Raw genomic sequence first — 121,896 nt, 5'->3', positions numbered from 1 at the left:
ATTTTTAGTTAGGTGCTTTTTAAACATCTCATGTTTAAGGTCCAATTTTGTTCCTATTTTTCAATGAGACTATCAGATACAAAATGTTTACAAAACTTGAAGGAGGGGAAAGTATAGCCTTCGGGCTGGGTAGTACATTTAGACAATGGTAACAGTTAAGATTATCTTGAGCTTTATACATCTATTATGCTTTTAATCACTGAAGAATGTGGCTTAGCCTGTCCGGTGACAGACTAGGAGGAAGATAACACAGGGAGGTCATTTTGTGGAATTTCTGAGGCTCATTTCCATTTGGGCAATACTGAAGCTGCCGGGACATGAGATGCAAACATCCCCTCTCCGTCTGTGAACAGCGGTCCTTTTCCTCTCTAGCTATATATGCTACGTTTTGTGCTAAAACTGTGTTTCTCAGGGAACTGCGGTGGGTCAGCAGAGCTTATCGCAGAATGGCTTGGGTTGGAAGCGACCTTAAAGATCACCTAGTTCCACCCCCTGCCCTGGGCAGGGACACCTCCCAGCAGCATCTCCACCATCACCTCGGTGTGCGGGCGCTGCTCCGACACCGGTGCCTCCCTCGCCCCTGCGTGGGACCGGTGTGGCCATCGCTGGGCGAGGGGCGGCCGTCTGTGGGCTCACGGGGAGAGCGCGTGTCATCTACAGCTTTTCGCAGGGCACGCAGAAAGTTGTGTTCTTGTGCCGCGCTCCACAGAAATTATATTCTCAGTAGCAGCTACAGTCAGAGTGATAAACTTAGTGAAGAATGTAATTAAGCTTAAGTCTGTAAATCCATTTAAATCTAAAGTACTTTCAATTTGGCTACAAAATTTATAATCCGATAACAGTCTAAATGGTACTTTGCGTGATAGAAGGTTGGCAGGAATTGAAAAAATTTCTTTGAAGATTATCTGAACTGACCAGAATCTTTTGTTTACTCTTGACACACAGAGACGTTGTGCAACATTACATTGTGTTCACCAAAGCAAACAGGAGCTGGGGATGCAGGGGGGGGGGGGGTAAGGAGGGGAGAGGTGGGGGAGACAAGAACATATAAAGGGAAATTGCTTGTGCCCATCCTGTGCTTTTATTTCACGTTTTCCACAAGGTTCGTGAATGCAAAATGAAGCTATTCTTCCTAAGCTGCTTGCTGGTTTCTTGCTGTCGCCAGGCTGGGGCTGCGCAGAGGGAGTACTACATCGGCATCACAGAGACGGTGTGGAACTACGCGCCTGGCGATACCAACGTCATCTCTGGACAGCTTTTTGCAGAAGAAGAGTAAGTAAAACAGTTTATGTGGGTTGAGTTTGATTTTACAGCATTGTCTGCTTTAGGCACTGGGACCAGAGTGAAAACCTGGTGAAGGCAGTGAAATGAATCATGTTGGTGTCAGTGGATTTTCTGTTAGACATATAAGGGAATTAAGATTTTTTTCCTGGCTTGCTTGAGAATTGAATTCCAGTGCACTGCACTGGAGTGTGCAGGGGGTTTTGTGAATTTGTTGGAATGAAATGTTTATTAAGTAGAGACTAGAAAAAGACTCTGAATGTCTAACGGTGTATAATTTTGAATGGCTAAGGTGCCAGTGCTGAAGAGAAGGCTTTTGCTGTTATGTTTTTAAATGCGGACGTTTGACTAATTTTAAACTTCCCCATTGGGCACAGGTTTCCTTTTTAGCTGGTCACTGTTGGCAGTGGTCATTTTCACTGCGCAGGAGGGTCCTGCGCAGAGCGGGAGCCAGAAGCAGGGTGAGGGTAAGCACGGGGAGGAGGCGGCGAGCGCCCTGAGGATATGAAGAATCAATAAAGACAACTCAGACATAAAAGGCACCAGAAAAAATATTTGAGACAGGAAAAATGTTCCTTCCTTCTATTTTTTCAGTACCCTTAAAATGACATAGGACTATACTAAAATAAAAACAATGAAAAGAGAAAACAGAACAAAAATACAGTTCTTATTTAGTCTGTAGATGAGCGACTAGAAGACTTCCTGTGGTTTTCTCTACTGAGAGCCAACAATATCTCAGCCATAATCTGCCACTTCATCAGGCACCAGGCGAAGCAGTCAGCTTTTTTTTTTGTTAACTCATAAACTGAGTGACGTGTAAGACACGTGCGGTGATTCAGCAGGCTAGTAATTCTGATAAATGGTGGCAGCAGGGCATCTTGTCTGAAAGTTGTGGAGCGGTGTTGTCATACAGCAAGCCACTACTGTCCCCTGCACGTCCACCGCTTTTCTCTGCTCTGTGGCAACTTGCAGCGTGCTAAAGTAATACCAGTTTTTCAGTGGTTGTATATCTGCAATGGAGCTGGTCCCTTTTATCGTACTTTTGATTTTCAGCTCCTCCAATTCTTCCTCTCCCCCTGAACCTTTCAGCTATGGGGCTGTGCTTGTACAGAGCTGGATATTTACAGAAGCAGGGAAGAGTGCAGTGTACCTGCTAGAAGGAATACTCTACAATTAAACGGCAGCTGTTTAAACAGTCCAAGAAGAGCCAGAACATATTTTTTTGATTTAGTTTGCGGCTAAAAAGCTTCATGCACTCAGATTTCCAGTAACTGAGCCTTTGCAACTAAGTTTATGCATTCCAAGTTTCATGGAGCTCTGAATTGGCATTTCAGTTACACTTCAGATCTGTGCTTGCCAAGGTACAAACAATTCCTTCCCCAGATGCTGAAACAGTGCTCAGCCTTGTGGGAAATACTTTGCATTTTTGAGCAGTATTAGCTTGCTTCGCAATACGGCCTGCTGGGAACACGAAAGCGGGTTGGCTTGGTTTCTCATGATGTAAGGTGCGCGATCAGGAGGCTGCTGGACTTCAGGCAGTGTCTCCCAGGATTGCCTCCTCCTGGAGTAGGTTTACTTCCACAGCCAGTCCTTCTGAAAAGGGCAGGGAAACGTGCTGGAGGATTTGGTATTGGAGACTCCGGAGGCTGGGCTAACAGCATCAGCCAGCGGCAGCGCTACTGCTTTGAACATCCAGTTTAGCTCACGGGTGAGGCTGTTTCCTCGCTAAGCAAGTTCTCATTTTTTAATATACTTAATTTTAATATAATCGATAATTAATTGAGAGGAGCAATGGTCCAGCAGTTAAGACACTTAGGGATTGGGGAGGTCATTGCTAATGCCCTGTTGTCATGTAACCTGTTTGTACATTCTTGGGCTGAATCTGTGAAAATGAGACTTTATTAGGGTAAATCCGTATCAAGCTCTGAGGCTGTGATGCTTCTTCATCTCTGACTGGCGAGCAGGCTGAGAGCTCGGTCTCACTTGTTTCAGCACGCTGCCTGTCCCCCGCCCCACGCACACGGTGGGCATCAGCAGCCCCTTGTAGTTTTGCTCCTGTCCAGACATCTTAAATGTATTTTACAGCAGAAAAGTTTGCTCCTCATTGCAATGGAGCAAGGATTATGTAGTCATCATAATAGTGTGATGACAGAAATTATTATTTTTAACAGGCCATGGAAAATTATACAGCAATTTAAGCATGCAAGTACAAAAGTTTCGAGCAATAAGAACTACTATTTGCCTTGTCCACACGGTCTCAAGTTTGCTCAAAATTGTATCAAATACCCTTATCTTCAGTGAACAAAGTAGGTAGAAAAAATTCAGGTTGGTGCATAATATTTAACCTCTATCTGGGTGCCTAACTTTACGATAAGAGACATATATCTACTCCTGAACACAGATATAGTTGTGCACAGCACCATGGAGGCCTGATCTTCATTTGAGACTCTATAATTAACACCATTCAACTATAAAATGAGTATCTGACACCACAGAAATGTTTGTGTACTTTCTTTGCAGGCAGGCTGGAGTCTTTCTCCAACGAGGCCCACAAAGGATAGGAAGCACCTACAAGAAGGCTGTCTACACTCAGTACACCAATCACTTATACGATGTGATAGTTGACAAACCTTCCTGGCTGGGATTTTTAGGCCCTATCATTAAGGGAGAAGTCGGAGATTCCATTATTATTCACTTAAAAAACTTTGCTTCCAGAAGCTACACACTGCATCCACATGGTGTAAAATACACAAAGGAAAATGAAGGTAAGCTTGAGTCCGTTCTGTGCCAGAATTTATCAAAAGTTAATCATTCCTCTGAGAGTAAGTAATATTCTCTCATCAAAGAGAAGAGTGGTCAAGTAAATAAAGATTTAAAAAAGGACATGAACAATTTAAAACAGGAGCTAAGAAGTCTGATAATTTTTTCAAGAGCGAAATAAAAAGCCAAAAGTGGAATTCATGAAGAAGGTATTTTAGATCAACGTTTCACCTGAAATAAGAATATTTATATTTCACCTGAAATAAATGTATAAAGGTATATAAGAGATGCAGGTATTGAGGGTATCTAACGGAAAAATTGATGCTGTTGTGAAGAAGATATTGTTAACCGGGATAACTTACAGTTCCAAATTCTTAACACTAACTTTGTATGTATTGTATATAAGATGCAAAAGACTTTCTTAAAATGAAGAAACAGGTACTGCTTAGTAATAAATTAATGAGATAAAAGTCTGACGCACTCTAAGATGTATCGTGGGTGTGCTGTTGGGGTTAGTGGTGATTTGCCCTTGCAATAGCTGATGTTGCCACACTCATTGTGTGGCGATTTTCTGCACTGGACAGCACCAGAATATGGCTGTTGAAAGTTTTATTAGTCAGCCTTAAAAACCGTGTGTGAACTATTGAGAATACAATATTGTCCCAAAAGCAGTCTTTAAAAATCTTTCATTAGAAGAATTTGTGAAGGATCACCCTAACTTCTAATATTTTGTGAAGTTTTTCGTTACAACTAATATGTGGCTTGATATAGACACGTTCTGTGGGGGCAAAACCAGTGTGTTATTTCACACTACCTCCACTTTTTGGAACAATATTTAAATTTTTTTTTCTGTTGCTCTGTTCCATTGACACCGATATTCCTTCAGGACATATGCAATATTTTAGAGCAGCTTCCAAGATTAATATTTAACAAATGTTTCACAAATATTTGAATTGTTATCTTTTTAGCAGAAGTACATAGCGTCCTCCTAATAAATTAAGGACTAAATTTAATGTGCCATTAATTGAAGCACTCCCATGAAATTCAAAGGCAAATTAAGAGACTGCTAAAGAAAAGGAAAAGATCAACTCACCCCATTTTAAAGATTTTTTTTTTAGCCTGTATTCAGATGTTCAGTCCACGTTACTGGAACACGCAGGCAACTTTAAAGCATGGCAGGTGCTATCCTGGCACCATATTGTGAATGTGTTGTGTTAATGGTGGCGGTGTGGCATTCTTCAGGTGCTTTTTATCCTGACAACACCAAAGATTTGCAAAAGAGAGATGACGGTGTGGAGCCTGGGGGCCAGTACACTTATACATGGGATGTGACCGAAGATCAAGGTCCAGCTAAGGGAGACGCAGACTGCATAACCAGGGTTTACCACTCCCACATTGATGCTCCAAGAGATGTTGCTTCAGGGCTTGTTGGGCCTTTAATAATTTGCAGGAAAGGTAAACCATAATTAAATAAGTAAGTAAGTAAATAAACACATATGCAAGGCATTTGCTAATGGTTATTGATAAATAGCAGTGAAATAATTTACTGGAAGAGGAGAGGGTTATAGTTAATTTTGAAATAGCAGCTTTTTGTCTTCTCAATTAGCTGCCTTTCGACAGTATAGGAAGCAGTTTGATTTTGTGTGTGACAGCGAATATGATTTGCAGAATGCTTTATCCACAGGCCCACGTGAGTGAGATTTGTTCATGCTAGTAATGCAAAAGGATGTGTAAATACTGATATGAGAAACAGATTTACTGTAACCTTATCACATGCAATGTTTATTCTTAGTAATTTTATAGTATCTATCAAAACCAATTTTTGTTTTCTGAGTGTGGCCGTAAGTTTATGTGTACACTCACACTCAAGAAAAGTGGCAAAATATGAAGTAAACAGTGACCAGCCCTACTGATACTGCACTTAAAAAGATAATGTTGGTTGCCAAAGGCTTTGAATATACCGCTTTCTTTTTCAGATACAATGAATGAGGGCAATGGGAAACACTTTGACGCTGAATTCATCCTTATGTTTTCTGTGATGGATGAAAATCTCAGTTGGTATCTAGAGGATAACATCAGGACATACTGTTCTGAGCCTTCCAAAGTTGACAAAGACGACGAGGACTTCCAGGAAAGCAATAAAATGCACTGTGAGAGAACATTATATTAGTGTTGCTCGTCATCGATATGGTGAAGTAATATTTTCATGTGTTGTCTCTTTTAAAGATGAACTATGGATAATTTTTTTTTTTTTAAGCAGGGCCTTTTCTTGAAGGATTAAGAAAGATCCTTTAAAATAATTAATAAAAAAGTAATGGCAAGTATTGTACAATCAAACCTTTGGAGTGATACAAAATTCTTAGGGGCCAGGAACCTCCCTGCCAGTAATTGCCCAGGTGCTCTAAACAGAGTTGTGTTGCTTTGTTCTGTTTCTTAGTTCTGAACTCTGTACTATAATATCGCAGTTTAGAGAAACAGTTTTTACCATTAGTGTCAACAAAGGTGCCTTTGGAATCATGGCAGGAGCTGCTGGTCACGCAGGTAGTTGTGCAGATGAGGTGTGTGTCTCATATTGGCTCACTGTCAAAGGTGCGGAGTTTTGCTTTGAGCCTCTTTCCATTTTGAAAAATAGAGCAAAGGCTGTATGGCACTTGCTTTTGAAGAAAAGATCCTAAGTTCTGTGAAGGTAACTGTAATGAATAACATTTCTTTCAGCAATCAACGGGTACATGTATGGATACCTCCCAGACCTCACAATGTGTGTGGAAGATAAGGTAAAATGGCATCTTTTTGGCATGGGTAATGAAGCTGATATTCACTCAGCCTACTTTCATGGACAGACATTAATAGAAAGGCATCATCGAGTTGACACCATCAACCTCTTCCCAGCCACATTCATTGATGCTGTCATGACACCGAGGGGCCCTGGGGAATGGATGCTCAGCTGCCAAGTGAATGACCATATCGAAGGTACAGAATAAATTCCAATTATCAGATTTTTTTTGTTAGCTTAAACTAAGTTTACTGAGTCACTTTAGCAGTACTCCTGACCTGGCTGTACACTAGACGTTACTCTCCTCTAGGTAACAAAACTCTCATAGTACTTGAAATGCCCAGAAGTGCATTAGATGGGCTTGAGCATGTTGCTATGCAAATTGTTATCAGTTGGCAGCAATTGGCACAGCTGCACTTTTGCAAGCCTCGACTTTAAACAAACAATAGCATGATGTGTTTGCCTCTTACTGAAGGTAATTAATTACAATTTTCTGTTTGCCAGCAAAAAACTTGCGGCTCATTCTGTGTTTGGGCAAGGGGCACAGGACAGGCAGGCTAACTTGCCTGCTGACAAAGACGTGCAGGAAAGTGCAGTGGCAAATAAGCATAGAAGATCTGCATTTCTCTTCTCTTCTCTATCTCTTTCTGTATTTCCAGTGTTTGCTAACCATATGAAATACTTAGAAGCAAATTCCACACTCTTCCATGATTCTGTATCCCACTTTTCCATTATCTATATCGCTGTAAGTGATTTAGAGAAGTAATTTGTCACAGAAGTGGGAAGGAACACAGAACTCAAAATCGTTCTCCAAGATTTGAAAGTTCTGACATAAAAAGGAGTGTGTTTAACTCATGGATTCAATTACACAGAGGTTATAAGTTTTGAAATAGCCATCACATCAAGCAACATCCTGATGTGGTTGAAGCATCCTGGGCAAGACTTAAATCCTACAAATTTGGCTAATCCATAGCTGTAGAAGGGCTCTCTTTATTATAGTATTTGTATCTCCAGCAAGAAGGTTTGCTCACAGACCTTTCGCCGAGGGTGCGGAGACGCAGGAGTTTCACAAGCAAGCTGTTGATTAGATTTAGAGGGAAGATGGTCAGCCTGGCAGCACCCGGCCTTGACTGAAGTGCTAACTGACAGGAGTTTCCACTGCACCCTACTCTTCTCCGTGATACCATGTCAAGTGCAGCTTTACAAGCAGAGTGCGCTTGGCCACACCTGTGTGCCCACTGTAAATACCATGCTTGTGTTTCTACATCCCAGCTCAGCTGGCGTGCATACTTCTACATCATTCCCCTTTCTTTTCGTTAATGATTTGCATGTCCATCGATGGTATAGGAACCCTCCAGAGGAGCGCTAGTGGAGGCAGGGAAAGACAAAGCAAAGTGCGGTTCCTTATCCCTAGCTTTCTCCACCTCCTCGTTTTTTTTTCAGGTGGTATGCAGGCCCTTTTTAAAGTAAAAGAATGTAGGAAATCCACAGCAGTTCACAACGAGAGGACAAAGATCAGACAGTACTTCATTGCTGCTGAGGAGATCATCTGGAATTATGGCCCATCTGCAATGAACCATTTTACAGGACAAGAATTAATCACTGACAGGTAAATGTTTCTAATTAAAGAAACTTTACTTTCCAAACAGCATTTATATAAACGCGCTAAATAAGGTAGTACATATGGTAGAACCGACTTTTAAGCAGAATTTCTCGTTTTGCTCACCTCTGCTTAAATATTAATGCCAGGATAAATATCAGAGCAAATTAAGTCTATTGTTTTCCTTGTAATCTTACTATAAATTTTGCTGTAACGCTAGTAATTTCACTGAGATGAAGATGAAATGTAATGTCACACGCAGGCAGTAATCTCTGGCGATTCCAGATGGCTGATTATTCTGAGTCAGTGAACAAAGCTAGGAATTCATGATCCTCTCCTCAGCTGATGAAAATCACGCTAACAGCATCTCAGGTAGCAAATAACTTGCACGAGGTAGCTTTGCCCTTTGCTCTGTGTTTACATATTTAAGACCTGGAAAAATTCACTGAATACATTGATTACTCAGATGTTTCACCTGTGAGTTAAAGAATACTTACCTGCCCCATGAGGGACGAGGCACAGTTCATTGTTTGAATAGCGCTTGTAAAACATTGAAGAGTCCTTTCTTGAAAAGTAAAAAAGAAGGCATAGGCTAAATCTTCTCACATGGTGTTTGCATGTTACATGTTCTTGGTGTTTGTGCCTACTGTCGTTGAATTATTCGTAACTTTCAATAAAAAGAAGAGTAATCTCTAGGTTACAAAATGTTGACTGGAAATCACTGCTGATGAGTCTCTAAGCATGCTGGCTGTATAAGGGCCACACAGCACAGTGTCTGTTTCTTAAGAGAAGCTAGTGAAGAATAACGGATTCCTGCACATCCTTACATGGGACTCCATATAAGTATGTGGCCAGATCCCCGAAAGGAGACCCAAAAGGCAAACTCAGCACATCGCACCTCAGAAAACAGGGTTGAGGTCCTGACTGCCTTTGTAAAGCTGAACATTATGACTTGAACTGTTTGCACCTATTGCAATTTCTTTTACACAGTGAATCTCGCACATTTTTTGAACAAAGTGAGACAAGAATTGGTGGCTCTTATAAAAAAGCTGTTTACAAAGAATACACAGATGGTTCTTTCACTGAACATAAAAAAAGACTCACAGAGGACACGCATCTTGGACTCTTAGGTAAGATATGTAAAATTATTTTATGTCAAAGACTTATGAGAGTAAACTATCACTTCCACTGTCTAGCCAGCAGTGCCCCTCCACCTCCAAGGGGGGGCCCGCGGCTCTCCCTGCCTCCTGCAGGTGCTGGTGCCTGTGGCTTCCTCCAAGAGATGCCCCAGGGGGTAAGAAAGCTCTTGAAGACAATGCTGTGGTGGTGCCCAACTTGCCTGTAGGAATATGCCATGGTCTCCAAAGGTCACGGTCTGGACTAAAAGCCCAAGTTAGGCAGGTCTAGCCCAGTTTATAACCTGGCTGCATCTGGCATGGCACTGGACTCGGTTTGAGGTTGGTGCTAAGGTCTGTAGGTCCCTTTCCAAAGGGAGGAACTGTCCTGCATGTCACCAGGCCTCCATGAGGAACCAGGAAAGGAGCAGTCCAGTTGCTGCTGGGCTGCCATGTGGTCCAGGCATGGGCCAGGGACCAGGTCTGAGGCCACAGAGGCCCAGGGACAGTTCCCCATGCAACAGGAAAAGCAGCCAGACATTGATTGTGATAAGCAAGTGGAGATCTGTACTTCACTTGACAGGCACATCTTCTAATTAGACCGTGTGCTCTTTTCTAGGCCCTGTTATCAAGGCTGAAGTGGGTGAGAGGATCAGGGTGACCTTCCGGAACAATGCCAGCCGCCCGTTTAGCATTCAGCCCCATGGCGTGAGTTACCGCAAGAGCGACGAGGGGGCACGGTACGGTGCCGCCTCCAGAGGTGCGCCTGCGGACGGGCATCCTGCGAGCACCAGGGAACAAGCTCTCCTACATGTTGAGGTGACAAAATAGATGATGTTCATTAGGCATAATTCCACATGTTGGTTTCTGTAATAGGCACTGAATCTCCAGCCTCTCATGTGAGTCCTGGCGCTACATTTACATATGAGTGGAACGTGCCAGAAGATGTGGGCCCCACTGACCAAGATCCAGACTGTCTAACCTGGCTTTATTACTCAGCGGTGGATGCAGTCAGAGACACCAGTTCTGGCCTTGTGGGTCCTCTCTTGGTGTGCAGGAAAGGAGCTCTGCTTCCCTCTGGGAAACAGGTCAGTAAAAGCAGAAAACTGGAATCATTTGTGTCCTTGTAGCTGAACCTGCATTCTCTTCTGGAATTGTGCCCTTGGGGCTGCCACACTAAGGACCACCCAGCACAGCTCCTCTCCACACCACAGCCTCACCCGTGTGCTGAGGGGACATGGAAAATGAAGAAAGTTGGTTTGTTTGTTGGTTGGTTGTTTTGTTGGTTTGGGGTTGTTTTTTTTTAAAAGAAAAGCAAACTCAGTCTGGCTCCAGATAGACAGTATTGTGAAACCACCATCACAGTGAGCCCCGCTGGCATTCAAGTCTCAGCTAAGATGAGAATGAGCAGGAAAAAGTAGAGACTTTAAAGACCAGAACACACATTAATTTCCAGAAGCGGTTCCTGCTGGTAGAAAGAGCATTAACAGCAGATACCTAGTCACTAGGTCCAGCAATTAGAGAGCTGTGAGATTATCAGAATGAAGTATCAATTTATGCATCTATCCTACTTTGTGAATTATACCCATAAATTATACACATGGAATTTTTTTCCTGACATTTTCTATTCACTCATTTCTATCTTTCTTTGTGCCATTTCTTCTTAACAGAAAAATGTGAACATGGAGTTTTTTCTACTGGCCACAGTATTTGATGAGAATCTAAGCTGGTACTTGGATGACAATATTTTGATGTTTACACTAAATCCTAATAAAATTGACAAAGATGATGAGGACTTCCAGGAGTCTAACAAAATGCACTGTAAGAAAATTATTCATTAGCCAAATATTCATTTCTACAATAAGTTTTTTACTTTTGTGATCTCATGTTGGAGACTGGGAAACTGTATAGACATTTCATTCCTTTCCATTGGGAACAAAACCATGTTTGAATGAAATACAATATCAGCTCAATGTGGTAGTTCAAAATGTAATGCCCGCTGTTCGGTGTCTTCCATGGCAGCTGAGCATTCAGCACTGTTGGGTGCCACTTTGAGCAGAGCAGAGCAGAGCAGAGCAGAGGAGGGATTAGGTCTGTAGCCCATGTGCAACTCCATGAATGCAACCAGCCAGCAAAAGAAAACCAACCTCTGCCCTACAGACGATGTAGCTGAAAGGAGGATTTTCACAGAACCGCAGGCTGGTTGGCAGGGACCTCTGGAGGCCATCGTCTCCACCCCCTGCTCAAGCAGGGCCACCCAGAGCCGGTTGCCCAGGACCGTGTCCCGGTGGCTTTTGAGTATCTCCAGGGATGGAGACCTCACCACCTCCCCGGGCAACCGGTGCCAGCGCTCGGTCACCCTCTGGTGACAAAGTGTTTCCTGACGTTCAGAGGGACCCTCCTGTGTGTCCGTGTGTGCCCGTGGCCGCTGGTCTGTCGCTGGGCACCGCTGGGAAGAGCCTGGCTCTGTCCTCTCTGCCCCGTCCCTGCGGGGGTTCATGCACGTGGATGGGATCCCCCGAGCCTTCTCCGCCCCGGGCTGAACAGCCCCGGCGCTCCCAGCCCGTCCCCACAGGAGAGATGCTTTCTTGTCCCTTCCTTCATCATTCCCGTGGCCTCTGCTGGAGTCTCTCCAGTATGTCCATGTCTCTCTTGTACTGGGGAGCCCAGCACTGGACACAGTCCTCCAGGGGCGGCCTCAGCAGGGCTGGGCAGAGGGGAAGGATCCCTCCTCGACCTGCTGGCCATGCTCTGCCCAGTGCAGCCCGGACACCGTTCACCCTCTTTGCATCAAGGGCGCGTTGCTGGCTCACGTTCAACTCGGTGTCCACCGGGACCCCCAGCTCCTTCTCTGCCAAACTGCTTTCTGAACTGTCTGAAGCATTTCTACAATAGCGGCTGCGGTCTGCCCTGCTGGCAGCACTCCTCCTCAGGCAGCCCAAGACACCATTAGCCTTCTCTGGGGCAAGGGCACATCACTGGCTCATTTTGTGTCTGTGGCCGGTCCGGATTCCTTCACCAGCACTGTGCCCCCCTCAGAATGAAAAGCTTTGCTTCTTTCATTGGGCAGAGCTGAGTTTCACCTAATTGTATTTTGCTGCTGTAGAAACATCTTTCAAGTTTCCTGTGAAAACATTTTTAACTTCAGTATGTAAATAAGTCCAAATCTTTAAACATATTCGCTCGTGCTCTTTCTTGAATTTTGCGCTCTGGGGCGTTCCTACTATGAGCAGAGCCTTGACGTGGAGCACTCAGTGGTGCCTGCGAGGCCCAGGCTTGGCAGGAGCAGACAGAACGGATTTGTAACTCAAACTAAAAACCACTTCAGACTGTCTCCGCCGTGTGGCTGAGGGGTCTTGCAGGGATAAAGCAGGACGCTTTGTGCACACTTGACGGGTATAAAGCAGTGGAAGTTCCATTTGGTCAAGTCAGCTACCTGTGCTTTAGACGCTGAAAAAGAGAACAGTTAGAAACTGCTTTTAAACGCTTGGTTTTAAATGTTGTTTTCTTGAGCTGACTCTCTAGTTTCACTGATGCGATAAGGTATTTTATTATTGATATTTCTGTGAGTTGAAGGCATCACGTTACATCTGCATTTTTTAATCTGTGTTACAGAATTAAGTAATGTGTTAACAAAGGTGGGGTTTGCTTCCTCAAATTTTCTACAGCCATTAATGGTTATATGTACGGAAATCAGCCTGGTCTTGAGATGTGCAAAGGAAGTGTGGTTTCCTGGCATCTGATGGGCTTGGGGTCAGAAGTCGACGTCCATGGGATATACTTTTCAGAAAACACATTCATAACTAAAGGAACAAGAAGGGACACAGCAAATCTGTTTCCACATACATTTCTTACGGCTGTTATGAAACCTGATTCTGAAGGTAAATGTCCTGTTTAAAAATCCTGTTACTAGCTTAGAAACCGTCGACCTACGAACATTTTATGCTTGAGACAAGCTTTAAATAGCTGATATTTTGATCCTTTGGGTGCTAAAACTACGTACAGCTGTGTTTGAAGGGCAGCAAACTTGTGTTCATGGACACGAGCTCTTAATACGAAAGCCTTGATTTTCCTAGCTTCTACGTATGCTAAATTTTATTACTATAAGTAGCCATACTACAGAAAGAATTTGGATCTTATATGAGCAACAGCCTGTGTCTCAGCCTCTAAACACTAAATCAACATAGGTAATGCAATCGCAAGATCTACTGGTAACAGATCTTTGTCCTCAAGTCTTTGTTTCTTGTACAACCTCCAGGAGTTTTCGAAGTGTCGTGCCTGACAACTGATCACTACACAGGGGGCATGAAGCAGCATTACGAAGTGAAAAAATGCCACTGGTGGAATGTGGATCTATCTATGTATTTGCATGAAAAGACTTACTATATTGCTGCCGTGGAAGTTGAATGGGACTATTCTCCTAACAGGACATGGGAATTTGAGCGGCATCAATACCATCAGGAAAGGTACTTTGGAATAAACACGAGGGAAAAAATGCAAAAAAGCAAAGGGGCAACTCGCTTCTCCTCTGAACCTTTTCCTCCTCCAGGCACTTCTAGACACGCTTTCTTTGCATATGTATTTTTGAGGCTCAGTTGAATTTGTGGTCCTTCTCCAGTAATGTCGCTGTGTATCTGTGAGCCAGATGGCATGATGTCAGTGAAATGGTCCAGCACAAATCTTCTGTGGGGCAGCTTCAGATTTTCACGAATCCCAGATAGCGCACGTGCATTTATCATTTCCTGATGTTGATACAGTCCCTGATGTGGAATGTTGTAGATAACTGTAGATAAGTTGTAGGTATGTGACTACTTTGTCCTGATATTTGATTACTTACAATATGTAACGTGTCTTTGTCTCATGTTTATTTGTACTCTAAGGTTCTTTTTTACTCTTTTCAGTTCCTTTAGCTTACACATGATAAGTCCATGACCAAATCCATTCACTATGAAGCTTGTCATCTTGGTGTTTTACTCCCAGTATTTGCATCTCAATGAGAGGGAACTGTTTGGATCAAATAATTCATGCCAATTAGCAGAAGAGGCTAAACCATGAACTGATGAATTTCTATGCATTCCACCTGTGTAACTTCATTTGAGGTTAAAGGAGTAGATTTTAACTGCTTAGGGTTTTTTATTGACTTAATTATATTTTATTCTTTTTCCTCAGCTTGGCAGCACATTTCCTTGCTGTGCACACCACAGGGGACACTGTCACAGTTCTAAGCACAAGTAATGTGGAGGATGCTGTTATCAGACTTTTTTTCCCACTGTCTCCAGCCCCCTTGATTGCAGCAGAGAATCCGTCCCTCACGTCTCATTTCAGCGAGGCACTTAAGCTTCACAAGTTTTAAGCTTCATTTCAGATCTACAGAAGTCACTGAGGGCTCTGTTTTTTGGTATGCAAGTTGCTGGGTGACTTCTTGCAATTTGAAATATCTGCCAGGCCCAGCCCTCAGCATTCTCTTAAATACTATACAGATTTGGTCTATTTATAGTGGCTTTTTAACCTTCCAGGTTAAGAGAAACCTCCCAGCTTAAAAGGAATGTTTTCATGTTGAAGATACCAGTGGTCTGTGAGATTACAGTTTCAGTGAGCTGGATTTTCGTTTGATGGTTAATTGACACACCTGAAAAAGTTCTTTTAAAATATGAAGAAATGCACAACATATTCTTATCTCCACTATTTTTTTTTTTTCCAGCCCTGGAAATCCATTTTTAAATAAAGAAGACAAATTCATTGGTTCAAAATACAGAAAGGTAGTATATCGTGAGTACACTGACCAGACCTTCAGCACTCCCAAAACGCGAGCAGAGGAGCAGCAGCACCTGGAAATTCAAGGTATAGTCATCATGAAGTTCAGTTTGCAGTGAAACAAACCAAGAAGATGCTATTTGAATAATACTGAGTATAGTTCCGCCCACACTTTGTGTGGGCGGAACCTACCTGGAATTGCTACTTTTAGTATGGTGCTTTCCGTGCAAGATTACACTGCTTGCTTTACAAGAAAAAAAACCCTTCTGGTTTGCTGCCGGATCGCAGGTCAGTATTTTCAAAGTCAGCATAAAACTGGGCAGCAGCATCCAAAGTGACTTCAAAGACACAGCAGGTGCTTGGAGCTTTTGAAACTTGGGCCTCTTCTTAGATTCAGCTACTCAAGTTGGCACATCATAGTGAATGACATTGTCCACGTATAGTTTTTCGTTGCATTCTAAGCCAATGCTGTGTATTTGCACACAACAGCCTGTCCCTCCTTCTCTCTCTGCTCTGATCTTTTGTAAAACCAAGTTAATCTTTCTTTCCGATTCAACAGGGCCACTGCTTGTGTCAAATATTGGAGATAAAATTATAATAGTTTTTAAGAACTTGGCATCAAGACCTTATTCTATACATGCCCATGGAGTGAAAACAGACAGTCCTGTTGCTGCAACTAACCCAGGTATCACAGCGTCCTTGGTTATTTCTAGCAGGTAACACCAAACCTTCTAGTAAGGTTCAGCAAGCTTTCCGTTCAGATAGCAGGAAACACCTCGGGTTGGTTGGCTTGTTCTTACCTCGGGTTCGTAACCTTTTGATGCTGTCTATGAAAAATACTTCTACAATTAAAATGGCCCTGCTTCCTATGGCTATGTATCCTTGCCCTTCACAGATCAGCAATTTTTTGGTGTGGCGTGGCTGCACCTTTCATGAAAGCAAACAGATTTGGCTACACAGGGAGAGCATACCTTGTGCTAGTGATTATTTCAGAAGTTCCTCTGTGATCTTTACAAAAGATACTTTTTTTTTTTATAAAGTATGGTAAACTGGACAGTGCAGCCACACAAAAAAGAAGCTGCCAAGAAGAGACAGGGATGTGCAGAAGGGAAATAACAAAAAGCGAGCCAGAGCAGTAACTGGGAAGAGGAAGTCTGAGACAAATATAGGCTGTAAATGGAGCTAACATCTGTTTCAGGATGACCTCTTATAGGTCAGCACACAGCAAACTTCTAAAACATTTTTTATATTTATTTCATTCAGGTGAAACAAAAACGTATGTCTGGAAAATCCCAGAGAGATCTAGTTCTGAGAGAGGAGATCCACATTGTATCGCATGGGCGTACCATTCAACGGTGGACATCGTTAAGGTAGATTATTAATATCGGTCTGAAGGGGTTTGTTCATGACTTCAACACAGATATACTTACAGCAAAAGGGAGATGAGTTTGAAACTCTTTCTGCTTTCTCTGTCAGGTCATTCCCCCCTTTGCCATAGCTTTGAATTCGAATCTCTTGAATACTGCAAGAAAGTCGGGGCAGAATTTGAAAGTCACGGCCCTTCATGTTCTTGCTCTCTGGTTCTGCTGTTGGTATAGATCACCGCACTCATGCTTCATTCTTAAAGCTAATGCTTTACAGCACAGTCATGTGTGGGAAAACTAACACGCAACTGTGGAACATAAATCTGCCGTTTCTGTACAAGCACCCATTACTTTAAGATGACTAATAATTCTTAATGGAAATTAATGTATTCTTTCCCTCATGTCTCAGCAAACACAAATAAAAAAGCATCAAGAAGTACATTTTGAATGGAAACCAAGCTCAAAAATCCTAAACCCTAAAAAGAACTTGGAGAAAAAAGATGAGAAAGAAATTAAAACGGAATAAATGGTTATTTCTAGCAAGAGATGAAAAAGAGGCAGTTACTCTTCACAGTCCATTGAACTTGATCCATGGGTAGCATAAAACAGTGAAGAAATAACCTTGTTTGGCACTGGCTACTTTTATTCCCAGATACTGACGGCTGTAAAAATAGTAAAAGGATTCACATCTGGCATTAAATGCGCTTCTGCTTAGTTACATCTTGTAATTATGTGATTTTTCATTTGTAATTTCAGGACACTTACAGTGGATTAATAGGCACACTTGTTGTGTGTCATAGACATTATCTGCCATCATTTCATACTAAAAAGAAAGTTCAATTTGCTCTGCTTTTTATGGTTTTTGATGAAAATGAGTCATGGTACTTGGATGAAAACATTAAAACCTATTCTACCAACCCGCATCTTATTGACAAAGAGGATGAGGAATTCCTTGAAAGTAATAAAATGCATGGTATGTTTCCCAATTTAGTTAATGTAATTCTGGAAACTATGAAATTGTGTATTTGAAAGTTCTGCATATAAATTTGACTTTCTCATCCCCTCTGAATTTCCAGTTCCAGGGTAGAAGGCTTGAAAAATGTCACTCAAACTATTTGAAAACACTGTTAATGCCACCGAAAGACTTTTTTTTAAGAAACAAAACAACAAACTATGAAAAAATGGTCCCATGTTGAAATTTTGAGGAAAGAGTAGAAATGCAATTTGAAATTTTGATTTGATGTCAGCAAACAACTGTTCTGGATAAGTTGGAAAGGCAACGTGCATTCTGAAAGGACGTCCTAGTAGAGCTTACCCTGTGCAGAGCCGCAGGAAATGTGGATCTTTAAGAACAGTAGTATTAGCAATGGTGTACAGTAAAGAACTTTTCTTTTAACTACGTCTTACTTTCTAGTTAAATATGGAATATAATCAGACTCATTCCTAATATGCTGTCCCATTGTTTTGGTTTTATATACCATCCAAAGCCATTACTTTTGCCTGGCATCGGCTTTCGAATCTTGTATTCTATCAAAGTTTAGAGAATAACAACACACAAAATCTTATTTGTTTTCTCTGTCTTGCTCTTTCCCTTTTTAGCCATTAACGGAAAGGTGTTTGGCAATTTACATGGTCTGACTATGCACGTTGGAGATAAAGTAAGCTGGTATTTGATGGGAATGGGCAACGAAATAGACGTTCACACAGCGCACTTCCATGGCCACAGCTTTGACTATAAGGTAACAGGTCCTTTCCAATCACTTCTTGCTGTGTTAAGAATGAGAGGTAGATCAAATACCAAGGACTGTAATCTCTGATGAAAAGTCAGACATTATGATATTAAGCAGGACTTGTAATTTGACCGTAGAGTTTTTCTGCCCAAAACCTGTATTTGATCAACCTACAAGAGATGGAGAATCTCTGCCGGTAGCCTCACATGTCGCTTTGACACGTAGCTGTGAATTTTCATGGCTGTGGTAAAACCGCAGCTGTCGTCTTCCTTCATTTCCACTTAGTTGCTAGTTTATTAATCCTTTAAGCATGAAGTGGATGCACAAAGTGATGCTTCTGTGGAAATGACAAACAGTAGCAGTCTCTTCACTCAACTGTGACTAAAAAGCTTGGTGGGAATATGCGTAAAATGTAGCTTAAATTGCTGCCATCTGGTAATGCCACAGCGTGTAACCATTGTTTCTTTTTTGTCCTGAAGCAAACAGGGGTTTACCGGGCAGATGTCTTCGATCTGTTCCCTGGGACGTTTCAGACTGTGGAAATGACTCCGCAGAACCCCGGTACCTGGCTACTGCACTGTCACGTCACTGACCACATCCACGCAGGCATGGAAGCGACCTACACCGTGCTCCCGAAGGAAGGTAGGAGCTGCTTTATTGCAATAATGTTTTGCTATGTTTAAAGACACCAAATGGGGCTCACAGACAGGCCAGAGTACTCCGAACCAGTTCAGGCATCCAGCAATGTGTCATGTTTCAACATCAATGTCTGGAGACCAGAACCTTGCCAGCCACTCGATCATACTTGCCTCAGCGCTGCTGCTCAGAAAACAGAAGTAGCTAAAGGACGGGGTGTTAACTGAGTATTGTTTCAGCTTCCCGTCAGTGAAATTAAAATGACAGATTTTTACTTAAAAATAATTCTTCATGACACGGAGTATTTCTGTACCCAAGAAGTGCTGGTAGTGTCAGACTCCCTCTCCATCTTCATTTAAAACAAAAAGAACAGTTGGTAAATAAAGCTGAAGTCATCGCCCGTAACAGTAAAGTACTGAAAAACTAAAATAGTGTTTTCTTTTTAAGGACATGTTTTAGCTCTACAGAACGTATTAGCTCACTTTAGCAATGTTACCTGTAACAAAAATTGCGTCTTGAAGAACTTGGAAAGTTCTTGTTTCTACAAAGTTAATACAATTTTAAAAGCAACACTTTCCTGTACTCAAAAGACAGAGCATAATAGGAATGTGTTACAGCTAAGTGACAGAAAGACAACAGTAGAACACTCCAAAATATGTGCATGTATACACAGATATACAACTATATAATGTATATGTGTATCTATACTAAAGACACAGACTGGAATGTTAAACACAATCTACTTCTATTTTATAAACCATTGTGATTTACAGAATACGTTGTGCCAAATTTAAGATTACACAGAAAGAGATGCAGAAACAGACTTTAACTTGTAGCAGCAGTGCGCTCTCATAATCAGCCGTCTGAAGTGCACTAAAATGTACCCTTCAGCACATTTTAAAGCTGTTTTCAAATCTCACTCGCAATGTCTAGAAGGTACTGAGATCCATTGCTCTCATTTTGGACTCTTGTCTATATGCATAGTGTATTCTTTTGATGAAATGTGTCTAACAAAAGCTATTTTCCCCCTTACAGACAAACGACACTCTTTGTTCCTAAGATTATTCAATCAGTTCAAGTGTAACAGTACAGCAGGCATGCTAGAATGATGAAAGCATCCTACTACAGTGATTCTCCGAGGACTACCTTCAGGGAAGCTTTTCTTGAGAAATACTATCTCCTGGACAATTCATCTCCATGTGTGTTTTGGAAGATTCCATTTGGTGGCCCATGGCTAATAAAAGAGCCGCAGACTAAGACACCTGAATGGATATAACAGCTTATAAGTATCTATTTCTCTAAATAAAAGCAGCATCTTGCAAGCTAAACATATTCTAGGTGATGCCTAATGCATGTTATTTAACTGCTGAGGAACACGAAAGAGCCAAATGAAACGTACTTTCCTTTTTTTTTTTTAAGTTTGTAAATAACCCTGTGTAACATGTAACAGCAAAATTTGTTTTACCTATCTGCTGTCACGTTTTACTAGTCAGGCATGTTAGTAGTTAATTCTTGGAAAATAGAAATTTGGTTATCACTTTATCCATAGGTTCACACTTAAAATATATATACCGACATATAATTGAACAGCTAAAAAAATAGTTCTATCGTTTCTGTTGAATTATTTTATAATTTTATCCAGTAACATCTTTCAAGATAGTGAATTTAAAAGATGCAATGGCTGAGGTACCATGGTTGCACAAGATGTTTTTGTTTTTCTGTTATGAAAATAATTACAAGACAGACAAAGTTATGCCAAAATAAGCCTGATGAAATTCAGCCAGTGAAGGGCACGATTTGGTGACTACTTTACCTAAGAGCTTTGCTCTGATTAATCTCCTTTTGCTGTCAGTTGTGCAGTGCAGACCTAGGCAAATTAAGCAGCAGTATTAGGGCACAGCTGATGCTAGTCAAAAACGAAGCAGTAAGAGCCGGTATCCTCGTCCCAACCAGTTGTGTTCCAACAGCCCACCTCCACCCAGGTTAGACCTGTGTCAAACGGGGAAGGGTGTACGGGACAGGCAGGCAAACGCAGCTTTACAGGTACCCAGACAAAGGAAGCTGCTTCTCTCTAACAAGTCTAAATCGCTTTGGCCTTTTTTAAGGTAGAAAGATTCTACTGAAACCAGCATAATCCCTACTAGTAAATTAGGTCATTGATTTTTGGCTGTAGCAGGAATCCTACATAGTTAAGTTAAACTATTTTTTTCTTTTTTTTTAATATATTTTATTTGCAATGTAGATGATCTCTTCTGACCGACTTCGACAGGTTTAAGTAACATTACAGCTTCAGTGAAAATGGATTTGACAGAGTCATTGTCAGCTAATTAGGCCTTTAGATGGTTATGGGATCACAGAGTCATTGTTTTATTTGTGATAGATTCTCAAAAAAACAAACTGCATTCATAAGAAAGTTAGAAACACTGTAACAGTTTATTATGACTGAATTCCAGCTGAAGGAACAGAAGGATGTTTTCTGCCCAAAAGACAGACAACCATCAGTACATACATGCACAAGTAGCTGAGATGCTTACCAAAAAACCTAGAAGAAATAAGAGTCTTCAGCCAGATTTTTGACCTAGCAATACTTCAAACACTTGGTCTAATGACCAAGTACAACAGCAGAAGAAAGAAAACAAAAACCAGCAAGCAAGCGGTAGTCTGTACCTTCCGCTCCCCTTGCAAACACTTTCGTTTCTCTTTGATTTATGGCCTTTTTTTGTGAATTGCAGTGAATTTTGTGAATGTCAGTGTAACACTTGCATGGGTATGTAATTAAGACAACAGAGCAGCTGACTGCTTTTGCCAGCTGGATTGAAGGGAATGTAAGTGGGGCCCAGTTCCCCGTGGAAGAGCGAGGCACTTACTCCTGCCGTCAGACACATGCCAGAGCCTAAACCCCTCCCCAGGTCAGCGCTCCAACAGCCAACACAGCACTGGGACTGACCCCCTGATTCACTTCAGTAAACGCTGTGTGCCCACTGCTCCGTACAGTCTGTATTTTTCGCTGCCTTGGCCGTAACTTCACCCTCACTGAGAAGAGGCGTGATCCTGCCCAAAGCTGAGGAGCTGCGCTTTCACCAGTCCAACTGCCCTTCAGTTCTACCGGGCAGGAATTCTGGTCTGCTGACAGCGTGTATCGCGTTAGCTTCAAAACAGACGCTTTGCCTCAGACAACAGCTGCCATTCAATAGCTGTCGTAAGGTTTCAACTGAGAAATAAGGTGATTTACATGAAGGGAGTCCCACGGTACCTTACACGTAGTTCTACCGTTTCATTTACTTCTTCATTCCAGCACATCCTTTGTATCTGAGCGCACAGCAGACTCTCCTTGATTTAGGTCAGCAGCTTCCTCCGGCTGCAGTGAAGAAGATGTGGCAGGAAAAATGCTGCGGTTCCATCCTCTGGAAGCAGAGTGAGGAAATCCCGTAGTTCCAGTTCCATTGCAACAACTGATAAAGTTTCTGCTCAGAGCAGGGGAGAAAATCTTCTTTAGGTATTTTGGTTTTAGAACACAGAAGTGAAAAACCATTAACAACGTATTACTAGTTGAAGCCATCAAATTATCTGAATATTGCAACTGGAATGAAATTTCAGACCCTCCCACTTGAGAGCAAATACAACTACAGGAAATCTCAAAAGTAAACTGAAATTACGTCTTAGATTAAAACCATACCTCTGCCTTGACTCAGGTCTACATGTAGCACTAATACTTACAGAGGTTTGACCTAGTACTTCACACGTTTTGTATCGAATGCAAAGGAAGCCCTCGAAATCCATACCAGTATCCCAACTCAGCACTTGTGTAAAATGGGATGTTCTGCAAGCAGCACCTCAGACCAACACGTTGAACATTACGTTCTTATAGCGATTACAGCACAGTTACTGCACGAAAGCAACGTTTCAAAAGAAAAACCACCAGCACTAGAAACTGGAATTTTATGATAGAGCACGGCAACTGTGCTGCACAATGCAACCCCGTGACAAAGTTTTTCTACCCTTGGGCATTACATCGGCAGGTTTTTTTAAATATACGTGCTTTACTCAGTCGTCTTAATCTGTCAAAACAAACACACGGGCCCCTCAGCTATACACAATATTACGGACTTCCCAGAAACACGTGCCAGGCGTGGTTTCTCTACTTCTAGTAGTAACAGACTGTGTTTTTTTCTAATCATCAATACACACTTAAACACCCACTGGGTTATCAATAGTAGCCTGTTGGCTGTCATTGCTTAGAACCATATAGTGCCTCAGCCTAGAAAAAAAACAAGTACTATCTATTAGTTCTATTGAGTAGGTTTTTATAGTGGTATCTATTCCTGACCTACATAGAAACAATGATTCCCACAATTTAACTGTTTTCAATACAAAATGAATGCTATGATTTTCATATGAAGAAAAATACCACACTGCAGAATCCTGTGCTAATGACTGGGAAGCCTGCTGAGCTGTTTTTAACTGTAAAAAGGTCCCCTTTTTTTTTCCAAATTATCACATCAGTAGTCCTTCGCCAGTAGAGTATTTGGAATGTCAGATGACGTACAAGGGCTTCTGGAGTTGAGCTGCAATCAATTGATTTACCTTTCAGTGATGAAAGAAGAACAGGGCAGTCATTTCCAGTAAGTCTGGCTCTCTTGCAAAGTTCAGGAAGCAGTTTGTTCCACCACACAGCCTAATCCACAAAAAAAAAACACACAACAAAAGTGTAAATTAACAAGGACTGCAAATAAGAGTATGAAAGACCTGCTAAAAATACACTGAACTAAGCTCAGTTGTGTACAAATACAGTCAGGTTACGGTGAACTCTAATTAATTTAGACAATGCTTTGAAATGCAGTGGTTTTGCACATGTATTTTCAATTTTCGGTGCAATCTTTTTCTACTTGAAAATTTTTACACAGTGCCCCCTAGTGCCTCTATAGATAAAAGTTTGTACGAGAAAAAAATCACATCATTAGCAAGACTAGTGCAGTCGAAAGATTAAGTTTTTTCCCTCCAAAGAAAGTGAATAGCACTACTATAAGAACACTTCTCTGTCTCCTGACCTAATCTACTTCCAACACCTGCAGTAGTGAGTAATGTTTTGTGTATAATTTTGTTGATAAGAATGAAGAGAGAGGAATGGATTTCTTTCCTTCTTTTTTAAACATGGTAACTCTTTTCTTCCACCTGTGTGCAGACTCAGTACTGCAACCTCACATTCAAGTCTATAACTAAGGTGGAAACAATCAAAGAAACTATTTTCAGACCTGAATAAACAGTACAAATCTGGTTTTGAACAGAGTTCTAGTATGTCCATCTCATAGAGGATAACCTTTGCTGACTCTGGCCAGCAAAACTGTGTACAGTTGAGTATCTGTGATGGGCAATGGAAGTAAACTCCTTTACTCCTGGAAAAACTGGGATAAAATCAGTTCCACAATTAAATCTGTAGAGAGGCCTAAGGGGAAAACGGGACATAAAGAACATAACCTTCCCACCAGTGCACCAGTACCATTCTGATGTTACAAGGTCAGAAGACGCCACTAGAACACAGGAAGAACACATTTAAGTGTGATTTTATTTGAAGGACCATGTTCTCTTATCAGTTAGTTTATCACTAAAATTTCACATTATACCACACTGTCAAACAATTTAAAACACTGACCAGTGAGAAACTAGCTAGTTTTTCATTTACAGTGGAAAACGAACATACTACTCTCCCTTTTCTGAGGTACCGTGCCATCTGAAAAGACTATGCTTTAAATTTACTAGAGTGAACACAAGGAGTCACAGAAGAAACTGGGGGAAAAAAAATCCATTAAAATTAGTGGGGACTGAGTTATGGAATTTAAAAGCCAAGCAAGAGGTTCAATTTACTCTGTCTGAAAGCTCGGCTATTTGATCCATCCAGAGCCAAACCGTACACAACAGCGTTTTAGTTAGGAAAAAAACCAAACCAAAACAAAAAATACTGAACAACTAATGGAAGTAGCTCACCCGACTGCTGCCTTTCAGCTCGTGCTGAGCGTACAATACAGCTGCATCAGGACACCTTTCAAGAAGCTGCTCGATGGCCTCCTCGTACTTGCCAAGACGGGTACTGCAGAGAACACGGATGGCGAGGCCGATGTGGCCAGCCTCTGCCAGGGGCTCCAGGACAGGCAGAGTTGACGTCATATTGATTGACTGACTACATAAAAGAGACTGAACACAAGAAGAAAAAGCATTGTTGGGATTTAAGACAAACTTTGCAAGAAAGATGCTAACCATAACCTTAAAACAGAAGCCCTTACTTATCAGAATAATTTTGAAATAATGTTTCTTTTAATAAAAGTTACTGAAAACTGAGAAAGCAAGTTTAGAGTGGACTGCAAATGTAAATACCATCGTTATCAACATATCAGTATTTTTTTCTTCCATCATTTCAATGGGCCTTTTAGTTCAATTTGGATAACCTGAGGGAAGGAGGAGTGGAGTCCACTACAGAAAGTTGTTCATACGTACAGGAACATTTGCAGAATGGATCTAAGCTGTAAACAGTAAGATTTAAGGGTTTCATACCTGTAGTTTTGAGATGTCTTCACAGTAATCTTTATCAGATGGAGAGCCCGCTGACATTATGGAAGTTACCCATGGGAAAATCAACCCAAAATGATTACAGGAGTTTACCTATCCAGGAAAGAATTAAGTTGCAATACAGAAAAGAATCAAGTTGTAATAAAAGAAAAATTTCTGTAAGTAACAGTTCCGTGTGAAACCCATCATAAATGAAGAAAATTTTACTCTCAAATAGCATAACTTAGAATAGCAGCTACTCTTTCTTCTGGTTTATAGAATTTAGTAACAAATAAACTGGAAACTTCCATTTAATTCTGTATTTCAGATTTCCCATTCAGAATCCTTTAAAATTCATAATTCACACATTTTTCTCATTTAGTCAGCTTTGTAAAATTGCAAACCGTGCACTTGACAAACTCTCATTGTTTCATTTTAGCCCTTACTTGTGTCCAGAGCCAAGACTCCTGTTGGAAGTATACTAAGGATAGTATTTGGACAGATTTTGAAGGGACAATGCAGTCACAAAACTTCCTCTTAGCGGTACACCTACCAGATCCTCCATTGTTTTCAATGGCTTAGTCTCAGGAAGTTGCTGCTTTGATATCCTCCAAACATACTGAGAAGTAACCCTCAATAAAAGCTCCTGAAGTATTTCTTCCCGTGAGCACACTACAAGAAGAGCTTCCCAGAAATCCACCAAGAGCTGAGGAACAGTTTTTTCACTGTTACTACACAGCATCTAAGGACAAAAACAGGAGAAGACAGCAAGTTAGCACAGATGACGGCAATTGTTAGTAGCAGAAGTTAGAAGAGACAGGAAGAACAGTTTTTCACTTTTACTAGAAGCAGAATTTTGGTTCCTTTTTTGTCTCGATGTATTTCTAATAAATATGATACTACATAATACAGTGCTAGGCACCATAAAAAGTTAATGGAATGATTTTAAGGTAATCAATTCTAAACGATAGATTTGATTTCTTCTTCAAGATTTGCTCCACTGCAAGAAACGTCAGCATGCCGTCAGCAAGGAGGATCTTATAAATGCCAATAGCCAAGCAGGTGTCTTTGAAAGAAGAATCTAAAGGCCATGACAAGGGATGCTGTGTAGCTCAGCTGGGTACAATGGTAGGACCCACAAGGGAGATGCTTTAATGTCTGGTGTGCCAGCGGAAAAGACTTTTACTTGGTTTCCAACTGGCTTTAAACAATAACAACCATTCTAATTTGAGTTTCGTGACTTGGTATTTCTGATACATGTCTTTCACAGTAACAGATACAAGACTGCAACACACCTACACTGAAGAATACATGGGTTTAATCCAAATTATGGTATTCATTGTCAACAAAAGAAAAAAGTTTTGTCTATTCCCCATCTAAATAAACTTCACTGGCACCAAAAAGAAATATTCTGGTTTTTTTTTCTTCTCATAAACTGCAGAGACCCACACATCTTTCAGAAATTTATACAGAACATCAGAACGTTATATACCTTCATATTTAAGACTGATTCTTCAGAAGTATGTTTCAATCCTAATGATTTCTTCAAAAGGTGCTTAAGGAAGTGATTTATCTAAATTCTGTTAAATTTCAGTAGCCTTAGGAAGCCTCATTACTAGGAAGCCATTGAGAGATCTCTGAGATCAGGGTATTCTCCATTCAAATGACAGGGTCAAAAAAAAGAACTTAATGCAATTTTTTTCTGCTTGATTTAACCAGTATTTCTTCCCAGAAGGTCCAGATTACAACTCCGTAGTCATCTATCATGACTGGAATATATCCAACCCTCATTTCCCTCCTTCTGAAGACATGCTGAAATGTGAGTGGAGGAGTGACCAAGGCTGCTTTGTTTACCCGTAACAACATCACTACGAGAAAAAAGAAAAAATGTTCACAGCCCAACCTTGAAAAAGGTATCTGCTTCCTCCAGTTCCATTTTACCGTTCTCATGTAAAGCCACAGTGGCAGCCACCAGTAAACCAGGCTGCATCTCCTTCAGGTGAACAGCAAACTTCGTTGGAATAACAATCCCTTCCTTACGCTGCCTCAGGAGTTTTGGTTGCCCAATGAAGCCACAAGCCAGTACTGTCTACAAACACAGCCAGACATAAATCAGGTAAAGAATTCAATCCACATACGATTCAACACGGCAAACTCAGTATTTCCTCAGACAGTGAAGTTTAGACAGATTAAATGAAGGAAAGCCAGGGCAAGGAAATAAATCCTTTCTACAATTTACAGACCAGCTCTCCAGAGACCGAGCTCCAAGCCGTGTGCCGGAGCAGCAACAGGACATTTGCTTGAACGCTGCAAGGAACACGCTGTTGAAATCTGGAGTTACTGTGCATATAAGAAAGATAAATTTCACTATGAAACCCAAGACATTCAATACACACAGTGTTTTGAAAAAATCACTGGCTGAAATGTCAATAGACCACTTCACTAAATTTCAGTAGACTACTTCGCTGAAGTAAAATTTCTATTTTGAAAATACCCCTGAAACAATGATCAAAATGTTCTGCACTATGTGCAACAGTAAGTTGTTGCTGGATATCGGAGTCCTTTTGATGGTAAGCAAGACAGGATAATATTTCCACTTTAAAGACAGTGGGGAAATGATGCCTGGACAGATTAAATGAATTACATAGGAAACGTAAGGCAGACATAGGAAGAAAATTCAGATTGCACCCCGCTATGCATACAAACTGTCTTTCCTTTCTTTATCTCTCTAAAATTGTTATTGCTTCTACTTTGCAACAAAATGCTTTTTAAATGTGAGGTGCAATAGAACGTTTTTAATAGGTCAGATTAAGAGGAAACAAAAAGAAAAAAAACACACCCAAACCCCAGCCACCTTATCCTCTAAATAACACCCATGCAGTGGAATGTGTGTGTTCGCTCACAACGTGGCAATTTCACTTGGTCGTGCTGCAAATGGTTAGAAAACAGCTGGTGCTGAATATCATTGTTGAAACAACTCTCCACAGCTTCCACCTCGCAATTCAAAAACCGCTAACTTTGAAAGCTCTCCAGGACTTCTCCAACCAAAGTAGGATATCTGACCTTGGAACAGCCATCTTAAAAAGTTTTTAGACCTTAGTATGGGAAAGTGGTTTGATATTACACTCAGCTCTCAGAAACAGTCTGTACTTTGAGCTCTGTCACCTTTGAATGTTCAACAGTCCTGATCAACCTTAACGAGAAGTAATTTTCTGACTGGTCTCGGTCTAAAACCACACATGAACACCTATAGCACAGACTGCTTCATGGACATTTTTTCCCCCATTGATGAAGAATTCTTGCTCTGATAGTACTGAAGTAGGTTCTGATCTGATCTCAAAAAGTGTTAAGTGCTTTGATTCCACTAAGAAAAACGGGAAATTGCATACAGAAACTTTAGTTTATGTGCACCATGGACATTCTGCTCCAACAGCAATTTTATAAGGGCTGTTTGCATACAGAGAGCGTTTTCATGGGCATATCACATTAATTACATGTGGAGGGGTATAAAAATGCTACTATACAACCCTGCCGTGCTGCTGAAGAGCACTGGCTCTTGCAGAGCTTGTTACACCCCAGGAAACAGCATTTAATTTATCAAGAATTAACCGCTTCAAAACTTTTGCTCATTTGGTAAGGCTTTGCCAAGACTACCCTCCCTGCAGGGTAAGCAGTACCATCCCAGGAATGCCAGCCCTTGACTCTGCTGTCATTGCTGACATTCGGTGGAGCCTATACCGCACATCAGGAGGAAGGGCAGTGACTGAAAGTTTGTTTTACTGTAAAATACAACTACAAGCCAAACCTACTTACTCGGTCTTTGCAAAGCATGACTAGCTCGTGCTTTCAGCACACTTTACCTCCTTATAGGAGTCCATCTCATGTGCATACATCGTCAGGTCTCCCATTTTCAGAGCCATGAAAGCCTTAGTAAGTGTCAGGACCACTGATGGCATCATCTTTTCTACTTTCTGAAGGTACTTCACAGCTGTCAAAGGACATACGTTTGTCATGCAGGGGCTGCAGAGGATATGAGGCAGCTGCACAGGGTCAGCAAGACAGAATATCTGGAGAACTTTATTTGCTGATTCCTATTAAAATAAAAACCATTTCATAGTTCAGACCTTTCCAGATATATAGTCTTCTATGGCATATGAAAGTATTGTGGCTTTTGGGAGCGGTTGTTTCATTTTTTTAATAAAACAGTCAAATACAGCTTAGCTATCAAATCACAGTGCCTTTCCTGCCTCTTTCCTCCCTGCTGGTAAAAGATCTCAAACCAGCAGTGATTCAACCCATATTCTGGGGTGCTAGGAGAACATCCACCACCACAGTGAATTAGTTTTACCAACCCGTACAATTGGGCAATCTTCAAAGAAACAGTGTGTTTTGTTAGACATATGGGAGATTAAAGAAATTTGAGGCAGAACTTTCCCAAAACTGAAGTGTCTCTGTCTGCAAGTGGCAACTAGATCACTAGCAACATGCATCATGATAGCCAATCCCATAATATGCTGCTTGAAAGCAGCCCAAAGCATCACAGGGGCTGCTTGCTATTTTGTCAACAAAAATGGGAAAATAAAAACCATTTGAAAAAGAACAACTGTAAAATTAAATAAGCAGCTCAGCATTTTCAAAGGGAATTTAATTAAAATTTGATACACAGCTCTTAAAATCAAAACTAAATCAACAGATTAAGGAAAATAAACTTGTTTCTACCTTACTTAGTTCTTCATTTAAGTCTTCATTAAGAGAGTGAGTTAAGTAAAATATAAATCCTCTCTCATATGTCTGTGCTTCATCACTTTCTGAAACTAGCCTCTTTAAAACTTCAGTCATGGATAAACCTGACATTCTGTAGTATGGCAAAGCAAGGTGGTAATCCTTTGTGTCAAACCTGAAGGGAACAGAGAGGAAGGAAAAAAAGAACAAAACAACTAAAGCCAACACTTTCGCCATCACTGTTTATAAGAACTAAAATAATACGTCAAACAAAGTTGCAGACACACCAGTACCTGCAAACACATAGCTAATATTCAACGGAATGTTGTATTCTGTGACCAATGACAATAAAGACAACCAGACAGTGCAGAGATTAAGCCGCTTCCACAGAATGTAAAGATTTATATTATATATGCAATACTAATGTAAAACAGCAAAGAATGACAGATTTTCCTTTTAACGTTACATTACAGGAAACAAAAGCTCACCTATATTACTCTGACGTCTAAAACATACCTGCTGTAGCAGTCTCCTAAGAAGGCACAACTTTCTCTGAATGCTCTTAGAAGTTCTTCTTTCTCATCCGATTTAAGGAAACTAGGGTCCATTATTGCTGCTCTGACCAGTAAGTGAGCCTCACTTAGAAGATGGATGCAACTCTCAGTTTTTACATTTTCATAAGTTCTACTATAATCTACCTAGAACAGACACAGGATATGCTTAGGCTGCTGGCAAAAATTAAGAATATGCAGGAACAATTCTAATGAGGGCAGCACCCATTTGAAATAGGGTCATGGGCTATTCATGAGAAGTACATTACATTACATTACATTCAGCAACAACATGCATCAGAGATTAATTAACAGTACTTATTTTTAGTCACCAAACAACAAAAGCAGGAGTTGGGCAATACCATTTCTCTGTAAAGCTGAATGGTTGAAACAGTGTTTATAATATATAAATTCCAACCAGGCTCTGACTCAGAATTTGTTCTGGATTTGATGCTGTCAGCCTTTCTGAAACTAGAGAGAAAGAAAACAGTTGAATAGTCAGTGTTCAAATAAACACTATGCAGCCAAAAAAACCTCACTCACTTGATAATTTATACATGTAAGTAAGTATGCTTGCAAGCTAGTAAACGCTTGAGAGATAGGTTGTGAATTTAAGTCATAATGGCTAATAACAAAACGGGGATAGGCATCTTCATACACCAGGAACAACATCAAAACTGTCCATTACATCTCCTCCTGAGCTTAACACCAGGTAGTATCAAATACGTACATCAGGTAGCATCGGATACGTACATGAAGTTGAGTAATTCAAATTAGCTAAAATGTTTACTTACTTTCTGTAAGGATTTACTGCATGTTTGCCCCTGCAGCTCTACTACAGTGTCTGCCAAGACACGGCATAAAAAAAAATATTTGAATGCTTTTACTTTAACACACTGGCTAGGTCTATAATACCCTAAGGCTAAAACATTGCGGGAAAACACAAAACTCTTTTTGTTCCGTTTTTCTGGGGTTTTGGTTTTGTTTGAACTGTTCTGGGATATTTACATCTTTATTTTCAAACGACGGTGCTAAGTAGATTAGTATTTGTTCAACTTATGTTCTTTACAGAAGGCAAAAAGCACACCTTCCTCAAACGCCAACTATAATCTTTGAAACAACACAACTAGCAGAAGAAACTGTGCTTTATACACAGAAAACTACCGTATTTTGAACTACCATTCTCCTTGATGGGCTTATCCTCAGCTTCTCCTTACTAGTACTGGTTCGAATACCTCTTCAATCAACTATAGCTGTCCCACTTTTGTTAATGAACTTGAACTGCCTTTAATAAATGTGATTTCTGAATAGCTGTTTTAGAACAGCTGTTTAGCTGTTTTATGAAAAGCCCTCAAAAAAAGAATGGGAATAGCAGTTGTCATGGAAATAGATAAAAAGAAAAAAGTCACTAGTGCCTCTGGCTACACACATGCTACAAGACTATCTTAGGCCAAAGTCCAATCCTTCTTTTGTCATGGATCACTATAGTGATGTTCATAACTTTTCTTGGAAAGAATGCTTCGCCAAATGTAAGACATTCTCATTTTGTGCTACAACACATTTTGTTAGCCTGTACCTTAGGTACTCCTACATACTTTTGTTTCTCAAGATAAGTATTTTTTCTTCTCAGTAGCAGGTTTGTTCTTAGTAATGTTATTTTAACATCACTTATGAAAGTTGTTTGTTACAATCTTGACTTAATTTATTTTGTTGATTTCAAGCATTTGTGACCCTACCCTCATTTCTTCTGTATCAGTTAATACAGTAGAATTGCAAAAAAATAAATGCTCGATTTCTGTTCTCATGCACTAACTAGGCAATTATTTCCAAACAGTTTTCCAGAGGAACCTCTCTTCAACTCCAACACCCAAAAATTCAGGACTGTACACAGAGCTATAAATACCATCTCCCCAAAAGGCACAAATCCTTACAGCATCTTTCTTGTAGGCTTTCTTCTTTCAGTAATATCTTCTGTGTCCGCCTGAGTCAAAAGAATTATATGGTTTTTGAAATGACAGATAGCTCTTGGACCTATAAAAAGCTGCATTCTTAATGTGCAGACATCCAGTGCGACAGGTGGACAAGCCTATAAATGAAAGCAATTGCTTTGTAATTTCAGTTAGTATGTACTTTGAGTCTTTAAATAAAAATTAAAAAAAGAACAAAATGTAACCTTTGTCCAATGATCTGACACTAAAAACATTCACTGGCTTTCCTGAGTACTTCACTTAAGCAAGAATAAAAATACCTGTAAAACTATGATATAAATCATTTAACAAAGGGTAAAAAAAAATAATTGTTTCACTCTTCAAAGCAACTACATAGTTTTAGCTGTGTGCCTCAAAATAACTGAGCCTGAGAGAGATGCCTAACATTGAAAGCTTAATCCCAAATAGTTTGAACTTGGCCAAGTTGTAAACGATTGTCCGACATGGTTATCAAGGTCTTGATTTCATTTGCTTATAAAAAGGAATTTAAATAGAAGTATTATATTTGCTTGCCTACTGTTACACAACATACCCAGTATTACAACCTGTATTTGTTCAACATGTACCTTTCAGCTAAAACTTACCATATCATCTACACTGGACTAAAAATGGAAACATGCAACCTCATTTGGCCATAACTATTCTAAATATACAGCTTTAAGAAGATAAAATACCGTATTTACAAATTAAAATGCACAGTGTAGCAAGGTAACACAGCACCACATGTGTACCCTGCTTTTTGAAGAAACCCCAGAATTTCTTGTAAAGAGGCAGAGGGCTGCAGTGGTGACCAGGAGGCTCTGAACTGCCCTGGGCCAGCCAGAACCAGAACCAGTCAGCTTGGAAACCGATGTAAAAAAAAACAGCAGGAAAAACAATAGTAACAAATACTAATAATAACCATCATCATTATAAACACTGCACTTCAAACTCCACACTGGGGCAGGAACACCCTGAGGGAATGTAGCCTGTGGGAAACCCACACCAGGGCAGGGACACCCCTGAGGGAATGTGGCCCATGGAGGACTCGCACCAGGGCAGGGACACCCCTGAGGGAATGTGGCCCATGGAGGACTCGCACCAGGGCAGGGACACCCCTGAGGGAATGTGGCCCATGGAGGACTCGCACCAGGGCAGGGACACCCCTGAGGGAATGTGGCCCATGGAGGACTCGCACCAGGGCAGGGACACCCCTGAGGGAATGTGGCCCATGGAGGACTCGCACCAGGGCAGGGACACCCCTGAGGGAATGTGGCCCATGGAGGACTCGCACCAGGGCAGGGACACCCCTGAGGGAATGTGGCCCATGGAGGACTCGCACCAGGGCAGGGACACCCCTGAGGGAATGTGGCCCATGGAGGACTCGCACCAGGGCAGGGACACCCCTGAGGGATGTGGCCCATGGAGGACTCGCACCAGGGCAGGGACACCCCTGAGGGATGTGGCCCATGGAGGACTCGCACCAGGGCAGGGACACCCCTGAGGGAATGTGGCCCATGGAGGACTCGCACCAGGGCAGGGACACCCCTGAGGGAATGTGGCCCATGGAGGACTCGCACCAGGGCAGGGACACCCCTGAGGGAATGTGGCCCATGGAGGACTCGCACCAGGGCAGGGACACCCCTGAGGGAATGTGGCCCATGGAGGACTCGCACCAGGGCAGGGACACCCCTGAGGGAATGTGGCCCATGGAGGACTCGCACCAGGGCAGGGACACCCCTGAGGGATGTGGCCCATGGAGGACTCGCACCAGGGCAGGCCGGGCCCGCGGAGGCCCCAGGCCAGAGCGGATGTGCAGCCTGCAGAGGGCAAGCTGCAGCAGGGACATGGGTGAGGGACCGCAGCCTGTGTTACCAGCAAACCTCGAACCCGCTGCTGAGGCAGGCGGCAGCCTGTCGCCTGACTGGGGAACCGTGATGGAGTGGATATGACCTGCAGTGACAGCACAGAAAGCTGAGACTGGAGAACAGACAGGACAGATTGTGTCACTGTCTGTATTCTTTACCTCAGTACCTCTACAGAGAGCAGAGAACACGTGTTCAGCTCTTGAAAACTTTATACTACTTCTACTGTCCCACGGTTTCTTTATGTCTGCTGTCTACAAGCTCAAAAGAAATCCTTAAATGCTAACTTAAAATACACTTCGGTCTATCTTTCCTGGTATTTTTATTAACGTATATCCCAATCTTTACAGTTCAATAGACTTTTACTAAGAAGCAATTTAAGGAAGGGGAAAAGCCTAGACCTCCAAGGATCAAAAGCCCTCCTCCTAAAAAACACGCACTGAGTATCTGCCGCAGATGTGTTCAAGTGTCTACACTCCTCTTACAAAAACAGGTTTCTCAAGGACACCTGAGAGAGAAATACCGTCAGCTGCAATAAGGGAAAACTCTGCACCCTTCATTCACATTTATACAGGAAAGCATGGAATTCAGTTTAAAATGTAAGTGATTTTATAGCTTTTGATGTTTCTGAAAACATTCTGCTAATGGTCTAGATTGTTTCATTGAAACATTTGTAGACCATCAAAATACAATATGCCATAGATTGAAGTAAAATATTAATTTTGGATGTTATTTTATTGGTTCAGCCAATAGAAACTAACAGGATTTCAGAAGGAGACATAAGGAAACTAAGTGCCATACTGCTACCCCCATTCTTTTAGCAAGGTAACCAGAGGCGCACCTTCACAGTCGTATCAATATACGGATCCTCATCACGAGCTGCTGCTGCGCTGCACCGCACTGTGAAACACTGCAGGTTCTCACTAGAGGGAAAGAAGAAACCACAACGATGAAAGACAAAAAATGAAGACTTGCAAAAAGCAAGTAGCCAAGACTACAGAGAATGAGATCTTTTTCCTTTGCAGAAAAGGGCGCTGAAGCCCAGGCAGGAGGGCATGCTGCACTATCACATGAGCCTACCCAGAGAGTTCCAGGAGGCCATGAAGGACATATCAGAGGAGGAAAAAAAAAAAAAGCAGCAGCATAGAAAAACATAGTAATACTATCAGCAAAATCATAAATGTAGTACCTTGTAATGACATGCAGGAACTGTGGAGTGAGAACTGCCTGTTCTGACTTCTCTGAATACTGGTAAGTAGAAATCAGTTCTACTAACTTCCCAAGGGAGTAGAGATATCCAACGTGAGGTAAAGAGAAAAAGCAAAAGAGACTCAGTAATTCTCTCTCATTCTCAGTTTCCTCATGGGCCGTCACAGAACTGCCTAGGGGTAACAATGAGAAAGGCATTTTATATACCTCATAAATCAAAACCTGGCAATTCCTTTGCAAGCCCAATGCCTAAAAGATACTATCAAACCTGCCCAGGTTGTAGACTGTTTTTTTTAGTAGCTAGTGAAGAGAAAAAGAACTATATGAAGATCAGTGTACAGGTCAGGTCAGTGCATAGGTCAAAAATTTGTATGTCATCTCATTTGGAGGCATTTTTAACAAAAGTGTGGATATATCACTGAGCAAATTCTATAGAGGTAACACCATCTGAGAGCCCTGGCAGGTTCATCGCAACTAAGCATCCACAGATGTCTAAGATCAGCCTGATCTTAGACGACCACTCGTGAGCTGGGATGAACACTCATCCAGAGCTGCAGTGCACCAAAACACAGGTCCTCACTTAAGGGAAAGACTGAGAATGGCAGAATTTATCTAAAAAGCCACTTTGGCAGGTAAAGATTCAGATTTTTATTTTTATGGTTCAGATTCTATAGACCCTCTTGTCAAAGACTGTAAATCACAAAAGAACCTTAAGACAGCTGGAGTTAAATGGCAATTAGCTCATGCTCTTGAGTCAGCTGCAACTTAAATGAGGCTCTGCTACTCAGGAGATAGACAACAACCACAAACTGGGTGTCAGTCAGTAAAGATGACTGACAACATACAGCATTAAATTCTTCCATGGGTCTGCTGGGGCTTGAGCTAGCATGTGTTATCGAATGCCTAAAATCTGCCTTCATCCCTCGCAGTTTTAATTAAAGCCTGGCAGAAAGGTAACCTGTACCTTAATGGTTATTAAGGTTTACTACTTTGATTTCCCCTGTTGACTTACAAAAAGCAGACTAGTATGTGAGGATAATTTTATGAATGCAATGGAAAGAGTGACTGTTTTGTGATGTAACATTAACCAGTAGAGAACTGATAAAAGCTGATTTAGTCGTCTTCTTCTGGTGTGGTGAGTTGATATTTTAGTTCAAGGTTTACACAGAACTTGGAGAAACTTAAAAGACTTTTTGTTAAGAGAAGCTCAGTTTAAATCATGGAAAAGGAAGGAAAGACCTTAACTTAAGAACAAATCACACAGAAACAGGGTACAAAACAGAATATACAAAGAAGCCCCTTCTTTCCTCAGGTCTCCTGTGACAGAGGCCACAATGCGTGCCCACATATCCATATACCTGTCCGGTACATAGGAAGCAGCTGAACAGAGTGCAGCTTTGTCTCCTCACAAAACCCAAAAGGCGACTGGTCCGGTGTAAAACGTCTAGAGAAAAAAATCCAAAACATCAACATGAGACCTCAGTGAGAAATGATGATGAGCTACTTTGGACAAGCAAACAGCACCACCTGTAACAGGCACAGCTGATGCTTTCATACTCAACAACAATGTGCACTCCTGCTACTACTGTCATTAGCATGGCAATGCTGAGAAGCATGTGGCATAGCCAGAGATAACGATCTTGAGTACTTGCAACCAAAAATCCTCCTTCTTTACTTGTCTACAAGATGTGTGTCAAAGTCTGGGATCACTGGAAGAGCATTGCAATTGATTTGAACCTCAATTTAACCTTTTCCTCTCTTTTTACTCAACTGAGCAACATGTAACATGGTGCCATCTCCAATCCTACTTTTCTTTCCTATTATGTGTCATTTTTTCCTGCTCTGCTTTGGAATTCAGTGCTGGATTGTGACAGCAATTCTTCCTCAGTTTGGGATAAAATTTTAATGGCTTTGATCACTAACAACATAAAAAGTATGGTTTCTCAGTGCTTAAGATACTTGGTAGACTCCCTCTGCCAGCTGGAGAAAGGGAGAATATTTTTTTTTAGAGGTACTCAAATAAGTATCACTTCAGCTGGCATTGATGAAAGCTGCAGAATAAATAAACAGAAGGCAGTACCTTAATTAAGGCCACACAGACAGGACTGCTGATCAGCCTCGTATAATCCCTTAAAGTAGGCTTCTCTGAACAGTAACAGAATTTATAGAATCACCTAATGGTTTGGGTTGGAAAGGACCTTGAAGATCATCTCGTGCCAACCTCCCTGCCATGGGCAGGGACACCTCCCACCAGACCAGGTTGCTCCAAGCCCCCTCCAACCTGGCCTTGAACACCTCCAGGGATGGGGCAGCCACAGCTTCTCTGGGCAATTTGTTCCAGTGTCTCACTATATTCTTTACCCTCCAAGTAAATAATTTCTTCCTAAAATCTAATCCTAGATTAGATAGATCACAAATTCCTAAATTTGACACAAGCTGCTTCAGAATAAGGCATGTAAAACTTGGTTTTGCCAGTTCAGCATGAAAGTATAAAAACTGTGAGTGGCCAGACGCTGGAACAGGTGGCCTGGAGAGGTTGTGGATTCTCCATCTGTGGAAACAGTCAAAACCTGGCTAGACAGGGTCCTGGAAAGCCTGTTCTAGCTGACCCTGCTTGAGAAGGGTGGGGTATTGGATTAGATGGTCTCAGGAGGTCCCTTCCAACCTAAATGATTCTGTCATTCTCCATGCTGAGAAAAGACCATCCCTTCCGATACACCACAAGAGAAGCTGCCACACGTGCTCTTCAGAGCATACAAGGACGTATGATGAAAGCAGACATTAAACATCACTAGATCTGAAAAACCACCAAAGTTCTATTCTATTTTAATTGTAACAGCTAGTCACATTCCACAAATAAAATGAAACTTAGAATTTCCAAGGCCAAAAGTCATCCAGCTGTGAGATGAGCAGGTTCCCGGTGCGCTGGGTGAAGAACTGACAGGACAGCAGGGCTCAAAGGGTTGTAGTGAACGGGGCTACATCTGGCTTGCAACCAGTCACCATTGGTGTTCCTCAGGGCTCAACCCTAGGGCCAGTGCTGTTCAACATTTTGATCCCCGATCTGGATGCAGGAGTTTAATGTCCCTTAGCAAGCTTGATGATGATACCAAACTAGGTGGTGCTGTTGACTCTCTTGAGGTGCCTCAAGAGGCCTTGCAGAGGGATCTAGACAGATTGGAGTATTGGCCAATCATCAATGGCATGAAATGGAACAAGTCCAAGTGCCAGATTCAGCACCCGGGACGGAGTAACACCAGATGCAAGCCTAAACTGGGAGAGTAGTGGCTGGAGAGCAGCCCTGGAGAAAGGGACCTGGGGGTGCTGGTGGGCAGCAGCTCAGCAGGAGCCAGCAGTGTGCCCTGGCACCAAGAGGGCAGACCGCACCTGGGGGGCATTGAACACGGCACAACCAGCCCGTCAAGAGCAGGGATCATCCCACTGTGCTCATCATTGGTGCAGCCTCACCCAGAGCACTGTGTGCAGCTCTGGGCCCCACCATTTGAGAAAGATGTGAAGGTCCTGGAATGCACCCAGAGGAGGGCAACCAAGCTGGTGAAGGGCTGGAAGGCATGTCCTGTGGGGAGTGAATAAGGACGCTGGGTTTGTCTAGTCCTGAAAGGAGGCTGAGGGGCCACCTCATTGCTCTACAGCCTCCCGAAGAGGGGACGTGGAGAGGGACGTGATGAGCTCTTCTCCCGGGGATCCAGGGACAGGATGCCTGGGAATGGTTCAAAGCTGTGTCCATCAGGGCAGGTTTAGACTTGGCATTAGGAAACACTTCTTTGCCCCGAGGGTGGTCAAACACGGGACCAGGCTTCCCGGAGAGGTGGTCGATGCCCCACACCTGCCAGTGTTCAAAAGACATTTGGACAATCCCCTTAATAGTTTGCTGTAACATTGGGTCAGCCCTGAAGTGGTCAGGCAGTCAGACTACATGACTGTTGCAGGTCCCTTCCAACTGAAATATTCTATTCTACCAAAAAATGGGCTTTCTTTGGTATCACATGATTTCCTCAGTAAAAAAAAAAAAAAAAAACCAAACACCAAAAGTTAAAATATCAGGATTTTTCTCTCCACAAGATGTTAGCCGCAGCTCGTTTTGGTTTCTTGTAGTAAATTAACCCATAAAGGGAAAAATACATTTGGAATACCTGAAAAGCAGATACCGCACTTGGAAGCGCTTTGTGTCTTCTGTGTGTAACTCTGTGGATTCCAGTGTGACAGGTATCTCACATAGCTTACTTTCTTCCCCAAGCAGTTCCACCGGCTTCTGACATATGATGAACTCATCTAATTCAGGCTGCGAAGTCTGTGTTGAAGGGGCTTCATCTTTTACACCTTAACAATGAAAATGCTATATTAATTATTCAAATGGTTCATTTGGCAGGAAGAAAATGATAAGACACAGTATCAATTAAATATTCCAATCAGAGCTACCTAGCTAGCATTGGCTTCCTCAAACCATGAGATTTTGAAAACAGCTATGCTAGAAGATGAAAACAATCCCTGTCTTGGTTTAGGCCGGACTTACCACTGAGACGAACAACAGACGCTCTCCCCAACATCTCTCTCCAAGGAGAAAGGGGAGAGAGAGAAAGAGACTTATACTACTTTAATGAAAACATTAATAAATTAATAAAGTCATAAAAAAGAAAATAATGAAATATATGCAATATATACAAAATCATATCAGGCTCCCAGGATGACGATCGGGTCACCCATGACACTGGGAAGTCCCACACTGGGCTCAGTGACAGACGGGAACTGGATTCCGGATCTGGATTCAAGATCAGGATCAAAGGCAAACAAACAGAGTCCTCCTCGGACGGCCACCACTGAAGGAAGAAAGCCGACCCTTAGATCCCTCAGCTTTTATACTGAGCCTGATGCAGATGGGATGGAATACCCTGTTGGTCAGTTTTGGGTCACCTGTCCTGTCCGTTCCTCCCCGCAGGTGCGACCCCTCTACACTTTTCTGCTGCCGACCCTCCAACGGGGCAAGTAACAAAGTGAGCTGCCCGTGGGGGTTACAGCAATAACTATAAGCAGGAGCCTCTCCGCATACCATGCCTGGGCATCGGCTATAAACAATCAGGTCTTACCACTCCGGGAGCTAACAGTGCCTGCACAACGCGCCGTTCATTTCAGAGGTCAGTTAGTTACAAGAAGCTTAGCTAAAAAGTAAAATTACCGAACAGAAAATTGCTTCTGTTTTACCTCAAACCGGGACAATCCATCATTTAAGCCTCAACAGTCTGAATACCCAAGAGTCAAGATTTCTGAAAGAACGGGTAAGCTGTTCATCGTAAGGCAAGTTCAAGGCAACGTGTGCTGCAGATGGCTGGCCATCAAAAACCATCATTTGGTTTTAAGAGAGAGGTTTTAAGGAAAAGGCTGCGATAATAGAAAGCTGTGTTACCTTAAAATCACTTAAGTTCTGGAAAGCAAATCCTGACAGCACTCAGAAAGTAATTTGAGCTTTTCTGTTTGGTCTTTAGTAATAAAAACAACTGGGGGCAGGATGCCATTATTGGAGTTAAGATACATCTTCACTCAATGAAGAACATTCCAGTTTATATTTTCCCTATGTGACAAGTCTTATTTACCTTTACAATTTTTATAGGTATAGCTTCCATTTCTAAAAGACCATCCTTTTCTGTTTTAAGTTTCTTCAATTATAAATGAAGGATTTTCCTAAGGTTTGCTGGTGTTCATCTGATACTTTTGGAAAGGTATTCCTTACACACAGGTTTTCTTGCAATACACAGGAATGTAACTTACTGAGTAAACCTATTTCTGGGATTTCTAGGATTCTAAAGCAACCCCCTGAGTAAGACAGAGGACTGAAAAAGGAGAATTTGCGGCCACCTTGTTCATGCAGGTTCTGAGCCTACCAACAGTTACAGAAGTGCATGCGCATCGCCACAGAAGCGTTCTTAAACACGTAAGCCAGTATGCACGGTCCACTCCAAGGTTCATGAGACGCTTCTTCCATTTGGCCTCCCACCGGTCCCTTAGAAGAGATGCAATTATTTGGGCAGTGGCACTGATGGAGCAATTTTTCTGAACGCAGCACACTGACCTACTACCGCTTTGATTTGGCCCACAGTGGCACCCCAAAACAGGGACCAAACTCTATGTCTGCTCCATCCTGAAAGGGTCTGCAGAATGACGGCACGTTTGTTTTAAGTGTTACCTCCAACTGCAGGTGGTACAACTTTTTATGCACTAGAATACTCAGCTGACAGTCCTAAGAGGATCTGGAAATATTTTCTGAAGGGCAATGACCTTGCTTGCGCCTACTTTGACAATAACAGGAATCAGTTAGAAGATTTTTGGAAATAAAAAAATAATTTAATTTCTGTCCTTACCTCTGTCCACAGGCTTTTCCAGGGTGCTAACGCTCTGTACGCATTGCTCTGCCCTGTCCACACTTTGCTGGACCAGTTCCAGTTTCAGGATCAGAACATCCAGCTCTGTGGTTATGGCTATATGCCCTGCACAAAATGCAACCTCAGCAGGTATGAGGTTATCAATGTGTAAAATTAAGGAACGTTCGAAGTCTAACACAGTCAAATTCTGGTTTATGACCAAGTATTTCAACCGGAACATGACTAGTTTGTTTTTGCAGCCCACAAGAAGATCTCCATTTACAGGACAACACGAAATGCACAGGGGAGGATCCGAAAGCGGCATTTCCACAATTGACATCTGTTCTTTCAGGGTTTCACTGTATGACTCTTCCATCTTGTGACCCACCATCCGAACACAAACACGAGAGCTCCCCGCAGACATGCATCTCCAGTTCACATACGCTCTGAGGAAAGTGGCTCTGCTTTTTTCTTCAATTGTCACCAGATAGTCTCCTTAAAAGAAAGCAGCAGTACTGATAAGCCATCGGAGACTAGAAGACGCAGTTCTTGCGCTCTTTACCTGCTGTAGCACATTACAAAGAACATCTGACATTCTCAAACCTTACATAAAATTCCAAAAACAGTTTTGTCTCTAACAAAATCCACAGCTTCTTTGCTGGATGGCACACGCTCCACATACCATCAAAAGAAAAGGGCTTGTAGATCTGGGCCCAGCCTAACCCCTAAGGGGACCCCCGCCGCGAGCCGGGGCTGCAGACAGGGTGTTGTCCCCCCCAAAAAAAACTCTCACTCACGAGAAGACGTTTTGTGCTCTGGGGAGCGGGGAAAGTCCCGGACTCCGCCGCCGCCGCCGGGCTGCCAAACCGAAACGGAGAGGCAGGCCCGGAGCCGCGGCTCCCCGCGGGCCGCGGCCTGACGCGGGAGACAGCGCCGGTGCTGCCCGGGCACCCCCCGCCAGCCCCGCACGGCTCCCGGCCCCTTACGGCTCCCGGCCCCGGCCCCCGCGGCCCGGCCCGGCCCGCCCGCTCCAGCGCCCGCCCGCCTCACCCCCCTCCCCGCCCGGCGCGGCGCGGCCCATCCGCCCGCGCCCCGGCCCCCGCGGCGGGCGGCACCGACCTGCCCGGCTGTGCGCCATGCGCAGCACGGGTCCCAGCGTGGCGAAGGAGCCCAGGGGCTCGCAGCGGCCCTGGTCGCCCAGGGCGAACGCCTCCACGCGGCAGCTGGCCGCCGCGCTGGCCACGAACAGCACGTCGCGGCCGCAGCAGAAGCGCGCGGGCTGCCGCTGGCACGGCACCACGCGCTGCGAGCCGAAGGGGTGCAGGTTGTACAGCCGCACCATCGCCCCCGCGCGCCGCCCCGACAGCGGCCGCCGTCACCGACTGCGCGCGGCGGCCCCCGTCCCCGCCACGGGCGGCTCCGCGCGAGATCGTGCGTGGCGTCATCGCGACGCCATCGCCGCGTCAGCGCCCCCGCGCGGCCCCGCAGACAGACCGTACGCGTCGGAAAGCGGTGCGCTTCGGGGCAGCTGTGGCTCCCGCAGCCCTTTTTCTCCCTCCCGGTTTTACAGAACACGGGGGGGGGGGGGGGGAAGGCCAAACCTACAAAAAAACCAAAGCAAAACCTAAAGTTTTTTCTCCTATTCAGGACTAAAAAAACTTAAAACTCGTGGGTCAGCAGTTTTTACCTGAGCTGCATCCTACCATTTACCTGTTCCCAAGTGTCTGTAAAGCCGTACCCATTTGAACGTACTGCGAAACATCAGGGTTTTTTTTTCTAGGTCAACGTCGGAATGTAAAAAAACGTCAGTGCTCTTTTAAAGCAGGTAACAGATCTGCTCCTTTATTTTCCTTTCGCCTGAATCAAATGCAGGGGCATGTGGTGGTTGGAAATTTTTTTTTTTTTTTGAGTATCAAGTTTTATGTCATCGGGAAGCAATCTGTGAGTCAGCAGTAGTTCTGCCGTAAGCAGCCGGGTGAGCCGCTGGAGCGCAGCACTGCACAGGGACCTGCCCCGACTGCAGGGCCCGGGTGAAGCCAGCATGACCAGGAAAGGTGCTCGGGGAAGAAGAGGTTCCCCTGTATTGTGTGGACGGGCCTGGAACGGTCATCAGTGCTCCAACAACCTGAAGCAGAAGCTGTTTCCTGCTTGTGAGAAACCAAAAGTCAGAGAGTACGTCTCAGAACACCATGGGATCCCAGGAAAGTGCACACAATTTCCCAATCTCCTCTATAATTTGCACAAGACTAGACACTACCAAAACCTGAGATCCCAAATAGCCCTTACTCAGTGAGCAAGTGTACACATAAATAGTACAGGAGAAAAAATAACAGAAGGTGGAACCTTTAAAGCTTTATTTGAAAACAATCGAACAAGTGAACAGGGTTCTGCAATTCTTTTGGCTTTTTTAGTTTTTCCAGACTTCAGTTCTCTAAATATTCATCTCCTTCTTCAGCCTCTGCTTCTACTGAGTCTATGCCAACTTCTTCGTAATCTTTTTCAAGGGCAGCCAGATCTTCCCGGGCTTCAGAAAATTCTCCTTCCTCCATTCCTTCCCCAACGTACCAATGTACGAAGGCACGCTTGGCATACATGAGATCAAACTTGTGGTCAAGACGAGCCCACGCTTCAGCAATTGCAGTCGTGTTACTCAGCATACAGACAGCGCGCTGCACCTTCGCCAGGTCACCGCCTGGCACCACAGTTGGAGGCTGGTAATTAATGCCTACCTTCAAGAAAACAAAAACTTTCCTTATGAGTGCTGAGGCTTAAAGACTTATTTCTGTTAATCATTAAACATCACTATAGTTATGCACAAATAAAATACGTTATGGTTACTGTGCACTTCATCAAAATATTAAACAGGAACATCACAACACTGCAGAACGACCATTACCTCTGAATACAACACAATTCCTAACAACTCAAACATCCAGCACTGAAAAAGCTACACAAGTACCTTGAATCCAGTTGGGCACCAGTCCACAAACTGAATTGTACGTTTAGTCTTGATGGTAGCGATGGCTGCGTTGACATCTTTGGGAACAACGTCCCCTCTGTACAACATGCAGCAGGCCATGTATTTGCCGTGGCGAGGGTCGCATTTTACCATCTGGTTGGCAGGTTCGAAACATGCGTTGGTGATCTCGGCCACAGATAACTGCTCGTGATATGCTTTTTCAGCAGAGATGACAGGGGCGTATGTTACCAGGGGGAAATGGATTCGTGGGTATGGAACAAGGTTAGTTTGAAATTCCGTCAGGTCTACATTGAGAGCTCCATCAAAACGCAGTGAAGCGGTGATGGAGGAAACAATTTGCCCAATTAATCGGTTTAAATTGGTGTAAGTGGGACGTTCAATGTCAAGGTTACGACGACATATATCATAAATGGCTTCATTATCTACCATAAAGGCACAGTCTGAATGCTCCAGTGTCGTGTGGGTAGTTAGAATTGAGTTGTACGGTTCCACTACAGCTGTGGAAACTTGTGGTGCTGGATAGATCGCAAACTCTAGTTTAGATTTTTTTCCATAGTCAACAGAGAGCCTTTCCATAAGCAGGGACGCAAACCCTGAACCAGTGCCTCCTCCAAAACTATGAAAGATAAGGAAACCTTGCAGCCCTGTGCACAGATCTGCCTATAATGCAGTGGAAAAAAAAAGTGGGAGAAAAGAAGTTATTGATGATTTTGGAGAAAACAGTATTAAAATAATAATTCAAAAGCATTTCCTTCTTAAGTTTGCTGGTTTTTATTATAACAATCTAAAACTAACAATCTTGAAAGGTGGTCTTCCTCTTTTCTTGCATGTGTTTTATTCAAAAGTATCAGTGCCTCCGCATAACTTTTTCTGAATAGGACTACTTTAAAAGTTGCTTATTGTCTTTGATCCATTTTAATACTTCTGTAAGGAAGAGCAGCTGTGTACCACTGTGACCAGTTACTATAAATTCCAGCTGAGTGAGAGCTTTAGAATCTATGTTCCCATTCTAGCTTTCAGCAAGTATCAATCAGATGTTGAAAACAAGGTGTTTTTTTTTTTTTTTAATTTTTGCGATTTTAAATAGACAATCACTATTTCACTTTGAATCACATCATCCTACAGGAATTTCTGACAATGCAATGTCAAGATTAAAAAAAAAAAAAACAGAGAAATAATTAAACTTGCTAAGCATTCGACCAAAACATGAGGTTCAGAGTACTAGAAATATTTTGCATGACACATAATGGCATGATTCAAACTGAAAATAACAAACAAAAAAGTATAACGTTGTTATACTCAAAACTTTTATAATGCTTCTGAGGTACCCTTAAAATACTTTCAAATAATGGTATTTCAGAGCCTAAAAAGTTTTAAGTTTTACTGACTGAATTTTTATTTAACTGGGGGAGGGGGCAGGTAGAGCAAGGAGATAAGAATTTTGTTTTGTTTTAAACCATCAACTATGCACAAAATTCTTAGGGAGAAAACGCATCAAGCCATCGTTATAAATAGCTACACAGCTGTGTCAATTATTTTAAATACTGATTTGCAGCACGAATTCTTACCAGTTTGCGAATGCGGTCTAGCACTAGATCGACAATCTCTTTTCCAATGGTATAATGGCCTCTGGCATAATTATTGGCTGCATCTTCTTTCCCAGTAATGAGCTGTTCAGGATGGAATAGCTGCCTGTATGTGCCTGTACGTACTTCATCTACAAAGAAACAAAATACCACAACATAAATTTGATCTGTTTGTTTCTGTGTGCGCTGCCTGGTGACTACACACTAAGTGCACATGTCAAAAGAGTGTAGACAGCATCACTGACTATATGCAGCTTGTCCAACTAGCCTAAAAAGTTGGCAGAACTTCATCCCCTTTGCTTAGGGGAAAACATCAGGCACTCACAAAGCAGCATTTGCACCCAAGAACACTCAGAAAACTACATCACAGGTACAGACAAGATTCCGGATAGCAATTAAACAAAACTCTGGATGCAGTGCAGCAGTGTAGAAAGATTATCCAGACTGTAAAAAAGTTCTATTGTTTTTCAGATGTTGTTACCTGTAGACCATTATTCCATTTCTTCGAAATAATAGCTTCAAATGTCAAAACGGCATCCAGGCACACACTTTTCAAATCTACAGTGTTCTGAACAAACAAAAACGACTACACTGAAGATCTTTAATGTTGGGTACATACCAACTACGGTTGGCTCGAGGTCCACAAACACTGCTCTGGGAACATGTTTACCAGCTCCTGTCTCACTGAAGAAAGTGTTAAATGAATCATCTCCACTTCCCATAGTTTTATCGCTCGGCATTTGGCCGTCAGGCTGGATCCCATGTTCAAGACAATACAATTCCCAACACGCATTGCCAATCTGAACACCAGCCTGACCAACGTGGATGGATATGCATTCACGCTGCAAATCAAAAACAGAACGATAACGAGATATGGGGCTACCTGTCTTCTAGATTTTATTCTCATAATAACTAGCTACCTGTGGGTTGTATCTTTGCACGATCCTTCTCTGCTGCTATTAGTCTAGTGGAAGGTATCCTGGCCCTGGCAGAGGGGTTGGATCTAGATATTTAAGGTCCCTTCCAACCCAAACCATTCTGGGACTCTATGATTACCTGGTTGCTCTTTAGTGATGATTTAACTGATCAAATTGTCTGCTGCTGGCAAGACTCTACTCACCTTAGTTCACCTGGGCTGACTTTGAGAATGTTAGATCTTAAAGACAACATAGTCTCTATGAGCACACAGGGTGAACAGAGATTCATCATTCCTTACCATGCCGCACTTTTATTATTCAACATTCTGCCTAGTCCCCTTTTCACCTTCCTTTAGTTTTGGAAGACTTCTTTATATAACATCCCCTTGATTGGTTTCCAAATGATGTACTGGGTAACTGTGGCAAGAATCTTTCCTGCACAGGACCACTTAATATATTTTCCTTTAGTGCCCTCGACCCCACGTTTTACCACTCCCCGGGGCCCTGCGGCCGCCCCTCGCCACCGGCACCAGCCCCGCGCGCGCCTCACCCCTCCCCGCCTCGCAACCGCCGCCGGCCCCGCCCCCCGCCGCAGCCGTTGGCTGCCGCTCGGATCCCGCTCCGCTGATTGGCTATGCTTTCCCGCCGCCTCTGCCTTCAGTCAGCCCCGCGCCTCCCGCACGTCTCGCCTCACCAGTTTCTCGGCCTCACCCCCCTTGAACTATTAATTCTCTAATATTAATGTAATAATAACTAACTAACTTCTCTCCTCCCCAATCCTGACGTACTGCTACCGCGGGAAGACTGCCCGCAAGCCCTGCCGCAGCACGCTCAGCCATACCCCCTCCCTCCAGACTGCTGCCGCCGCCGCCGCAGCAGCACTCCCAAACACTCTCCCCTGCGCTGCCCTCCCCTTCCCCTTCCCCTCACTCTTTCCCTTCCTTCTCCCTCTCCCTCTCCCTCTCCCCTCCCCAGCCGCGGGGCCCGTTCCCCACCATGACGCCTCGCTAAGCTCCTGCCGTGCTACCGCCACCCGTCGAACAGCACCAACGGTCGGGGCCCAACGGCCGCCGGCCTGTCGCGCTCGCGCGCTGGCTCCCCATTGGCTGTCCCCCGGGCGGTCTAGAGGCGAACGGAGACCGCTGATTGGCCGAGGCGCCCTTCGCCCCACGTGAGGCGATGATTGCCACATGCTCTGCCGACGGCGCGCGAGCAGCGGTGTCCTCCCTCCCGTCTCCTTTTTCCCTTTCCTTTCTCCCAGAACGTCCTTCTCTCCGGCGGACAGCAGACCCCCGCCACGCTCCGCAGATCGCAGCCTGCCCGGAGGTTTGTCCTGGTGGGCAGAGGGGGCTGGAGTCGGTCCCTGCTCCGCGAGGCGCGGCGGCGCTCCTACCGGCGCAGAGATTGTTCTTCTGTGGCGTTGGCTCTGCCTCACAGGCCACCAGGTCCCACTGAAAGAAATCTAGCCAAAGCCCTCGCTTATTTTAATGTACTTCTAGTCAAGATTGGGGAGGCAGGCATTACAATCAAATGGTCCTTTTTTTTTTTCTTACCGAGACTATTTTTTTACCTTGGGCATAGCTTATTCGCAGCCTTGTACAGTAGAAATATACAGTCTAGATCATTATCCTTAGGAGAGAGGGAATGCGAGTTGGAGAAAATGCTTAGAGGGAGCTGCCTGAAAGTGGAAATGGGAGAAGAAATTGGCCGTGGTGTTACTAACGCCAGCCTATTGACGCTCTGCGCCAGTAAACAGCATCCTCCCTCTCTATTTAAAAAACGCTGAGCTGAGCAAAAGGCGCTTCTCTGTGTCAGGGCTCTGCCCACAAGGCTTATTTTGGGTTATTGGGGGCAGTTAAGTTCTGTTGCCCACTGTGTATCTGTGGTTCTAGGAGAAAATCTTTCGAAAGAAACTACAAAATAGTGTTTTGTCGTTGGGTTTTTTTTAAAGATTGAAGCTAGCATATTTTTCTATGAGATGCCAGTTGTTCCGATGCAAGTTTCATACAATTTTTTAGATGAGGTTTCACAACCAATTGCACTTAAAGCTACATCTGAGGGAAGAATTTAAAACTGAGATTAGTACCTGGTTCCTGCTATCATTTTGATTTTTTATTTTTTTTTTAACAAACCTTTTTAGAAAAGCAGTTTATACCAGGGAACTGGTGCAAATATGGCCACATTCTTACTAAACAGATTTTTCCCAGTTGTACTCACGAATCCAACACCAGGATTTTTACCATTTTAAATTTCTGTTAGTTTTATATGGTCAATGTGCTATGGAATATTGAGCTGAAGGAGATCTATGACATGACTTGCTTTAATTTACACATGCTATTGTGTACATAATTTAAATATATGTATGTATCTCTGGTTAGGTTGTGGATTGGGCTGGTTCATCACCAAGTTCTTTAATACACAGAGGACTAGGAGTGAGCAAGTAAGATAACCCTCACGCACATATAATCATATCCTAAATTGATCCTGGTATTAGTGGTGAGGTTATATTTAAAGTACCAAAGGCTGAAGTACTTCCTTTATTATGGAGACTTTCAACCGTTCTGTGTAGAAAAGGCTTGCAAAGACAAATTAATTTTGTACTAAGGATGAACTAGTTTATGGTTGAAATTTTACTTTGGCCTTAGAGTTAGTTTAAAGCCCAGGACAGAATTGTTTTAAGAGGTAGGTGTACAGCTAGATTCTGAAAGTAGTAGGCCTAATGAAGATTGCCATGATAAAAGAGAATGTAATTCTGTCAGTCGGTGCTTCATCCATCCTGAAGCTTATCTTTGGCAACGTGGCCTGTTTTAGATGAAGTTTAGAAACACCAAAGTAATTTGAAAATAGGCCTATCTGGGCGCTTTTTTTTTCATTATTTATATATTGTTCTCATTTTAAAGGTGCCAGACGCTTTATTGTGTTCAGTTCTTTATGCTGATTTACATCCATGCAATCATTGCTCTTTATCGTGTGTTATAACTCCATTTTGAAGCAGAAAAGTTGGTAAAATTTCTCTTGAGAGTGAAAAATCTGTTTGAATTACTTTACATAAACATTGCATTAGAAGGGCCAGCTCTAAGTGTAGGCACTTTCTTGTGTAAAGTCCTAGCTTCCATCATACAAAGCCTGGAAAACCAGACTGGTAAGAATCAGATGTTGGGCAGAAGCCCTTTCTGAAACAAAGATAGCACCACTCAGCAGCAACAGCATATTTCCTGTGATCATCTTTTCTTTGGATCCGCCAGCCTGAGTCTACTGGGCTTGTCATCACTGCTTTTTGTCCCTGTTCCATCCCTTTCCTTTTCTGGAAGAGATACAGGGAAAACAGTACGGTGCTGGGAAGTCTTGAAGCAACGCTTAAGCTGAATGCAATCCTGTATTTAGTTTGGAAAACAAAAAAAGATGAGAGGGCACACGTATTTGCTTGTGAAGTTTATCCTTTTTATCTTTGGGGTTTTCTTTTTATGAATAAACTACCAAAATTAAGGTTTCTTTATGTTCTACTTTAATATATTAATATCAAAATGTATTATTATAAAATTGTATTGGATGATTTGAAAACAAGTATCATCTCACAGATCTTTCTGTGAGTAGCTTTTCTGCAGAAGTTATGGAGGTGACTTTAAATGTTGGTGGTTTTCAGTACAAATGACAGATTATGCTGCAAAGGTGGCCCTTTTTGGACACGCCCCTCAGTGTATGCAGGACAGAAAGCAAGCTTTGAAGGGACAATACCTTTAGTTTTGTTTAGACAACATTGTCTTAATGTAATAGAAGTATCCCAAGGCGATATGTATGTTTCTGAAAGTGATAGTGCCCTTAACGTCATTGCTCCTGTTTTCCTTCTGCAACTCGCATCTGATAGAGATGTGCTTAGTGTGCATTTGCATCTGAATTGTACACATGCTTGTTTGTCTGTTTGAATCTTGAAACGCGATGGATTAGTAAAGGTTGACAGACTTTATATTAGAATAAAATGTTATGCCCTTATTATATTGGGTCTCTAAATCCATTGAGGGTCTTTAGATATTTTGGCTAAGATTTTTTTTCTGTTTTCCTTATTCCCTTCCCCCTTCCTGTCCATTTCCTCTTGCAAGTCCTTTCACATTTTTTTAAAACTTCTGTTATACATTTTCATTCTCTTACTATTTTATCTGTAAATTATTCCTATGTTGGTATAAACCAGTCATTCGGAGGCCTATTCTTTACTCTCCTGCAGTAAAATGGAACTTTGGGTACAGGCCAAGATAGGATAGGGTCTGAAATTGGAGAGGGCAAAAGTGGCCATGACATTATTTTTAGCACACCATCATCCTTGGGACATCAGTATTTCCAGTAACTTCCTAGTTAGTGACAACACTTACGAGTATATCATTCTTAACTTCTCATCAATATGTCTAATACATTTTAACATAACTGTAGGCAATACACTGCTTGGGCCCTTCCTCCTTACCAAAACTATTAAGTATCATTTGGATGCTAAGTGTCTCGTTTGGAGAAACATAGAATTACTCACAAATAGAGTATGCCTTGATTGGCGGAGAGGTTTCAAGTATTATTATAATTCACTAGTAAATACAAAAAATACTTAAAATTGTTCCTGTTCAAACGTGTAGCAATCTTAAAAATCAAAGTTCTATGTGAAAGGAAGAGAGCGGGGAACTGTGCAAGTCATAGCATTTCTGACTGCAAGACATTCTCTGTTGTAGGTTTTCATGGAACTGTGGATGTTGGAAGCTCAGTCTTAGACTCCACTTCTCAGGTCTCCTGGCTTGCCCACGAGTGGATTCCCTTCACTCTGCCACATGCCTTGCTGAAGACTTAGGAAGCAAACAGGAACCAGTCCAGTTTGCAGAAGAGCTTCTGTTGGAAAATTACTGTAAATGAACTCTCTTTGTCACTTTTGGTTTTGATGAATGTGCGAGTTCTTATGGGAGAATGTTCTATCTTTCTTTTTTTCACCAAAATAAGTCTAATAGTTTCCTAGAATCTTGTCTTACTACAGTTTTCCTTGTGAGTATATAGCTTTAATTGTAAAAGCTATAGTAGAAGTTTTACAACAGTATTTGTGACCTGCAAATTTGCACTGACCAAAACAGGTACACAGAGAGATTTTAAACTCCACCTTGAACCACTGTTTCTTGAAAATGTGTCAGTAATTTAGTGAAAAAGTGTCTTACCTAGAAAACTACACTTCTGTGTGAAAGATCTCTGTAGACAGAAGTTAAAATTGGCTTCTAAAAGATGGAATAAGTCAGTCAAAACTCTTTAGGACCGTGGCAATACCTGTGTAAATCTAAAGAGAAGTTATGTATTCACATAGAAGAAAATTCTATCAAAAATCAATCTAACAATCTGAGTTTTCTTTTATTGTCTTTGCCTCTGACAAAGTTAGTCTGGCAAATCTATTATAAGCCCACGAATTTATACATCAGATACATTAGATTTTAATGCTAGGACCTTTGCCCTGGTGATAATCCTAATAAGAGAATCTGTTGGCGAAGTTTAAGGGTAAGTAATTGAAAAACTGGGATTTGGCTTCTTTTTGTCGTTGTTTGTTGGGTTTTGTTCAGTCTTTTTTTTTTTACATTAACTTGCATCTTTAGATAAAACTGTGTAATTTTCTTTCATCTAGCAAACAGGTTTATCCAACAAGATTGCTGCACAAATCTCTTTTTGACAAAACATTTCTTTCAATGGATAGCAGTGGCTGCCTCAGTGACTTCATGGAAGTATTTATTTTCAATTATTTAATAGAATGGAACGGTGCCCTGGAAGGTGGGTGAAAGTATTCAGTTTTTAGCAAAGGAAGCTTTTAAGACTCATCCTCTTTTTTTTTTTTTAACAGTAGGCCAACGAAGAAGAAAAATTCTATTTTCCTCAGCTATTGTTGGTTGCAGCAAGCACCTATTTGACTGAAACTACAGGTCATTTGGTTACAATTTTGGGGAGAAGCTGTACAACTCCAGAGTGGTTTCACTTAAGTGACATGAAAATATTTTTCAAAAGGCTCTATCCTGCAAGGATATAAACGCTTTTAATTGTCACCACCACCACCAATGGTCGACGAGTTCACACATAGATATTTCAGCAACGTACCATTCCTGCATACAGCAGTGTACCATAGAGTTTCATCTTATTTAGCATATTAGAGGTGCTGCTTTATCTTATTATAAGATAAAACTTTCAGAAATCACATTCGGACAACCTCATGCCTTGCCCTTTGCATCCTCTTTCGTTTTCTCGGCGTCTCTGCAAATTCGTCAACGTTTTCTTGTTTATAACTTACGGTTAATTGCACGTGTTCTCTGCCACTAAAGATTATTTTATAACCACTATAGCTTATTTTAGCACTATCGCTCGTCGAGCAAGGTGTACTGATGGCCCGGACCCACCGAAGCCCGCCGGGCGCTCCTATGGCGCCGCCGGAAGGCGGGGGGCGGGAGAGAGGCAGCCCCGCCCCTCCGCCGTGTCCTCATTGGCCGGCGCCTGCGAGGCCTCCGGCCAGGATTGGTCGTTGCTGGGTGGGGTCCGGCGCGCTGCCTCACGGTCGGGGAGCGGCGGCGGGAGTGGCGCGCGTTGGCCTCGGCGCCCGGGAGCGCGGCTGCCGCCATGTCGCGGAGGCTGCACAAGTGAGGGGGCGGGGGGCGGCGGGCGGCGGCGGTCCCCGGGGTCCGGTCCGGTGCGGTCCGTGCGTGTGCGTGCCGCGCCGCACCGCGGCGGGTTCCGCCTGCGTTCGGCCGCTTGGCGCCGTACCCTGCGAGCGGCGGGCGGGCGGGCTGAGGTGACCAGCCTAGAAACTCGGGGCCTCCGCCGCCCGGTTCCCGTCCTTGCCGACGCTGGGTGCCAAGGCTGTTCGCGCGGCTGGGGCGTTCGTGCAGCGCTCCCCTCAGCAGGACAGCGGCAAAATGGCCGGTCAGCTCCGGGCTGGCCCAGCCGCTGTGAGCTCTCAGCAAAGCCTGTCGGGGGCGTTTGTTCCGTTAGAAAAGGGGGTGCCGATTATGCTGTAGCTTTGCATTTGCAAAAGAAACCAAAGTTTGTTATGCCAAGCTCTGAATAACTAGCGTATGGAAACTGATTACGTTGACTGGCAGTGCTCTTAAATTAATCCAGTACCACAGTGGGGTAGTTTGGGGCTCTACCAAAGGTCCTGATTATTATGTATCTGTTGAAACTTGTATTGAGATTCTGTCGTTTTGTATTACTCGATTAAAACAACTGTTAGTGAGTCAGCCTTCACTGCACCGTGCATTAAATGCACGACCAGAGCCGGTTCCGTCCCCCGGTGTGCCGCAGCGGCGGTTACCGCCGCGCCCCCGCCGAGAGGGGAACAGGGCTGACGGGCACACAGTGCCACTACCCGGGTCAGGGGAGAGCCGCTGGTTAAAGTCCGTTGTAAAGCAGCGATAGTAGATGTCAAGGTGTCACAACTTTTGTGGAGACAGGCATGAAGTCACACAGCGTTGTTTAGTTACAAATGGGGTTTTTTAACCTTTTCTTAGATGAGAAAAATCGGTGTTGGGAAAAAACAGGGAAGTTTTGCTGTCCCAGGTGTAATTAGAGATGTAACTGAATCTGGAGAATTCGTAATGTTGTTGACAATGCCGTGAGGGAAGGTAGGGTAGAATGCACAAATATCGTAGTTCAGTCAGTTAGGTTGTCAGCTCTTTATTGCAATTGGCTTAAACTAATTTATTGGGGATTAAAAAACGGCAGACAAAGTTTTGTCCTAATGTGGAACTTTTTTTTTAAAGTTTCCAGGTAAATATCTGAATAAAGTTGTAAAATTGGGGTTTACAGGTAACCTTATATAAAGGGGTAAAACACATTACAAGGAAACAATAATTCTATTATTAATATTGAAGTCATTGTCCCATATTTCACGCTTTGTCTTTCTGCAGAGATTCTGCAAGAGGATGGTCTCAACGTAACATCTACAGAGGAGAGAGAAACTTTTCCCGTTTTTCATCTTCTGACTTTTATTCCAGTCTTGGATTGGAAGACTTCCTCTCTGTAGGTGACACTTCTGGAACAGAGGAGGATACAGACTCAGCTGTCTTATATGGAACTTTGAGAGGAAGTGTTGTTGGATTACGATATTACACAGGGATTGTAAGTGCACGATAAATTATAAAGCAGAAGAAAAAGGTTTTGTCAGCTTTGGAAAAAATGCGTTTAGTTAAATTTCAAGAATTCCTAGAACTTTTGACCAAGTATAATTTTAATAGATTTTTTTTTCCTAACTTGCCGTATTTGGCATTCTGCATGGGAAGTACTTAATCTAAAACTTTTAATACAAAATCTAGTTAAGGTAGCAAGCTTTCAAATCTGGTTTAGGTACTTGGTAGTTCTGCTCACCCACATAGAGCAAATGAAAATGACAGAAAACAAGAAATTAAATAGGTCTTTGAAATGTTTGCACAGACAAGAAGGGATGTTTATTCCCTTGCAAAATGTGTTAATGGTTGAAGGTAACTCTTGCTCTTAGGAATGCTTTTGAAATTGCTGACATCTATCAGGTAGCTCTTCTGTAATGCTTTTGATATTTTCAATAAGTAGTATGTTATTAGACTGACTGAACAGAATGCTATACCAAATTAAGCTTCACAATATATAGGTAAATGTATATTAGATACTTCTGCAAATAATTTGCAACTAAATGAATGGGTGTTTGTGTGTTTGTTTTGCTGTGTTAGGTTAATAACAATGAAATGGTTGCACTTCAGAGGGAACCCAATAATCCTTATGATAAAAATGCAGTGAAAGTAAATAATGTGAACGGAGACCAGGTAGGTCATATAAAAAAAGAATTAGCGGCAGCATTGGCAGGCATTATGGACAACAAACTGGCATTAATTGAAGGGTAAGTGAGAAGATTATTCTTTGGTTCCATGAATATAAATAATGGGAATTCTTTTTGTTGCTACACTAGGAAATTCTGAAAACTATTTATAAGTGTTCTCTCTTGACAGAAATGGCAGCTCTTGGTAATAAAATTAAAGCTGCGTGTTTTCATACTCTTTATTCTTTTGTTGAGCTACTTGCATACAGTTCATTCTTTCCCGTATATGATAAATGTAGAAACACTAGTGAGAGCAAATTCCTTAAAGACTCTTAAATTAACTGCACGTGGTGGTTTGTCTAAAAGGTTTATGATGTATGAGTACTAGCACTTATCTGGAACATTCTGTGTTTTGATGAAAATAAGCACTTTAGAGTACCACTTGCTGAAGACATATCAAGGGTTATTCTAAAAATTTGAACAGTTACAAGATTACCGCTGTGGGTTTTTTTCCTGGTTTTTTTTTTTTTTTTTATCAGGGTTGTCCCTTATGGAGCAAAAAATGCCTTTACCATGCCTGTTCAAATGAGCTTTTGGGGAAGAGAAGAGAACAAGGAAGCAGTGCTAGATCAGCTAAAAAGGCACGGATTTAAATTGGCTCCTCCTCTGAAAGGTAAGCCTTGAAGTTTTGTTTTTTTTTCCTTGTTAAAATACTCAGATTGAACTTGCCACTGGTTGAAAGAAATGCTTAAGGGCTTAATCCTTGTTGTAGTCTTGTCATTCACAAAATTATTTTTTAACTTACTTAGGGAATAATGCAGAGTCCTTGGCTATTAATTTTAAACTTCATAGGAAGTATACTTTTGTGTCCTGTCTTTCATGTTACCTGCCAGCAATTGGAGATGCATTTGAGCAATCTCAGAAATATACTCAATTCTGTAAATTCCGTAAAAATCCGTAATGATCCCTGCATTTCTCTGCATTCAAAAAAAAAAAAAAAAATAAATTAAGAAACGGGTTAGACCCTTTCATAGGTTGAGGGTTTCAGGGACAGTGATGCTTTTTAGCAGAGTGCTAGGATGTGAATCTTATTAATGAGGTGTGAGCAAATAGAGATGAGATGTCTGAACAAATAAACTTAGTAGACCTGATGCTTTGCAGATCCAACCTTGCACAAAAAGCACCTGTGCTCCTGGAACTAGGCTTCGTGGAAGCAGTGGTAGTCAGGAGTACAGATGCATGCAGAAATAAACACTTGGTGAGGGATATATATGTAGCAGGATTTCAGTTTCTATTGTATAGGTTCTATTGCACATAGTTAGTGTAAAAAGAATTTGAGGTAAACAAACATCTTGTGTTATCAGTCATCATACTGTTACCAAGTCGAATTTCATGTTACACAACAGTTTCTAAGAAACACAGTTGCCATCTCCAGAGATCCCAACCCATAGCCTGTGAGTCTTACAAAGCTTTGTGGAAAGCCTTTGTGGCCAGTTGAAAGTAAAGGATAAATTGGGGCTAAAAGACACATAGTGAAAGATGCTGTCTTATAGCCCACAATCTGATGAGCATGGTTACTCATGTGCCAGTGAAGGCTGAGATTGGGAAGTCATCATACTGTTGTGTTTCAGATACTATCTTTTTAATGGCAAGTAGGTTCAGAATGTGGTTTTGGATCAAAGTGGATTTCTGGGAGAGCTGGTCCAAGTTACAGCGCTCCGATTCATGCTGCGGTGCAGTTGACAACCGAACAGGTTTGCATTTCATACTTTAAACACCTGGAAGTTGGAATTTTAACAGTGGGGACCTTTAACTTTGTCATTAGTGAAACAGTGCTCGTGAAAAGGAACTCTGTTGTTCTCAAATGAAAATAAAATCAGTCTTCCAGACTTTATCTTCAGATTTGGCCCAGGGTGATGGTTGAAGGGTTGGGTGGTGGTTTGTTTTGGGTTTTGCTTTTTGTTTGTTCTTTCAAATTAGAATGAAGTAATTACTTTAGTGAGTGTTGTAAAAGGATGCAAATGTATTTATCCATCCCTTCTCAAGCTCTTGTTTGTATTGGCATGTGGTTGTCTTGGAAAAATGAAGTTTATTTTATAGTAGTAGCTAACAAACATATTCCAGCAAATCAGGTCTAAAATGGTAGACCTATATACACTGATTACCATATGACAGGTAATTGTAATTTAATAGAGTAATTGGTTATTTATAGTGGTTATATTTAATTGCAATAATTTTAATTGCCATTTTTTTGTTCACTTATGCAGCTTAAAAGTGAATTTGACAAATTGTTTGAGGATCTGAAGGAAGATGATAAAAGTTGTGAAATGGAAGGAGCAGAGGTATTTTGTAAGCTAGAGACTGTTTTCTATAAAAATATAAATACTCAAACATCTGCATTTATCTTTGTCTGGAGACAGGAGATGCTTGAATCAGAAACAAATTTAGTAGATATAAAGGACTTCATAAAAAAATTTTTCTTCCGAAAACGGAATGTCATATTTGACATGCGTATAGTGCATAATGTACCTCTCTAATTTGCAGGCTGTTGGCACACTCTTGCTGCCCCATCAGAAGCAGGCCTTAGCTTGGATGGTTTCACGTGAGAACAGTAATGATTTGCCACCATTTTGGGAAGAGAGAAGTAACTGCTATTACAATATACTCACAAATTTTGCAGAAAAGCAGCGACCCAAAAATGTTCTTGGAGGAATACTGGCTGATGACATGGGACTGGTAATAATACTTAACAAGCTTGATTTTTTTTTTTTTTTTTTTTTTTTTTTTAATGCAGAATGCATGTGCGTATTTCTTGATTGGTCATTTGGTCCATTTTAATCTGTGGAAAATATGATGTTCTTTTCTGTTATGCAGGGTAAAACACTTACTACTATTGCATTGATTCTCACAAATTTTCAAGATGGCAAGCCTCTTCCTGTTGAAAAGATCACAAGTGATAAGTGTTATGAGGTGAGATAAAAAGATTGTTTATCAGAGTTAATATAGCAGTTAATGAAAAGCTTATGTGCCTAGTAACTTTCTGTGTGGTGAACTTTGTATACATGTAGAGAAAGTTACTGGAGCACATCAAATAAGAGACAGAATAGAGTAGATTAGTTGAAGGTAGGTGGACTGTGTTATTTCGGAATGTATAGTTGAGCTGTAGACTGTGTTATCTTAGGACCGTATGCTTAAGTATACTCCAAGGAAGATTCAATGAAGGCGTAAACATTTTCACTGTTAAGTTTTATAAATTCTTAAGTTTCTTACAGATTTCTCCTGTAGGCAAGTTGTGACTACACAAATAGAAGTGGGGTTTTTTTCTTGGGGTGTGCATGCATAGTTCCTGTGTGGTTTGGAGGAAATACCTGAAACAGCCACAATAGCAAGCAGAGTCTTGCTATAAAGTACATAAATAAATAAATAAATTTTGGTTTCTATTTTTGCCAAATACTTGAAGAGACGAGAGGAAACTACAGTTAGTGAACTAACAGTAATGTGCAAACTCTTCTTAGGTAGTGTAGTTCAAGCGCTTTTTGCTTTTGTTATGATACCATTTTCAAGACAATGAAATAAATTAAATGCTAGGATTAGGTGATTTATTATGGAATATTCCCTGGCAGTATTAAGGCTGAGGGTTTTGTTTCGTTTTACCATACTTGTCTAAATTGAACAAAATAATGCTTTGTGTTTGACCTCAGAATGTTAACTGGGAAATGTTATTAGTGTGTTTTCTCTCTAGGGCAGCTACATAGACTGAATTTCTCTCTGCCCATTTACAGTTTCGTTGAACTCTGTATGTGGCTACTAGAAAAAAAAAAAAGTATAGCTTTTTCAGCACCTTTCAGTGACTGACTGACTTACCATTGAGCAAGTCTTTCATGTTTCAGAGCAGTAACTAATCCCTGGTCAGATTAGTATAGTAATGTTCTTGGCATTTTTTCCAGTTGCTACAGTAAAGAATAAAAGTTTCCATTCCTCAATAGGAGTCTGGTACTAACAGCATGAACAGCGTTGGACGCAGACTATGTGAAGGTGACAGCAAATTATGAAAAGTCCAGTAATATTTGCATGATAATGTTATTACCTGGAGTACTCTTAGTCTGTGGTCACTGCTAATCTTCACAAACTCTTGACAAACTACATATCTCGGAAGTATTTAAAACGTTTCATTAAAGAAGTTGCAGTTGACATATATGAGAAGATCAAGTGCCTTGAGAGAAAGTTGCACCCTGTCAGGAAAGTTATCTCATCCAGGAAGTGAATTCTGGATCCTTTTTGCTTTCCTTTTTCCTTCTTGTAGATAAAACAGGAGCACTTATGCATCAGTTAAAATCTTGTTTGTTTAAACAGTGAATGTTAGTAGTTAAATTGTAATTAGGTTCTGTATTAAGTCACTTTTTAAAAAAAATATTTTTAAGTAATGAGCAAATGACAAGTATTTAGAAGGATTTTATCACACCTGTGGTTTTCAAGTTGTATCAGGAGAATTTGTAGATGTATATGAGAGACACTGGAACAAATTGCCCCGAGAAGCTGTGGCTGCCCCATCGCTGGGGGTGTTCAAGGCCGGGTTGGACGGGGCTGGGAGCAGCCTGGGCTGGGGGGAGGTGGCCCTGCCCAGGGCACGGGGGGACTGGATGGTCTTCAAGGTCCCTTCCAACCCAAAGCATTCTGTGATTCTATGAAAAAATATACTTGCTGTTAGTATGTTTTGTAACTCATCATGCTCTTGAAAATGACCAAAGAAATATATGGGGCTTAAAGTTTTGCAGTAACTGTCCCTTTCTGTCCTCCCATGCAAGGAATCTTAATATGGATAGTCTAACTAATAGCAGAAGAGAAATGAAAGGGACAGATAAAGAGAGAACACATTACTATGAACTGTCTCTGGTGAAAGCTTTTTTTTTATCAGTACTCTGGAGAGGAGAAAATGCAGACTTTCATGGGGGTCAGTATAAGTGTCACTAGAAAATCAGAACCTTTACCAAAGCTGAAATGCCTAGCAGCATCCAGGATTATTTTTTTTCCCCAAAGCATCAAGCATTTTAACAAGATACTATTTACAGCACTCGGGGAGAACCTGTTTCTGTTATCATTTAATCTGAAAAAGTGATGATAATGTCTTATCAAACCTTTACTTCACCACCATTTTTCATTCTGTTGTACATTAAATTGATACCTATTTCTTGAGTCTTTGCGAGTTTTGCCATCTTCAGGATTGTTTTAAACTCTTTTTTTGTATTTAAAAAATAATCTTTACTGAAGTTTAAATCTGGAATTCAAGCACGAATTTATTTATCTGAGTTGTAGCAAAACTGTTTCTGCAAGCACTGTTGCTTTCAGTTTTGATATAAACTCTGTATTAATGCGTTTTCTTTTTTGCATTTGCTTCTGATTAAGCTGTTATTGGCAGAAGGCAGAGGTTATCTTTTGCTCACTACCTGATAGAAGACCTTAAAAAAAAAAAAAAACTAAACCAAACAACTAAACAAAACGCACACACCCCCACACCCCCCTGTTATCCCTCCAACCCCTCCCCATGCACATCTATGGTGTTGCCACATTTTTTTCTATTAATATTGCTGTTACTCATTTAGTTTTGGCCAATGTAGAAATCATTAGTTAATAAGGTTTGGCCCGTAAGAAACCTTTACCATTTAGCATTCTTTAAAACTTCTTTATAGAACTTTACCCTTACTTTTAACAGCACAATGCTGACATTTGGTTTTTCCTCTTTTCTTGGCAGTTTGGTTTTGATCACCTGGAAAATCAGTACACATTTCATGACTTTGTAAATATTTAACATTGTTTTAAGAGTATTTTTATTTTTCATTTGTGATCACAGTTATCAGTAGTACTCGTCCCATGCAGAACTGAGGTTGTTTTACAGGAAGTCTGTACTTGTTCTTGATCAAGTTATGCTAAAGTTGGTTTGATAACCAAGCTGAAGACTATGTATATTTTTCATAAATACCAATTTCTTCTTTAATGAAGACTCTAGCAATGTGATGGTGCCTGGTGTTTCTAATGTTAAAAAGTTTGAAACTACTCCGTTGAAATACCCAAGTTGCCTTCCAAAAAGGTAGGTAGCTGGAATAATCTTTTTTTGTTATGTTTGCTACATAGATTTTGAGTAAAAATAAAGGGCTACTTGGTTATGGTTAACCTTAGCCTAAAACTCTCTCTGTTCCTGCTCTCTCTTCGCCTTCCAGTATGCTATACTTCTGCTTACATTTATCATAAGTGTTCTGTATCTGTGTTGCGTTTTGGAATATATTAAAAAAGCATTAACTCATTCTACGTGGCCTGCGCGACTGCATGCTTGGATGTCTCCTTCAATAGTAAAGGTGTCTAATAACGTCAGTTTGTGACATCTAAAAAAAATGCTGTGAAGTAATCTTTCTACTAGTATCAATTGGGTTTTTAAGGGGTTGAGAAATACTTTGCAGGCATGCTTCTGACAGAGGGACAGCTTTGAGATGATGAAGTTGTGAAGCTTACTAATGTGTTTGAGCCTTCCCACCACACTAGCCTCTTCCTATAATTGGTGTGAACTTCAGTAATAATCTATGCCAAGTTTTATGAGCATCATTCACCCTGGAGCTGTGTGTTCTGCTTTGTGTTCTGGGCTTTCCCTCTTTCTAACCCTTCTAAAGAGAAAACTTTCAAATCACAGTGGTATCTTACTTGCATATCGAGGTCATTTGCTTTATTCTCTTGAGATTTGATGTGTGAATTCAAGCAGCAGTAGTAGTTGGGTTTGGGGTTTGTTTTTTTTTCTTTCTTAATGATGATCTCTTAGAGATAAAGCCAAGAAACCAAGATATTCAGAAAGCAGTGACTTGGAAGAGTCTGAAGAAGGGCTACTGCAGCAAACAGAAAGTAAGTTGCTAAGAATTTTTTTTTAATTGGATACTGTGACACCTGGTGTCTTCCTTTCTGAAACCAAACTGAAAAGGATTTATAATTAACTGGAAAAGGAATTAACTAAACTACTTGGGTTATTTTGGTGGGGTTTTTTTAGTCAACCAAAACTTTAAGCAGAAAATTTTAGAAACTGATGAATGGGAAAGCAGTGTTTTAGTCCTAAGTTGCCTTAGAGTGGTGGTGTAGGAAGCTATGAGCAGGGTCAGGCGGAAGGTGAAAAACAGAATTGCTAAGATTTTTAGAATTTAACATAGACTTCTCAGGGCACTGAGGTTGTAAAAACAAATTAAAAAAATTAAATCTATCTTTTGTGGTAAATACCTGAAATGTGATCACGAAGAGGCAAGAATGTGTCATTTGTTGAACGAAGTATCTTACATGGAAGAAAATGAAGGGGTACGGGTACTCTGGAGTAAGCAGTTAAGTTTAGATTTAAAGTACTTGGAGTGAAACCTCTGCTAAACTTTTTTTTTTTTTTTTTTTTAAATGACTGGTAAACTGCATTCCTCCGAGGATTCCTAACCTGAAATAGATGTATAAGATAGTATATTTCTGCACACGTGCCTGTCGGAGTTCAAGGAGCATCTGGGCCATGCTCTCAGCCGTATGATTTAGTTCTAGGCAGTCCTGTGAGGAGCAGGGAGTTGCACTCAGTGATCCTTATGAGTCCCTTCCAACTTGAGATATTCTACGTTATTGTATTGGAGAGAAGTAATTTGGTTAACAGGTTTGACTTTTATGAAACATGTCATAAAAATAAAAGCATGTGTATATTCTGCCTGGTGTGAAACATCTATGTTTGGCCTTTTGCAGCAACTCCCTGTGTTATCCAAGAAGATAGAGGCTTTGCATCTGCTCTTCAGCCTTCATCTACTTGTTTAAAAAGACAAACAAAGAGAAAAGGTAATGATTTCTGAGTTTTTTGAAGCCAAAGTATTATAAATATTTGACTCAATAAATTACTTAAATGTCTTTGTAAATGGCTTTGATGCTGTTCAGGTGAAGAAATTTAGAAAGGACTTCAGGGAACCATCAGATTCTTGAACTTCTACTTTTCTTTAAAGTGCACCGTTATGCCACTAAACATGGCTTCTGTTTTCTCAGGTGCCGCTAGTGTTCAGTCAGTTGAGAAGAAGTATTCTGATGTTGGCCCCAGAGCAACACTGATTGTGTGTCCACTGTCTGTCCTAAGCAACTGGATTGTAAGTGTTAAGCTGTTAATGCATAAATGTGATGTCTGTTCGTTATGATGCTGTAGAAATAGTTCTCCCTGTAGTCTCTCGTACTAGTAAAAGGCCACGTTTTTTCTTTTTTATGAAATAGTTGCTTTCACAAGGGAGGCTTGTTTGATGGAAATTCTAAAAACTGGAGTAGTGTTGGAATGGGAGCGCAGTTCCATGAGTAGCGAGCTCACCGCTATCAGAAAGCGAGCTTACTTTCCATTCGCTGCTTTTGACTAGGCAGATTCACTTTGGCATTTCTGGAACTTGTGTGATTTAACTCTTTAAACCAGATAACGAAGGTGGAGGAGACAGGTCCTCTTTCTGGCATGCTCATAATAAAATGTTATTGTACTTTATTGATAATGCATGTGACTTTTGATTTACTAGAGGTGTTCAGTAATTTGACGATCCTGTTGCTGACTTGTGGGAGTAGGTCTGCTAGGGTGAGCGGGCTGAAGGGCCCTTCTAGCTCTGTCTCTGCATTGGCTACATTTTTTTGTTTTCATGACACTTTGAATACAAATATTAAGGGGATATCTAACTTTCAAGTTATGTTTTATTTGGAAGGTTTTGGCTGTCTGTGGTTAGAACCACAGGAAACAATTTACTCATAGACTGTAGGTAAATCATATAATTGGGAAATCATATAATTGGGAAACATCAAATAGTGGGGGGGAAAAAATGTACCATTTTTGTCAATTCGAAACCAAAAAAAGAAAATTCGTGAGTCTGGTGCTTCAGAAATCAAATTGTTGATTTTTATTGGCTGTCAAGATTACTGTATACTGAGTGCTTCACAGGACAAACACAGGGAGTATAAACACTGGTTGTAAAATGAATACTTTGGCAATTGTGCTGTCACTGATGTTATAACAGATGGTTAATCCAGTAAGGGGAAGAAGCTGTAAATGAACAGTGAAAGGATAAACAGAGAAGACGAAGGTGGAAAGTGAAAAAGAACATAAAAGTTCTTCCACTGCGGTGAAGTGCATATACCATGAGGATGTGAATTTATACTGTGCAATAAGTAGAACTAGAGTTATCAGAATGTGATACAGTGTCACTAATGACTGAGGTGACTACTTCTGGTCCCTCTTCTCACCTGAGTGGGAAGGTAAAAAGAGACCCAAATTCAAATTGTTTTTGTTATATAAGTGGATGTAGGATGTCACAGAGCCAGAGGAAGTGGTTTTTAGTTAAGGCAACTTAGAAGAATTGTATTCTAACAATCATACAGTAACACAGTATCTTTTGGGTGACTTCCGGCCACTTTTCTTTCAGGACCAGTTTGAACAACATATCCACCAAGATTTTCATGTAAATACTTATGTTTATTATGGTTCTGACCGTAGCAAGGACCCATCAGTTCTTTCGGAACAAGACATCGTACTGACAACATACAACATCTTAGCTACTGATTATGGAGTAAGTAAATGAGAAAAAGTCTTCTTCGAAGGTCCCTTGCTGTTCAAGACTCCCAGTGTTTGGGCTAATGATGGCAGTATATTCAAGTGCTATTCTGGTAGGGAGTCAGGAGGTCAGCTGTAGTTTTACTTTTCATACTTTCTTACGGGTTCGCTGTGGTAGCAAAGGGATTTTTTTATTGATTGCTTCTGTTAGAGGAAAATTGTTTGACTGCAGTTATGACAGCTTAAGGAAGAGACTTTTTACGGATAGAAAAGGATGGTAAGTATGTAAATCTCCCCAGACATCAGTGGCACAAGTCTCCCATTTCTGCCCTCCCCTGCCAAATTCAAAGAATACGGAGCATATAAAAACATCATTTCATAGTTCTTGTTGCACATGGGCTGCAACCAAGTAGTTCATTGCATGAGATATATCTGTAGAGTGATGTTTTCATAGAAATTCCAGCCATTTTAAAAGCCTGAAGATTACATCTTTAAATATAATATAAACTTTTAATTTGCTTTCTGATCCATTTTCCATATATCTCTGTGTCTTTGAAGCCTTTTTTCTTTTCAGGCTTAGCTTATTTTTGCTGTAGCTCATTCCTCATATTCAAGTATGAGCAGACTGGTAACATTTTCCAGGATTGTTATATTAATAGCCTGTTTAGCCCAAATTGAAAAAAACTATTTTAATTTGAGTCAAAACTAAAAAAATACTGTGTTTCAGATCAGAGGCGACAGCCCTTTACACAAAGTCAAGTGGCTGAGAATTGTGTTGGATGAGGGACACACGATACGAAATCCAAATGCTCAGCAAACTAAAGCTGCCTTAAATCTGGAGGGACACAGAAGATGGGTACTTACAGGTAAAATATTTGGCAGCAGAGGAAATGCAATGCAGATCATCTTAGTACAGCACCATCTTGTGTTTCCTACTTGGTGTTTCCACTTCAGCTTTTTCTGGGAGATGGTTAATGTCTGTCTGTCAGATTCATTTGGAATGTTTTCAGACTTGTCTTTGAGCAGTGACTTAGGTGTGTCTTGGTTTAGTTGGGTTTGATTTTGTTTGCTTGGTTTTGTGGTTTGGTTGGGTTGTTTTAGTTTTTGTTTCTATTCAGTTTATAGACACAAATTTTTAAAATAGCTTTTGATACACAGGTTTGGTGGAAGTGCAAGTAAAAAGAGACCTATTTATGACCTGCAAGTTACGTCTGGTTAGGAGCTCACCCTCTTACATACTTATCCAAACTTCAGTGGCTTTTTGGAATTAAATAGTCATCCTAAAAACTGCCAGGGACCTTGCAGGCATATGATCCTTAAATGTAATTTAAAGATGATCATGATGTAACCATTGCTGGTGAAGCTGAAATGGAAAAAGATTAGCATCCAAGTTTTTCTGGGACTGTGAGCTGCAGTTTTCTCACTTTTGCATGTTTAAGTGTTTTGTAATATTTTAATTTTTAAAAATAATATTTATTAGCCTTAATGACATGTCAACCTAGTTATAAGAGACCCTGTCCATGATGCATGGTTTGGAGAAAGCACAGAACTTTCATTTTGACTAAACATTTGTATTTTTTAGTTTCTTTGAGGTTTTACAATCTCTTTTTTGTTTGTTTATTTTTCTGTTTAGGCACTCCTATTCAGAATTCTGTAAAGGATTTGTGGTCTCTTATTTCCTTCTTAAAACTGAAACCTTTTACTGATCGAGAGTGGTGGCACAGAACAATTCAACGTCCAGTCACAATGGGAGCTCCAGGAGGACTTGGGTATGAAGTGTTCCCAAAGGGTCTGTGAATGAGTATGACTCGCAGTGCTTGGGCAATGTGACAAATTAGTGTTTCACGTTTAAAATTGAAATTGTGTCATCAGTTCTTATTTCATTTTTTTAGTTCAAATTAATAAATGTTAAATTAGTCAAATTATTTAATATTTCAGAGTAATTAATTATATTGTACTACTGCACTTGGATTTTGTACAGAACATGTAATTATGCAGTAAAATGAAGAAAAAAAGCAAACAAACCAACCCCAGCTGGGTAATTTATTGTCTATATATGTATTTTTAGGCGTTTACAGTCTCTGATTAGGAGTATTACCCTTAGAAGAACTAAAACAAGTAAAGTTAAAGGAAAACCCATTTTGGATTTACCAGAACGTAAAGTATTTATTCAGTATGTTAAGCTTACAGAGGAAGAGAGACAAATCTATCAGTCTGTGAAGAAGGAGGGCGAAGCCGCTATTAGCAGGTAAGTAGAAGTTTTTCTTAATCCTGAAGGTTGACACTTGATATCACAAACTTTTGATTGTTAGCTCTACTAGCCAAGTGTGTCAATTTGTATGCCATAAGCTAATAATTGCAAATGAGCGTAGCATCTCTTCAGTTCTGAAGAGTGAAGTAGAGACTATCACAGAACTATATATTAGAAGTTCTGTCTTGTGGGAAACAGAAAGGGACACCAGATACGTAAAGAATGGCCTTAACATTCTTGTCGCCATGTGTCAGCATTTCTTCTAGTAGAACATGCTACTGGTAGCGTTTTGTACCTTGTTTCAGAAGAGGATTTGAGAAAATATGTTCAAACAGGAAAGTGAAAAATGAGAACATTCTAACAGCTGAACTTGATCACTTGTTATCTGTTACTTCAGGCTGTAGCATTTCGCACTAATGATAAAACTCTTGTTCAGATTTTTCAGTGAAGGGACTGTGCTAGCTCACTATGCTGATGTCCTTGGTGTCCTGCTCAGATTGAGGCAGCTTTGTTGTCATCGTCGTCTTTGTATAAATACATCTTCCTCCAGTTTTTCGGCTGGTGAGTGAATGCTTTTAGTTCCCGCGTTTCTAAAAACAGGACTTGCACTTTGTATTCAAGAACAGAAACACATCTGTGCATTTACCAAGCTTTCTAGCTTCAGCCTTGCTCTTTTCAGCTTGGATTATTGAACTTTTAGCTTCGTTACCTTTATTTTTTTTCATACTGTAATATGTTTGAATACGTTTGAGAAGTGGGTACTTGAGCACATACTCAAATATGAATGAAAGCAATGATGTATGAGTAGTTATGAAGGCTAGAAGCAGGAGTTAATAAGCTTTGACAGCCCATGCAGAAATGATCACAGAGGGCTTAATGCACAATGCTTGTTAAAAAGCAGTGTATCTGTTGTAATAATTTACAGAAGTGCTTTTACAGCAAATTTTTTTCTTTGCCTCAGGAGAGAAGATGTAGAGGAGCTTTGGGGAATGACTTGTAGATTGGTAGCTATGTCAGCAGAACCATTGCCTCTTCAGCAGAATAGGAAACTGTTGACTTTGTTACAGCTGTAAGGAAGCGTGAACACAGAGGACTGAAAGGAGTGAAATTTTATTTCTGACAAGTCAGAACTGTACAGCTGTGTAGTGTTAAAAATCATATGCATTTATTTCAGAAGAAAGTATAGTCTGTTTGAAGTACTCTAAATTTGAGAATTTGATTTTGAAAAATCCTATTTTGAGATGCTGTTGGTGTAGGTGTGATTTTTCAGGAAACTGAAAGACCAATAAGAGATTATCAGAACCTTTTTAAAGAAGGCTGTCATTTATCTTCCTGAAAAATACAGAATGGAGAAATGATTGGATAATTTTTCAATAACTTTAGAAATTAATTAGTAAGTAGTAAGTATGATTTGATTTTCTTTACTTAAAAAATAAAGCAATCTTAACTATAAATAGTGTTATCTCCGTACGATTGTTACTACTTGAACAGCTGCCATATAAAAACTGCTTGTTCCCATTAGGCATTGTCACACATGTACTTATCACTGAGCATGCAGTTGAGGTTCTTTGAATTCTGATTACCATTTTTTCAAGTCAAGACTGTTCTTTTGAAATAGTCAGAATTTTCTGCAGTATTTGGCAGCTTGTGCTTTTATACATTGTAGGCTATATCCTCATTGTGTGTAATTGCATTTTGATCAATGGAACTGTGTGATGTGCGCCAGATCGGTGTTCCCTGTATGGTAATCTCTGGTTTCAGGTACCTTTCTATATTTGCAGATAATAAAACTCCTGAAGAACTGCATGAGGCATTAGTGAGTAAAATGAAGTTGATTCTGAGCTCTGGTTCAGATGAAGAATGTGCAGTTTGCTTGGAATCACTGACTCTTCCTGTAATAACACGCTGTGCACATGTGTTTTGTAAGCCATGTATTTTTGAAGTCATCAGAAGTGAGCAGGTTGGTTGTTCTATGGTTACAATTAATTGTAATAGCTGTTCAAAAGCAATGAACTGGTATCACCAGAAGGCCATCTAGCTACTGTTCTTTCAATGGTAAATTGTGAACAGTATAAGCCTAGTTATCAGCTGGGTTGTCCAGCTGATAGCCACCCGCATCCTGGGCTGCATCCCCAGCAGCATGGCCAGCAGGCGAGGGAGCGGATTCTGCTGCTCTGCTCCGCTCTAGGGAGACCCCCCCCCCCCCCGCAGTGCTGCCTCCAGCTCGGGGGGTCCCAACATCAGAAGGACACGGAGCTGTTGGAGCGGGGCCAGAGGAGGCCCGGGAGATGCTGGGAGGGCTGGAGCCCCTCTGCTGGGAGGACAGGCTGGGAGGGGTGGGGGGGTCAGCCTGGAGGAGAGAAGGCTCCGGGGAGACCTCGGAGCCCCTTCCAGTGCCCAAAGGGGCTCCAGGAGAGCTGGGGAGGGGCTCTGGGTCAGGGAGGGGAGCCATGGGATGAGGGGCAATGGTTTGACACTGAAAGAGGGGAGATTGAGATGAGAGATTGGGAAGAAATTCTCTCCTGTGTGGGCGGTGAGCCCCTGGCGCAGGTTGCCCCGAGAAGCTGTGGCTGCCCCATCCCTGGAGGTGTTCAGGGCCGGGTTGGACGGGGCTGGGAGCAACCTGAGCTGGGGGGAGGTGTCCCTGCCCAGGGCAGGGGGTGGCAGTGGATGAGCTGTAAGAGCCCTTCCAACCTGAAACATTATGTAACTATGATTATAAAAACTTTTGGCCTGACACCAAACCTTGGAGAGAGTAGCTGTCAAACTGAACAGTGTTAACGTCCATCGGTGTTTTCAAAGACCTTTTTCCCTAGTTCTCACCTTACTTTGTCCCTAGGGTAAAAGTGATTGCATGCAGTGCAGCATTGTATACCTTCCTATGGCTGGATGCCTCTTCACTGCTTGTATGTGGTGTTATGCAGATACATATAGTTGTGCTTAAAAGAGACGAAAGCTGTGTATTGGAATTTGTTGAACTAAAATCATGTCTACTCTTCTTATTCCAGCTGATAACCTTCCACAGTGAAATAGCTGCCTTGCTGGAGGGCCGTCTTTATGGCCCTTCTCTGGACTCTCTCCAGAATAAGCTTGTGTCTGAGTGTCTTTTGGTTGCTTTTTTGAAAAACATAGTAAATTTTTTTTTCGTGCACTTCTAAGCTATACTTTTCCTTCTTGTTTGCCCTTTCCTTTCTAGGGCAATTTGATAGCGTGGTCATCTCACCATCTGTATCCAGTGCTGCTGCACTTCCTCTCTGGAATTGTTATGCCACAGTAGAGCTGCAAGTGCCAGGCTAAATCTAGGTGGTGTTCTTTACAGGAGGCAGCAGGGGACAAATTAGTCCCTGCTTGTGCATGATCAGTCAACGTAATAAGAAAAGGGTAGGAAGTGTCAGTGTGGCACGTAGGCCGACTGTTTCATTGCCAGACGCGCAAGGTCCTGATGCAGATATCCCAGTCAGGAGTTTCTGAGAATTTTGAGGGAAGCTAGTGACATGGCATTATTCTCTGAGGAAAGAGCGCCTTTTTCCAGTGCAGAGATCCTTGATGTATCTGTAGCAGTTGGTGCCCCTACTTAACTTTCAGGTATATTTAGGCATGCAGAGAAATAAATCAGGTTATGAAGTGATGGAACCTGTATTACTTGACTGTAGAGTCAAGTTATTTACTGTGCTTTGTCTAGAAAGGACCTTGGAATCTGCAGAAGTAGGGCCTTTGTCCAATCTGACACTGTTCCATAGATTGCTTAACAGCGGAGGGTGTAGATTGTGCACTTTTGATGGTGCTTTTTTGAAGTTGAACTATTGTGAGTTTATAAAGCAGAGAGTGAGTAAGCCTTTCTTACATTCAAAATGATTCCTGATTTAAATCAGTTCCCAAGAAGTTTCTGCAGCTTCCAGCCAAACACTGACAGACATCTACATTCCAGGATCAGGGAATTCACTGATTCCACGTGATAGGTGTTTGTCTTAGCGCTGCATCTCATTTGGGTAGATCCTGTGCCTGAATGGTTGCAATGGAACTCTTTCCTAGTAAATAGCTCGGGAAAGTACTTTACTTCCCACCTTAAAACCAAAGCAAACCAACAAACACCTACCCCCTCCCCCAAAACAGCTTGGGTTCAAACAGGATTCTTCCAGGCAAGATGCCTGTGGTTTCCATTATTAGTACAAATGAGATCGTTAAGCCATCAGGGAGGAATGGGATGTGAAGCTGCCAACACAAAATGTCAGAGTGAAAAGTTTGTCCTTACATTGTATTGCAAACTTGGAGCACCTTTTATCTTTCTAATGTTAACCTAAAAGTATTTACTGAAATTGGAAAAACTTCTTAGTAGTTAACAGCTTGAGAGTTAAGACCTCCTTCATTTCAGTCTTTCATTGAGGCTAGCTTGAAAGTTGTGCAAGTAAAGATCCTATGCAGAAGTCCCAATAAAGCTATAAAACCTGTACAGTATTCTAATGTCTTTGTCTATTAACTACATTCTTGTAAAAGCTTGCCAGATATGCATTAAAACATTCTTTTTTTTCTTGTAGTTGTTGATTGTGAGACACTGTCACTTTCCTATGCATTCACTGCCACTCCTCCCTATCTGTGTTGGCATTGTTAGCTGTATTTTGGGTTTTCTGTTGCTTTTAATTACAGTACAGTAAATTGGAGAAGGGATGCAGAAAGATGCGAGCCTTTGGGGGGGGGGGGGGAGGAATCATCTTTATGAGCACTGTCAGGATTTTTTTTTGCAGAAAACTTTTTCAGATTTATTAGAATTCATTTGTTTAGCCTCATCGTTGGAGGATTTTTGGACTGCTGCCAAATCGGGAGTGATTCATTTGTAACTACCTTTTTCGGAGACTGTTATTTCAGATGCATTTGTGTTAAGATTCTGTCCCTTGAAAGGATATCTGTATTGCTCCAGTCAGTTCATGTATGCAGACTATGACTGCCATCCTCTTTAACTGGCTTGGAGGTTCATTCCAGATTAGAAGCCCCCAGTATTCATCTGCTTTGTGAGGTCCACTTTGCAGCCTGTCTGAAGACGCCTTGGCTTTGTGGCCAGATTGCTGTATAAACTGAGCTAGCTAATTTTAAAGGGTTGCTCTGTTAGCCAAAAGTTTTTCATGTTTGTTGGTTTTGCTTCGCAAAGGTGTGTATTTGTATAGTGCGCAGTCTTCTGTTAAATTTTGTGAGTAGTCCTATGGAAGTGCTATCGTATAAAATTCTAAACTTTACCTTATCTAGAGTATGCTTCAGAGAAACAAAAACAACCTTTTGGCGTTAAATTATGTCTCATTTCTCATGTCTGTTGGGGAAGGGAAGATACCCTGTGTCTGGCCCTGACAAAGCATATTTCATCAGACTGCTATTATTTCTGTGCAGGCTTTGAAGGAAAAGGGTAAAAGGTCATTCATTGTTTGTAATTAAGAAAGATCTTGTCTTTGAAAGACAGTTTATTTTTCTGGTATTTTAAATAGTCTTCTCCCCATAGCACAAGTGTTTGCTTGCTTTTAAATCTTGAGCTGCTTATTTCAAGTATAAATACGCTTAGAAAGAAGACCACTCTTAAGGAAGGCTGAGTGTTTTTAAAACATGTAGCACTTATGACACGGTATGTTCTCACAAATGAAATATTTTGATTGTTATGTTAGAAATGACAAAGCAGTGTGTTACAAGAATGAATGTACTCCTTGTCTATTTTTTGTATGAACACCTATGTAGTAATTTCATAAAAGGTGCTTTGTAAAGGTAATCTTTAGTAGTCACTATAAATAATTTTATCTAATACGTTTCTTATAATATTATTTGGGCTTTTTCGTAGCCAAATGCCAAATGCCCTCTCTGTAGGAATGAGCTTCGAGTAGAGCACTTGGTGGAATGTCCCCTAGAAGAGGAAATGGACTCCAGTAATGGAAAGAAGTCTGATCAGGGGTGGATATCCAGTTCAAAGGTACATTCCATTGTGTTTTACTTGGCTTTCGTTATGGTTTTGTAGAGCACTGTGTAGAACTTCTATGTAAATATGCTGAACATACTTTACATATGCATAACATAATGTAAATTATTATTTAAAAATCTGCACAGCGTGTTTAGCCAGCATAGTAAAATCTCATCACAAAAAAAATTTGCAGCAGGGAAACAAGACAAAAGGAGCACCAGTTGTAATTTGATGCTGGTCATTGTGCAGTACATAGATGTGTATTAATTGAATAAAACTTTTGGTAAAAGAGCTGTTGCTTTCCCTGTTGTTTCTATTTCTGAAGATAGAGTCATTCTATAACCACTGAAACTATTCAGCTCGTAGTTTACTTTTGGAAACTAAAAATCTAAATAAATCCTTCTTTCTTAAAACTTGTGTAAAGAATACGTACTCTGTTCTACAGAGGAAAACTAAATGGGCATCATATGTTCAATATAACACTTGTCAGATAAACTAGTGAGGTATTTTTATTTTACTTTGCAGACCTGTTTCTGAAGGTCTGCCACGTTGTTTTTTGCCTCACCTTCATTGTGCGTTCACTGCCAGAAATTAAATCTTCCTGCCTGTACTTTGACACTTGTACTGTACTGCCTGTATTTGTACTTGTTTTGAGATTGCTTTTCTGAAACATGAAATTTTTAATTTTTATTTGTAATGAAGTTTATTGTTCTTTCAAAAGCTGGTTATAAATTTATTCCCCAAAAATAACTCTCTGTGGAGACCTAAGAACTAATTTAGGACATTGTGCTCTAGAATAAATTAAGATGTTTTCAATTTTTTATTTTTTTTTTAATAAAAAAGTGCAGTTGCTTGCATTCTCTAGTTAGTGGTTCTTTGCCTCATCATAGCTAAACCTTAAATGAGAGAACTGGCAATGCTTTTCTGCTTCAGATCCCATTCCTTGCTCCTTGTGTTCTCGTGTTGCTTCCAAGAGTGCTTCTGGTGCCTCCTTATCCTCTGTCATACCTAGCCCAAGGGTCTCGTGTAGCTCATTTGCCTGGATATTCCCGGGGGAAGCCTTTCTCACTTCTTGCGTGTGGCTGCAGTAGAGCACTTGCCATGTGTCCCTTGCTTAAGCCTTACTTTTCAGAGTCCCACTACTCTGTTCCTTTTTTCCATATGCCCTGGAGGTAGGGGAATTGTTGGCTCCTGGCAGTGGGAAGTATGTCTGGAAAACAGGTTCGTGAATCCTCTTCCCCAGTTTGTGACCATTAAAAGCGCTCAACCCTTAGTTTCCTTTGGAAACAAAAAGAAACCCTGCCCCCACTATTTAAGATCAGTTGGTTTAAAAGGTATTACTGAACAGTGGTTTCTCAATTGATGTGAAGTTTATCAAAGCACCTGTAGGAGTGGAATCTAACCAAGTGAGAATAATCTGCATAAGTCTTCACTTGATTTCAGATAAATGCTCTCATGCATGCTTTGATAGAACTGCGGAGGGATAATCCAACTGCTAAATGTCTGGTTGTTTCTCAGTTCACAACTTTCCTGTCATTGATAGAAAATCCCTTGAAGTAAGTAGAACTACTGTCATTTTTAATAAACACGTGCTTTTGTGGTGTTTTAGAAAGATCTCTCAAAGAATATAGAATCCTTTTGATTTTTAGAACTTCAAAAGAGGAACGGATTGCTTAAATACATTGTTCAGTGGAATGAAGCCGTGAATCTCGTTCTTATTTTTAATGTATCACCTGTTAAATGCAGAACTTTAAATATGCTTTTCAAAGTAGAGGTCAGGATTTCAATGTATTTATTCCCTGTTGTCACAGAAAATGGATTGTTAAATTGAACATTTTTATTTTCTCTTCAGAGAATCAGGGTTTGCCTTTACTCGTTTGGATGGGTCAATGGCACAGAAGAAAAGAGTAGAAGCAATTCAGTGTTTCCAAAGCAGCCAAGCAGGATCCCCAACTGTAATGCTTTTGTCTCTGAAAGCAGGTGGAGTTGGATTAAATCTGACAGCAGCTTCCCGAGTGTTTTTAATGGATCCTGTGAGTAATGGGTTGTTCATAATGATCTGGCTTAATCTAGGTGAAGCTCCTTTTTGGTGTTTTCCTAAGAGGTAGAAGGAAAGCCCCCTCTGAGAATGATCAACACTGATGAGTATCTGTTAAAGGGCAAATAGGGCTTTTCTTCATTTGTTTCCCTGTCATGTTTTTGTTTCAACACAGTATTTTTGTGCTGTCCCATTTATTTACTCTGAATGGAAAGCATACTAGTAGTACTGGTAACAAAGTGGTGTGTAGCATTTGATAGCTGTTCCTTCTTTATTTCTTTCTCTTTCTTTCTGATGCTTTTGAATGTGGTCTTCTGTTTGTTCTATTTAATAACTTCGAAAACCATGAAGTGGTATTTCAGGAACAGTATATTTTTTTCTGAATGTTAATGCAGTGCTTCTCTGCTCTAGTCTCTCTGCTATTTTTGTGAACTTATTTATAAGTAAAGACATTAGTCTGAGGTTACTTTTTGTGGTTGTAGGAGACTGAGAAAGATGGTGATATCTAAATCTAAGAAGTTTTTTCCTTTCTTTAAAACACTCAGGAATGCAAAATTATTTGTAAGGAATAAAAATGTAAATTACATTTACTGATAGCAAAATGGTATTCCTAACAGAATCGGTTCATGTGTTGTTGTGTCACTGTACAAAATAGAAGTTTTTCTATTCACTTCCTCCTTCCTCACTATTTACTTCTCTGCTCTGATGTCCTAGTTTTTTGGCAGTTGGAAACTGAGACAAATTCTACAGTTTGTGCACTTCAAAAAAAAAAAAAAAAAAAAAAAACCACAAAAAAACCACAAACCACAAAGTAAATGAAAGTAATAGTGTAGCTTTGGACTTGGGCCTTTGGTAACTCCAATAGTAAAGAAAAAGTACTAGCTTGGACATCAGGTTAGTGATAATAACAGCATGAAGACAAAAGCTATTTACTTAATAAGCTAAAGGAATTAAATATGAGTGAGAGTATGGAGAAGTTGCCTTGGGAAAGGTTTTTCGTGAACCGCAATACATCTTCCTAAGTATTGTTTCTGTATGTGTTGCATTGAATAGTTCAGTTGGAAGGGACCTACACCACCACCTAGTCCAATTGTCCTTTTCTTTTTTTAACCAATTCTCTGAATAAGAGATTGTGGAAATTCCAAGAGAATTTTCATTTTCTGTGAAGGTAATTAATAAGGTATGATGCATACATCGTCCTGTGGCAAGCAGTTGTAAGAAAATAAGCTAAGCGTTATTAACAGAGTCATCTACAGTTCATAGTTACACATCACAAACCAGAGCCAAATATAATTGCATCCTTTATGCACCATTGAATGACTTCTCAGCCTGCGGGTAACCATCCTGTGATGGTAACCATCCCAAATGACAGTGGTTGACTGCTTGTATTTGATGAAGGGGCAGTGGGGCCACATGATCCTTTATGATCTCACTTTTGAATGTTCAGTGCCGAATGAGATTCAGTCATGCATTAGCATTCCTTGAAGTGAATTAGCAGCAATAATAGGATTTAAGAAGCAAAAAGACCTCTGGAGCCAGTGGAGTAACCAGTTTTTCTACTCAAATGCTGTGGATTTGTTGTAGAACTGGTAGCTCAGAGGTCTGCATTCTTTCTCTGAGAGGTGTTATACCACAGTACAAGAGAGGAACATTTCCATAGATTTCCATCTCATCTGCAGAATTCTCACCTCTAGGAAGAAATATGAACCTTTAATGTTGAGCATATCACAAGTATACAGATGTTTTTCTGAGGCTCAAGTTTCTCCATATTTTCCCCTATAAAATACAGTATCCTTTGTATGAGATATTGCAGAAAGACATGGAGGTATTGCAGTTCAGTTTTCATTTGCTGGACTGATGAGGGGAGAAGAGTGAGAGTAGTACACTTCAGTCCTCCTCGACTACAGCAAAGATAGACGGAACACGCTTGTGCATGTTTGGGCTAGATCTTTCCTCAAGACAGCATCTTGTTTGTACAGTCAGATTAGTGTTAGAACAGTTTACCATACATAGCTTGCCAGGAATGTTCATCTTGCAGTGACAGATACATCATAAAATCACAGAATGGTTTGGGTTGGAAGGGACCTTAAAGCCCCCCCAGTGCCACCCCCTGCCCTGGGCAGGGACACCTCCCCCCAGCCCAGGTTGCTCCAAGCCCCATCCAACCTGGCCTTGAACACCTCCAGGGATGGGGCAGCCACAGCTTCTCGGGGCAACCTGCGCCAGGGGCTCACCACCCGCACAGTCAAGAAGTTTTTCCTTATATATAATCTAACTCTCCCCTCTTTCAGTTAAAAGCCATTACTCCTTGTCCTATCGCTACATGCCCTTGTAAAAAATCCCTCTCCAGCTTTCTTGTAGGATCCCTGTAGGTACTGGAAGGGGCTGCAAGGTCACTGATCTCAATCTGGACATTGAGCCATTGACCATTACCCTCTGGATGTGATCATCCAACCAATTCCTCATCCACTGAACATTCCACCCATCAAGTCCATATATCTCCAATATAGAGAGTGGGATATCGTGGGGGACTGTGTTAAAGGCCTTAAAGAGGTCCAGATAGACAACATCTATAGCTCTTCCCTTGTCCGCTGATGTAGTCACTCTGTCATAGAAGGCCACTAGGTTGGACAGGCAGGACTTGCCCTTGGTGAAGCTATGCTGGCTGTCTTGAATCACCTCCCTGTCCTCCATGTGCCTTAGCATAGCTTTGGGGAGGATCTGTTTCATGATCTTCCCAGGCACAGAGGTGAGGCTGACAGTTTGGTAGTTGCCAGGGTCCTTCTTTCTACCCTTTTTAAAAATGGATGCAATGTGTCCCTTTTTCCAGTCACCGGGGACTTCACCTGACTGCTATGGCTTTTCAGATATTATGGTGAGTGGTTGGCAACTACATCAGCTGATTCCCTCGGGACTCTGGGATGCATCTTATCAGGTCCCACAGACTTCTGTATGTTCAGGTTCCTCAGGTGATCATGAACCTGATCTTCTCTCAGAGCCTTGCAGTCCATCCACTGGAGAGATTTGGGGGGAGGGGCGGCCAGTGAAGAATAAGGCAAAAAGTTGTTGAGTCCCTCAGCCTTTTCCTCATCCGTTGTTACCGGTTTGCCAGTTTTGCTCATCAGGGGGATACAATTTCTTTGACCTTACTTTTCTGGTTGATGTACCTGTAGAAGCCTTTCTCACAAGTTCAGCTTCAGCTGCGCCTCGGCCTTCCTGACCCCATCCCTACACAACTGGGCAGCGTCCCTATACTCTTCCCGGGATATCTGTGCCTGTGTCCACTGCCTGTGCGTTTCCTTCTTGCCCTTCAGTTCACCAGCAGGTCTTGACTCAGCCATGCTGGTCCCTTGCCTTCCTTTCCCGATTTCTTACACCTGGGGATTGAGAGCTCTTGTGCTCTATGGAAGGTGTCCTCTCTGCTCCCTTGTCCCCAAGGGTGGTTTCCCGGGGGCCTATTGACTGACTCCTGGAAGAGCTGGAAGTTTGCTTTCCTAAAATTCAGGGTCCTGACTTTACTGTTCCCCTGACCCATGTCCCTCAGGACTGCAAACTCCACCAGTGCGCGATCCTGCAGCCCAGGCTGCCTCCAGTCTTGACATCACCGATTAGCTCACGCATTAGTGACCATCAGGTCCAGTATCGCATCCCCCTTAACGGTTATGGTTTCAGTAATGGCACTTGTTTGCCTTTTATCTTGCAGCTTGATGTCTGAGGTGAGTTTAGGCATCAGAGGTTCTTAGACTCTACAATGAATTTTTTGCGATAGCCTGGCGCTGTTCTTTTTTCCCCCTTCTATAGAAAGGGGTCATTAAGAAGAGTTCTTAGATAACTTCCAGTATGTGGGTGACATGGCAAGGTGAGCCCATTGCATAAGACTTGCTTATCACAGACACCACGATTACATTTTAGGTAGATGTAAATATCTATTCTGTGAGAATTAGTAGAACTATGCCTTTAGACAGAAAAAACCTGCTGCAAAAATGCAGAGCGCAGACTTGGCATCTCACAAATCCTTATATTTAGTGTTATACCCTAAGCGCAAGTAGGAACAGCTACACTACCATTTTATGTTCAGCAAATTTCTCGTTTACCTAACTTTGTGATTATTGCATATAGTAATGGAAGCATACATGGGCTTTCTTAACAGTCAGGGGGCTTAGTCTACTGACAAATAACTGCCTGTGTACAGCTGGTTTAGATTTTCCTATCAGGAAAAGGGTACTGAGGCAGTTAGTATATGCAGCATTTACTTCGGAATTAAAATGCTAACAAGATTGTTTTGATGTCCCCTAGACTCCTGACAAACTTAGTTTTTACAACATTTACCTGATGTTCCTGCTTGTTATGAATATGTAACCAGAAGTTCTCAAAGCTTGCTTTATAGCGCAATACTTAGAGAGTGAGACGCTACATTGGGAGTAATCAGCAAGCAATATTTGTTCAAGAGCTGCTGGTACAATAACTTCTTTGTGATTCCATGTGCATCTTACTGTGTATTTTGAAGGGAGGTTATTTAACTTGTTCCTTGCTGCTACTGACAGGCTTGGAATCCCGCTGCAGAAGATCAGTGCTTTGACAGATGTCACAGGCTGGGTCAGAAGCATAATGTTGTTATTACGAAGGTGAGTTGAGAGATGACCTGTTTGAACGGTTTTCTGGTTATGAATAAATAAATAATTTTACAAAAGGCTTTGCTATGTTTTTAGAAGAACTGTGACAATATATGTCTCACCAGTAAACTTAAATTGTGGTGTGATTTTTGAAGTGTGGGTTTTCAATTGTAAGATTTAATTAAATGTAACCAGTTTTCCATGAAGTAAGAATTTTAGAAATTAGATGTCTGCTGAGATACTTGGAGTGACTAAGATGGGGTAGTATTGCTGTTGCCTAGTCTGGCTATTACAATTTATTTTCTTGAAGGTATGTAGAATGCTTTTGCTTTTTTCATAGCAGCTTGTTTAGCTGTGGAAGAGCAGCTGGTCTCTCATTAATATCCAGTCACAAACATATTACTTGGGAAATTGAAGACAGGCAGTCTTCTCATATAAGTAGCACAGAAGAGATAGATACTCTTCCAATAAGTGTTAAAAAAAAAAAAAAAAAAAGGGGGGGGGGGGAATTAAAACCATTTCCTCCAACTGCTTTATAACCCTTCCCTCTTGTGCTTTATTTACAAAGTAATAACGAAATAATATAGCTGTGCTTTAGGGTACTCAGCTATTTAACTTCTTTTTTCCAAAGTACCTAAATTTCTCAACCTAAACTTTTAATAAAAAACAAACAAAGAAAAAAACCCACCTTCATTTCAGTGGGGCTCTTTTCTTCCAGTTCATTGTGAAGGATTCAGTGGAAGAAAATATGCTGAAAATTCAGAACAAGAAGAGGGAACTTGCAGCAGGAGCTTTTGCTACCAAAAAGCCTTCAGCAAGTGAAGCAAAACAAACCAAAATTAATGAAATCAAGGCTCTGATTGATTTATAGTTTGAAATTGTGGTATGTTTAGTATTTTAGTTAATATTGCTCTTCAAGCATGTCTCATGCTAACTTTTAGTTTTGCTGTCTTTATGGTCAAAACAAATGCTTCAAATAAATTTTAAAAAGTAATTTGCTCCTAAATGTTCGTTTAGAAACACACAAACTTGGTTTGCACTCCTGAAATCTTTCTGGTATTCATTTCTTCAAAGTGTTGCTTATTATGTACAATGCTTAAGACTACATTAAAAGTCCCTCAAAACAGAAGTGTGTATTCATGCATTCTAACTTGCAAGAATTCAATGTCTTTTTGTTACCTTTTCACCTCTAAAAGGTAAATAATGTGTTTTCCTTCAGCAAAACTCTTAAAAGTATGAATTAGCTTCATGTTTCAATCTCAGTGTTTCTTGATAACCAAACAGATCAACTGGATTGTTTGTTTCAAAATAGGTGGTCAGTGATCACTTCATAATGAATTCTTACTTTTGCGGACTATGTTCAAAGATGGTATTTAATTCAAAATTTTAAATTTTTTTTTTACTATTTCTGAATAATACACAGGTGCAGGAGGGAGTTCCTCTGTTGATTACTTGCCAGGAGCTAGTAAAAATGAAGTACTTGGATTTGTAAAACACTTTCTTTTAATATTTACCTTCCTTTAAACAGAATTCCATTGACTTCTGTAAAAGTAAAGGTTTTGTGATTTGGATAAAATGCTAAAATCATAGGCTTGTATTGATAACATGTTTTCTAATAATTTCTGTACACACTTTGAACAATACAACTGTGCTATATGCAAAGTAGAACATGACCCACTCACTTGTCAGTGAATCAGTTACCCCTTGCAAAATTAAACAAAACATTATTTTAATAGCTGCCAGCTTTCTAACAGTTGCCTTGCACTGCAAAGTGCTTTTCTAATCCCATACGTGTCTTAATGGAATGCCGATCTGGATGCGTCCTGATTTATAGAGGAAGAATTTGGTAAACTACTCATGTTCATGTCCCACAAAGTAACAAATAGCACTGAAGAACCTCAGTGGAGTATTAGTTTAATATTCTTGCCTGCTCCTTGTATCTCTTTCCATTTGATCCTGGTCTTGTTATGTGTTTCTTTAACACTATGCTGCCTTCCCCGTTACATTCAGAATTGGAGGCAGAGATTGCTACGTTTAGGTCCTGTTTAGATTAAGGAACTGCATTTGGCACCAGAAAAATGGAATCTGATTTGCTTCTAATGCCTTTGACCTTTTCTTATGTCTTAGAATACCAGCCAGCTTGATTATAAGATGAATTGCAAACACAGGAAATTGAAAAGGACTGAGAAATAAAGGGAAGATGTCTGATACTTGGATAAACAGTGAGCCAAAGGAAGGAGTGAGAAAGGAATTCAAAATAGGTAACCTAAATAGCTGATGCAGTTTTTGCGTAGCCAGCATCTTAGCTATGGAGAAAAGTGTGTTTTAAGTCTGCTTGTTAGAGAAAGAATTAAAAAGACATGAATGATTGAAGACAGTGTGAACCCTGGTAACTGGTTGTCACTGGAAAGTTGATGAATAAGAAAACAGAGCTACACCTGATTGAATTTATTTTTTTCTGCACAGAGTTTATGTAAGTTAAACTTTCTTTGGGTTTTTGTGGTTCAGATTCAGAGATAAGCTGGAGAAATAATTGCTGATTATGCATGAGAGAGTTGGCTTTGTGTCATTCTTTCCATTTTCCAAGTTAAAATTCTACAGGGAAAAGACATTTCAAGGACTAGTCAAGCTACATCATTACTTGTGTTAAAATATGCTGACATTTTGCAGAGTGGCTGAGTTAAGATTATGAAAAAAAATTGCTAGTATAATTTTTCCTCTATTAGATGATGGTTTCCATGTGCCAAAGCCAAATAAAAACTTACTGGAGTTAGTACTAAGCTACTTAAGGTCTTTCCCAAGAAAGCCATTAATGTATCCAAGAGAAGTTAAAAGCCAGAGCTGAGAGCAGAAAAGTCCTGTCTGATTTGATGGAGCTGTTTGGTTACACGGATGGTTACAATCCACAGTCTTCTATTTGTTTGGGGTTTCTTTTTGCTTTTCGTGACCTGTAAGTAGTCTTTGGCTATTGGTATTTTCTTTCTTGGAGTTCTAACAGTCTGTTCTATGGCATGTTCTAGAAATGAGCTTTGGAATTACGAACTTAACATGTTTAATTCCAAAGCCTGAGTTTTAGTCTATCATTCTGGGGTTTTTTTTACCCCCTACATAAAGATGTAAATGAAAATAAAATGCATCTAAACTTTTAAGTGTTGTTTTGAGTTGCCACTGTCTAAGGAATGCCTTAGATTATACGCTTTTTAAAGGCAAATGGAGTTCCAATACTTGAGTCACAATTTAAGCAGGGCTATGATTCTTTTGAATAAGGCTTTCAGTATAGTGCTTTAATTCAGTTACTACTTTGATTAACTACAGTTTAGAGCAGAAAATTGACATATCAAATGATACTATTACAAGGGATAAAAAGGGATCTCTCTTTCTGCATGTGCAGCCTGCAGTAGTTATGAAGGAAATAGTGGCAGATAATGACATAAAGGTCATTTTCTTGAAAATAAGCTGCATAAAGTTTGGTAGAGATGTCGTACCTTTCACTTTCCTGAGGCTGTGGGGTAACACTTGACCATAGTATGAGTCACACAGGCTTGGACAGAATGGTTTCTTTCTTTACTAACTATATTTGTTAACCCAAAACATGCAGGTTTTCATCTTATTCAGCATCTCTGCTTACCTTCTTGTATTAACGTAACAAAACTTAACATGCTAAACCAAATTTTCAGGTTGGCATAGTCTAATGCTTTTACACTTTCAGTTCTCTCCAACTAAGCTTAAAGAGTAACCTGCCTATTCTCTAGTACGAATACAGGCAAGGGGAGCAAAAGACTGTTCAGCTGTCTTCAAAAGAGTATTTTACCATTTTCCATAGAGTATTTTGTGAGCATGCAGAACTCCAATATTTGTGCTTGTTGGATAAAGTATACTTTTGTCACTACAGATTGTAACCAGTAATCCCTCCTGCTTTCACACAACTTCAAATTTATCTGTTAAAAAAAACACAACACAGCAAAAGAAAAACCCACACAGGAAAGAGTTAGTTACAACTGGGAGCTCAGATGCTATGTACTTTTAAACAGCTGCAAGCTACTTTGGTTTGGACCTCATCTTTATCTTTTTTGCAAAATGTCGATCAAGGAATATTTGAGCAATTAAGTAGTGAAAACAAGTTAAACTCTCATACGCAGATTATGTCTTCTGCTTTACCAGCAAAGGGTGAGAGCTGCTTGATTTTCTTATTATATCTCTAGGCTAAAAGTTTAGCACCCTCACTAGCTTCCTGCCAAAATCCTCCTTTATAAGGAAATAATGAAATAACACTTTCTTAGTGTTTCTGGACTAGTACAGAGGGTAGCTGTCAAAGATAGAACACTAATTTGGTTGTTTAAACTTTTGGCTAAAGGATGGAGCTGAAACTTAGTACAGATAACAGCTAATCTCTCTCTGTCTTCCAGCATGCTTTTGTTACTGTGGTATTTTGACTGCTTTTCCATGTGTCTGAGAATACAATGGGTAGGCTGAGTGTGTCAAAAGAGCACTCGCTTTTACTCTGCACACATGGAAAGAGTAGTTTTCCTAATCAGGGTAGGTACTTGAGCAGCTATTAGTCTTTCTTTGCCAAAATAGCATCATCATTGTGTTTAAAAACAAGTTCACAGTGTACAGGGCTTATGTTAGGGATGATATTTCTCTCCGTGACTAAAGAAACATTGCTGCTGCTTCTTCCCAAGCTCTGTGTTGCTTATATGATTAGTTTCAGCAGGTACTTCCTCCACTGCCCTGCCCTAGACTTAGGGCAGCCTAATACAGGGAGTGACCCTGAACACCTCCCTCGCAAATGACTGCATGCTCTGTAAATTATTGCAGAGCTAAAAGCTGGACATTTGCTAATGATAGCTGGAATAGTGTTAGCAAAGCTCAAGGGTTATACCTGTTGAATAACTTCATTGGACTGCTTCAGAGCTCCCTCTTTTCTTTTTGCTTGCTCAAGAGTTTAGGGAAGCCAGAAATGCATGACAACTTTTTATTTTTGTATCAAGTGCAACATTGCAAGTAACAGATAAAACTCAGTTTACTAGTCCCATAGTGTACAGAACTGAAAAACGCATTCTGCCATGCTGTAGGCACTGTGCGTAAGAACCTGGTCAAAACTTCAGTGCAATTGTGACTGGAAGAGCAAAGCAGTGCTATTACTGTTACATCTGTATGTATCCCAGTGTTGTTAAAATGTTTTTGGTAAAGCAGAATGGCTACCACTCTAGTGTATGAGCAATCCCATGAATAAGATTTTACATCTAAAACAGCAAGCCAAGGAATCAATGCTAACCACCTTAATGAGGTGAGGTAACAAACCCAGTTTCAAGGAATATGTTGAGCCAATTGATCACAACAGAAGAAAATTTAAGCTGAAAATACCTGGTTTTATCTAGTAGGGAGAATTGGAAATTGGGCAGTTATAGGTGGCCCAAGGAATTCTGCTTCCTAGCTTTTGCTCAGTCTTCATCCGTAGCACTGCAGAGGCCTTCAGCCAAGAAGTTTTTCATCAAGCTACTAGCAAGTGTAACTGACCACCATCTACACCTTTCTAGCTGTTAGTTCTGGAACAAGTCCTTGCATCACCACTGTTTGAGACAGGCATTTCTACTGAAGGTAGGTATCAAGTTTCTTCTTGATGTTGTCAAAGGAATCCACTCCCATATAGTCAGCTTGGCCCTGTTCCCACCGTTCCTTGCGTTCTTCTGAAGATACAGTTGGTAATACTGGCGATGGTGCTGATAGTGATATGTGGGACACTGCCTCTGTAACCTCTGCCTAAAAGGAAAGGCAGAGTGAAAATACAGAAATACTTTGCATAGCTAAAGTGAGCAACAAGGCATAGAACGGGACAATGAAGTAGATATTCTCATGCGCAGCAGCAAGCATTGCCAATGGGCAGGGAGTGTGCAGCTTTCCTAGCAAAATAACAAAGCAGAGTTACAGAAGTTAGCGGAGAAGGGGGGGGGGGGGGGGACACGGGACCAACCCAAAACCAGAAAAGTTTAAGTTCTTCATACCTCTCTACAGAAGCCACAAGAGAAAGCCAGAGTATAGGCCAAGCCCGATAGCTGCAAATAGTTTGTTAGAAAGACGTAAGGTTATCAAGAGAAAGCACATCTTAAGAGATCAGTAACTTTGGTCTTAGAAAGGCTGAGAACTTAAACTGGCCAATGTACTAAGCTAAGACTATGAAGTCTGTGGTCAGATGCAAGCTACTAAACTCTGTGAGTGAGAACTGGAGTTAGAAGCATTACTTTGGCTTTGATAAGTACTGGGATTCATCACTGCCAGTCTACTGGCAGTCATTCCTTACCCTACCTAGGCTTAGCTAGATTTGTTTCACCACACAAGATCATATTGCAGGCTGAACTGGGTTTTTTCTGCTCAAGAACCTTATTAGCTGCAACACAGTAAGAGCTACAGCCCTTCCCTGTATATATTAAAGTTACTGCAGTTATTTCTGGTACACCATTAGCTACTTGCTTAGTTTGTTTTAGGCAAGCAGACAGCCAAGTTCAAGATCACTATAGCATGCTTCTCTGCTGTAGTATTGTTTATTCCAAGCTTAAAAAGAACAGGACCAAAGAACTCTGCATCCCACAAACTAAACCACATACATGCTTTGAGCTGGACAGAGGGAAGGGAAACCAGTGGAGTGGTAAAGAACCTGTCATCCATACTTAGGTAGTTTCTACAAGAATATTAAAGCACGTACCATGTTTACACCTGTAGTAGTTTCTTTAACAATTCCATGCTGTTCTAGTAATGGTAAAACATTAGCTGTGTAGGTGTCCCACCACATGTTGAGGAATTCTGGGTGAACTATTTTAGGGTCGTCCATGGTGCCTTTTATGCTTTTTGTTCTGGAGTCATATGTGTAATTCCATGGCTTTGTGCTTCCCAGGAAATGCACCACCTTAGTATTTGCACCAAACCTGTTGGCCAGAAAAAGTTAGAATCCGCAGTTTGTGCAGGTGTCTAGAAAACAAGTTTTGACTGGCAGACATAATTTTTTTTAACCTGCAGTTTCTGTAGATGTCCAAAAAACAAAAATATGAATATATTTGGGAGGCTAAACACTAAATGATCAAACTGCCAATGCCTACTGGGACTGAAAGCATCGCTATACAACAGAAAAAATGCAAATGGAATTCTACATTACACTAGTCAGAACACAGCCAAAACCTAATGGTCTGGGCTATTTAAGTACTTACAGCCAACTCAAGTCTTTAGGTAGAGTGATGTCCATAGCTCAGGAGAGAGCAGTCTCAAGCAGCCGTTGCAATCGGAACTGGTTTTAAAAGTGAAAAAGATTCTACTCCAAAGTCAGTGATCCAGATAGTTAGTCATTACAAGCATTATGTAGAGAAGGGTCAGCGTTAGAGTTACCCTTTCAGTTTATAGCCATATAGAAAAGGATTGTTGGAAGGCCCTGCTGCAGGAAGACTGTATCCCTGCAATAATAGCTTTGTATAACCTAGGCACTTCAGAGGACTTCTGATCTTGCTGCAGTAGGGTCTTGCCAGACAACCAACCCTTATTTTCTAAATAACCCTAGTTTAGCCATAGGTGGGTTTTCTGATGGTGGTATGTTTGGGGTTTTTTCCATTTGTTTCTTTTTAAAACTATTTTAACTCCATTTTCAATATGGACTTGTAGCTTTGTCCCAAACATTACTGGTATGTTTCTTTTGCGTTAAGAGTGTAGATAAGATGCACCCCTTTTGAAGTAAAGAGCTTAATGCTAAAAGAGACAGCATTCATTCCATTCTTCTACAGTTCCAGAACTAGAGTTCAGCTTGAGTCAGTTTTGTAAACGAGCAATACCAGCCGCAACGGTCTCACCTAGTTCAGTTTGCATCACGTATTAGGATTGCTTCTCAACATAATGATTAAAGTGGATAATAATGCCAAACTGGTTTGTCTAACGTTTTAAGCACACCCTAGTAATTTTGACCAGGACTCAGATGTTTAAGGAATCTTACATATGGAGACCATGCAGGTGTATTTCAAAAACTTCAGAATATTCAAAACAAGGCAATATGGATTTGGGTGGGCAGTCTTTTACTATTGTAAGATCCTTGACTGCATTACAATATTCACCTTCATTGTTTTAAACACAACAGGTCTTGTGGAATGAACACCTATGCATGTGTGAAACAATGTCAAGTATTGGCACTGATTGCAAGAAACAAAAAAATAATCTGTTTTCAAGAGTCAGTTCCTGGGCTTTGAAGTGCATATGTCAAGAGGACTACCTTAGGTTTATTAGCTGTCACAGCACTACTTAACAGCCTGAGTTTCCTTCATCTTAGGCTGCTGCTGTTCTGAGGAACTTGTCCTTGTTTAAAAATCAAGGCTATTTAAGCTAGAGAATGCCTAAGTGTTATGTTACACTGGCTGCAAATGGAGAAGTGTATTCTTAGTGTTCTGTCCACTTAAGACCTGTACAACAGTTGACAGATGCCAAGCTTCTATGATGTTTTCAGTATCTGCTTTCTAGATACTTTCTAGATCTACAATACTGTCTTTTGACATTTAAGCACAACTGTTAGGAAGCTTTATGTCCACACTGGCCTCAGCAACTAATCTGCCTTTCCCCATCTCCCAGAAAAGTCCTTCATCAATGTTTTGAAGTTAGAGAGCATTTGTCATGAATTGGCATTTTCCTTTGGAAAAAGGATTACTGGGACTGCTGTGAAATCTAGTCGCGCTGTACAAAGCTGCAAAAAACTTAGCTATTGATGTCAGTAGGTTTAAATTTCACTTTATTCCAACTGCTGATTATCAGGAGTGTAGCTGCTGATCTAACCAAGGGAAATTCTTCCATTCTACTCAAAAGGGCTGCACTTCCAGCATTCTACTTTTGAACATCTGCTGAATTCAGTTAGGTAATTTATTCTATCCGTTAAATGGAATTTTTGTCAGGAGCCCCCAGATCCAATTAGTCTTTTGTGGCAACAAGGTCATTTGTAAATTTAAGGTCATGTGACTAACAACCAGCCAGCCATGGAAAGAAGACACACTTTACAATCGATGTTAGCTTATCAAATGCTATCCAACTACTTAGTCATTCTTAGGCTTGCATATATTTCTTTAAATAAGTGTTCTACTTTTAGCATGACAGGATTTCAAATGGTATTCTGATCACAAGACATAGTTTGATCTTGAGCCAGCAGCAGCCCTGCTTATGCTGGCTGCTGCTTTAGACACTAGTAACCTGATGTCATTCAGAGATCAGATTGTTTTTATGCAATTAGTATTTTCCCTCCCCCACACACACACTTTTGCAGCTCTTAATGAATAAGACTTTCTGTGTAACATTTCGGCTTGCCTGCTTCCTCCTGTGTTTATTGTAACACTTTGAGTGACCCTGCCACTGACGTAGGTTTTGCTCACATGCCAAATCTAATACTGCTAGCTAGGGAGGATACGGTTGTTTTCTGTACACAGGAAGCATGCAACGGTATGTATGGTGGTTGGCTGTAGTCTTTGTTCCATCTTGCTATTACTTAAGGAACTGTCTGAGATCTAGAAAGACTGTTGGGAGAGAATTATAGCTTTATACAAGTTTTTGTTCACCATGTTTATTAGAATGGTACAGGTTGATTAGAGGAACTGTAACTACTGGTTGTTAAATACCCCAAGTAATTTCAGTGAGGAAAGGGCACATTATCTAGGTAGGAACAATACCACCAGTGACATGCTGAAGTTCAGCTCAAGCAGATTCAAGAGCTACTGCCTTTGGTTAGAGAGGTAATGGACAGCATCCCATACTGGAGTAGCGACTCTTCCTTTTGCAAGTGACCTGTCAAATGTGCTTACTCTAAATCAACTTTGGTGTTACCACCAGGGAGGAGTGGTTTAAGCTACAGATACAGCTTACTCTCTGCATGAATCATGAGATGATTCATTTAACTAGTATTAATTCAACTTTTTTTTTTTTTTAAAAAGAAACAGTTATTCCTTCTTTTAGTGACAATAATGGTCTCCCTTTAGAAAAACTGTGTAAGTTCACATTGTGCCTGTTCATTCTGTTACAATAAATTAGTTTATATAAGCTCTGAAAGTTATCTTAGAATTTTGAACTTACGCTTTAAATGCTGGAAGGTAGGAATATACAGAGGTGCTGCTCAAATTATAAATAAATGGTAGATGTTTGCTCATGTCTGTTGTTGCCCAGCTGCTGAAAAAGGTGTTTAATAACCCCTGATCTGCACCTGGAAGAGAAAGCATTAATAGGCTACAAGCATTAGATAGTTGTTTTAGGATCTTTTTCAATCACTTCACTAATTAAGAGTTGGTAATGCAGTTGTCGTGTCCAGTAGGAGTTTGGCACAGAGCACAAGAGTTCTATTTGTGAGCAACCCTGTAAACCCTGCAGCCTTTGAAAATCCAAAAAATGCAGAGAATGAAAAAGATAGTATGTGTGGGGCTACTTTTGCTACAAAATAGCCAAAGGTAGCTGCTCACAAAACCTGCCATTCAGTTTCCGTTACAGCTTAAGTTCAAGCTGTGTAAGGCAGCAAAAAACCAGGACTTGACAATTGAGTACTGTTCAACTTCAGGAAAGCTGTAGCTCAGAAGACAATTAGTTTTATTACTTATGCTTACAGATGCATGCATGACCAACATCAACGCCGGAGTTAAGGTCAGTGGTCTGTTAGACCTGCAGCCCTGGATGTATCTACCTACACTGTGATCTGGTAAGGAAAGCACATGCAGTCTTGGTGACAACTCCAGTAAAACACCATCAAATCCCTTAACAGGCAACAGGCGTTCCTGGTTCTCTACTAAAAAGCTGCTGACTAACCCCTAAGTGAGGGTAACAGTCTAAGTTATGGCCAGACCTACTGTGCTGGGAGGGGTCACATCTTGGTTTGCAAGTGGAGGTTGTAAGGAGGTCAAATGAGTTTGAAGTGGTTTGGTATGTCAGTAGTAGAGTAGCTAAAAAAAAAAAAAAAAAAAACCACCACACACAACAAACCAGCCCCTGGCCCAAAGCACACAAGTTTATAAGAAGCTACTGAGAAGTAAAACCTACTTATTTACATCCATTCATTCCTTATTGCAGTGAAGATGCTTAGTCTTTAAGTGCTAATAGCTCCTCTTATGAAGGAGATTGAAGGGAGTCCCTCAACCTTCATTTGCTGTCTTCCCTCCACCTGTAACTGCATTCACAAGTAGCATTGCTAAAGGGTAGGTAAATGGATAGCCCAGTTAGAAAAGAGAGTGTTTTATTTTAATCTTTAGTCTTCTAAAGCACTCAGTCTCTGACTCGGGAAAGGGGTTTTTATTAGCCTACAATTAGATTTAAGGCAGTACTAAGGTTTGCACCCTCACTGACGTTTGAGCAGAATCTGCTACTGAAGTATCTAGACACTGGGCATAAACTTAGATGTACAGACAGCACGCTGACAAATATAAATTCTAAGTATCCTGTTACAGCTGTCAGCACACATGCAGATTGCAGAGGGAGAAATTGCCTAGAGACTCAGTCCAGTAGCTTCAAGCCTCTGACTTGCCTCTCGACCCATGAAGGGAGGAAAGCACTTTTGAAGAAGTTGTGACCAACACAAGAGAACAGAGTCAAAGAAACCAAACAAGTCCCCTGGTCTTTACTCAGTTAAGTTTCATTTTACCTTCTAACTTAATGCTGTGTTAAGAACACGTATGTTAACAGTACGATCATCTAAAAGAGAAGGAAGTCTGGGATGCCCTCTCAGAACCAGTAGCTCATAACTGAAGGGGCAGCAACAATGTATTTAACTTATTCTGCAAGACTTTCTCCCACTCAGATTGTTTTACATACTTGGCTTTTTTTCAGATGGCATGCATTTGTGCCAAAGCAGCCACTGAAGGCGGCATTTAGCTGTCCTAGTTCCGACTTCAACAGTAGTCTTGTTGTATAAACTGGACCTTAGACATAAGGTGAAAGAATCAGGCAGTAGTTACATTAGCGACATATCTACAGATACAGTCTTGCTGCATTATATCTTTATATGTAAAAGCAACCATTTTAAATCCTGGGCTAGAGCCAGAGGATTGTTGAAGCAATAGCAGTGTTCTTGAGGTATCAGTACTACCAGATTTCTTTTAAAACCAAACTTTTTTCCCCCTCCACTACTTTTAGATGGTATCTAGAATTACTGCATAACATTTTCCTCATTATCTAGAAAGGTGAAAGTTCAGGTAGACAAAGTAGTTGTTGCCATAAGCAGCCATCACTCTACCATTTCTGGACAACAGCATTACATAGGAAGCATCTGTCTGTTGTTATAAACATGAAATATTCTGTGAAGTCTTGCATTCCCTAGTTACTGCTGCTGCAGATGGGGTGCTTGGAGCTTGACTTCAGTTATGCATAGCTCAGTAGCTTGTTGAGTTTGCATCTCAGTGTACCATTAAGGGCCATGACCCTTCACAGGTGTTTCTCTTATAATCTGTTTCCTAGGAATTTTTTATTACTGCCCCTTTCTCCTGACCAAGTTCATGAGCTCAGCAGCAGCAGCTCATGCAGATAGTCTAAGTCTCCATGGTCTTATTACTCAGATCACTGCTACCATTTAATAAAAACCAAATAGATTTTAAAGCTGAAGTACAAATTACAGTTCTAGAAATTTAGTACCTAAACCATTAACCCACCATTTTTGCTTTTAAGAACTACAACAATTGCTTCATGCTTAGGACACTGAGGAAGTTTCACCACTGTGTGGCTTTAGCTTTCAAGTCAGAAAGTATATTGCGGAAGCAGTTCTATCTTTTAAAGGACAGAGGCCTTAGACCTAGAAGCTGGGGTCTGCTAGTAGTCAAGCACAAAGCTCAGGAGGCAATCACCAAGTCCCAGATATTCCTGGAGCTACTCAACAGTCCTTTTGCACAAAGATGTGGATCTGTTTGGAGGGTTTTTTGGGGAGGGGTTGGGTTTTTTTGTTGGTTTTTTTTTTTTTAAGCCAACAATTCAGCACGCTGTGATAGCCAGTGATCAATTTACATTTGAGAGCACTCCCAGAGCTACCAACTGCTTGCTTGACAGTAGCGAGGTACAGACAGACCCTTCCTTACACTGCAGTAGTCATTTTCACTAGAGCTTATTCATATGGTAGCATTAAGCAGCCAACTGCAACTGACATTCTTTAGGAGGCCACACAGAGTAATGGGAATAATTCTGCAGACTAGGACTGCCTGGATGCAGTCCTGAGTGATGTGCTCCGGGCAATCCTGCTTTAGCAGGGGAGTTGGGCTAGATGATCTCTAGAGGTCCCTTCCAACTCTGAAAATTCTGTGATTCTGTGAGTGACATCTAGAATTTTTACTTTTTACAGAGCACTGAAAGTTAAGTCAACAGTCTGGCTAATTACCTTATATTAAGAGCTCCATTTTATGGTCCTACTTATGTAGTTATCTGTAGTTTTTTCAGTTAGACTTTTGCTTTGTGCCACGGTAGTTACATAATGAAATTTAGTGATGGGAGACAGTGACAGTCATTCAGAAGCCTTTAACTATAGCAGTCTTCAAGCAACCTGTACGTTTATTGCAATGGTAATAGATTTAGGAGACTTACAGGACAGCAGAACTTTGCTTCTCAAGCTTAGATCTGGCACAGTGGCCGATCCCAAGGGACCTATAGTGAGAAGGAGCCAAGGCTACACGCACTTGATATTGGGAAAGAGATGGCCACCACCCTATAATGACAGGAAGCTATCACACAGCATGTGAAGAGATAGTTGCATTTTCAAATGTTTGTTTCTCTGAAGCAGCACTCAAGCTGATCGGTACTATTTTTTCCACAGCAGCTTGAGTTAGCATAGAACATTCAAGCTTTGAGCGTTAGGAATGCGTGACGCATAGTACTGCGGGTTCACTTGCTAACACATGCACTGTGCTTGCTACATCTTACGATTTCTTGTTACATGATTCAACATTGCTAATGCTTACAGCTGCTAGTTTGGAAGCCAAACTCTTAGGGTTGTTTTTTTTTTTTTATTTCATGGAGTCTGAAAAAAGTAGTTTCACTACATATTGTAATGATAGTCTCTATTGTGAGAAAGACATAATTTTTATGTAGTTAATACATTGAGTTCAGAATTTTATCATACAGAGTCCCCATGACACATATGTAGTTACGAGCCATCCCAACCACTATTATCATTTCGCTCTAACTTATATTGAAGTACAAATTAATACATACCATCAAAGCTGCCTTTCTCTGTGGCAAACTGTAACAGCTGATTGTACGTTTCAATGGAAGGTCGGTAAACAAAAACTCCAGAATTAAAACAGTCAGGCCAGCCTGGATCTGGTGCTGCAGACAGCTCTTCTCTCTCAAAAAGCTCATCAATATTTGACAAAACCTAGTTGTAAAAGGGATAAAAAAAAAAAATGTTTTCTGGTTTTTAGGTTAGGAATTGGGGTATCATGTTTTAATGGATTTTGACATCCACCTTAAAACAGGAAAGAAAGTTCTCATATCAATGCTCTTGTCTTATGGAAGACAAGATTTTATGGACATAGTCCCCACAGACTATGTTACAATTAGTTTAGATGGAAAACACACATACATTTTTTTGAGTTACTAGTCCAAATAGCAAGACAGCCTCTATTATCCCTCCTTAAAAAAAAAAAAAAAAAACACACACACAACACACAAAACAAAAACACCCAAAAACCCACACACCACCAAAACAACCCACAGAAAAAAAAAAATCCAACAACCCCCATGCTGGGTCATTAAGAGGTACCATGAGACATGGCTACTTACCATTGTGTCTGCATCCATGAAAACGCATTTTGAAAACTGCGTCAGTTCCCAGCAGTGAAGCTTTGTTAGTGTGACACCCAGCTCAGGTCTTTTCATTAATGCCAAGTGCGCTGAATCCCCACTATCCAAGACATTTACCAATATGACTTCATCAAAGACTGTTTCCAGCACTCTCCTGGGGAAAGAGTTGATTGCCAACATTTAGTTCTACTGTTATTCCAGCACCAGACCACATGACAGATTCCATTAAGAGAATTGGAGTAACAGGGAACCTGGCAGTATTTCTTAAGCAATTGGTAAGAGCTGACTGCACGTGTTGGAATGCACAAGTACACCTGTCTGCATCAAGGTTTCTAGTTTGTAATGGGCACATTTTGGGAACAAAGATGTTTGTTTGTTTTTTTTTTTTCCTTCCACAAACAGGGCTTTAGTTGACATTGCTACCAAGATCATGGCTATGTAGTACAAACTTTCCACACAGCTTTTTTTCAGCCAGACTCTTATTTTTGGCAAGTTAAGAGTCTACTTTGAGCAAGCAATTAAGAAATGGGAAGCTGTTACAAGTAGCTTGAGGACAGTAGCTGAATCCTAAACAGCTGAAACAGAAGTTTGTGCAATAGTTATGACAACGCTGTTATGGATTTGTGACTGTTAGGAACATCTGAATAGACCCAGTCGCTAAAACTTTCTTTATCCTGAAAAGTTTAAAAGACTCAATCACAGCTGTGAGTGCAACAGTGTTTTGACCCAGTATCACGTTCACCTAAGGGTGACACCTAAACTTTCAGACAGTGTAGTGAAATTCTGTGGCAGATATCCAACCTTTGCATTGGATGGTAAAGCATTACCATTAGTTCAAGAGAGGTTAAGGAGTTCATGCTGCTTAAAATATGAAGCATCTGTAAAGTCTGGCTGTTCTACAGCATATGTTGAATGCTCGGCAGTTATCAGTACAATTTGAGCCACAGAGCTTGTAAATGCATTTTAGAACTCTGGCCTACAAGGTTGTCTTTATACTGACAGTTTGTTATGGACAGTTGTTTCTGAACTTAAGGCACACCTTGTTAGCAGATACAGCAAGAAACGCAAGTTCAGTGACACCACTAGGTAGGCAGGCATCACTGGCCGAAGGGCGTAGTACTGTCTGGCTTGCACTACACATGAGCACATTTATGAGTCACCTTAAAAGAGCACACTCACCTAATAGGCTAGAATGGATGTTCCTATATGTAACATCTTTAAATTGATAAGGCCAATTAGCTGCCAAGAGACTCCAGGGAGAGACACTCCACTTATTACTGAGCCACTCCTCTACTGTCTCTATAAATTGAGATCTTTTCAGAAGAGCTTCCCCATGTAGAGAATCTTGACCTATCATCTGTAGTTCATGTAGCTATTAAGTTAATTGGGTTTTTACCCTCCTCTTACATGTGGAAAGAGCACCCAGTTCGCTCCATACTGAGACTATTCTAGAGAAGCTGTAGGAAGCAGTTGCCTATAAATTTCATTTGTTGTACCGTGGTGACCTCCTTAGATGCCTTTGTTGATCTGCTGATTTGATGTACTTGGTGCTACTTTAGTTTTACTCGTTTTCTTCTCTCATGATAAAATTTGAAGTGTCTGCTAGATTTCAAGAGAGCTTATGTTACATTATCTCAGTCTGGAATGGTTCTGCAAGACAAATAAATACCAATCCCCTACTCCCACCTCCACATGCATACATACAGCACTAATAAACACACAGGCAATATCATATTGTTGGACAGTTTTAAGTAGGACTATGAAAGAGCAAAGATCTGGTTGAAGTATCAGTGTCAAGTCAGTTTAGTGCTCCAACTACCGAGTATTTGTTAACTCACCATATGAAAGAAAGAAAAAGTTTCACGTCTGAAGAACCTAGTAGAATTAAACTTATACTATCTGGAATTAGGTAAGCTTTGCTGTTAAACTTCCAGTGTTTTGGAAGGTTTCTGTTAATGAATTTAACTTCTGTTTTTCAACCTTCACATCAGCAGGGGCTGTGGCAGTTTAAAGTATATAAGTGACCTTACCTCATAAGATCCGAGACCTGAGGCGTTATGAGTGCAGTCAGCTTCCTTGTTGTTCTGTACTGTTGCAAGGACGAACCAAGTACCAGTGCTCCTTTCACATAGGAGTCATTTGTGGCTAGAGTCACAAAAGACTGGTCTGGAAGAAATGAACTTGGTCAAGTTAGCACAATCCACTACTTTATTCTGAGACAGATATACTAGAAACCTAGTATTGTTAGGTAATGATGCTGTGAGACCTCTAAGATGTGCCTTAACTCCACATACTGGGCCTACCTACATGGCTGAAAGAAGCAGATCATACTTGCATAGCTATACTTGCTATTAGCAACAACACATGGCAAAACGCAGTTAAAAAAAAAAAAAAAACACCAACAAACAAACAACAAAACTGGGACTGTTGCCAGAGAGAACCAGTTCCAGTTTGCCCACAGGTTAAATAAGTCACGCCAAATGTTAGAGACAATCCAAAGGGTCTGAAGAGCCTTATTTTGGCCATTAATATGCTGGGTTTAAGCTAAAAGTATTGGGAGTCAGTGAGCCGGCATTTGGTATAAAGTTAGTAACAGTAGAGCTTTGTGGCATTACTCTAGGTTCAGCTCTCAGCCCCAAAGGTAGGGCAGCATAAAACTTACACTGCATTTTCAAATGAAGGTAAGCATTGAATTAGATCTTGGACAACCGTATTAAGTTTTGCTGGCTCAGGATTTTGCAGATGAGTTGTTCTGCAATCCATGGCTGCAGCTCTATCACAAGAATGCAAGATTTAATTGGGAAGTAACCAGTAATATGATAAGCAATTTAAGACTTGCAGCAACAGTTTTTGCTCTTCAAGCAAAAAGAGGTAAGGTTGAATTGTTACTGTATAATATTCTGCTCCAGCTTCTCTTAAAAATAGATTAAGGTGGATCACTTTGCCATATACTGCTTATTGAGGCCACATAATACAAGCTTTGCATTCTTTCAGTTGCTATGTTGTTTTAAACTGCCAGGATGGGACTGACAAAAGCAAACAAGTAACTTCTAAGCTTCAGTTCACTGTTAACTATCGTCACACAGTACTCCTTTCCAAGCTACAGCACTTTATAACATGTGCTCTTTTCTACCAAATCATTTTTGACACCATCAACAAAATGCTTTCTCCCTAAGAATTTCAAGAGTAGATTTTTCACGTGCAAGTTTATTTTAGCAACTGTGATTTCTTTTCTTTACAGAAGATGTTAACTAGCTTAGATCAGGATTGAGAGTGAGGGTTAAAGGCTTACTATCAAGTCTAGTAGCAAGATTAAAATTCTGACTGCTCTGCTTTCAGAGAGGTTGTTGTTTGGTCCAATTCCTCAGCCCATGAGACAGTCATCATCAATATCTTTTTACCTTAATAGCATTTTAACAGTTGACAACAGAAAGTCATGTACCATAATTGTCTATAAGCTCTGCAAACCTGGTTTGCAAGCTCTACAGGCCAGCTACAAAACCTTCTATTTTGCTTAGCAGCAAAACCAACTAGTCCCAAGGGATTTAGATTATAGCCGTCAATTACAAAGTTCAAAAAAGCTTCTACAATGCCAGGAATAAAGATTTTTTTTTTTCCAATTCACTTTAGCTACTAGTAGTTCATATAATTCAGCAAATCTCCTGAACAACTTTGTGTTTCTTTGAAGTTTTACAAATGGCAAGTGTGTAGCATTTCAATGCTAATAGGGCAGCATTTTTCATTACTTAATTTGCACGTTACTCCTCAACTACTCAGTAAATAGACATCTGCCACTCTATGCTGACAGACAGCTCACTAGAAATTCAATGTAGACAAAGTGGGATTGTGCACTGTTAGTAGGTATACTTTACTACATCTCCTTATCTTACTGAAACAGAGTATTCACACACAAAGGTCTTAGAGAAATAAAGTCAATTTAATGACAGAGTAAAGGCTAAGCAGCCCCCTGTTACATCCAAGTGCAGTAGGAAACTTTACGACTGCTTAACAGGAGGAGGATACTGGCAACTTGTAGAGCATCCAAGACAGTACAGCTTTACAAAGTTTTGAATAAGCTACGTTCTATTTCATACCCTCTCCAAAGTACATTCAGACATGTTACAGAATTGTTTAGGTTGGAAAAAGCCTTTAAGGTCATCAAGTCCAACCAGCAACCTAACACTGCCAAAAACACCACTAAACCATGTCCCTCACCACCACGTCTGCCCGTCTATTAAATACCTCCACCACTGCCTCGGGCAGCCTGTGCTAGTGCTTGGCAACCCTTTCAGTGAAGAATTTTTTCCTAATATCCAATCTAAACCTCTCCTGGTGCAACTTAAGGCTGTTTCCCCTTGTCCCATCGCCTGTTCCTTGGGAGCAGAGACCGACCCCCCCTCGCTACCCCCTCCTTTCAGGGAGCTGTGGAAAGCAAGAAGGTCTCCCCTCAGCCTCCTCCAGGCTGAACACCCCCAGGTCCCTCAGCCGCTCCTCACAGGACCTGTGCTCCAGACCCCTCACCAGACATTGAGGTGCCCTTCTCTGGACACGCTCCAGCACCTCAATGTCTGTCTTGTCACGAGGGGCCCAAAACTGAACACAGCATTCGAGGTGGGGCCACAGCAGTGCCGAGTACAGGGGGATGATCTGTACGGGTCCATACTTCAATTTGAGCAACACCAGTTGCTGCTTAATGTGGAAGTTATACCTGCAAGAGCCTAGTCCGTTCTGCCTAAACCACGAGTATTACAGTCGCGTGGGTCTCCCTTCCCATCCTCCACAGTAGATGATGGTCACACAGCAGTAACCATTATGCCCAAAACATACTTAACTATTAGTAATAGCGTGACTGCAAAAACAGAGAGAAGATGAGGCAGTAGCACAGCTTCACAACTGATTTATCCATGCAGAACTGAGCTACTTCGGAGACATCTGGCTGCCATGTTCATGGGCGACAGTATCTGCATGCGAGAGCCTTTGGGCTCAGCCCCACACACCAAAGAGCACGTGGGCGGCCTGGGCGAGGGGCGGCCTGCCTGGTCGCGCCCCGGGTGTTTCAGAGCTTCCCCAGGGACAGCTCGCAGGCCCAGCCGGGCTCGCAGCCGCCCCCCTGCTCTCCGGGCAGGGCCGCCACATCCCGCGGCCCGGCAGCCGGATTCAGCCCCCGCGGGACAGGCGCGTCCGACCCGACGCGCACCGCGGGCAGAGCACCCGGGTCGGCCCCCTCATGGCCCCGCTGACAGCTCCAGGGGCGGCAGCCGCCAGGAGGCAAAAGCGGGCGGAGATCGGCCATGCGCCCCCGGGGCGGCGGCAGGTACCCGCTCACGGCAGCGGGCCCTGGGCCGGCCCCCCCCGCCAGCGCTCTGGGAGGGGGACGGGACAGGCTTTCTCCGGCCAGTGCTGTGGCCCCACCGCCGCCTCTCCGAGCCCTCCTGCTCCCCACCACGTCCCCCCGCTGTAGGACGGAGCCCCGGGCCGGGCAGCCCAGAGCAGAGCAGAGCCGAGCCGAGCCGAGCCGAGCCGTGACCGCCCCCCGCAGCTGCCGCCTGCCTGCCTCCCCCGAACGCGACCGGGCGGGCGGGCGGGGCCCGGCGCCGCTAACTGACCTGCCATGGCGGCGGCTCCACGAAGGTCTGCAGCTGAGGCGGCGGCCGCGCTCCGAGCGCTGCCCCGGGGCCGCCCCTTATATAGGGGCGGGGCCACACGCCGGACGTCTTCTGCCAGCGGCGGCAGCGGTCCCGCCCTGAGGGATCCCCGCGTGGGGCGGGGCGGGCTCTCCGCCATGCCCTGCCGCGGCGGCGGCACGTCCCCCCCCCCCCCCCCTCCTCCCACCGGACCGGGCCTGGGGCAGTGCAGTCAGGGCCTTCTCCCCGTCTCAACTGACATCCCCGCCGGCTCCGTGGGGTCGGGGGACGCTCTGCCGGGCGGGCGGGGGGCGCAGCGGCCCAGGCCAGCGGGGGGACGGAGCACGAGGCCCCTGCGGTGGCACGTGCCGGGCGGCCCCAGCCGCGCGAGAGCCGCAAAATGGCAGCCGGGGGCGGCGTCGCCGTGCGGAGAGCCTCAGGCCCGGGGAGCCGCCGGTGGCCCCTGCGGGCTCACGGCGGGGGTGGGGGAGCCCGGGGAGCAGCAGGAGGCCCGTCCGTTCACGGGAAGGCGGCCGCGCGGGGACGGGGGCCAGCGGCAGCCATGGGGGGATGTGCCCAGTCCCGGGTGTTCTCTTTATGGCTCGATTTCAGCCCTTGAGGAACCGGAGGCCGTACCGCTTCAGGAATACAGGACGGGTGCTAGTAGGTTTTTTGTGCTCCTCGTTACCGCCCTGACAGACATTAGGAGTACTAAGGCTCCAGTACAGGTCCTTTGTTAGTCACATGACTCCCTACCTGCTAGTCAAAATTGAACAATTGAATAATTAATTTGTCATTGTCTGATGACAAATAGCGAGGGGTATAGATACACAAGATACTCAAACTGAAGAGATGAGTTAGTTCAAAGAGCCACAGAACCGCAGGCAGGTTGGGGTTGGAGGGACCTCTGGAGGCCATCGTCTCCACCCCCTGCTCAAGCAGGGCCACCCAGAGCCGGTTGCCCAGGACCGTGTCCCGGTGGCTTTTGAGTATCTCCAGGGATGGAGACCTCACCACCTCCCCGGGCAACCGGTGCCAGCGCTCGGTCACCCTCTGGTGACAAAGTGTTTCCTGACGTTCAGAGGGACCCTCCTGTGTGTCCGTGTGTGCCCGTGGCTGCTGGTCTGTCGCTGGGCACCGCTGGGAAGAGCCTGGCTCTGTCCTCTCTGCCCCGTCCCTGCGGGGGTTCGTGCACGTGGATGGGATCCCCCGAGCCTTCTCCGCCCCGGGCTGAACAGCCCCGGCGCTCCCAGCCCGTCCCCACAGGAGAGATGCTTTCTTGTCCCTTCCTTCATCATTCCCGTGGCCTCTGCTGGAGTCTCTCCAGTATGTCTATGTCTCTCTTGTACTGGGGAGCCCAGCACTGGACACAGTCCTCCAGGGGCGGCCTCAGCAGGGCCGGGCAGAGGGGAAGGATCCCTCCTCGACCTGCTGGCCATGCTCTGCCCAGTGCAGCCCGGACACCGTTCACCCTCTTTGCATCAAGGGCGCGTTGCTGGCTCACGTTCAACTCGGTGTCCACCGGGACCCCCAGCTCCTTCTCTGCTGTCTGTTATTGTCTTCAGGATAATGACCTGTACCTGCTTTTTCACCAGGAAAAACTGAGGAAAGTCTGTTAGGAAGGGGATTCCTTTCTAACCTGAAATGGCAAATGTTTTGTTGGTGTTTTGTTTTTTTTTTTTCACAAAAGGATTTAAAAACTAAACAAACCCTCAAATGCAAATTGATGAACAAAGAATATTCCACCTCCAAATTTCCCCAATATGGGGAATTATGTTTAAGCTGAGACACTTTTTGTAGACCTGTTTCAAAATCAAATTGCTTACTTTTAAAAACCAAAATCAGGGAAGTGCTTCTTGGCCAATAACAAAAAAAAAACTTTTAGAGCATACCAGTAATTTATAAAACACCACCTGCATAAAAACGCGTGAATCGTAGTTATAGGCAATGCTGGTAATGTTGCATGTGAGTAGGGTTTACTAATATTTTCCGGTATGCGGCCTTTTTTCAGGTATCCGTGGCTTTGACAAACTTTCTCTGTGATGGCATTGAGCACTGTTTGTGTTTGTCTCAGATGAAAGTTTTGAGAAATTTTTAGCCAGCACATTTCAGCTGTGTCTAGCTTGTTGCTTTGCCAAGTTTTTGAGAGAAAACAATAGAATAGCCACTGTCGGTGATTGTCCTCCCCCCCCTCCCCCCTCCCCCTCCGGCTCCTTTGTATTATGTGAGAGTGGAGCAACAGAGCGTCATTCCTTCTGGTTTCCATGTCAAACAAACGAAACAAAAAAAAATAGGTTTGTTGGTGTTAAGCTTGAAAGTGTGACAGAGTGGTGCTCCCCCCACCCCATGTGCACACCTGATTGCAATTTTTTTGGAGGTTAGTGATTGAACAGGCTGTAAATTCTGTGGTTCCCTTGTGGGACTGGGTCGCACATACATGGCTGCCCCTCTGCGCCTCTCCCCTCAGCCTGGAGAGGAAAAGTCACAGGAAGAACCTGAGAGATAATCGCGTGTCCCGTTGGCTTCCAGATCAAATGGAAGAAAAGATCATGTGACATGAGGATAGAAGGAAAAAAGCCGGAAAAAAAAGAGAGGAATGCTTGGGACAGGCTCCCATGAGATGAGAGCTAAGGTGGGAAAGCATCTAAGCCTAGGGCAAGCCGAGCAAAAAACATCTTGGCCTCAATTTTGATGGAAGAGGATGAATTTAAGACTGGGTTAAAGATAAGTATATGAGGATGGTAACTAGCCAGGGAAACTGTATTACCTGTCAGCACACCATAGGACTTGATAAAAATCAGGTGAGGAGGAAGAAGGAAGAGATTTTGCTGGATAAAGAGACAGACAGCGTTCAGAATGGATGGATGAAGCGCTGCATCGCAGCTCGTCAGGTGAGTGCTGGCGCACTGAACGAGGTGCAAGTCCTATGGAAAATGAGCCTGTGGTCATGCAGTTAAAAAATTACACCACAGCGCATGTCACTGAAGTCAAATTACCAGTGCACATTACAGAACTTCCTATTTTAATGACTGAGTAACAGTGTTATTTTAGTGGCAGCTTGTCCATAACTTAAGTAAAAAGACATTTCAAAACACCAAATACTAAGAAGTAGCTTTGAAATATCATTAGGATATGTACATGTGTATATATATGTATATGTATAGCAGTAACAGAAACTGCTGCCCCTGTAACTGGACTGCGTTAAGTGTAAACTTCTAAAGCACTTAATTAGCCATTTACACTTAAGCTATGTAATTATTTTGCAAACGTGCACAGTGAATCCAACCATTAGATTAATAAAACATTGCAGGGAAAGTTTCAGAATAAAATATTATATCTGCAAAATCTGGAGAAATAAAGAAAAACAGTTGACTCCATGCATTCAGTCCAAGTTTAAAGTACTGGAATTCAGTTATTACAACACTGCAGCTGAAATAGTAATCTGGTTAGGAAAGAGACTTCCACACTGTGAAGTGCATAGCTAGGTATATAAAAAGAATAGAGTCCGATTCAAGACTGTACTGAGAGGTTTGATTCCATTTTTGTCCCGCTGTCTCTGTCTTGCCCTGTCGTAAGCTTCCCTGATGGCAAAAGTTGTTCTGGGTCATCCCCTCTGCTTTCTGAAGCCCTTCTCACCTTGACCTTACTGTGACCTTACTAGACTGGACATTTATGATTTGAGAACTTAGCATAGTCTGCATAGAATTTTAAAGTTTGGCACAAATTTTTCCTAGTGCTAGGATTTCAATATAATGTAATTTATTCCAACAGGACTAAAAAGGCTTTGGTGTTACTGTTTGAATAATCAAAATACTATACTGTCACTCCAGTTTATTTCAGCCTTTCACGTTCTTCTTTCCTAATGGGCATCCTCTTTGCCTGTCCCAGAGCTAGTTATATTTTTGGCCTCATTTCCTTAAAAAAAATCCACCTGTTACATAAATATGATGGTCTTCTGAAAACCTAGGCTCTGTCTTGTAAATCTTGCATCTGCTTGGTGTGTGTTACTTACCACGTGGCAGTGAGCACTTTTAGTGGCTTAAGGAATTCTTATGATTTCTTCTAGATAACATGGTAAAATAAACACTGTTATAAGCAGTGAAGCAAGTAGGTCTCAGTTTCTTTCAATTTGTATCACCTTTTGATTTGATTCTCAGTGGTCTACAATGCAAGCTACAATAGAAGCTTTTCTCCTGGTTGCATGAATTTCCTGGCGTCTATTAAGAAGTAAATTGATGCTGAGCTTTTTTCCTCATTGGAGAAATAGTTACCTCTGTCATCAGTCTTTACAAAAAGGTAATAATGCTCAGACCTCTCTTCGCTTTCTTAAACTTAATGAAAAGTTTTAAATGTTACTGGAGAACACAGAACCCTATACAATTGATTTCACAAGCCTCTTCTCCTTTGGCAAATAGGTTAAACAAGGCACGTGTATGTGTGTTTTTCTCCTAACCCGCCCTCCGCTCCATCTGCCTGCTCCCCTTTGCTAGTGATTCTTCTGGGATGGGAGGCCACAAGACCTACTTACTGATTAGGACCAGTGGTTGTGAACAGACAGCAGAGGTTTGTTGTTCCACTCCTCATTTGCCGTGACGCTGAGGGCAGGCAATGCAGCTATGTATTTGTTTCCTTTTTTCTCTCTCTTCACCACTTGACTAAAAACCGTAAGTCCGTCTCTTGCTCTATATTTGTACAGGGGAGCCCCAGCCATGTGTCCAAGCTGTGGCTGCTACTGCCTCCGTAGGTAACAATCAATCTTACCATTTCTTACTTGCACTGACCGGAATCTTAAACTTTCCCCAAACAGAAGACTTTTAGTACCTCATCTAACACGCATTTCATTCCTTCCTACAGGAAGTGCTAAAACTCTTAATACTTGAAACAAACAAACTAGCAGATGATAAAATTCCTGGAGATACAAATTCTTGAGATATAGAGATTCTAGCAGGGATTTGAGAAAAAGCAGTGGTAATACTTCCACCAAGTTACTCAGACTCACAACAATGCTCTAGTTCTATGCTAGAGTTGTGCTGAATTTCAAGCTAGTACTTCCTCCAGTTTAGGCCACATAATTAACTTTTGTCTTATGTGAGAATGAAAAAAAAAAAAATCAGGATGATATACTGGGAATGACATTTCTGATTCAGTGAATTCAATTACTCCCCTTTGGAAAACCTTAGTATCATTAAGTACAGATGCTTCAACCCCTTTCATAGCTAAAGAAGTATAATGGCATCAATATTAGAATAGCATAGCATAGCATAGCATGGAATATACTTCAGTTGGAAGGGACCTGCAACAGTCATGTAGTCCAACTGCCTGACCACTTCAGGGCTGACCCAATGTTACAGCAAACTATTAAGGGGATTGTCCAAATGTCTTTTGAACACTGGCAGGTGTGGGGCATCGACCACCTCTCCGGGAAGCTTGGTCCCGTGTTTGACCACCCTCGGGGCAAAGAAGTGTTTCCTAATGCCAAGTCTAAACCTGCCCTGATGGACACAGCTTTGAACCATTCCCAGGCATCCTGTCCCTGGATCCCCGGGAGAAGAGCTCATCACCCCCCTCTCCACGTCCCCTCTTTGGGAAGCTGTAGAGCAATGAGGTGGCCCCTCAGCCTCCTTTCAGGACTAGACAAACCCAGCGTCCTCGTCTAGGACTGGAATGTTACGGGGGAAGTGATGCATTAACAATAATGCTCAGCAACTGTGGTTGTCAAAAACCTATATAAGCATTAATCCCACAACTCTGAGCAGTTAACTATCACCACATCCGTTTTTACCGAGGAAGATTATAGGGCTCATTTAGATTAAATGGGAAGACAGTTTGCAGTTTATGCCAGCATAACGCAACAGCGCTGTTGCTTGGGAGGTCATTTTAATTGACCCTAAAGGAACTGTTTCAGCATGACACCGTGTGTTCAGGCAACACTGGTCATTCTTACACGACCTCTCAGGACTGCACAGCACATCAGCCGCGCAGATTTGCGGTGTCAGGGCTTCCACACCTGACCACTCTGACAAGGTCTTGTACTCATCAGAGCAGAACAATGTGAGCCCAGAGGTACACATCCCTGGGTTCTGGAGTGTGCCAATGTGCTTGAGGGCTGATTAGGAACATCTTCTGTAGGCGGAGTTTTATCTTAGGATCTTCAGGTTTGCGCAAGAAAAAGGTAATTAGTCAATGTTACGAGATGTTGATCAGAAGTCCTTGTTGTCAAAAGCATTGCAGTGCAAAATGGTCTGTAGGTGTTCAACCCGTCTCTCTGCTAAAATCAGTGTCATACATGCTGAAGGACAGAGGTCTTGTCACGCTGCTGGAAAATACTTAGGCTGGACATAAACAGAAACGTATCTGGTGACCGTTTGATGGAGTGCTAACTGAGTCAGCCTTGCGAATTCCTCGTTCACACTGATTGTGTGCCGTAGTGCTGTACATTCCACTTGAGAGATGGGTGATTGTTTTTGTTGAAAGTCTGCAGAAAACCACTTCTTGCTGTGTCGTCTTTACAGCATCTGTTGACTGCGCTGGGTACGTTAGCTACCTCAGGTGTATCATTCCAAGTAAATATCCCCGTGTTAAAAGGTTGATCCTGAAGTTTACTCTCCAGCATAGTTACAACAGCTGCCAGATGTAGCTACCTTGCAGTACGTGCTGTATGAAGTGAGTTTCTTAAAAATGTTTTGGGGCTATATTAGGGAGCTGGGCATAATTAGTCTGACAATGCCTTCTCTTATGAATTGGTCCCTGTATATCAGGCGTGGCTCGGCGATGATTTTCTAGCTGCATAGTGCACACAGACCATAGCATTATTTATCCTGTGCAAACATTGAAACAACATCTCATGCTTTTCTCACTGTACAGTCTGGTTATTTTTTCATTGTCTTTTATCAGGATTTTCATCAATGTTTCCCCACAGCTTCCAGATTGTTCACAATGCAGATGCAGCAGTTCTGTTCACTGGGCTGGGCAACAGCAATCACGTTACCCATGCCCTGCATTCTTTACATTAGTTGCTCATAGGAAGACAAATTTAATTATAGCTAGTACTAACTGGGGACGGAGGGATACTTGGTTGTTTGTTTTAAAAGCCACAATTGGCATAATAAGAAGGCCTAAGCTCCATTTGCTCCTTTCTGATGCTTTTGCTAGTGACTGTTTATATTTTGGTGCAGCCTATTCCCTGTGAAGGTCAGTTTGTTACAGCAGTTTACACTGATAAGCTGTTGTGGCTGGCACTTAAGACCTGAAGCAGGTGGGTTTGAGTGGGTTTTGTACCTTAGAGGTTTTCAGTACTATTTCTGTGGCCATACTTTTATTTTTCATAAATATGTAAAACACTTAGAAGCCCCGCGATGCTTCTGACTATAACATCTTAAGAAGTGAACTCCACCGGTTACCCTTAACGTTTTGTCAGTGCTAAGTGTAGGCTACAGATCCTTCTCATTCTGTGTTCCCCACTATCTTATGGAGAAGCCCTGCTTAAAGTGACGGTTTTAGAGTTTCAGGAAAGGTTTAAGGCATTTTTTTTTGTTATTTGAGGGGTCCTATGTGTTCTTCTAATAATCATTATTTACAAGGGATGTTCTGAATATTTTAGATCACATAGGGATGACTGCTTCGAAGTTTCTGGATTTTATTGCTGTTTTCTCTGCTACAAGAGGCATAAAAATTTTGTAGGTAGGAATTCCCAGCCATTATTTTTCACTTTAATGTATATTTTATAGCTTTTATAAAAGCTATAGTACAGAATTATTTGTGACATGAGTCTTGCTTAAAAACCAAAACAAAACAAAACAAAACAACCACTTGTACATAAGTTGAAAATTGTTTTATTTAAATGTTTAATGGGTATAATGGTCCAGCTGAGAGATCATAGGGTTTAGCCTGTAGTTATTAAGCACTTAACATTGATATGGCTTATGTTCAGGAGGCCCATTTGGATAAAGCACAGTATCACTTATGTGAATATATGTTGAGGAAATGTGTTTCATTTAGGAAAAGGTACAGCAAAGAGTAAACCTCTCTTTATGAAGCCAGTAACAATTATGAAAAGCATAGTAGAAAATATTTTGTTTCCAGCATCTTCTTCAGCTCTGGCACACACTTAATGTCCATAGCTTCACTTAAATGAATGTGCTTTTTCCTTCTAGCATTTTAGGTATATTTAGAGCCACCAGTAGGCTTCAAATTTAATGAGACCCTTTTGTGATTACTTGTATTACAGAAGGGATAGTTTTGTTCTGGAGTAATAGGAATGAAGGAGAGCATGCTGCATTTTCCTAATGATTACTATTTATACACTATTTTTCTGTTCGTTTTTTTATTGCTTCTTAACTGAACTTGGAGAGTTAAGACAGGTCAAAGCTGTGCATTGGACAGGATAAGAAGTGAAGAAAGATCAAAAAGTGAGACAGCAGCAGGAATAGCGATTTGGAGCATCTGTGATAGGAGAAAGGATTGGAAGATGCCAGACAATCGGTAGGAGAGCTCTTATGCACTGCAGAGTCATGCTGGTAAATGTGGTCATTAAACTATAAAGATGAGAAACAGGGATGGACAGGACCAGAAGCTATAAGTTACAGTAGGCTTCTTTAAATTTTTAATCCAGCCTTTTAAAAGCTGCTCATATTAAACAGCTCAAATAAGGGAACCTGTATAATGCTTGTCTTGTAACTGCTCATCATATCTTTTAAAGACCTGAGTCCAACTATACCTTCAGAGCTAATCATGGTTGGTATGAAGAGAGTTTTAGTGCTGGTTGCAGTGTAACGGGGAGTGAGCTGTGGAATTCCACTGAAATATGACATCTGTGATAGTGAAACATGACCATGGACAATAGAGCAGGACATAAGAAACAGAATTTGTAGGTAGAGGTCTTTTACTAGATCAGCTCATTTAGTAGAAGAAAGCAGACAAGCCTTTTGGACACATGAGCCCTTCTTTAGCCTCAAATGAAACCATGGGCTCAATCACCTTACTGGTTTTATGGCATATCGTAATGTACCTCCTCATTAACCTCCCTGATCCATAGGCAACAAATGCCTGTTTCTCTTCCCCAACATTGTCTCCTCTCTTATCCCCTTCATAACTTCTTTTATACTTCAAAGCTGCCAGGTATCTTGTCTTCCAGAGACGATCTAAGTGATACGCACCTAGCTAAACTCTGAGAAATTGCCTTCTAGCTTAACTAATTTTATTTAGGTCTGCCACATCTGTTTTGGACCTGATGAAGGCATCCGAGTGTTCTAAAGCTTGTCTGTTTTTTTTACAGCTGTAGCAACTGGTTTAATGCAGATTAATACCTCTATCTGCAAATCTAATGATTAATATTTGAGGGATGAGAAAATGGATGAAGAAAAATTTGAATGCATACTGGACCCACCAGACTGAAAACACCAGTGACAGGAGTTTTAGTCATTTAAGAATTATTACATTTTACCTTTGTCTTCAAGCCTTGCAATTGTACTGGTTACCATATAAGGAAGCAGTCCAGAAACACTGATGTTCATAATCCCTAATGTAGGTATGTCTTACTCTGAACATTGTGAAGGCAAAAGTGTTTCCAGGGTCACGTAACATTTGTGACAGACCTTGACATCAGTTTCTGGTTTAAGTGCATTTCTCACCTTTATGTTGTCTCCTTAGGCATATTTATTGATACTTAGACATTTGGCTGTACTCTGGTGGGCTTAGTGGGACAGAAACTTGTGTTTGTTGCCTTCCAGTGTGCGGTCTTCTGAAATGTGCTGGGATATAGGAAGAGTAATTAGTGCAACTTTACAGCTTTGCTTTCTCTCCTTTGCAACAACAAGGCTATTGACCATCCCAGCTTTTCTAAAGCTAAGAACTGTTTATTCAGTCACACCATTTATAGGAGCAAACCTCCTGTGAAACAACAAACTGTTATCCCATCCCAGCAGGCAGGCTTTCGGTATTCGTATAGATCGTCTGGTACCACCTTCTGGCACCACTAGGTGACCCTCGCTCAGTTCTCGAGTAGACTATGAATAAACCTGGACGAGCAAACATGCATGCTCCTGTGAGGGCCACCTCAGAGGTTGTTCGCAGCCCTTCTTTGTAGCTAAACCTTTAGTATCAGATCAAACCAGTAAAATGGTACCCCCCCATCCCCTTGGGGTGAATCTTTAAAGGGTGTAAGTCATGCACATTTCCAATGTTGGTTTTCCTCTACCTGCTCTTCCCAACTTTCTGTTGGGACTCCACTGCAGGACTTCTGGTTCTTTGAAAATACATTTCACATGGCTGAGTTTGCTACAAATACATTCGGTGAAAAACACTTAATAATAAATGTATCCTTCATAACATCAAAACAGAAGCGTTTGAACATTTTGTGCCTTCTTAGCATCTGTTTCGTTGCTACATTGCAGTCTTTGAATGACCCAGGATGTTAGGACATTGAAACAGGAATATTTTTATTCTTGGTTTCAAGGTTGTCCCAGTTGCAGTTATAGAGACACATAAATCTCGCTCTACCTTTTGCCCTCACAGTGCCAGCTGAAACTGTCTAGATTTCTCAGAGTTCCTTTTCAGCAAAGACAGGGAACGTACAGCAGATAATAGTTTCGGTAAGCTGTGGCCTACCTCCCTGACTTCTTTCACTATGGAATGGAAGAGAGTAGCCAGGCCAAACAGTGGTAGAGCTCAGCTGAACTGAATGGGCCTGAGACTCACTTGGTTGCTGGCCTTGCAGTGGAGTAAAAACCAATTTCTCTGCACCTATATAGTGAGTGGGAAAGCAGGAAAAGCTGTAAAGGAAAGGGAAATGGTTGAGAGAAAGCAGAACATGAGGTAGGCCTGGGAAAAGGAGAGGATTTATGGAAACTGAGGAGAGGCTGGAGAGGGCATAGCATAAATGAGAACAAGTGAAATTGAAAGAGAGGACAAGCTGAAAAGATTTTCAGCTCTAAGGGGTTTTCAGAATTGGAAAAGGAAGAGACCTGTCAGAATAAAAATAATGTTTCTTTTGGGGATCTTGGTGATGAGATAACAATGATGTAGTGAAGAGGGGAGAGACAAAATCAGGAACTTTGGCTGGGACACTAACCAAGATGAAATTTAAAGACTTCAGTGCTGAGGCCAAGAGAATAGGGAAGCTAAAGAATTGTATGGGAGAGAAGTCTGAAGACAGGCTGCAGTGGTTTGTTAGGTAGGGACATTTGGCAGTATCTCCTGAAACCAAAGACTTGTGGAAAATAAGAGGGGCCCTAGCTAAGCTTCTTTATAGCAAGGCCCCCCTGGGAAGCCAGTGGATTGTGATATGTCAGAGTGAGACACACTCAGCAGTTTCATGGGGGCTGGCATACAGCTGCAGGATAGTTTGCATCCCACTTTGCTTCAGTTAGATCTTTTCTGCTCCATCTTCCTTAACAGAGCTACTACTCTGTTCACTTTCCAATAAAGGAATGGAATTGGCTGCAACAATTCTTGGTGGGTCTATATGCAGCATCTGTTTCATTGTCTTACACTGTACTTGCATTCAGTATGATGATAAAAAACTCAATACTTAGATAACATTATCCTTCTTGTTATTAATGGCTGAAATAGCAAGAAACAAGTATGCATCTTATCTGGCTGTAAATAAATTTTAAAAAATCTGAAAAGTCAGCTTAAATTTTCATAAGTGTTCATTTTTTCCCAGGCAAGCTATGGGTCTGAAAACTGACACGCACAGACATAGTCACTATTGAAATTGTACTTTTACTAAGGACTGAATCTTTCTTTATTCATTTTGGTGGAGAGCCCATCCTGTATCAAAAACAGTGCTGCCTGCGGAACAGTAAGGCTTCAGGAAATAAGTGCTTTCAAGCGACCCTGTATTTACCCATGCAGTATAAAATGTGCCCCACAGGGAAAGGGAATTACTGTCTGTCAGTGTGGAGGAGGAGGAGAAGGAGATCCAAATCTAACCACTCCAGAACTTATTCAGCCATTGCTCCTTGTAGGAACTGAAACATTTCCTTTGAGAGATTTAGAATTTGACTCTTCTCTTCCACTTTAGTCCATGTGTCTTGGATTTGGTGTATAATGTTGACAGATTTCATTAGCTGGGTTCAGATGACATGTGTTGTCAAAACTCTGTTCATATTGAAGCTCGTGTGTGATTTTGATGCTGGGCCTGTACAGTCAGTCTCTTCTCATAAATACTTCTCATTTCATGAGCAAAGATTTGAGTGCAACTATATTTAAGAGTGGGCGGGGAAAGCACTGCTAATGATTTATCTTTGGAGTCTTTCTTTCTGTGTTGCTGTGTGAAGTTTTTGTCAAAAAAAAATTTCATTTTGCCTTGAAGAGCATTCAGTTGTTCTTGCTTTTCTTTTAAATACTTACCATTGTAAATTGTTTATTGTGCGAGATTTGATTAAAGTATCTGATACAACTTAAGGATGTTAGATTTGCAAAGTACTGCACATGGGAGAAACTGTGCTAAAACCACATGTTGTTGCATATTTTCAGTCTTGACTTTCTCTGCCTACTATATAGATTTGGGAAAAAAATATAACTCTTAAATCTAAGTAACATATTCCTCAACCTTGAATCTCGTATGAGACAGAAAAAAAGAAGCCTGAGGTCTCAGTTTACCTCCAGGTGCCGGGAACGTGCTCTCCTCCTTGCCTTGTGGCCAGTGCCCATGTGGTGCTAGAGAGCACCATGGCCGAGGGCAGTGCCCCTTTCGGGTGGCAGGGGCCGGTGAGGGTGGGGGACACCAGGCAGGTGGCAGTCGCGGGCTTCAGGTGGCTTGTGCCTCCTCTGGCCGTGGCTGCCTGGAAGCAGAGGTGCGGGCTGGGGGGTCTCGGCCCAGGCCCACTCGGCGCAGGGGTGCGCGGGGCAGGGGCTGTCAACACCGTGGACCTGCGGCCCCCATCTCTCGTCCCGACACCAGGGCCCCAGTTCACCCCAGCACCAGGTGGGGTGTGCAGCCGGCGCGGCGGACACAGGGCCATGGCGGGAAGGCAGGCCCTGCAGCGGGACAGGGAGCTCAGCCCGGCTCGGGGGGTGACGGTCCTGCTCCAGGCAGGCCTGCCCAAGAGTGCCGGGCACGGAGAAGACAGCTTAAAATCAGCTGGTGGTTTTCAGGGGCACTGCCTCAGGGTGTTGGACCATGGAGCTGATGAGACCCAAAATATGATGTTAATTGTCTTTAGAGGAGAGGAGTTAGTGCTGACGGTGCTGCAGGTACGTTCAGTGGAAGTGCAGCTTACTGCAGTCCTATGGATTGATTCGTGCATATGGTGGCTAAAATCAGACCTATAAAGAGCATCTGTAATGCATTCCTGGTCTGTATCCTCATGTTCTGCTACACTTCCAAAGGAGGTGGAAACTTTAAAAGCTATAGGCAAAAATTCCTCAGCTTCTTTTTATTGCTTTCCTGCTTTTATGTGCTGTGGCATGTATTGCTCAAAACTGAGGGTTCCGTCACTCATGTTCCATCAATTGTTTAGAATTCATTGTTTACACTTTCTCACTCAGGGGTTACAGTTTATGACTTTAACACTTAAAGTTCAGGGTTTACAGGTTACTGTTGAATGAAAAGGTCCAAATCATAGAATCATAGAATGGTTTGGGTTGGGACCATCCAGTGCCACCCCCTGCCCTGGGCAGGGACACCTCCCCCCAGCCCAGGTTGCTCCAAGCCCCATCCAACCCGGCCTTGAACACCTCCAGGGATGGGGCAGCCACAGCTTCTCGGGGCACCCTGCCCCAGGGGCTCACCACCCGCACGGGAGAGAAGTTCTTCCCAATATCTCATCTCAATCTCCCATCTTTCAGTGTCAAACCATTCCCCCTCGTCCCATGGCTCCCCTCCCTGATCCAGAGTCCCACCCCAGCTCTCCTGGAGCCCCTTTAGGCACTGGAAGGGGCTCTGAGGTCTCCCCGGAGCCTTCTCTTCTCCAGGCTGAACACCCCCAGCTGTCCCAGTCTGTCCTCCCAGCAGAAGGGCTCCAGCCCTCGCAGCATCTCTTGGGCCTTCTCTGGCCCCGCTCCAACAGGTCTGTGTCTTTCTGCTGTTGGGACCCCCCAGAGTTGGAGGCAGCACTGCAGGGGGGTCTCCCCAGAGCACAGCAGAGTGGCAGAATCCTCTCCCTTTCCCTGCTGGCCACGCTGCTGGGGATGCAGACCAGGATGCCGTTGGCTTTCTGGGCTGCCAGTGCACGTTGCCAGCTCATGTTGAGCTTCTCATCCACCAACACCCCCAAGTCCTTCTCCTCAGCCATTGGCCTCAGCCAATGGCTCTCCAGCCATTTTCCACCCAGCCTGGATTTGTGCTGGTGATTGCCCCAACCCTTGTGCAGGACCTTGCATTTGGCCTTGTTGAACTTCATGAGGTTCACATGGGCCCACTTCTCCAGCCTGTCCAGGTCCCTCTGGATGGCATCCCTTCCCTCCAGCATGTCGGGTGCTCCACACAGCTTGATGTTGTCGGCAAACTTGCTGAGGGTGCACTCAATCCCACTGTCCATGTCACCAACAAGGATGTTAAACAGCACCAGTCCCAATACTGAGGAACCCTGAGGAACACTATTTGTCACCACTCGGACATGGAGCCATTGACTGAAAGTCTTTGAGTGCATTCATCCAGCCAATTCCTTATCCGCTGAGTTGTCCATCCGTCACATCCATGCCTCTCAGATTTAGAGACAAGGATGTTGTGTGGGACAGTGTCAAAGTCAAATCCTTAGATAATAAACTGTAAGCCCTGAACCCTAAACGGTAGACTGTGAACCATTTTGGGGGGGTTGTATCTTTCCCCTGGTGCCAGCCAGTATTCAGTGCTGTGGTCTGCTCTGAGGCAATGAGCAGGAGGTAACTATGCAAGTGTGTGAAGAAGCAGATTCACTTATGCATGTCCTGAATTTAAAGAGGGGTATGGCATGATTACGCCAAAAATGTGGACACAGAAAGTTCCTGAAAGGTTAACCTGCAGTGACTGCTTGGTCTGATTTCTTTCTTGCAGCAAACCCAAATGTGGTAGTCTTCAAAATGGTGGTGGAGGGGCAGTGTTTGAAGCTTGCGTGTTCTCCTTTACCTTGTGCGTATTAGATTGGTGTTTGCACACTAAATTTGGTTTCTCGTGCTTTTCTGCAGGGCTTTCAATTTTTGCATTGCTATATGCATTTGTAGAATGATGCCTTTTGCTATGTCTGTCAGGAAGCAGCAGACCACAAATTATTGTCACAATGGACACCGAGGCAGTGGCATCGGCCTGTGCTGGCGAGCGGCCGCTGGCCCGGAGCACAGCGCACGGCTGCCTTGGCTGGGCGCGGAGAGGTTCCTCCTCCCTCCCTCCCTCCGCCCAGCTGCCCGCCCCGCCGCTTCCGCCCCTCCGGCTAACCAGCCCTCCCACCACCCCCAGCCCTCTGTCCGGCCTGCTCGTCGCCCTTCCTCCCCTGTCCCAGTCGCTCCGTCCCGTTCACTGTCTCTTCCCTCATCCACCCACGCCGTCAGCCCCCCCCCTTGGAATGCCGGCCTCCCGCCCCACGCACGCGCACTGCGGCCGCCGCCCCGGTGCCGCGGCGGGGACACACACGCATGCGCAGTGCCGGTGCCGCGGCGGCGACATATACGCATGCGCAGTGCCGGTGCCACCCTCACCGCGGCCTCGGACTGGGCGCGGTGCCCGTCGCTGTCCCCGCCGCGCCCCCGGTCACCGGCCGCTCCTGCCGCGCGGGGACACCGGCGCGTCGGCGCCGCCGCGTGGCTCACTGCTGCCCCGAGCTGCCCACAGCCCGGCACTGCAGTCGGGACGGCGGTATCTCCGTCCAGCTCACCGCTGCCCGCTGCTCGTCCGAACCCGGTGCTGCGGGCGGCCGCGTGCGCCGCACCCGCCATGTTCCTCAGGTGCCCAGCAGGAGCACCGGCCGTGGCCGCCGCTCCGTCCCGCTGCTCAGCTCGGCAGCGGACTGTCTCGGCTCCCTGGTGCCCCCCGTTGTCGTGGGGGCAGCGGTCGGTCTGGGAGCAGCTCTGCGGTGCTCGCGCCCCGTGCAGCAGCTCCCGCCGCCTGCTGGCGTGCGCGAGGCTGCCACGCTGAGGGCGACGCGGGGATACGGCAGAGCGGGACGGGTGTGGGGGATGGGGAGCGGGAGCAGTGCAGCACTGTGCTGTCAGCACATCTCGACGCCTCTGCCTTGCCGCCCCCCGCCCACCACGCTGGCAGCCAGTGCACTTGCGGTGCCTGCGCCAGCATGACGGTGGTGCGCAGGCCCCAGGGGATGGGACTGTTTGGTGCTGGGTGCCCTGGGATACCACTGAGGCAACCGAGGCCCTTCAGTGGCTGCAGGCTTGAGGGTGCCTCCTGCGTGCTGGGGCCATCGCTTCTTGGAGGCAGCATATTGAGTGTCTCAGCCCGGCCATGCTCTGGCCCGGGGTGTGTGAGGCAGAGCCTGCCGGGAGCACGGGGAAGATTTCCCCTTCCCTTCAGGGGCCCTGTTCCTGCCCCGCAGCAGCTGGTGCATGTCCTCTGTGCTGTGGATGCTGGCAGCCAGGAGCTGCGGGGAGGCAGGCAGGCCTAGCGGCAGGATGGTGGAGCAGCAGCTCCCAGCGCGGGGGTGGGGTGGTCCTGCTCTGGCACTCCTACCCATTAGGTACATAAGTGCATCCTCAAGTTAGTAACCTGAGAACTGGGGGAACTAGGAAGATCAGCTGAAAGAAGGACACCCCCAGGCGCCCTGAGGCCTCCCCAGCCCTGGGCGCAGAGCATGGGTGCCTGCCCAACCAATTAATATCTCCACTGAGCCTCCCTGAGCCCTGCTTGCCCCATACAGTTGCCCCAAAGCCATGGGACTCCCCAGTCCTGCGTGTGCTGGTGGGTCGCACATTGCCTCTGCTGTCTTCCAGGCACCCAAAAGCAACCAGCCAGCCATGTGCAGCACCCATACTCACTCAGCTCGCCTCTGGCACACACCCCCCCTCTGATGTGCGACCTGATTGTCTGTTAGCACAGGTGCCTGTGGTGGGGCAGTTGGGAGCTGCCATCATGGTCCGTACTCTGTGTCTGTGCGGTCTGCCATTACTACACTGGTCATGCTGCCCAGGCAGGGTTGCCTCCCAGCGCAGCTTGAATCATGCTTGTGACACTGGCATCAAGTCCTGTTTCCTGATGGATCTGTCTTTATGCAAACCAGTGTCCTCCTTGCATCAGCCTCTTCCTGCTCCTCTTCTGCCTGTGTGCAGCAGAAACCTGGACCTGACTGCTCTCTGCACACCCTTCTGTCACAAGGGCTTTCTAGCGAGGTCTGTTTGGCCACTGGTGTGTCTTCAGCAGTGTGAGTGAAGCAAAGTCCTGCTTCTGTTGCGCTCTTTGTTAGAAGCTGTTTCCCACTGGCTGAGTCTCTCCAGTGTTTAGAGATTTTAAAGGTAACAGGTTTTTTTCCCCCGTCTTTGCTGAATGCTGCTTTCTGAGCAGTCTGAAGGTGACCTGAGATGTTGGGTGCTATTGGTGTTGTGTGCTTGTGTTTTCTGTGGGAGAAGGGGTAGGGCTGTGCTTAGTGAAGAAGCAAAGGCAGCGGAGCTGGTGAGGGGTCTGGAGCACAGGTCCTGTGAGGAGCGGCTGAGGGCCCTGGGGGTGTTCAGCCTGGAGAAGAGGAGGCTGAGGGGAGACCTTCTCGCTCTTCACAGCTCCCTGCAGGAGGGGGTAGCGAGGGGGGGTCGGTCTCTGCTCCCAAGGAACAGGCAATGGGACAAGGGGAAACAGCCTTAAGTTGCACCAGGAGAGGTTTAGATTGGATATTAGGAAAAATTTATTCACTGAAAGTGTTGTCAAGCACTGGCACAGGCTGAGCAGGGTAGTGGTGGAGTCATCATCCCTGGGGGGATTTAAAAGACGGGCAGACGTGGTGCTGAGGGACATGGTTTAGTGGTGTTTTTGGCAGTGTTAGGTTGCTGGTTGGACTTGATCGCAAAGGTCCCTTCCAACCTAAATGATTCTATGATTCCATGATTCTAAGATGCAGGGCTGGAGAGGTGGCACAGGACCGGCTGGCTTCCTTGCTCTCAGGGTGGATGAGAGGAGTGTTTCTGGTGACAGCTCACTGACTGTGTAGCGCTGTTGGGCACAGTGGTGGGTGGCCACTTTGGAGTCTGAAATCTTTGGTTTCCTTCTCTTGCCTGTGGTGAGTGAGAGGGTGGCTAGGTCAGCGGGGACTGCTTTTTTCTGCTTTCTGTTTGACCTGTGTACATTTTTATGCCAAGACAGATGCTTCCAACATTGCAGTGTCTGTGCTGCTGTTGCCCTGAGGAGTCCATCAGCCATAGGCTGGAGTTAACTGGGTGCCTGAGCAAGCCTGACCATCTATGAGGACTGCTGTGGCATCATGGTGACGAAGCAGAGCTAGAGAACACAGCTGAAGCAGCACAGAGGGTCAGTTATAATTGTGGGAGCAATTACAGGCCTTGGATTTGGGATAGTTCTGGAAGGGCTGTGCAGTTGCCTCTTGGTAACAACTGTTTTGGCCTTTTGCAGGTGCTGAAGCATAGTCTGGCGGTTGAAGGGGCATCACAGATGGGAGCTCTGCAGCATCTGCGGCCAGACACAAGGGACGCTCCGCCGTGCAGCATGGGCACAGCTGAGTGCTGGGGCTGCATCCTGGATGAGGAGGGCTGGTTGGGTGCGAGGTGGCTGTGCCCCAGCTGGGGATGAGACAGGCTGTGCGGCAGCCGGGGTCCTGCCGGCTGGAGGCAGCTGGAAGTTGTGTCTGGAAGGCTGAAGTCCGGGCGTTTGGTGAGTGATGTGCAGGCCCGGCAATGGGAATTTGCTTGATGTGCCAAGTGGTTAGGTACCTTGGAGTACAAATGTTCGTCATGTGAGTAACCAGCTAAAAAAAAGTCTGGTTTACATAGTGAAAAGTATTTTCCCAGCTGCAGTGTTTTACCCTTGTTCTGGCAACTCTGTGAGGCATTTTCTGGTCAGTCTTTAGAGTGGGACTTACTGGACAAAGAAAAAGGCTTTTGGGGTGGTGGTAGTGACTGCAGGAGTGGTGTTATCAGTTGTCACAAACACCTCTCTCAGCAGGTTGCACTTCCCTGTCATGGAGATTCAGTGCTCGCTGTGTTGCCAGTAGGTTCAGCGGAGGAGCAGCTTACTACAGTGGATCAGTCTATGGATTGATTCTTACATACGGTCGCTTACAACTGGTGGCTGAAACCAAGCCTATAAACAGCAGTTGCAAAGTGTTTCTGGTGTGTGTGTGTTCCCATTCTGCTGCCTTTCCAAATGAAGGGGAAACTTGAAAAGCTACAGGCAAAAATTCTCCTCTTTGTTTACTTTCTCTTTTAATGTTTTCCTACTCACATATTGGCATTTCTTGCTTAAAACTGAGTGCTCAGAGTTTTTCACTCATGGTTTATTGTTTAGAGTTTGTGGTTTTCAGTGGTTATGACTCAGGAGTTATGGTTTATTACTTTATTTTGTGGAGCTCTATATTTATAAGAGTTTAGTGTTTACTCGTGTTCATCAGGGTGCCAGATGTAAAAACCCAATCTCATCCATAAGCTGTAAATCCCCAGTGACCGCTTGGGTTCTGAGATTTGTAGTTTATCATTTTAGGGCCTAGTTTGTTAAGCAGAAAAGTCTAAGTCCCTTGGTAATAAACTGTAAGCCCTGAACCCTAAACAGTAGGCTGTGAACCCTTCTCTGGAGTTTGTAACCATTGTGCACCAGGGCTAATGTTCATTGTGATTCCACTAAGAAAGGCACTCAGACTGTAAATTATTGATCAAAATTCCATTTATTGAAGATAACAGTAGCAGGAAAAAAAAAAAAAAAACAACAAACCACCGCATAGTATAATCTTTCATTCCCTCAGATGTTGGGAACATCCCATTGTGCAGAATTGGAGAGACCTTCCGTTGAGGCATGGCCCACAGTGCAGCTCCTGTCTGGGGGGGGTTCTGTTGATGTCTTGGTCTTTAGAGCTCTTACAGGATTTTCTTGCAAGAAAATATTTCTATTCATCCTTATACTGTCAAACAAGAAAGCATTCACTTGAGGACCTGCTGCTTCAGTGTAAGATAAAGACAAACACTTGTAATCACCAGTGCCAATTGCTCCTTGGTCACAATTAGTCAGCTGAGTTTACCCTGTGACCAAGGTGTATGTGCAGAACAACACGTGCCTGAAGGCCAAGCTATACATGCGGCAGAGCACAGCAGGCGCATGTGCCTTCTCAGGTTAACTGTTACGTCCATCACCAACTCCTCAGCTTATGCGTCTTCGGGTTAGGATGACTGCAGTAGCCCTCCCCTGTGCCACTCGGTGTTCCGCTCTGTGCTCTCAGACCCAAGGTCTCGGTTTGGTGCTGTGCAGGCATGACACGCTCCCACTGCCGAGATGGCGGACGAGTTGAGGTGCCAAAGTCTCTTGCAGGGCTCTAGTCCGAGTGTAGGGCAGAGCACGGACAGGGGAGAGCAGGGTTTTCCCTCGAATAACAGAACTGAGTCCTGCCCTTGAAGAAGGAAGCAGGCTGACAGTTACACCTCCTGTTGAAGTTCATGAGGTTGGCGTCAGCCCGTTCCTCCAGCCCGTAGAGGTCCCTCCGGATGGCGGCATGATGCTCTCCCGGCGGTGTGTCACCTGCGGGCTCG

The 121,896-nt window shown here is 42.5% G+C and overlaps 5 protein-coding genes across 7 annotated transcripts; 2 read left to right on the top strand and 3 right to left on the bottom strand.

Moving 5' to 3' along the window:
- The first annotated feature begins 1,087 nt into the window (after nt 1-1,087).
- On the top strand, nt 1,088-20,568 carry CP (ceruloplasmin). Its single transcript, XM_082486805.1, has 19 exons — nt 1,088-1,272; nt 3,802-4,046; nt 5,284-5,496; nt 6,018-6,191; nt 6,757-7,011; nt 8,258-8,423; nt 9,405-9,544; nt 10,149-10,289; nt 10,406-10,617; nt 11,200-11,350; nt 13,198-13,410; nt 13,788-13,995; nt 15,231-15,370; nt 15,843-15,968; nt 16,547-16,653; nt 17,404-17,620; nt 18,247-18,386; nt 18,857-19,019; nt 20,049-20,568. The coding sequence occupies exons 1-19, from the start codon at nt 1,118-1,120 to the stop codon at nt 20,120-20,122; spliced, it is 3,240 nt and encodes a 1,079-aa protein (XP_082342931.1). The 5' UTR covers nt 1,088-1,117; the 3' UTR covers nt 20,123-20,568.
- Nucleotides 20,569-21,427: 859 nt separating this feature from the next.
- On the bottom strand, nt 21,428-43,583 carry HPS3 (HPS3 biogenesis of lysosomal organelles complex 2 subunit 1; the record flags this gene model as incomplete). Its single annotated transcript, XM_082487390.1, has 17 exons — nt 21,428-22,477; nt 23,598-23,688; nt 24,996-25,202; nt 25,560-25,667; nt 26,107-26,295; nt 27,457-27,642; nt 29,414-29,644; nt 30,273-30,450; nt 30,792-30,973; nt 31,189-31,297; nt 32,758-32,912; nt 35,500-35,581; nt 35,848-36,040; nt 37,226-37,311; nt 40,022-40,208; nt 42,242-42,736; nt 43,361-43,583. 17 exons carry the CDS (start codon nt 43,581-43,583, stop codon nt 22,350-22,352), a joined length of 3,030 nt encoding a protein of 1,009 aa, XP_082343516.1. The 3' UTR covers nt 21,428-22,349.
- A 1,081-nt stretch (nt 43,584-44,664) lies between these two features.
- On the bottom strand, nt 44,665-47,649 carry LOC309675112 (tubulin alpha-3 chain-like; the record flags this gene model as incomplete). Its single annotated transcript, XM_082487328.1, has 4 exons — nt 47,427-47,649; nt 46,790-46,938; nt 45,201-45,881; nt 44,665-44,970 (listed from the first exon to the last, which is right to left on the bottom strand). The coding sequence occupies exons 1-4, from the start codon at nt 47,545-47,547 to the stop codon at nt 44,665-44,667; spliced, it is 1,257 nt and encodes a 418-aa protein (XP_082343454.1). The 5' UTR covers nt 47,548-47,649.
- Nucleotides 47,650-54,284: 6,635 nt separating this feature from the next.
- On the top strand, nt 54,285-82,031 carry HLTF (helicase like transcription factor). 2 transcript variants are annotated; one of them, XM_082487240.1, is made up of 24 exons: nt 54,285-54,356; nt 55,626-55,836; nt 56,421-56,587; nt 57,046-57,179; nt 58,163-58,260; nt 58,774-58,848; nt 59,051-59,242; nt 59,381-59,476; nt 60,493-60,541; nt 62,504-62,591; nt 63,312-63,391; nt 64,250-64,339; nt 64,541-64,638; nt 65,941-66,084; nt 66,796-66,934; nt 67,702-67,837; nt 68,137-68,316; nt 68,756-68,880; nt 70,101-70,279; nt 74,135-74,263; nt 75,695-75,807; nt 76,104-76,284; nt 80,834-80,914; nt 81,621-82,031. In XM_082487240.1, the coding sequence occupies exons 1-24, from the start codon at nt 54,337-54,339 to the stop codon at nt 81,771-81,773; spliced, it is 2,958 nt and encodes a 985-aa protein (XP_082343366.1). In that variant the 5' UTR covers nt 54,285-54,336; the 3' UTR covers nt 81,774-82,031. The 2 variants fall into 2 exon arrangements, with proteins under 2 accessions (XP_082343366.1, XP_082343367.1); XM_082487241.1 differs by lacking the exons at nt 54,285-54,356; nt 55,626-55,836; nt 56,421-56,587 and having other exon boundaries at nt 56,606-57,179; nt 58,160-58,260.
- A 3,832-nt stretch (nt 82,032-85,863) lies between these two features.
- GYG1 (glycogenin 1) lies at nt 85,864-101,340 on the bottom strand. 2 transcript variants are annotated; one of them, XM_082487458.1, is made up of 8 exons: nt 101,278-101,340; nt 97,702-97,837; nt 95,651-95,825; nt 95,081-95,243; nt 90,983-91,109; nt 87,606-87,825; nt 86,908-86,958; nt 85,864-86,665 (listed from the first exon to the last, which is right to left on the bottom strand). In XM_082487458.1, the coding sequence occupies exons 1-8, from the start codon at nt 101,282-101,284 to the stop codon at nt 86,495-86,497; spliced, it is 1,050 nt and encodes a 349-aa protein (XP_082343584.1). In that variant the 5' UTR covers nt 101,285-101,340; the 3' UTR covers nt 85,864-86,494. The 2 variants fall into 2 exon arrangements, with proteins under 2 accessions (XP_082343584.1, XP_082343583.1); XM_082487457.1 differs by lacking the exon at nt 86,908-86,958.
- Between the last annotated feature and the right edge of the window lie 20,556 nt (nt 101,341-121,896).

This window comes from Vanellus vanellus, assembly GCF_965231255.1.
Source record: "Vanellus vanellus genome assembly, chromosome: 8".
Taxonomy (NCBI): domain Eukaryota; kingdom Metazoa; phylum Chordata; class Aves; order Charadriiformes; family Charadriidae; genus Vanellus; species Vanellus vanellus.
This window is presented reverse-complemented; position numbering and strand designations above follow the sequence as displayed.

Excerpts from the sequence above, each read along its gene's own strand:
- CP (XM_082486805.1), top strand. The coding sequence starts at position 1,118 with ATGAAGCTATTCTTCCTAAGCTGCTTGCTGGTTTCTTGCTGTCGCCAG. Across the intron at positions 15,371-15,842 it reads GCAGCACCTGGAAATTCAAG|GGCCACTGCTTGTGTCAAAT; the intron begins GTATAGTCATCA and ends CCGATTCAACAG. Across the intron at positions 15,969-16,546 it reads TGTTGCTGCAACTAACCCAG|GTGAAACAAAAACGTATGTC; the intron begins GTATCACAGCGT and ends TATTTCATTCAG.
- HLTF (XM_082487240.1), top strand. The coding sequence starts at position 54,337 with ATGTCGCGGAGGCTGCACAA. Across the intron at positions 64,639-65,940 it reads CTGTCCTAAGCAACTGGATT|GACCAGTTTGAACAACATAT; the intron begins GTAAGTGTTAAG and ends CTTTTCTTTCAG. Across the intron at positions 74,264-75,694 it reads GGTGGATATCCAGTTCAAAG|ATAAATGCTCTCATGCATGC; the intron begins GTACATTCCATT and ends ACTTGATTTCAG.
- GYG1 (XM_082487458.1), bottom strand. Across the intron at positions 87,826-90,982 it reads TACCTTCCAGCATTTAAAGC|GTTTGGTGCAAATACTAAGG; the intron begins GTAAGTTCAAAA and ends TCTGGCCAACAG. Across the intron at positions 86,959-87,605 it reads CTACTACAGGTGTAAACATG|CTATCGGGCTTGGCCTATAC; the intron begins GTACGTGCTTTA and ends AACTATTTGCAG.